Here is a 139,914-nt window from a genome sequence, read left to right on the forward strand (position 1 = left end):
CACAGCTGAGAAACTATCATGACATGGTGGGCCAAATTCAATGAAAAATTCTATTTTCATACCCCTTACTACCCTACCACTCACCGTTTTTGTATCAAAGGAAATATATATTAAATCATTCAAATAAGTTTTTATCAATTTGTTTGGGGTAATCACTTGAAGTAAGTATTGCGTCGGTGCCCCATCAGCAGCCGATTTGGCATTTTCTGATATTCTATAAACCCATCTTATAAAAAAACTAAAATTATTGAAATACCCTGAGGTCCATCAACCGAGGTGCTAGCAGTTCTAATGAATTGGATTCATCATGCTACCACTTAACACTACATTCATCTTCGGCAGAGTGCAAAAGATAAAACTCTTATTCCAGGAGACATCAATTTTTTAATTTCATTTGTCAACTTAAAAAACCTGTGCTACCAATATATCAAATTATCTAGAAACTAGAGAAAACATGGGATACTCACTACCATAAAAGCCCATATTTCTTTCTTCTGTGATTAAATTAAAAACTAAAAGAAAATATTATATCAGTGCTATTTGTCCTCCAACTTTCTCATCACTTGAAAATGAAAAAAAATTGGAGAGCAAATAGCACAATCCGAGGATAACAAAGGGTAAGATTAAAAGACAAAAAAATTATTAAGGGTGAAGTCCTAATTATACTCTAATAGCCAACATTAAATTTATGATTAGATTTATATGCTAATTATATGGTTTTAGCTCTTCCTTGCCTTGGTGGTAGTAGCAGTATCATGAAGAAAATCAAGCAAAACAGTGCTCTTGCATTTGGGACATTTAGGTTCATCTTCTGAAAGCATCACGTACATCAAACACCTTGGACATCCGACCAGAACCATTGATGTTGCTGTTGTTGTTGTTTCTGGGCTGCTCATCATCATCATCTCAACGTCATGATTCATCTCCGATGACACGCACGAGCTCGGCGGGGATGTCGGCGACACAGTAGCCGACCCGCTTGGTGATGGTTCCATTCTTGGATTACGCCTTGGTGGTGATAGGTTCAACTTCAACTCAAGCTTGGGACCATTTCTTCTTCCACTCATGATCTTTAATATAAATTAACTTAACCTAACATGAAACAACAAAACAAAGTTAGTCCAATTTTTATGTAAGAACTTGATTTGTAAAACAAATCTTAGTTACCTTTGAAGGAACCTTGAACACTTTGTTCTTCAAGAGAGATGGAGAAGGCTTGGATGAGTGGATTGGAATTTGAAGAAGAAAGAGCAAAATATATAAAGGGAGAAAAAGGATGGTTTTTATTTAAAGCTTAATTAATTAAATTATGGTGGGGAGAGGTGGAGCTGTAAATTAGAGAGAAATTATTAATGGCTGGAAAATTTAAAAAGAAAATAAAAAAATGGCAGTAAACATTATTACAAAAATTGCAGGGAAGAAAAAGCCTTTTCCAGTCACTGTTTTTTTGCTAATAATGGTCTTTACTTCATTGCTTGGGATTAGTTAACATACTATTTAGGGTACTAACACTGTATTAAATATAATAATTAACAATTTTATTTAATTTTTAATTTAAGATATAAAATAAATAAATTGGAGTGCAATGTAGAATACAACTGAGGGAAGAAACGCCTACAGCTTCTATGGCAAAAAACCCCAGATTAGTAAAGTTAAAAACCCAACACGAAGGCCACCTAAGAATTTAATATCAAACACCAAGAAATTTAATGAAAAGAGAGTACAGCAGTTAAAACCCAATTTAATTGTTCAACAGAAACCAGATAATTATAAAAAAAAATAAAAAGGAACACCATGCACCCACAATGATATAATGACGATTTCATAACAAACATACTCATCCCTTGTTTGTGGATAACGTTAGCACACATTCATTTTCATAGCAGGAACAGAGGTAAAGGAGCAGGCAGTGGCCTCGCCCTAAAAAATGTTTATATTATCATCTAACCCCTTAAATTTTTATGAAATTACATATTAGTATAATGGTAAAATTACAATTTAACTCCCAGTAATTTATGATTCACCTTTAACCTAGAGGCGAACTCAAAATTCTTTTTGGAGGGGCTGAATTTGAATTATAAATTTTTTAGAGGTCTAAAAAAGTAATTTCATCGTTGTATTGATGTAAACTTTTATAATTTTCAATAGATTAAACTATAAACTTTTTGTTTGTGGAGAAGGTGTAATTAAATTTTAAAATTTAGGAGGGCCAGATTACAATTATACTATTAAATTAACTTAAAATTCTACAAACACTCGAGACTAAAGGAACAATTTTTAATTTTGAAGGGTTAGGACCTTGCTTGCCCCCTAGACCTGGTCGGGCTTAGATAAAAATTTTTACATTTTGGGCAAATTCTACCCAGTCAAATTTCAATTTAAAAAATAAATTAAAAATATTTTAAATAGTAAAACAGACTTATTGGACGGCCCAACCCAACCTAAAAATAGACCTAAGCTTAAAATATATTTTGGAACCAGGCTTACCTCTGTTGCCCCTCTAGCTTTGCCCCTATCTAGCCCCATAAACTAATTTTTTGGCTTTGTCCTGTCTTAAAAGAGAATATAGATTCGAATTCTAAAAATAACATTATTGAGAGACTCAAATATTAATTTCAAACATAAACCGTAAAAATAAATATAAAAGATAAAACACGTTAAATTTTTAATGATTTTTTTTAACAATTAAAGAAAAAGATTTTATATATCAAGAAAATTGTATATATGATTTTGATAAAGCGCCATTTCAGTATCATATTAATTGTATTGGATTGCCAACATTTTACTATGTTGTTCCATCTGGCATTTGGTTGGTAAGCCAGAAAATTTTCTCTCATATAATCAATTAAATTCCTCAACCAAAAAAATTCAGTATATTCTAATAATGTCTATATTTATTGAAGCATTAACATATAATCTAATTTGAATTTGTGGCTTTCATTGAAATTCTGTGCTTCTGATTTGACTAAATGCTAATTAAGTAGGCAACTAGATTTTCAACCTCACACGCAGTCTTAGATTTGTATAAATGGTTGAATTATCCTTCAAATATCAACATTGCTATAATATGTTATTAAATTGGAAAAAATTAAATTTTATCTAAATTGCTCGATTTAATTTAATAGGGATTAAATTGTTTAAAATTTTATAGTATGAATATCTCCAAAATATTTACTCATTTTGTTAAAATATTTATTATAATTAATACACATTTAATATAAATTTATTTATTTTTAGTATTTAAGTTTGGAAGTAGGGAATTCCTTTTGTTAGCTTAACAAGGGAGGAAATGGAGCCTCTTCTTGCCATTAAATTTAGGAAAAACCATAAACATTCTTAATTGAAATTAATTAATTCATTAATGTATCCAATTAACATTTCATTCAATGGGATTTAACGATTAATGTAAGTGACATTTAATTTTTTTAACTCAAATGACTTTTCTTTAAATTAAATAAATAATAAATAATATGAAATAATCTTCCATCCATTTGTAGAAATTGGCTTCAAGTTCGTATTATTGATTCCCCATCAATCTCAAGCGGCTAATTTCAGCATGAATTCATTATAAAGAGAAAATAATTTTGGGTAAAAGTATTATAGAGGTATTTGTACTATAAGTCAGTTTATATTTTTTATTTACTTAAAAAATGAATAAATTAATCACTGTATGTTAGATTAAAGAGTAAATTAGTTTTTTTGTTAAAAATTTCATCCAATTCTACTATTAAAAACCGGTGTAACTGACAAAATAACCAGGTAATTACACGTGACGTGCCATCTGTACTTGATGTTGATATACAAAGATCAATTTTTAACAATAAAAATGGATGAAAATTCTAATTCTCCAACCCCCGGGTAAAGTTATCATGATTAATTACGTATGTAATTCTTCAATTTTCTAAGTCCTATATTTTGCATCCTATAGGAATTTTAGCAAGTATTGGATGTACACTTAAAAAAATCTAAATCTAATCACGGAATGATTTTTCAAATATGTATTTAACTTTTTTTAAATAAAATAATAATAAAAACCTCGTTTTTGACCTAATGGTTTGGGTATTTATTCCAAAGATCCACATCATCGATTCGAATCACAAGAGTAATCTTATTGTGGTGTGCATGAGTCGACAATGATTTATTCACGTCAAAGATGTGAAAATCAATTGCAAATATACTAAAAATATATGATTTATGGTAAACATGTTTTTTATTATTATAATTTTTTAAATATAATTATTAAACAATAAATGGTATTCAAGAGTTAGCCATATATAAGGGCAAAATTTTTATTTTAGAAGTTTTATATGATTTATATTTAATTATTTGTTGTATTTATATGTTATTGTGGATCATGAGTTTACTTTAAATAAAAGATGTATAATTAATAAATGTTAGGTAGAATAATTTATATATTAAACTTTTAAAAGGAAAATGTAGATTCAAATATTACAAATTTTGATGTAGCAAAGGTTGAATAGTTAATTTGAACTATACATTAGGAGTGCATTTGAAATGCCTAAAATAAATTTCATTTAAGAATAATTGGTAGATAAAATCCACATGCATCATGGTCAATTTTGCTTTCTTCAACAAAAAAGGGAAAAGAAAATTTAAGTGCAGCAAAAAAATCCAACAAATATTTTTAAGTTATATCATTGATTTGGTGAGATTATGACAATATTCTGATTTTATCCAATATTTTCTAATCAAGCTTTAACTTGCAAGGTTTAGAAATTAAAAAATAACAATTTAAACATTTAATTTATCTATATAATTATAAATTTATATTATAATTTTAGTTATGTTGGCTTATGCAATATTTTAAAATAAAATGTTCAAAATTCTAATTTTAACAATTCCAATTCCTTTCTATAATCTTTATTAGTAAAAATCTTTCTAGAACTTCTATATATATATAGAATATAAAGGTTTAAACATGTTAGAGATCCTTACAGTCTTTTGAAATTTAAAATCCATCCTTTTGCTTTAACATTAAGTCCCTTTTCTTTTATTTAAAAATCTTGATTCTTTCGTCCAATTTACAATTATAAAAAGATAGAATAACTCTTTAGCTTTCAATGTTTTTAGTTTATGTCAATTTGGTCATTACACTTTAAAAGTAGAAAAATTATAAAATAAATAAAATTTTTATATCTTCAATAAAAATCCTAAAGAAGTTTTAAAAAGTATAGTTTTTAAAAAATTAAAATATCTTTAAATTAAAAAATAAAACAATTTTAAAAACATTGAGAAAAACTAATAAAATTATAAAAAATATATATATAAAATGCTTCAAGATTTCAAAAAAAAAGAAAATTCACTTCTTGAATGGTAACAAATAAAGGTGTCTACAAACCAGGTAAAGCTGAGACCCATTTTTTTTAAAAAAAATTCCAAGCCTAGGCTCGGGCCCATCTTGGCTAGACTCGCACTAAAAAGTAACTATTTGAAAAAAATAATAAAAATATACAATATATATTTTTTGTGAATAAAATAAGTGTTACAAAAAAACTAGAAAGAAACTAAATGAGAAGCTATATATAACTGTAATCCTTACTCTCTATCAAAAGTCAACTTAGTAATTTGATCAACTTTCATGTTATCTTCTCTAGGAACATAATCAATGGCCCATTTAGCCTCCTTCATTAAAAGTTGATTAATGCGCCTTATTAAAGCATAATTTTTCCCCTTCAAAAAGGGCTCTTAATGCTCCCAATAACTTTCATGTTGTCACTCTATATCAGAATTCTGTCATGACATCTTCCTTGCGCCAAAGTTACACTATCAAGAATACCTCACAATTCAACTTCAAAAACAAAACAAATTCCTATTCTGTGATTAAAACCAAGGACCCAATCTCCATTCTGGTCTCTCAGAACTCCACCTGTCAAGGGGGAACCTGTGTTAATTTTAATAGCTCTATTAGTCCTAGTGCGAATCCACTTGTCTGTTCCCACAAAGTCCTCATTCGATGCATGACTACTAGACCTCTCCCCCTTGCGAGTAGAATTGTATTGTTGAACCCAACTGTAAGCGCCTTTAACAACCTCCTCTATATTCCACGGCACTCCTTGGAAAAAGGTTATATTACAGTTCTTCCAAATTCGCCAAGCAAAAAGGCCAAAGAAGCATGTCCAATCAACTTTTCCCCAATCGATATTAATATGATTCTTCAAATTAAACTCAAGCCATTCTTGCAAATTACCTAAAAAGAAAGCATTTAGTTTATTAGAGGGAATGATTCAAAACCATACCTTTTTTGCTGCATTGCAATCCCTAATAGTGTGAAGCACATCTTCATATCCATGACCACAAACTAAGCACCTTGCATCATTAATCACACCACGCCTTAGCCTTTCTGCTTGAGTAAGCAATCTTTGTTTGAGAACCAACCAAAGGAAAACCCGGACTCTTTGAGGCACATCAACCTTCCAAGGTAATTTCCAAGCTTCCTCCACAAAATTCCATGAACTTTCCTTAACCTTATGATAAGCGCTTTTAATAGAGAAGCAACCGGATGAGGTTCCTGTCCAAGCGATTTTATGCAGACCTACTAAAGGATGTGGAGGCTGAATGCTAGAGATACGTCCAATTAAATCTTTCGGTAACCATACACGAAAGAGATCAAGATTCCAACATCCCTTTTCAGTAATCATTTCCTTAAGACAACAGTCTGTAGCAGAGCGAGCATTAGCTGGGATTAAATTCACTAAGGGCCCAATCTCTGGGATCCAAATATCCTCCTAACATCTAACTGTGTAACCATCTCCCATAGATCAGAAATGTTTTCTCTAAGCAGGGACCATATCTTAGAAAGAGCTCTCCATAGAAAAGAGTCATTTCTGTGATGTATACTGAGTGGAGTACCTTCTTGAACACCATACTTCGCTTGCAAAACCAGCACCCATAAAGCTTCTAGATTCGTTAGAATATTAAATTCCAACTTCAAAAAAAAGAAGAGGATTTTTGATCTTTTTGCTGACGAATCCCAAGCCCACCACAAGCCTTATGTTGACAAACTGAGCTCCAATTAACAAGGGCCTTTTTTTTACTCCCTCCAGACGATCCCCATATAAATTATCTAACAATTCTCTCAATCTCATCACAAATTCTTTGTGGGATCCTTAAAGATTGCATAAAGTAGCTAGGAATAGAGAGCAAAACCAATTGAGCTATTGTAACTCTACTAGCTAGAGATAACTGCCTTGCATCCCATCTATGTAGGCTCGACTTGACCTTTTCACCATAAATTTCAGAGAACTGATAGTAACCCCTATCATGAAAGAGAGGAACACCCAAATACGAACCAAGATTTTGAACTCTATGGAAACCAATCGTATCACAAATATGCCTCTCCAGATTATCACTCACTTCTTTGGATAAGAAAATGTTTATTTTTAAGCATTCACCTGATGTCCAGAATAGACACAGAAGTTATCCAACAATTCCTTTATTAGCCTATCCCGATTAACATCAGCTTTCCTAAAGATAATAAGATCGTCAGCAAAAAATAAATGAGAAAGAGTAGGACCATACCTAGACAAATGAATGGGAGACCAAATGTTTGAATTTATAGAAGAATTGATGCTTTACCCCAACCAGTCCATGCAAAGAACAAAAAAATAAGGAAGAGGGGACACCATTGTCTTATACTTCTAGCTGGACTAAACTTTTGAGTAGGAACCCAATTCCATAGAATCTGCATGGTAGAACTCGTGATAGCAGACATAATGACTTTCCTAAGGAAATCAGGAATGCTTGCCGCTTGAAGAGGAGCGTCAATAAAGTCCCAACTCGCTCGGTCATAGGCTTTTTCCAAGTCAATAGTAATAGCCATCCACTTTTTATGCTTGCTACTCATTGAATGGATAACTTTTTTGGGCCACAATAATGTTGTCTGTTATGTTCATTCTAGCAATGAAACCAGCCTACTCTTGATCTATGATTCTTGGAAAAACCACCTTAAACCTGTTAGCAATAATCTTCATGACCAGTTTATAGAGGATAGAACACAAAATTATTGGATGGAACTGCATAAAGTCTTTAAGAGTTTGAATCTTAGGGATAAGAACAAGTAATGAATTATTAAGCACTCTATCAATTGTTTCTCCATCAAAAATTTTCATGACCCAATCAAAAATAGCTCTACCAATCAACTCCCACTGACTTTGAAAGAAAAGAGCATGAAAACCATTGCTCACATGTGCTTTTAAAGGAGCCATGTTGAACATAGCCACCTTAATCTCTTCATCAAAAACAACTCTCCTCAATAAAACCTCATCATCACAGCTAAGCTTTGGGAAAGAGCTAGTCGATAAACTTCTAGTACAAGAAAAAACTTCACCATATAAATTTTGGAAAAACCTAATCGCCTCAGATTGGAGCCACCCATCCTAAAAAATCCACTCCCCTTTATCATTCTTGAAAACAAAAATTTTATTATTATTTCTTCTCTGAATTGTGCAGGAGTGGAAAAGTTTAGTGTTTTAATCTCCAAACTGCAACCAATCGTATCTACCTTTCTAATTCCAAAGCAGTTCTTCATGGTGCAAGACACACTCTAGCTCCTCCTATAATCGAGATTCCACCAGACTTAAGTTTATAGAATAAGATCTACCTAGGGCCTTTTGGATATTAGATAACCTTTGCATCAAATACCTCTTACAGACCCATAATACCATAAATAGATTTATTCCAAATTTTAATATTCTCAGAAAAATTATTTAGGGAGTCAGCCATGTTACCTTTCATGCACCACTTCTCTTTAACAAACTCCGAAAAATTAGAGTGTTCAACCCATCCAACAAGAAATTTGAAAGGACGACCTTTGAGCAATGTAACTCTTGGACTGAGAGATAAAAGTAGAGGTCTGTGATTTGACCCCAATCTAGTATTTTCTTGATTTTCTCCCCTTTGGTTTCGCAAATCCCTCTAGCCCCTCCGAGATTTCTACTTCACCACCATCCATAGTCTGAACGTCGGTCCCTCGTCCCTAATCATCGAATCCACCACATCTATTTTTCTATTGACTTCCTCAGTCACAGTGCTTTTTTTTACTGCCGATAAAGTACACTAATCCTTAAAATGACCATATTTCTTACAAGAAAAATAAATAATCGGTAAGGCTTCATACTCGACCCTTTGTATCTCTTTGTTCACCATAACTTGAGAAACAAGAGGTTTATCGAGATCAACGAACACAACCATTTTAGCAAAACAACCTCTTGTTTTGCTATCATTATTAAGGTCAAACTTGACCACCTTGCCCACCAAGCCTCCAACTTCTTCCGGAATTCTCCTTATATACATGAATCACAGTAGACCCAATAACCTAATCCACGCCAAAACCATACTTGGGTAAGATTTCATGGGACTGAAGTACTTTGTCCATGACTAAAAAATGAGATATTGTCCATATATAATCCAAGGCCCTTGTGAAAGAGCTTTGTTATAATCCTCAATGCATTGAAGTTTAGCCAAAAAATAGTCATTCTCTATATCCATTAGATGGAACGGTTTCGTTGGACACCATAGACTATTGATTCGATTGAATAAGGTTGCGTAACCAATATTCTGACCCAGTAATTTTAGCACTATCGTAGTCTCCATACCCTTGAATATGATTTGTTGAATACGTTCCGAAAATTCAATAGTCGGGATATCGTTAACCATAGACTTTTTAACGTCACCTTCCAGAAATTCAAGATCTCCATCACAATTCTTACCTAGAGATTTAAGATTTTCATCTTGATTTTGTTCCCCTTTTCCGATAAACATATACTTCCAAGAGACCTTTGTTGGCGAATCCGAGCCTTTTGACGGTGAGTCCAAATCCTCTAGCATTTCAACATCCTCAACCCCACTGTCTTTTTTAAACCTGAATTTTATCGTTTCTCGATCATCGGCCGAACGAGATTCAGAGGCACTTACAACTTCCAGAGAAGACATTCATATAAATTAACATAAAATATGTTTAATATTGCTTTTAAGAAGCTCAAATATTCAATATATTTTTATAATTATATTTTAAAAATTGAAAAAAACTTTATTTAAATTAGAGTTGGGCTAGCTCGTGGACAATAACTCTTTGACCAAGTCAGCCTGGTCATAGACAACTCTAGAAATACGATCTCTCCAAAGTTTGAGCTATTCATTCAGTACCTTTCAAAATCGGAATTGAACAAGTTTTTTAAAATAATTTAATTAGAAAATTATATTGAAATTCGATTTAATTATGACTAAACAAATAGCTCAAATTTACCTTATTACTATAAAAGAAGTAAATAACTTCTTTTTTTTTGTACTTTTGAAATTAGTTATATTTTATAAAATTTTGAATTATTAAATGAATTTTTAAAATATTATACTTTTAAAGGACTTTGTTATTGAAAATATAAAATTTTAAAAATTTTTTATGCACCTTTAAAAGTAAAAAAAAAACAAATTAACAATAATAGTAAACATTGAGGGTTAAAATTTTATTTGATTTTTATAATTGTAATATGAGACAAAAATATAAAAATATTTAAATAAAAAATTACAAAATACAATATCTCAAAATAAAATTTAAAATATAGTAGCTAAAATTTAAAACTTACAAATACCTTGCAAATATTAAAGTTAAAAAAAAACATGTTTGAAGGAAATTAAATAAATAAATAAAGGGAACCATTATAGATTTTGTTGGTGAGAGTGGAGGGTTGAGTTTGTTAATCAACAAATGGTCCCAAATGATCACAAAACCAAAACAAAGGTGTTCAATGTTTTCTAGTTATTTCTCTGACACAAACTACAAACATACAATTGTTTTTTTCATATTTATGGGGTTAAGATTTTGACATGTATTCTTAAATTATATTTAAAATGTTAAAAAGTAAATAATTAGTTTTTTTTTTACTCTATGCATCTTTTTTACCGCGTGTGGTGCAGGAGTTTGTTCAGAAGGTTTGAATTTGAAGTTAAAACAAGAAATTGGTTGCTTAATTGTTAATATGAAATTTTGTGCTTAATCCTCCTAAGGAATAAATTCCTTTTACTATTAACCAAACAAACACTTTAGCTAAATATGGATATTTTAAATTTCTGAAGAACTTTGGTTCATCCAATTAATAGTAATAATGGCTTTTATGAGGGTCACCAAAGGTCAATAAAATACAAATGCAACTTCTTCGTTCTTTTGCTTTCTATTTTAAGCCACCTTTTCATTATATTTTCCAACTATTCCAATGTGATTGACAAATTAAAAATATGTTGAATTTTAATATTTAATTTATTAGAAAATTATTTAGTATATTAAATATAATTATATTATTTCGTAGAATAAATCTTAATTTTGAAAATTATTTATTCTTTTAAATAAATAGATAGTTTTGGAGAAAAGTTAAGTTTATATTTGAATAAATATAATTAAAAGAAAAGAAGTGAAAAATAGAACAAAACCTTAAATGAATATAATAATGTGAATATCTCATTTAAAAAAATATAATTTATTTTAAATATACATATAATAACGTACTTATATTATTCAATATCTTTTTTGCTGAAAATTTTGTATTAAATAATTATCAAATACATTTAATACCTATCGAAATAAAAGAAGCAATTTAATTTATAGTATTCGAAATTGAACCCATAAAATCAATTTAAGCAACTATAATTTTCGTGAATAAACAATAATGCGGTGAAAAGAGAAAACAAGCAGGATAAATGTAGCTATGAAAAATATGGCCATGTGTTAGTAGACCATTGGTTGAATTATAAAATATATAATGTAAGTATTTGTAATTAGTTCCAAATTTTAAAAATTCTAAATATAATTTTTAGAGCAATATCTAATTTTTAAGTAAGACGTTGTATTTATCTTTTGCTTTTCCACCACATCAGTGTTTACAAATCTAAATATTAGATGTAATATTTAATCGATCTTATCTGATATTTTTAATACTATAAAGATTAATTTATTCCGTTTAATTTGAAAGGGATCAAATTACTATTAGCCTAATAATTTATTCGCGAAAATAGGTAAAGCCATCATTAATTGCCCTTGTTTTCTTAAGTTATAGCATAAGGATCTCTCAAAATAAATTGATATTTTAATTCCTATTGTTGGTGCACGGTATCTACAAGGGAGAAGAGGACCGGTGCGAGGAGGATCAATTCATCCACGTAGGGGCCAAGACTTGAAAAGGTCAGAGGGTGTTAGAATTGTAAAATAAATCTAAAATAAAACTTAATAAATCAGGATCTATCATGTCAAATCATCAAGAATAAATCAAGAACAAAATTAGATGCGGAAGCGTACCTAAATCTATAAATTCCTTGAAATCTACGGATCTTAGAGATTTGATCTTCCAAATTAGTACACAAGAAATTCAAAGAATATTTGCTCTCTCTTTTCTAAGGATAAGATGTTAGAAAAAATATCTTGTTGTGTAATTTAGGGACCATAACCCTAATATTTATAACCTTGGCATATTAGTTCTAATTCTTAATTAACCCGTCATTAATTAGAATTTAATTAGAACTCAATTACTAGAGTATCTACACATATTTGACCCATACTTTATTTAATAATTAAAGCCCAATAAAATTCCAACCAAATTAGATCACTTTTAATTTGGGCTAACCTATCATGATAGTAAATAATAACATGTAATTACCCTTATTATATATGTGATGTCTATATTTTCTAACAATCTCCCACTTGGACTACATATATATACTACTTGCTCTATAATTACATGTCATTATATAACCTTATGATCTCAAAATTTTACCATAATATCCAAAAGGTATTCCGAACAATCTCGTCCATTAATTATGTTAACATAGAACCAATGCGACTTTCGTTACATATATCGTAACTAAATCCATCCCTAATCACGTATATTAACACAACCAAATGACATAGATCAAGTATGGATGTGTAACATGAAAATTACATGCAATATGATCTAAACATGTCTATTTCTAACTGGTCCTCCTTAGTGAGATCAAACCTTACCAAAATCAGAGTGTGAATAAACCAAATAAACTTTTTTTTTGCAGAAAATAAACTTAATATATGTAAACTGAAATAACTAAAAATTTGTCTATAACATAAAATCATTTAAAAGTACAAACTCCCACTAAAACCAAATATCCTTAAATGAAATTATACTCATATGTGTTTTAAATTTGATGTGCTCTTATTGCTATTGGAATAAAAGACTGCAATTTGTTTTCACAATTTGCACCTTAGTGACAAAATCTTGTATCCATATTCCATCAAAATCGGAGTCTGTATACCTGATGATCTCTAACTGGTTAGACATCCGATATGTGAGCATGTAATCTTTTGTTCTCTGAAAATACCTAACCCTCTTGGATGCTATCTAATGGTCCAAACCAGGGTTGTTTAAAATATCTGCCTAACATTCCAACAGTGTACATAATATTCCAATGTATACAAACCTGAACATACATTAGACTTCCCACTGCTAAAATGTAAAAATTCTTATGCATTTTTGTAATCTCAAAATCATTCTTAGGGTGTTGATTGAGATTATACTTATTATTGACAAGTAGTATGTCATTAACATATAAAACCAAATATAGAACCTTACTCCCACTAAACTTATGGTATATACAATTATCGACAAAATTCATCTCTAAACCGAATGAGATAATCATTTGGTAAAATTTGTAATACTATTGACGAGAAGTATGCTTAAACCCATAGATGAAGTTCTTTAATTTGCAAATAATTAACTTTGCATCATCAGACACAAAGTTTTCTAGTTGCACCAAATAAATGTATGATCAATGTTACCATTGAGAAACCATTAACTTAATATTTATCTGATGCAGCTTAAGGTCATAATATTCCACTAAAGTCATTATAACCTTTCCTCTAGTGAACTTTTTTAATGACATTCATTCTTGAGGTTGTTGAGTTTGTTCTTCTGGAACAATTACCTCATCTTAAATAAGGAGTTGTTCAACATTGTCTTATTGAGGTTTTAGATTCACTTATTAATCAATGATAGGTATGAGAACCTAAACATCATCAAAAGTGATAGTAGGAACTAAGTTAGAATTCAATTCCTCCTTAAAAGCAATGTCTCTAACCTTATTTCTCCCTCCAAACTCAACATCCTAAAAGAATGTTGCTATTCTCGTCTCAAAAATATTCCTAATTATGGGATCATAAAACTCATAGCCCTTAGATCACTCAGAATTTCCTTGACCCTTATACTTTATAGACATCAAAGAAGTCATAAATGATGTCATTTCAACCTTATCGTTTTTAGCAAAATGTTTCTCAATTTCGTCAAGGAAACCTTGGCCTGAATAATCTTTTCAGATTCTGTGCCCTTAAAGGCTTCTGAAATGTTATGCTTCATGATCATTAGACTCATGCAATTTGAACGATATCACCTTTCAAAATCCTTTTTAACATAATGGGTGTTTTTCGCAGTGAGAGGTGTGGTTTGTTCTTCCCTTAGTGCAATGTCTATGTTCATACAGTCAAGCACTATAAGTAAATGCCTTTTCCATTCATTGAAATTAGTCCCATTAAGTATGGGTATATAATTTATATTAGCAGATATTGTGGTAGTAGAAGATGAATTAGCTGAATATAGAACAAAAAATAAATAAAAATAAGCTCACATCAATATTTATAAATAAACAATAAATTCAGGATAATGGCTAATCCCATCTCAAGATACCAAATACAACATTAATATCAAGTCTTTGGACAGTAATATTAACAGTAAGCGGTACTCTTGTTGTAGCAATCAAACATTGACAATAAATTATGTCAAACAATGAATTAATCTTTGGACTAACATATTGCTCACATAAAGTACCTTATAATTGTGACACATTTATCACCACAGATGTCGTTGAAATTCTGCCAAATATTAACTTACCTTTGGGTCAATTAATAAACGCATGAATCACAAAAAACATATAATCATCTTGATATTTTAAATAAACTAATCTACACAAAAGAGGTCGCTTTGGCGGCATTTTTGTTTCAACTAATCTATTTAAAATATTAGACATCCTTAATTAAAACCTAAAGCCAAAATCTGAATTTATTTGTTTCAAAATATTTCTTTTAATTTCATCTTTCAATCAAATTAAAATATAATAAAATATATATGTATATATATTTATCCGAAAATAACATACAATGATGTTGGCAAATATAATAATAGTTAAATAAATAATAAACCATAAATAACCTCACATAAGACTTCAAATTTAAACCAAAATAATTTGAATAAAGGTAAACCTCATCTCAAGATATCAGACGCTCCATTAATATTTTATCTTAGGACAAAATATTGACTTGTAAGTGATATATTGGTGTAATAATCAAACATTGACAATAAGAACACGTCGAACCATAAAAATCTTCTTTTGGGTCAATTTATTGCTCACATGTAAAACCGAATAATTGTCACATGTTTATTACCATAATTGCACATGTAATATTATTAACCTTCATTTGGGCTGATCAGTATTAACATAACTTAAGTTACATGCACACAACCTATTATATTTTAAAACAAAATAATTTATACAAAAAAACCACTTTGGTGATTTATTGCTTCAATTAAGTTATTTTAAAATATATATATAAACATACCAATATTCAAATTTAAAATTTACCCAATAGTCAAATGTCAAATCTATTTTTTATTGCTTTATAAACTCCGAAATCACCCAAAATAAGGCTGTCTTAATAATACAATAAAAAACCGAAAACTTTAATCTTTGACTGGTTTTTTCTTTTTTGTTCCAAAATCACATATATCAAAACCAAACAGAAATAATGTAGTGGTTCAAAGTCAAATAATTAACAACCACATGTATTCATAATTTTGGTATGGACAAAAACACCAAAGCAATTCACGCATATACATGTATCCATAATCAAATAGAAAAACTTACCTTGAATTTACCATGTAAATCCAAACTTGTATTTATGATTAAACAAATATTCACATGAATACTTGGAAAATATTTTCAAGCCAATAAATCTCAAAAACAAAATCATAATAGTTGGCATATCCTACAATTCATACAATAAACCACATCATCATAATTTAACCAAATATTTAGAACCATAAGATGCCAAAACCTAAGATTATAAAACCAAACTTAAAACCAAATTATTTAAATATGTATATAGTTGACATGTAAAATTGAATATATAACCATAGCAAATAGTAATAACAACAACAACAACAACAACAACTTCAACGATATCCATCAAAACTTAATTTCACCAATTAAACTATAAAATATATCTTATTGAATAATCCTCAAAATCATTGATATATAATATATATATATACAAAATTATAATAATAGAAAAATAATATTGGCTTGCCTTACATATTTCATGTAAACTCAAATTTATATTAATGACTAAAGACATTATCATAAAACTTCTTTATACGCACAAATACTTAAAAAATCCATAACCACCAAATATGAAAGAATCCCAAATTGTATAAAACCTTCAGATGCACAACTACTTATGAAAATTCATAGCCACCATATAACAATATAACAAAACCCAAATCTATTATTCCTAATACTAAAACATAAATTTCAAAGATATTACCATAGATAATCAAAATTAAAAAATTGATTCTAAGAGTTGAACACATATTATTGCAATTGAAGAATAACAGTCAAACCAACTTTCATGAAATCAAGAATGCATGATTCTTAGTTTTGGAAATTCTAGAATAATAAGTTCACTTAATTCCTCATTATCGATTAACAATGAAAGAATATTGAAACATAATTGAATCTAGAGAATCAACAAATAATAATTGAAGTCGTATGAATACTCAAAATATATATGTCTACGATTTATTTAAAATATATAATAATCGACTAAAGAAAAAAAAACAGCCTACATTCAATGCACTTCAAAACCAAATCTGATTCTCGTTTGTTTTATTACAAAGAATATATAACACAAGCAAAGCCTTTATATATACACGCATATCGCATTAAAAAAAATCAAAGTAATACTACTGAAACATTAATGACTGAACCTTAATTGCACAAATAAATAAACAGTGCATTAAAACGCCAAAGAATTCTGATGAAATAAGCGAAGTTATGCCAAAAAAAAAAGTACAATCAACAAAATTTACCAAACATCAGTGCAAGCGTAGATTAATATATAATCGAGAACAGGGATCTAATCACACACTTCTTTTTTAATATAAATAATTAAATTGAAAATTAAAACCCTAGTTAACATAAATCCAAAAGATTTAACATGTATGATAAAAAAAACACAGAATCCAAATATCAAATCCATAAAATTTGAAAAAGAAAAAAACAGAATCAACTCAAAAATAATAAAGAATCAATTCGTTCTCAATGATTTAACATAACAAGGCTCTGATACCACTTGTTAAAATTGTAAAATAAATCTAAAATAAAACTTAATAAACCAGGATCTATCATGTCAAATTATCAAGAACAAATCAAGAACAAAACTAGATGCGGAAGTGTACCTGAATCTATAAATTCCTTAAAATCTACGGATCTTGGGGATTTGATCTTCTAAATTAGCACACAAGAAATTCAGAGAATATTTGCTCTCTCTTTTCTAAGAATGAGATATTAGAAAAGATATCTTGTTGTGTAATTTGGGGACCATAACCCTAATATTTATAATCTTCACATATTAGTTCTAATTCCTAATTAGCCCATCATTAATTAGAATTTGATTAGAACTCAATTACTAGAGTACTTCCACATATTTGACCCATACTTTATTTAATAATTAAAGCCCAATAAAATTCTAACCAAATTAGATCATTTTTAATTTGGGCTAACTTATCATGATAGTAAATAATAATATGTAATTACCCTTATTATATATATGATGTCTATATTTTCCAACAAAGGGATGATAGTTTAGCCTCTTGGAATTATTGAGAGGAAATGAGAGAAATTCCCTCAGAATGCATCCATTAACATCAGGTAGTCTAATGGAGAGTTGAATCGGATAGTTAAGGATGGATGGTCCCTCCCATTGATGGAATGAATTACACGGGTGGTACTGAACAATCATCGGATGATATAAGGTGTCGAAACCGCATTTTTTTTTGAAAATAAAAATTTTAGTTTCGAAAAAATAAAAACTGGAGTCGCCACCGATCCTTTATTAAGGTGTGATCGGCCCACCTTAAAAATAATTTTGGTCTGCGAAATTTGAGAAAACAGGTTCGGGAGTCAGTTACGCACGAGGAAGGATTAGCACCCTCGTAACGCCCAAAATTGGTACCAAATTGATTTTTTAAATGCCTTGGTGTCGAAAATTTGAAAAGATTTTAAAAGGAATCTTTTTATTTCATGAATAGATTAAAACGATAAGACATTCTTATTTCAAAGAAATAAAACACCACACCCAGTGAATTAGGGCACAATATTTTTAAATCTTCAAAATACCGAATATTGTCTTTGCTTTTGAAAATTCTTATCTCGAGAAGAAAATGTCATGACCAGTAAGTTAGGACCCAACATTTTGAATTCTCGAGAATAAGCTTTTATTTAAAATTTACTTAATTTATTGCAAAACAAATACTTGGCTTTCTAAATTCATCGAAAAATAATCGTAATCCAAGAAGTTAGGACACGATCCTTCTTAAGAATCATGAATGCCAAATATTTAAAAATAAAACGATTTTAATGCTTTGACAAAACCAAAATATATTTCCCAAAAGTTATGTTTAAAGGTTCACGTACAAAATAGTACAAATACTTTAATTTAAAATGTACATGTGTATATATTTACAAAAAAGAAAAGTATAAGTACATGTATTGGTAAGTCATGGAAATACGTATGTATTGAAATTTAAATACTTGTATATGCACAATATGTATATGAAATAATGAAATATATAAAATAATAAAGAAAAATGTGTACGTATATGTAACGGAGAATGCATGTATGCTTTAAATCATAAAATATAGGAAATAAATATGTTACAACAATGCATATCTATATAAAATATAAATGCATATGAAAATATGTAAAAGTTATGCAAGTAGAATAATAATAAAAATATATATATGTAAGGTGCATGGGTTTATAAAAATCATTTTAAAAAATGTATGTATATATTATTGTAGAGAGTATGCATATGTGTATATATATAGTAATGGTAATAATAACTATAGTAAGAATAATAATAATAATAATAATATATAACATAATTAAAAAAATATAAAAAGAAAAATAACAAATTAAGGATTAAATTAGAAATAAACGAAGTTTTGAAACCAAATTTAAAGATGGGAATTAAATAAGGACCAAATTAAGATGCGCGCAGCAGTAGGAGGATCGAAAGGGAAATTATTCCCACATTCCCAAAACGTCAGGCAAAGACAGACCGAATTAAAACAAAATTAAAATATGCGCCCCAAATTTAAAACATGTGAAAAGGGTTAATCAAACGCGTAGTAAGAGAGGACTAAACGCAAATTTCCCACTCAAGCCAGATCGCGCGGATCCTCCCTCCGGTCGGGTCATCACATGGGTCATGGCTACCTAAACGGCGCCTGCTTTTGTGTCTGTTATAAAAAGCTTTTTTTTCAAAAGACATTTGAAACTGAATGAAAAATAAAGAAAATAAAATTTCAAATGCTCTGCTAGGGTTTTGTCCCAATCCCTTGCGCCGCCGTCCGTTCGCCGTGGTTTCGCCAAGAACCAAGGGTCGGAGGCTCGCTTGACTGGTTTTTAACCTCTTCGAGCCGATTCGAAGGCAAAGTAAGCCCTCACCTTCCTATTTCCTTTTTGTAAATTTAAAAACAAATCGGAAAAGGAAAATAACTCTAAAATATTAAAAACAAATCGGAAAATTTAAATTTAAAAACAAATCGGAAAAGGAAAATAACTCTAAAATATTAAAAAAAAACTAATAAACACCTTAAAAAGAAAACGATGTTGATTTATTCTCTATTGATTTTCTTTGCATATTCTTTTTCTCTCTATTTCTGTCTCTGTTTAAGCTCCAAAAATCCCCCCAATTTACAGATTTATCTCGGTCTTTTATAGCCGAAAATGGAAAACAAATGAACCCCCAAATCTAAAAAGAATCTCTATTCTATTTTTGTTGGCGTATTTGTGTTCGTTGCTGCAGGTAATGCGTACGTGGAAGCCGCAAGATTCGCGGCGGCGAGGGGCACGATGTACGGGATCAACGGGCGTGACGCGCGGAAGCCGTTGCTGTGCCAGTTGCTGCAGCGCTGAGGCAGAAGCTAGGGCTTCTGCTATTCTATTTTTTTTTGTGGGCTAGGCTTAGGATTATTGGGTTGAAAAGTATTGGGCTCGTATGCAGGCCTGGACAATTAGACTTATTATAGCTGCCCCTCTTTGCTCATTACCGTGTAACGGGAATAGAGCAAAGACCAAGAGCCCAATTGTGCTTGGTCTTACTGAGCCTTGACTTCTCCAGTGCTTCTATTCTTTAAGTAGCTTCATTTCTTCCTACTGCATCTTCAGAGGTATAGGAACTTAGTGCTTCAATCCATTCCACTGAAATGCCAGGGAGATAGGATTCATATTTTGTAGCTTCTCGAAAGAACAAAATTTATCATCTTTGATCTACTCCACTGCAACTTCAGGGAGATAAGTCTTATAGCTTCAACTTGTTCTCGCTACAATTTTAGGATAAAACTTGACGCAATCGCTTCATCGCAACTTCGAGAGATGAGATCTGCGGTTTTAATCCACCCACCGCAACTTCGTGGAGATATGATTGATTTCTTTCGTCTATTTCACTTTGTTGCCTGGAGATAGAATTACTGGCTTCAATGTACTCCACTGTAACCTCAGGGAGGTAAAATCCACCATCTTTGATCTGCTCCACTACTATTTAGGGAGATAAGATCTGTAATCTTCAATCTAATCCACTATTGCCCAGGGCGATAGAATTACTGGCTTTAATGTACTCCACTGCAACCTCAGTGAGGTAAAATCCACCATCTTTGATCTGCTTTCTTCGATCTACTTCGCCACTAGTATGGGAAGACAAGATCTACTATCTTTGATCTACTTCACGCCAATACATGAAGACAAGATCTGCTTTCTTGGATCTACTTCGCCACCAGTATGGGAAGACAAGATCTGCTATCTTTGATCTACTTCACGCCAATACATGAAGACAAGATCTGCTTTCTTGGATCTACTTTGCCACCAGTATGGGAAGACAAGATCTACTATCTTTGATCTACTTCACGCCAATACATGAAGACAAGATCTCGCTTTCTTGGATCTACTTCGCCACCAAGATGGGAAGACAAGATCGCTATCTTTGATCTACTTCACGCCAATACATGAAGACAAGATCTCGCTTTCTTGGATCTACTTCGCCACCAAGATGGGAAGACAAGATCTACTATCTTTGATCTACTTCACGCCAATACATGAAGACAAGATCGCTTTCTTGGATCTACTTCGCCACCAAGATGGGAAGACAAGATCTCGCTATCTTTGATCTACTTCACGCCAATACATGAAGACAAGATCTGCTTTCTTGGATCTACTTCGCCACCAGTATGGGAAGACAAGATCTACTATCTTTGATCTACTTCACGTCAATACATGAAGACAATATCTGTTTTCTTGGATCTACTTCGCCACCAGTATGGGGAGACAAGATCTACTATCTTTGATCTACTTCACGCCAATACATGAAGACAAGATCTGCTTTATTGGATCTACTTCGCCACCAGTATGGGAAGACAAGATCTGCTTTCTTCAATCTACTCCACCACCAGTATGGGGAGATAATATCTATTGTATTTGATCTACTTCACGCCGATACATGAAGACAAGATTTTTTCGATCTGCTTCGCCACCAGTATGGGAAGACAAGATCTGGTATCTTTGATCTACTTCACGCCAGTACATGAAGACAAGATCTGTTTTCTTTGATCTACTTCGCCACCAGTATAGGAAGACAAGATCTGGTATCTTTGATCTACTTCACGCCAGTACATGAAGATATGATCCATTTTTCCTTCGATCTACTTCGCCACCAGTATGGGAAGACAAGATCTGTATGTTCGATCCACTTCGCTACCAATATAGGATGACAGGATCTGCCGCTTTTCAACTCGCTTGTTGTTGCTCGTGGAGACAATGCTTTATGATTTCACCGATCCGTTTCTCGTGGAACATGACCTGTATAATTCACTTTATGAACCTAATTATGCCTAATGATTAGGATGTCATGAACATAATGAATCAAATGCTCCTAACTAGACATGTATGAATGACATTTGAATGAATGCAGAATGTCATTTTCGAGGATGATATTTTAACGTTTGAGTTATTATTACTCCAAGTTTATTAAGGTTTCCTCACTAATGAGCTATAATACATTCTTGCTCAGCTAGCATCTCCGAAAAACACTTAACCAGATTGCCCCCACTGTAAACCTCCAAGTTTGATCCACTGGGATGCAAAATTTGAACCATCTGTTTCCCGTTGTAATTCAAGGGTAGAAAGATTTGACCTTTTTTCAATCCTCTGCTATCACAATTCGAGGATACAGGATGTGAAACTTTTTGGTCTCTTATACCATTCCCAGGGTGTCATACCAAATGCCCATGCACAAATGAAGAATTCTTCTCCAAGAACAACTTCTTCTTATTATTCGGTGATCATTGCTTGTTTGTTCATTGAAGCTTTGTCACCAACACGACATCTTGCCATTTGTTAGACAAGAAAATTCAAAGGGATAGTCTTAATTTAGACTCTTCTTTATCAGATTTCCAACCTAGTGCGTTCTAAACAATAGTCCTGTTTGAGGTTTCTATATTATTCAGAAACTTCTAGAGTAATATGCAAAACTTCCTTGTGAAAATTTTATTAGTCCATTAATCATTATTCTAATGCAACATGCTTGCAAAAAGATTATGGATAAGAATAGAGTTGGTTCGAGCATAGCTTGAAATGAATAAGTGATCAAAGATAATAAAGATAAATGACAAAGAAATGTGTATATTGGAAATGAATGAAGTGTTCCAAGAATAACAAAAATGGTATAAGGATTAGGTGCCCCAGATATCGTAGCTTGAACTCTTCTGTACAAACTTGCTGAAGACCCTTCTGGGTTTGACATGTGTTTAGGAGATCTACCATACTCTATCGATGCCCCAAGATGTCGATACCCTTTCCTGCCGATTCGTAAAGCAAGACCATCAGATATCCCATTCGATCAAGATTTGAGCCGCTCTGATTACTTCATGCCCCATTCGATCAATATTTGAGCCGCCTTTTCGTGTTTTCAACTCAATCCCTTTGGTCTAAGGCGCCCTTTGCGAGTTTTCACCTTAGCCTCTCCATTTTTTTACTCAAGGCTCCCTTTGTAGGGTTTCACCCTGGTTTTTTTTTGACTCAAAGAGCCCATTTGTAGGGTTTCACCTTGGTCCCACCTTTTAAGAAAAGTACTTCCGAACGGAATTTGAGTTTACAGAGCTTGGCAAATCTTTACCATCCATCTTACTTAGGATCAAAATTTTCCCCAGAAAAGGCTTTCTTTATGACATATGGACCCTCTTAATTTGGCATTCATCTTCCTCTAAAATCCTTTTGTATAGGAAGGATTTGCTCCCCCTTGTGAAATTTTCTAAGACGAGCATTTGGATCTTCCTCTTGGGATAAAAATGCAGAGAAATGACAATTCGACTTCAATGAGCAAAACTATGATAAACCAAAGTGAAAGACATTGCCCCAAGAAAGGAATTTCTCGAGCATATCCGGTATGACCATGTGAAGACATCATTGAATTCCTAGGGTAACTCATAAGGTCTTGCTTTGTTTCTTCATCATACATGTTCCTCAAGGTCACAGTCTTCATTGTCTCTTCATGAGGTAAAACCGCTTTATCATCCTCAACAAATCGAAGATAAGCTACGATCTATGACATCTTCAAAGTCATGAGATCTCTAACCCATGTCTCACTGAAAAGGAGATTTCGAGCTTGTAAAACGTCACTCAAGTCATTGATATCTAAGGACCCACAAGAGGGTACCAAAAATGTACACAAGAATGTATGAATAATATGAATGAATGAATGAATGGTTTGGTAGAAAAAATCCAAAAGAATGGAAAAGATGATTGTGATAATGTATTTCATTAAAATAATAATGTTCAGACATGAGCCCATTTCACAAAGAAGTTCTTATTGCTTTTAGGCTAAAAGCAACAAGTGTGTTCTGAACATTACTCTAACTGACTCTAAATAATATAGGGGTTTCCTCTGCAGTCCCATTATTTTAACACCTCCCGTGTAATATCGACTGAAAGCATTGCATTCCCTCCATTATCAATCATGATTGGGTAATGGATTTTCTGCACTTGATGAGTCACCAAACTTGACAACACCTATGTCGATGAGTCTTTCAACTTGCTTCTTGAAGGTGGTGCAATTCTCAATCGAGTGTCCCGTAATTCCCGCATGGTATTCACATTGCGCGTTCGCATTATACTATTTGGGATACAGAGGTTGTAGAGGCTTCACAGGAAAAGGAGAAACAATATGGGCATCAAACAAATTTTGATACAGTTTCCTATATGGTACTGGAATTGGTGTGAATCGGGGCCTCTCTGTATTTTGTCCTGTACCAGCTTCCTGTCTCGATGAACCTTGCTGGTTAGCAGCCACCTTTCTTGGCTGACTTACAGTAACTGATTTAGAGTAACCCATGTTGTTCACCTCATCTTCTCTTCTCCTTGAGACTGACCTCTTGTTACTCTCTCCAGCATCGATCTTTCCATTTCTTATGGCATTTTCGATCATCTCGCCATTCATGATTATGTCGGAAAGCTTTTGTGGCACTCCCAACATATGTGTAATGAATGGGGCTTTCAGGTGTTAATGAACAACATGGTTGTTTCTTTTCTAAGAGCGGTGGTGAACTTGGGTGCGACTTCCTCCATCTCTCACAGATCTTGGCTAAAGCTTTCGCTTCGGCTTCTTCTCCATATTCAAGGGTGATTCTATCAGAGCCATGTCGTCACATGACTATATTGTTTCATGAATGCTTGCGCCAAGTCTCTCCATGAACCAATCGTGGCACGACTCAACTGATTGTACCACTTGGATGTCGCCTCGCAAGGTCGTCTTGAAGCAATGTATTAATAGCTGGTCATTATTAATGTATCCAGCCATTCGCCTGCAGAACATGGTGATATGAGCCTCTGGGCAAGTCGTCCCATAGTACTTCTCGAATTCAAGCATCTTAAACTTATGAGGGAGTACTAGATCTGGCACTAAACTCAGCTCTTTTGCGTCAATGCCTCGATAACTTTCAGTAACTTCCATCGCCTTGAACTTCTCCTCGAGCCACTTGCATCTCTCCTCTAACTATCTCGGTAACTCCTCCTTCACCCTTTCCTTCTCAACCACTTCATCAAAGTCAGGAATGGCAGAGTTAATAGGATTATTTTCGGGATTAAAACCCGGCCCAGTTTGGAGGTTCGAAACACCAGCTCGAAATTACTGAGGCATAATTGTGACAGTAGATTTGCGCGGGTATTCAGCTTGAGCTCGCTCATGTGGAGGGGTGAAACCTGGAGGATAGAAAAGTTCATTATCATTTCCCTCATCGACATCTGCCATGGGGCCCTTTCCTTTGTCACCTCCCTTAGTTATCAGTCGGGTTAACTTTGCCACTATATCCTCTTGAGATTCTCGCATCTTCTCAGACATCTCTTGTTTCATCTTGTCTAACCGCTCCTGTGTTTGTAACTGAAGCCGGTCTTGCATCTCCTTCTGGTACTGTTCGAGCTTTTCTAATCTCTGATCCATATATTTTGTCTTTGCTCGAGTACCGTATTGGTGTTGGGTTGGTTGGTTGGATTCCAGGTTAACTGAGCAATGGTTTTAGTTAATTAGGATCTTTGAATAATCTTTGATGTATATGATGTAATGAAATGCGAATGCATGAAATGAATGCATAAAGAGACGTTGATTCTGATTCAATTCCATTTAGAAAACTTTTCTAGAAGATAAATTTCTTTACATAAAGCGGATATATATATACGGCTTTGCCCTCATGCTCCAAGCGAGGACATCTTCTCCTTCTTCCTCTGGATGCTAAGATAAATCTTATGAATTCTTCAAAAGGGTATCTCCTCTACCTCTTTTACTTGATCTCGGTTATAATCCAACGCCCGCTCATCCCCGTAATGCTCCTCAACTTCTTTAAGGTAGTTGGAATGTCAGAAACTCTTGAATAATCAGCTTGACCTTGAGGCACGAAGTAAAGTTATGTATTCCTCCATCACCCTTCTCTTATCACGTTTTCTTGGACCAAATTCAGACAACCGTATTGTCATCCACTTTATCAAGAAACCCATTTTCTTATGACAAGCTCTCTATTTAGTAATCGAACTCGAATCAACATATCTTTTCTAAGATGCAAATGCAATGCAATAATGATGTCATGCAGTCAAAACAAAATAAAACCAAGTCAGTATCACACAAAAAATATATAATCCAACACAAATATGAAATAGCAAGAACATTTATTCAGGAATCCACTAGGGTTTGGTATAGCTCTACCTAGGGCAAGTTCTTAAAGCTCACTATATGAGGTTTAGTTTCTAGAGTAAGGGTACCCGAACCAGCAGATTCCTTGATCCTCACCCATTATAGGCTCATATGGACCGAGTTCAGTTCAGGGGAATACATTTCCCTATGGCTGCACGGAGATGAAAATCTCACGAAGACATAGGTACGGATGTATCCCGGAAGCGGTCCACAACCCTGCACGGAGGTGAAAACCTCACGAAGGACTAGTTTCTCACTCCCACTTAAGGGTAAAATGCAAAATGCAAATGCAAAGTTACCAACATACCATGGTAAAAAAAAAGTATGAAGGGAAATCATGATTTTTTTTTAAAAAACTTTTGATGTTCGACACAAAGACAAAAATGAATCAATTTCTGGCTCGACTCTCTTCTGTCCCCAGTGGAGTTGCCAAGCTGTCGAAACCGCTTTTTTTTTGAAAATAAAAATTTTAGTTTCGAAAAAATAAAAACTGGAGTCGCCACCGATCCTTTATTAAGGTGTGATCGGCCTACCTTAAAAATAATTTTGGTCTCATGAAATTTGAGAAAACAGTTCGAGTCGCACGCATACGAGGAAGGATTAGCACCTCGTAACGCCCAAAATTGGTACCAAATTGATTTTTTAAATGCCTTGGTGTCGAAAATTTGAAAAGATTTTAAAAGGAATCTTTTTATTTCATGAATAGATTAAAACGATAAGACATTCTTATTTCAAAGAAATAAAACACCACACCCAGTGAATTAGGGCACAATATTTTTAAATCTTCAAAATACCGAATATTGTCTTTGCTTTTGAAAATTCTTATCTCGAGAAGAAAATGTCATGACCAGTAAGTTAGGACCCAACATTTTGAATTCCTGAGAATAAGCTTTTATTTAAAATTTACGAATTTATTGCAAAACAAATACTTGGCTTTCTAAATTCATCGAAAAATAATCGCAATCCAGTAAGTTAGGACACGATCCTTCTTAAGAATCATGAATGCCAAATATTTAAAAAATAAAAACGATTTTAATGCTTTGACAAAACAAAATATATTTCCCAAAAGTTATGTTTAAAGGTTCACGTACAAAATAGTACAAATACTTTAATTTAAAATGTACATGTGTATATATTTACAAAAAAGAAAAGTATAAGTACATGTATTGGTAAGTCATGGAAATACGTATGTATTGAAATTTAAATACTTGTATATGCACAATATGTATATGAAATAATGAAATATATAAAATAATAAAGAAAATGTGTACGTATATGTAACGGAGAATGCATGTATGCTTTAAATCATAAAATATAGGAAATAAATATGTTACAACAATGCATATCTATATAAAATATAAATGCATATGAAAATATGTAAAAGTTATGCAAGTAGAATAATAATAAAAATATATATATGTAAGGTGCATGGGTTTATAAAAATCATTTTAAAAAAATGTATGTATATATTATTGTAGAGAGTATGCATATGTGTATATATATAGTAATGGTAATAATAACTATAGTAAGAATAATAATAATAATAATAATATATAACATAATTAAAAAATATAAAAGAAAATAACAAATTAAGGATTAAATTAGAAATAAACGAAGTTTTGAAACCAAATTTAAAGATGGGAATTAAATAAGGACCAAATTAAGATGCTGAAGAAGAGGAGGATCGAAAGGGAAATTATTCCCACATTCCCAAAACGCTGTGCAGCACAGGACCGAATTAAAACAAAATTAAAATATGCGGCCCCAAATTTAAAACATGTGAAAAGGGTTAATCAAACGCGCTGCGAAGAGAGGACTAAACGCGCAAATTTCCCACTCAAGTCAGATGCGGATCCTCCCTCCGGTCGGGTCATCACATGGGTCATGGCTACCTAAACGCGCTGCTTTTGTGTTGTTATAAAACAGCTTTTTTTTTCAAAAGACATTTGAAACCGAATGAAAAATAAAGAAAATAAAATTTCAAATGCTCTCTGCTAGGGTTTTGTCCCAATCCTTGCGCGCCGTCTGCTCACGTGGTTTCGCCAAGAACCAATGGCCGGAGGCTCACGGACTGGTTTTTAACCCTCTTGAGCCGATTCGAAGGCAAAGTAAGCCCTCACCTTCCTATTTCCTTTTTGTAAATTTAAACACCAAATCGGAAAAGGAAAATAACTCTAAAATATTAAAAAAAACTAATAAACACCTTAAAAAGAAAACGATGTTGATTTATTCTCTATTGATTTTCTTTGCATATTCTTTTTCTCTCTATTTCTGTCTCTGTTTAAGCTCCAAAAATCCCCCCCAATTTACAGATTTATCTCGGTCTTTTATAACCGAAAATGGAAAACAAATGAACCCCCAAATCTAAAAAGAATCTCTATTCTGTTTTTGTTAGCGTATTTGTGTTCGTTGCTGCAGGTAATGCGTACGTGGAAGCCGCAAGATTCGCGGCGGCGAGGGGCACGATGTACGGGATCAACGGGCGTGACGCGCGAAAGCCGTTGTTGTGCCGATTGTTTGTATTGAGGCGTAAGCTAGGGCTTCTGCTATTCTATTTTTTTTTGTGGGCTAGGCTTAGGATTATTGGGTTGAAAAGTATTGGGCTCGTATGCAGGCCTGGACAATTGGGCTTATTACATAAGGCATAGGGTTGTTCTTAGATCTCTTTGGTTAGCTCTTGTGCTGCCACGCTCCCTAATCAGGGTAGGAGTATAATATTTGTTTTGTAGAAAAAGTGAGTAAATAAACATAATTGATGACAAAAATAATTATTTTGGTTAATAAACTATAGAGTAAGAAACAATTCAATCCATGTTAATTTATTCCATATAACATTCAGCAAATGAGGAAAACTAAAGCAACGTTGTCTTTTTGTTAATAAACGATAATATGGCAAGAAAGGATAAATGTAGCAGGTGAAAAACATAGCAACGAGTAAGTGCACAATTGATTGGATTTTTCTAAAAACCTCAAAATTAAAAATTGTAAAAAATCATATATATATTATTAATAAAATTATTAATTATTAAAAATATAATTATTACCAAAATTTCGAAAATAAATCTAAAAGCATTCTTTTAAAAATATTAAAATATTTAAAAAATTCAAAAAGCTTTCTTTAGAGAATTGTTTAAAAAATCTGGAAATACTAATGAACTTTAAAACGCATATTCGAAGTTTTATAATTTTTTTTGAATTTTTAAAATTCACCCAATCGAGAATGGCATGTGTATAGATGATTTTCACAATTATCATTTATTTACTTTATTTCATTACATAAACTTTTATAAATATTAATGGTGTTTTCAATTATTTTATCTACTCACTTTTGAATATTATAAAATTAAATCATTATTAATAATAATTATTCAGTTAATATTAATATTAATTATTTTTTGGTGAAAAAGAATCCTTTCTGAGGGGATCTTCAATCAACGGTAAATCAACTTTTCGATTTTGTCTGTGAATTTATTATTCTCCCGAAGACTCCGGTATTTTAAAAACTTCAATAATTTATCAACTTTCCTTACCAATGCGGAATTGAAGGCCCGAGTAATCCAGAATAACTGAATTAATTCACCTATACAAAGATTTGTTGGATATTTATTCCTTACAACTTCAAAAGGTTTTTGAGGTAAATTTAAGGTTAAAATCAGCAGAATAGTTAGTTGTATGATATTCTAAATATTGGATAAGGTGTTGGTATTCACCACGCATTTAATTTTGGGTAAAATAAAATAAATACTCAGGCATTAATGGATTTGAAGAAAATCACGCTGAAACTATAAATTCAACCATCTAAAAGTACAATCTTAATAAAATTGTTTATTAAAAGTTGCAACAATAAGTTTGTCAAACTCATTATTACCGCGTTGAATTTTAACTCGATTGACATCGGTATTATCGTCAGTACCGTAGAATATTAGTTCGAGTGTGTTGAAGCGTATTATCCTCCTATTTAATGCAGGGGCGAAGCCAAATCAATCTTTTAAGGGAGCCGAATGAAATTTTAATTTTTTATAGTCTATATCTTTATAATTTTACCTTTATTAATTTATTTTTTTTAAAAAATTAAGAGCTTAAATAATAATTTTATATTTTAGGGGGTTGGGCCCATGCCAGCCCTCCTCTAAATTTGCCACTGATTTAAGAGTTGGAGTAAAGTTATAAATAATTATATACATTATTTTATTTTGTCAATTATAAATTTATAAAGAGGATGAAAACCCAAACTATAATATAATTATACTATGACAATATAAATATACTGATATTTTGTCGAGAAATCTTTTATAAATCTAAACCATATAATTTTAGTATCATCATTTAAAAATCATAATGTTTTACGATTTTTCTTTCTATTGGCAAAGATCCATTTAATTTGTAAAGATTATTATTATTTTTTCAAAATTTAAATATTAGAGCTTTCAAGCCATTGCTGAAAGTGGTAGAGATTAAATATAGAGGTGTAACAAATAGATTTGCACATTATGGTAAGGTCACCAACTCTCTTTTATTTCTCTGAAGTGTAGTTTGAAATTATAAATTAGTGGGTCATATGAATAAAATCAATAAATGTTATTTTGATAGTGAAATATTTGGAGCCCAATATTTATATTCCATCAATTCCTCTATAGAAAAGGATGAATTCCTTAATGCTTACATTTTATACCCTTTATTTCTTCTTTTTCATGTAGATATTAATGTTTAAATTCCTATCTTCCCTTTTAGGTATTTAAAAAAATACTAAGGAGAATGGCACATAATCACAAAATAGAATTTTTTCTCCATACCATTGAAGTTGTTACGTTTTGATTTTTAAGTTCAACTTTTACATTTTATTTTTCTAAATATATTATGGATATAAATTTAAAATTATATTAGTGCGAGCTACAACTACTAATGCTACTCGCAACTTTAATAAAAATTAACGTAAATAGATTTGATCTCTAAAGAGTTTGATGAAAATAATAGTTTTATTTGTATACTTCATTGCATACCTTTTTAACTTCTTATTTTAGAAGGGTTGTATTTTCATGCCATTTGTTGAAGGGTATTATTGTTAAAATGATGATTACTCATTGCTTGTATGTAGATTTGTTCATGGACTGAGCCGGGACACGATCCTATTCCAAAATAAATTCAAGCCTAGACTCGTTTTTAGCCAACCTAACTTATCTAAAAAACTCATTTCACTATTTAAAATTTAATAAAATATACAAATATTTTCATATTACTATTCTATATTTTTATAATTAAGTTTAATTTTAAAAAAATATTTTTTTATTTAAATTGATTTCAAATCGAGTGGACTACTCAACCCATGGAGAAACCTACTAGTGTCACGGGGCTAGACCTTTCGTCTCGCAATCCGTGCGGCCTTAGGCGATCCGTTCGTCCAAACTCGCTTAAGTCAGCCTTTATGCCCAAAAGTGAGGATTCTTTTAGAACTCCTCCAAGGCACCAAATTGAAGAGCGGAAGCGATTTATGCCAAAAGAAGAACAACAAAAAACAACAAAAAGAACGCTCGCAAAGTGTTTGAGTAAATGCTCTCTATTCTTTTATTCACAAAGAATAATGAAACAATGAATGGAGTGAGTACAACTGAGGGGGAGGCTCTCTATTTATAGTTAAGCTCCCCCAAAACCGACGGTCAAGATACAATTACATCGACGAACGAGGTTAACCATATCCCTTTATTTTAGGGATTTACAAGATATGCCATATCAAATATAATCTAATCTTTACAATATATGATTCCCTCTATCTTCTAAGATTAGTTACCATATTAGCCTAAGTTTCCATATCTTCATTATTGGGCCAACCATGCTTCAATCTAACAGGCTTCTCCAATAGCTCTTTGAATCGGGCCAGTTCTCGTAGGCCAAATGATCCCCATCTGAGTAATAGACCCCCATTGGATGTATTTGGTGTGATGGTCAAGGGCTTTGAACTGCGGCCCGTGACATTCTCCCCCACCCATTCTCGCAACGTCCTCGTTGCGACTTCCAAATGGCACTGACTTGATTCGCCTCGATCTCGTCTCGACGCCTTAGCCTTTCCCTTCCTTCGGGACTTTTGTCTCGGCTTACCTCGCTTCTTAACTCGAACTGTCCTACTCGTTTGTACATCTGGATGACAAGAAGTTATGTCACTCTCTTGTCCATATTCTAACCTGACTCGAACAGAATCCTCTTGATTCACCACACTTGGCTTCGCTTTACCCATAGTCTCTCGGCCTCTTTGCTCAAGAACTTCTAAAGGGCCCCTACGTTCTTGCCAAGTTAACAAGTTAGAATGCAAAACACTATCACAGTGTTCGGAATGTACCTTCGCATTTACTCTGGTCAACTGTCCCACATGCATCACTTCTTTTTCCTTGAAGTCTGATGCACCACCCACCTCTCCCATAGGTGGAAGCCTTGTCGATGACTCGGCCAACTCCGACGCTTCACTCAACTTGAGCCTCATTGGTCCCAGATTCACTGTTTTCCTCGTAACTCTTTCCTCTAAGTCCGATGACAAACTCACCTCTTCCTTGGGTGGAAGCCCCTCCGATGACTCACCAAGCTCAGACGTTGCCTTTCTTTTAACTCCGACTTGTTTTGGACAGTTCCGTAACTCATGCGGACCACGGCACAAGAAGCACTTTACTCGCTTCTTTTTACTCCTTTTTGCCCTCTTGGCTTCGGCTTTTCCCTTGTTCGAACCAAGCTTCTTGGGCTCATTGTCTGCTCCATTGTTCCCTTCGATGACAGACTTCCTCGGACATTTCCGCAACCTATGCGGACCATGACACAAGAAGCACTCCACTGGCTTCTTCTCGCTTTCGGCCTCCTTGGTTTTGACACCCCTTGCGCTCGAACCAAGTACCAAGGCCTTACCCACCGGCTTCTCCTTAAGTGCGGATTTCTTCAGACATTTCTTCAACATGTGTGGACCGTCGCAGAGAAAGCATTTTAGCTTGTCCCTTTTCCTCTTGGGTTTCTTCTTCCCAACTTGTGGTTTCCCATTACCACCATTGTCGCCGTTGCCATTGCCATCAACAATATCTTTCTTGTGATCCATTTCACATACGCCCCTTTCCTCGGACTTGGAAGGCTCAAGCTTATCTTTCCCTAGACCAAGCTTGACCACGGACTCAACTACCGTTATGGCTTCCGACAGCTTTTGGACACCTCTTTGTTCTACCTCCTGTCTGACCCACGGCTCCAATCCATTCAGAAAAGCAAGCAATGCTTCTCTCTCGGTCACATCTGAAACTTGGAGCATGAGTTCCTTGAACTCTCGAACATACTCCTCTATTGTGCCTCGTTGCGTTGTACCTTGCAATTTTGCCTGAACTTCTTCCTCGGTAAATTCTGGGTAAAACTTTCCCTTCAATTCGCATTGGAACTCTTGCCACGTCCCAATCTCACATTACCTTTTATCTGTGGTCCTGCCTCGCCACCATAAAAGCGCAATGTTAGTAAGAAACATTGAAGTAGTGTTTACCTTATTTGAATCATCCACGATGCCTTTGGCACGGAAGTAGTGTTCCATCCTCCACAAGAAATTGTCCACATCGTATGCAGACCTTGTCCCTGCAAACTCTTTCGGCTTCGGGACATCCTCGATATTGAGTACTGTACTTGACACTCCCTTCCCCACTGCTGCTCGGCACAAGGCCAGCTCTCCCTTGAGCTCCTCTATTCTTTTGCTCAAAGCCCTCGTCGTGGCCATTGTTTCCTCCTTCAAAGCCATCATCATGGCCTCGAGAGCATCGTTCCTCTCCGTCAGCTTCTTCCTTTGGGAATCTAGCAACTCTTGCACGATATCCCTTTGGGAAGTGAGACACATGGTCACAAAGTCCCTGGACTACTCTCTCAAGTCATCAATGCTTTCCCCAAGCGCATTGCCCGACTCTTTTGCGTCCTCCATGGACTCCTCTAGTTTACCCACGCATTCTTCAATAGCCGACAACATCTCCCTCAAAGACTTTCTCGCCCACCTTTGTTCGAACTCTTCTCTCGACATCCCAACGGTGCCTTTGAACCAGCAACTCATATATAACTTGGTTCAAACCTTGCTCTGATACCACTTCTCATGGGGCTAGACCTTTCGTCTCGTAATTCGTGCGGCCTTAGGCGATCCGTTCTTCCAAACTCACCTAAGTCAGCCTTTATTCCCAAAAGTGATGATTCTTTTAGAACTCCTCCAACACACTAAATTGAAGAGCGGAAGTGATTTATGCCAAACGAAAAACAACAAATAACAACAGAAAGAATGCTCGCAAAGTGTTTGAGTAAATGCTCTCTATTCTCTTATTCACAAAGAATAATGAAACAATGAATGGAGTGAGTACAACTGAGGGGGAGGCTCTCTATTTATAGTTGAGCTCCCCCAAAATCGACGGTTAAGATATAATTACATCGACGGACGAGATTAACCATTTCCCTTTATTTTAGGGATTTACAAGATATGCCATATCAAATCTAATCTAATCTTTACAAGATATGATTCCCTCTATCTTCCAAGACTAGTTACCATATTAGCCTAAGTTGCCATATCTTCGTTATTGGGCCAACCAGGCTTCAATCTGACAGGCTTCTCCAATAGCTCTTTGAATCGGGCCAGTTCTCGTAGGCCAAATGATCCCCATCTGAGTAATAGACCCCCATTGGATGTATTTGGTGCGATGGTCACGGGCTTTGAACTACGGCCCGTGACACTAATATGTTGCCAATGGACCATCCTGCAAGGCTTAAGCTTTGGGCTTAAGACATGTTGTATTGGGCTTAAAAATTAGATATGTAAAAGGTATCTAACTATTAATACAACCCACCAACTTGGTCTGGAAACTATAAGAATGTCTTTTCGTAATTAAAAGTAATATTATTTGAGAATCTTTTAGTCTTTTCATTTAAAAAAACTAGTAAACCTATACATGTAGTGAAATTTGAACTCAAGTAAATTGCATTAATAAAATCTTTAATTTACCATTCAACTAAAGTTTTATTTTAATATTTTTATACATTTTAATTTTATGATGCATGCTTTATTACCTCCATTAGTTGTATATCTATGCTATTAATAAAATCCTGATCGAGTTGGTGTCACCCTCAACCAGGTCACTTACTCGATTAAGAAATTATGAGAATGCCCTTTTGTAATTAAAATAAGTAATATTATTTGAGGGTATTTTAGTATTTTCATTAAAAAAACCAATAAAAATATCATATGGTGGAATTGTAACGACCTGGTTTTAGGCAATGTCAGAAAATACGATTTCGAGACCTCATTTTTGTAAATCGATTTTGTAAAGGTACAATAGGAACAATTACGGAGTTAGTATAAAAATATATTAAAGAACAATTAAGTAATTTAACCGAGAAAATAGTTAATTAAACCTTAGGGAATTGTAAAATACCAATCACTATTGAGTTTTAATTCATAAAATACTTGAAGACCTAGATAGCAATTATCTAAAGACAAAATGATTATTATACCATTGTTTTTCATATTGATAGTGGAATATGATGATGATTTCTACTTAGCATGAATTATAATTAAATTAAATATAAATATGCCTTAATAATTAATTAGTCATTCTTAATTAAACTAATTAAGCTACTAATTATACTATATATATTAAACTAAGTGGAATAAAAGAAAAAAGCATCATCTTCCTCCACCGCCCACCATTGAAAGAAAGAAAGCTTCAAACTTTCACATACCTTCGGCTATTAATTTTGAAAGGTAACAAAACTATTTTCTTGAATTTTTTATAGATTCTTGATCATGAGAGCTTCAATTAGCTAGCCCATGTATCAATTTATTCAATTAATTGATATTTAGCAAGTTACTATTATAGTGAAATTAATGGTTTTGAGCTTAGTTTGAAGAAATTGATGGTTAATAAGCTTAGATTTTGATAAGGACTAAATTATAAACTAAATTAAACTTGTTATATAACTTTGTAGCATTAGGAACTAAATTTAATAAATTGAAAATTGTCATGGAATTATGATATAGATGAAAAGTATAAGGTCCCTAATGAAAGAATATGAAATCGGATTTTGATTCGATGTTAGATATTGAAAAATATGAGTAGCTTAAATATAGGGATTAAATTGAATAAAATGAAAAATATGTTGGCTATGTATTTTAATGTGATTTGGATGTAATCCGATATTGTTCTTATTATTGAATTATATAATGTAGCTAAAGATGATGCCTAATCGTCGCGAGAAAAGGGAAAGACGAGAGTCGTAGACTACTTACATATTTAGTTTGTACTTTTATGATTCGAGCTTAATACATTAACAAATATACATATGTAACTCTCCTAACCTGTCTCCATTGCTGGATTAGGGTTACGAAATGTTACTGTACAAAACAGAACTTTAAACCTTAATTCAAAACAAATATTACAATTTATAAATAATTTTCAATATCTCATTACAATTTAACAAACATACACATTTGAGCTTTAAATCGAGCCTCCGTGGCCTTAAAAACAATTTAAAAGTTATCGGGGATCATTTTTAAAGAAATTAGAAAATTATGGAAAAACATAAAAAATAGGGAAACAGGGGTCACACGGTCGTGTGGCATAGCCCATACCATATGGACCTTCGAAGTAGGGATTCGCCCGTGTTTGTATTCAAAATAGGGTCACATGACCGTGTCGCAAGCCGTGTGCCAAACTGTGTACATTCGATGTTGAGTCACACGGCTATGTGCTAAACTGTGTGACAAATTTTTTTGAGACACACGGCCGTGTTGTAGACCATGTCTTAGATCGTGTGAAACAAGCACCTAAAATGTAAATGACATACGAATGTGTGAGGCATACATTAACAATGGTCTCCGTAGAGACATTTTTCTTGGCCAAGTTGAAAATATATATGTTAGGTTACCCTTTTGGGCTAAACTTTTAAAACGATATCAGGGTACCAGTCCAAATTAAACCTATGTCACATGTATCTTTGAGTTCGCAACAAATGTTAGATCTCGGTAATCATCAGTAATCAATCTGTATCAGTGTGCACAAGACTTTTACTAAGTTCATTCGAGTATTTTCAACATATATATAAAAATATATATTTACTATTTAGTCCAATTCTCAACTTTTATACCAAATCACAAATAATCCAAATTTCAGCCAAGCAAACACATCTTCTTCATTTAAATACACAATAATTTAAATACAATCATACCAAACTTACCTAACAAAATAACAAGCAATGGAATCTTTAAGGACTATTTAAAAATTTTGCCTTTTCCCGATTATATTTGGTTTGGTTCAATTCTCAATCTATACAATAATTCAATTTAATTTATCAATTCCAAACATCTTATATCATCCTCATGTATCAGTTCAATTTCATTATTTGAGTCCCTAAAGTTTTGCATTTTATTTAATTTAATCCTTAAAATATAAATTACAACATCTTTCAAATTTGAGCTTTGATTTTGAAATTGGTCTCAATTACATCCATTTAAGACTCTCTACTGTCCATAATTATAGAAATTTTACACCAATTTTGAAATTTATGCACATTAGTCCCTAAGCTGAAAAACTAATAATTAAACTTTACAAAATAGTCCTTTTTCACTCCTAAGCTTAAAACCTAACAATTTAGTGCAAATTTCTTCAAGCATTCATCAATGGAAACTTTTAGAAACTTTAAAAGTTTTACAAATTGGTACATGGGCTAGCAAAATCAAGCTCTCACGATCTCAAAAACATAAAAATTACAAGAAAATGACTTAATCGAACATACTTATCAAGGGCCGAAAGTTTGGAAGCTTAAAACCCTAACTTTTTCTTTTCTTTGATTGGTGAGGAGAAGATGAACTAAAATGTTTTATTTTTTTTCTTTTAACTTTGTCTTATATAGTTTGATTAGCTTATTAATTAATTAAAAATAAGTTAATTAATTAACCTTAAACATAACTAACATTTCTTAGTGGATTACACTTAAAATACACCACCGCTTGGTCATATAATAGTGGTCCAATTGCTTAATTAGTCTTTTGGTTAATTAAAATCTATAGCGATAAATATTTATAATTTTTACAATTTAGTCCTTGTACCTTAATTAACTATACATTTGACAAAATTGAGGGACCAAATTTTAATTAACTTTATACTAACATCATAAGTATTAAATAATAATATTTACAGATTCGAACATCGGAAATGAGATTCTAAAACCATCATTTCCAATACCACTTGAAAAAATATTGTTACACTTTATTACCTCCATCGCTTATATATCTATACTATTAATAAAACCCCGATTGAGTTGGTATCACCTCAACTAGATCTAACTTGGTTAGGAAATTATGAGAATGCTCTTCGTAATTAAAATAAGTCTTTTCACTTTAAAAAACTAATAAAATATGCATATAATATGACCCAAGTCAATTGCATCAAGAAAATTTTAAATTACCACTCAACTAAATCTTAGTTTTAATATTCGATACATTTTAATTTTATTATGCACGCTTTATTACCTCCATCAGTTGTATATAAATTATAAGTTTCATTATTTATTGTATGTTATTTTTTAAACACACATTTTTATTCTTATTTTGTGGTTTTACACTCATAGGATTTCTAATGTAATTGAAATCAAAAGGAAAATTGATTTTTGAGCCTATATAATTTTATTTTATTGAAATTTGGGCCAATATAATTTGAGGTTATTTGATTTGTTGACCTAAATAGCTTTTAGTGATTCGTATGAACATGTGTTTTTATTTGCTTTTATTCTTTAATAATTTTAGTAATATATATATATATATATATATATATATATATTTATAAATTCTTCACGAGTGATGGACGAAGATGAAGTAATTCATATGATTTTGTTTAAGGCTACTAGAGTTTGAAAAAACACATTAGCGCATGCCTTCTTTTCCTCCACAGATTATTTCCAACTATGGTATGATTGCTTATTACTTATGTCCAATTTGTTTAAGACATTAGTCACTTCCTATTTTAAAACAATTTCTCTGTTTTGGAATGAAATTGACATCGTTTAATCTTTCAAAACGATATAAGTGGTATTGGTAAAGAAAGGACACATCAAAAGCATTACATGAGACTGATCGACAATACAATCTTATTACAAGTAGCGCAGTTTTGGGTAACTTTTATTTCCTTATTCAAGGAAATTTTGTCCAAGGAGTAAAGCAGAGGACTTGTTGGTTTACCCAAAAAGTGCTGCGAATCCCATCTTCCATGACTGGTTGCTGAGACTATACCCTCCATCGACTGGCAAGTTGACACCACTGATAAATTTAGCCTCATCGCTTGCCAAATACAGCGCTGCATGTGCAAAATCTTCAGGCTCCAAAACGGTGCCTTTCAACACTGCTGAAGTCGCAATCATCTCCTCTCCCTTCTTCTTATCGAACATCCCCAGTGTTGTTAGGAACAATGGGGTCACAGTTGCGTGAGGTGAAATGCAATTAACTCTAATTCCATGCTCACCTAACTCCACAGCCAAGCTCTTCGTCAACCCTACGACGCCATGCTTTGATGCCTTGTATGCATGGGGCAGACCGATGCTGATTTTTGAAGAAATACTCGATGAGAAGAGAATGCAACCTTTCTTGGCCGGAACCATGACCTTGGCTGCATACTTGGCTCCCAAGAAACCACCCAAGACATTGATATCGAACACTCTCTTGAAGTTGTCAGTGCTGGCGTCTGTCACTCTGACTTCACCGTCACCAATGAGGCCTGCATTGTTGAACATGATATCGAGTTTTCCATACTTGGATACCGCTAAGTTTACGGCATTTTCGACATCGGATTCACATGTTACATCACAGTGGACATAGCTGATGTTTTCAGTTCCAAGCTCTTGGCAAATGGAGTGGCCCAATTCGTCTTGAATATCAGCAATGAGAACCTTGGCTCCTTGTTTAACAAATAGCCTAGCTGAACACTCTCCTAGGCCACTGGCACCACCAGTTATCAGTGCCACCTTACCATCTAGCCTGTATCAAACAAAGCATAAACAAGGTTTAGATACTATTCTATAGGTGAAAGTACGTGTAAGGTACTTTATTAAGCGACTATATATATCAAATTAGTACTTTTATTATTAAATAGATCAATTTAATCCATGTGTTATTGTTTGATTCTTTTTTATAATAAAGAAGCTAATTTGATTCATTTAATATAGTGGGATTAATTTGATCTACTCTCTATAATGAGACTTACATATCAAGGTTTTTATTTTATTTTAATTTGACAAAAATACAATATTAATTTTTTTTTGGTGAATTACAATAATAGGGCAAAGCCCGACGATTAGCATAACTTGAACTCAAGTCACACCTAGGGTGATGAACACCCTTGACTATCATACCATCACATAGGGTTCATACAATATTGATTTTAATGTTTTCTATTGAATTCATTTAGATCCGTCAATTTTGACCCTAACCTAAAAGTTTTTTTTGAATAACTCCACTAAATCAAATTTGTTCATAAAAAGTCAACATAATTACCTTGAATGAAAGTTATTCAAACATGAAACGACTCAAAATTGAAATGGTATGAATAATTAACCCGACATGATTTAAACCCGTGATGATTGTATTAACAAACCCGAAATAACCCAAAAATTTAAAAATTAAATCATTGACATAATCCAAAATTAACCTGAGTTGCGGAATTGAAATATCTAAAAATATGAATTTGTGGAATCGTAGAATTTAGTTACCTCTTGATCATTGAAGACTCAGAACTCATTATAGTTGTGACGAAAATAGACCCTCGCCTCTTCGCTTTCCCTTTTGATTGCAATGCTTGGGATGCTACTGTGGCTCTACTTGGTTGTTCTGGTCTTTATATAAACTTTAAGGAGTGTAACAATGTTTCGAAAATTCAACAATGGCGTCGTCCTTCTTTGGATGCTTTCATTATTATAAAATAATATATCTTATAGAATATGCAGTATAAACAATTATGTTGCGTCCAAAACATTCAACTCCCCATTTTTAACATTTAAAATAATCGTCAACAAAAACAACAATATTCATCACTTTTGCTTTGACTTATAATAAATCTGGACGTAACACCACAAGCAGTGAAAAATACAACCTAGTACATTTTATACCATTTTATTACTATCCATATATAATTTCAAATCCATATATAATACGTCTTTCTTATTATTATTAACCAAAAATTACAATTATTCAACTACTTGAATAAGCCAGATTTTATAATGGACACAAATTCAATAACAAATAATATAAGATCAAAATCAAATGATATATATTCATTTCATAAAGAAAATAAATAAATATTTTTATTTTACATGTACTTAAGAAACTCACTTCATCAAATAATAATTTTATTTTTATTTCACAAATGCATAAATAATTTTTCCTTGATAATAGGCAGTTTTTTTAATTATATGATTATGATGAGGCTTTCTTTTATCTAAAAAGAACTACTTAATCATAATATAATATACATAATTTTTTAGGAATAAATCAATGCTTTCATTTTTTTATAATCATAATTGTAACAGTCCAATTTTACCCGGCCTAACCTAAAGTAAACCCAAAAAACAAAAAAAAAGAATAAATAAAAAGCAAAGTCCATTATATTAAAACTAAACCAAAAGGGTAGCAGCAACCCCGTTGACTTCCACTGCCCCTGCAAGAAACACAAAAAAGGAAAAGAAGTAGAAACAAGCAATCGAAAAAAACATATATTGTATTATTATTTCAGTTATAAGAACCGATCTTTGTAAACGAAAAGGAAGGGAATAGATTGAAAAAAAATGAAATCGAAATATAAAAAATCAGAAGAATCGGAATAAAAATACCACAAAATTCAAAAAGGTAACTTTTTTATTGTTTATTATTGTTATTTTATTTTGCTTTTTTCTCTTTTCGAAACAAAAAATAGAAAAAGGAGAAACCTTACCTGTTTTGCGCCTCGTCGGAGAAAGTAGAAATCGAAAGGTTTCTCTTCTTTTCTGGGATTTTGGCTAAGTTTTTGGAGATTTTGACTCCAAATCGGAGATCTGTGCGAAAAAAAGGATTCTGGAGAACCTTTTTTTTGGAGATTTTCGGCCACCATAGGCGACGGTCTTCGTCGCCGGTGATCGGCGGCCACGACGGAGATTTGTCGGCCCGTGGCCGGAGTTGAAGCCACTTCAGAGAAAAAAAGGAGAATGAAGTTTTTTTTAAAGAACAGGCTAAAATGATTTTTTTTTTCAAAATTTTAACTTGTATAGACATATCAAAACGACGTTGTTTTTGTCTGGCTTTAGAAATCCCAAAACGACGTCGTTTTAAACTCAACCCAAAAACCGACCTGCTTTCCCCTAGATTCACGTGTTTTTGAAGGGAGGGAATATTTGTAGCTCTGGTCCTTTCGTTTTTCATCCTTTTAATTTAGTCCTGCTCATTTTATTTTTTTTAATTTTTGCCCTATAATTTAAATTCCTATGCGATTTAGTCCTCTGACCCACTGTTAACCCCTTGAGGAGTGACACATGTCAATATGATGGGGATAATTTCCATTTGACCCCCTAAAGTTTTCCATCTTATTTTAATTTAATCCTTTAAGTTCCATTTCTTTATAATTTAGGCTTTTAGTTTTGTTATATTTTTAATTTAGTCCTTTATTCCCCTTTCCTTTATTTTTTTCTTGCAATTTGTGCTTTAAGTTTTGTTTGAATTTTAATTTAATCCTCAATTCATTTAATTAAGTCCATATATTTATTTTTTCATTTTTTACCGTCTGATTTTTGACTATTTTATTTTGATCTTTACTTTTAATTATTGATATTATTAACATTATTAAGTAATTATTGTTGTTAATTAATATTAATTTTGTTAAAATTCGCTCAAAGAACCAATATTTTATGAACATATTTCTATTATTATCATGCATTTTATATTATTTCATTATTAGTATTATTAGATAATATTATTATTTGAATATTATTTATTGTTTTTTTTATTTGTACTCATTATATTATTGTCATTTTGTTTTATTATTTATGTTATTTTACCATAATTTTCTCCATTATCGTACATTGTAAACAATTGCTACGTACATCCGTTTTTCGGCATAAGCGCATAAAAGAATAAAGACTAAGGCAATATTCTTTATATTGAAGATTTGAGAAATTGTGCCCCTAACTTACGGGGTACGATTTTCTTCTCGAACCAAAATAATCGAACGCCCATTCTCTTTTTTGGAAGAAATAATAATTAAAATATATAAGATTTAGGCAATAATTAAAAAATGAGCATTCTTATTTTCGAGAATTCGAGACATCGTGCCCTATCTTATGGGGCATGATTTTCTTCCCGATTAACTCGAAATATGAAGGCATTTTTCATAAAATTTGATTTAATTAGCGATATTTTAATCAAATAACATCATGCAAAAACAAAAAGGGGATCATATTGTAAATTTTGTTCTAATTGACAAGTCTCGATGTTAAGATATCAAATAATCAACTAGGTACCAATTTTGGGCGTTATGAGGGTGCTAATCCTTCCTCATGCGTAACCGACTCCCGAACCCATTTCCGGGTTTGTAGACCAAAAATCATCGTTTTAGTAAATTTAACCTTTTATTAAAATGATCGAATTTCAAGGTGACCCAATCACACCTAAATAAAAAAGGATTGGTGATGACTCCATTTTCATTTTAAAAAATAAAGTTGATTTCAAAATGATTTTGACAATAATTATTCTCGATCTCTTTTATAATTTAAGCTTAATTATATTTGGACCGAGATGATATTTAAACAATAATATTGAAATTGATAACCAATTAAATGTGCACATTATATAATTCTCTTTTAAAATAATGGTTTTCTCATTGAAAAACGTCAAAAGAACAACTAAACCTGAATTAAAGATTGAATTTTATATTCTAAAATATAACTTCAAAAGATCATATAAAAATTGAATTCAAAGTTGGCCTACTCTATTTTATCAAATGACGATAAAACGTAAGGCTTGACCGCTACCTACTCTTCGTCACCCTACCCCTCTTTTTGTCCCCTTTGATTGAAATAAAAGGTTAATATGCTATTTGGTATTTAAGTTTTCTTTTTAATGTTTAATTTAGTGTTTAATTTTTTTTCTAATTGGTACTTGATTTTGGTTTCAATGTTCATTTTGGTACTTGAGGTTTTTTAAATTGATACTTGATTTTTATTTTGTCTTGATTAAGCACATGAGTTTGGCTCCAATATTTAATTTGGTTCTAAGCTTTTATTTTTTTCCAATTAAGTACGTATGCTTTTTTACTAAAGCACAAGGGTCAAACATTCATTGAACCACATGACAACATTTGGTTTGGGTATCAAATTGAATATTGGAGCCAAACTTTTGTTCCAAATTGGGACAAAAAAACCTTAGATGTCAAATTTAACAGTAAAACCAAACTCAAGTACCAAATGTTACATTAACCCTAAAATAAAAGAAATTAAACTAGTTTATCAATTGACATACAAATTTGTTTAATTGCATTATAGTGAATTACGTGATGTGAATTTAATAATATAAATAATTTAACTAACTATTAAAATGATTATTTACTTATATTTAATTTTTAAAAAACTAATGAGATGTTAAGAAACACTTTTATAGATAGATAATTCAAGTATAAAACATTTGAGTAATTACTTTAAACTGCTATCTTTAAATTTATTCTACCTTAAGGGTCAGTTTAACATTATTTCTAAAAGGCACTTTTGGGACAACAAATACTTTTGAGATAAAAAAATATTGCTAAATAAGATGCTTTTTGAGAGAATTTGGGCTTTTCAAATACACTTTTTTTGGCCAAATGCAGAAGTAGAAATTTTTAGCTTTTCTGCAACCAAAAACACTTTTGAATGTTAAATTACTTTTTCACCCTAATTAAAACACACAAACGTTAAGTTATTATTACTACAAACCAACCAAAATCACCTTTTCTCTGGTTCTTTCAACTTTTGTAGTAGTTCCTACTTTCCCTATAATAGCCTACTTTTAGTGAAATCGAAATAGTGATTTTGGGACCACAAATCCAAAGTCAAAAAATTTAGTTTAATATTATTTTATGGTCTATAGTATGATATAAATATCGTATAAAAATTTCGTTAAGAAATTTCACCGTTTACATGCCTAATTTGATAAAAGGGACTAAATTGTGTAAAGTGTAAAAGTTGAGTTCTAATAGTCAAAGGTATTAAATAGCTATAGAATTTTAAATTGGAGGTCCTTATATAGTAAATAAGCCATTAAAGTTCTTAGTGGATAAGTATGAATAGTCATTATTGGAAATTGAATGAAATATTAAGGTTAATTTTGGAAATTAGTGATTAAAGTTATAATAAATAAAATAAAATAATCTATTCTCTTCATCTTCCACCAAAAGAAAGAAAGAAAGAAAGAAACCTCGCCATGGAAGCTTGAAATTGGACAAGCTTATTTTGCTCAATTAGGTATGTATTTTTGTCCCGTTTTTGATGATTTTTATGTTTTTGAGATTGTAGTAGCTTAATCTAGCTAGTTTGGGGATTAATTTGTAAAATTTTTAAAGTATTAGGGTTTTTTCCATTGATTAATATGCTTGAATTTTGAAGTTTGATGATAGAAAATGAATGGTTGCTGTTAGATAAACAACTTTTGTAAAGAGAATTTTGATGGAATTATCAATACGGATTAAAGTGAAAAGATGATAAATTTATGGTAAAATTTGTGAACTTTGTGAAATATATGGACTGCTATTAATATGTATAAAATCAACTAGGCTTGAGTAAGGATTAAATTGTATGAATTTCATTTTTTGAGCCTAGGGACTAAATTACAAAAGAATTAAAAGTGTAGGGTAAAATGATAATTTTTCCAAAATTCCATGTTGGATTAAATTGAATGAGAATTATATTGAAATGAATTAAATTCATTCGTATAGATCCTGTCGGACCTCATACAAATTTAGATCGAGGCAAAGACAAAATATTGGATTAGTTGCCTTCGTGTTTACATACACTTGTCGAGGTAAGTTCATGTAATTAAATTGAGTATTTGTATGTTTTAATTGAATCATATGTATGTGATTTGTATAATTTCCATGTATAAACACCGATTGCATATCCGATAATTACCGAGTCCCGTTTGAACCTTAGAAATTTGCAGGATACAAATGACATGTTATTAGGGTTACCGATTTGGTTTCGGTCCTACATGTGTTGTGGACACACCACAGCTCGTATGAGCTTCTCAATTTACAACTCATATAAGCTTCCCTATATACAGCTCATATGAGCTTCCTGATTTGTAGCTCGTATGAGCTTTCTGTTTCACAGCTCATGAGAGCATATTGATTCATAGCTCGTATGAGCATACATGAATATGAATTGACGGATTACAGTTCAGTAGACATCGTATGTACTATCTATGTATCCAACGATATTTTAAATGGTTCAATGGGTACAGTTCTGTTACTAGATTATATGAGTTCCATATGAACTGGTGTTTACATGAAATACATGAAATATGATTATTTGATGAATTCAACCATGTGTGTTGGATCTTATATGTGATTTTCATGGCTAATATGTTGGTAATCATGTGTTTAGGCTTTTGGCCAAATTGGTTGAGATATGCTATGTTTACTTACCTATTCTATGGATATATGGTAAGTTAAATTTCGTATTATATGAACTTACTAAGCTTAAATGCTTACTCTGTGTTCTTTTCCATGTTTTATAGTAATTTCAAAGCTCGTTTGGGTTGGAAGCTGGTCGGAGCTATTTCACACTATCCATTGACCCTTTTGGTACTTTCAGTAAATTAATTCCAATTATAATGGTAGGTATAGGTTAATTTAGCCAATGTTGGCATATAATTATTTTGTTGAGATTAGCCACTTGTATGGCTTGTATTTGGTAAATTTTGATGTATATATATGTGTGGCGTGACCATATTTGATGTGTGTTTAATACGATAGAATGATGACAAATAAAATGTGGTTTGAATATGCGTATATGTATTTGGTCATTTAGGTAAGTTTGGATACTTGGTTGACATGTTTTAAGTTGTCATTTGATGTGCCTAAGGGCATATTGGTTGTATGTGGTGATAATACATGTTTAAGACTTGATTTTTAGTTTGTTTTGAATGCCTTGTTATGGTTTGTTGATGTGCAATATGTTGAGTTTAGATTGATGTCAAATTGGGTGACAAATGTGGCTTGAAAAAAAAGACTATTTTATCCACACGAGCAAAGACATGGGGGTGTGTCTCAGCCGTGTGTGATACACGGCCAGGTGACATGGCCGTGTGACCCTTGTATCTTTTAAATTGTGCAAGCCAGTATGCTCACACGGCCTAGCACACAGGCGTGTGGCTTGGCTGTATGACCCAATTCAAAGAGTTACACGGGCACGGACACGGCTTGGGACACGAACGTGTGTCCCTATTTTGAATGCCCACACGGCCTAAGACACGGGCGTGTCTCTTGGCCGTATGACCCCTGCAGCTTTGAAAAATTTTAATGTCTTTTGAAAAATTCTTTGAGTACCCGATTTCGTCCCGACTTATTTTTAATGCATATTTTGGGCCTCGAGGGCTCATATAAGGGACAATATGTTTGATTTTGATTGGTTTCTAACATGAATATTATATGATGTGAAATGTTTAAAATTTCTTTCTATTTGCTCTCTAAACTCCGGTAGTGCTCCGTAACTCTGTTCCGACGATGGATATGGGTTAGGGGTGTTACCTTTTTTGGTATCAAAGCTACGGTTTAGTCGATTCTCAGACTAACATAGCATATACGAGTCTAGCTATAAATGCCATTATATAACCTTTGATAGTGTGATATCTCTTGACCGTTTTAAAACATGTTTTCATATAGCAATGACATCCAACTGAGCTGATTCCGATGAAGTAGAAAGCAATGCTCAAGCCTTCGTTCAAGGAGTAGCTTCGAGTGGTACGACGCCCGTATCTAAGGGCCAAGGAGGAGAGGCTAAGGAAGCTTTCTTCTAGATGATGAATGAATGGTTCACCGAGTTTGTACAGATGAACCCGATTGCTTAACAACCTCTAACCCCTCCTGTTTCTCAATCGGTTCCCATTATTCCTCAAAGTACAGAACCTATCAGAGTTGGTAAGCCTCCTGTTGATAAGATCTGTAAGTACGGTGCTGAGAAATTTCAAGCTACTGTCGAGGATGATCTTGAAAGAGCTAAGTTTTTGTTAGAAAATACTATCAGAGTTCTTGATGAATTATCTTATTCACAGGCTGAATGTCTTAAGTGTGCGGTGTCTCTATTAAAAGATTCAGCTTATTAGTGGTGGAATACGTTGATTTTGTTTGTGCCAAGAGATTGGGTCACTTAGGAATTCTTTCAAACCGAGTTAAGAAAGAAATACATCGGCCAGAGGTTTCTCGACCAGAAATGTAAAGAATTTTTAGAGCTTAAACAAGGCTGTATGACAGTGTCCGAATATGAATGAAAATTTGTTCGATTGAGCAAATATGTCGAGAATGTATTCCGACTAAAACTGCAATGTATAAGCAGTTTGAAGATGGCTTAAATGAAGATAAAAAACTAGTAGTCGGGATCCTCGAGTTGAAAGAATTTGTTGTACTAGTTTATCGGACATATAAAGCTGAAAAGCTGAGCAAAGAGAAAAGACACGATGAAATTGAAGCCAGAGACTCGAGAAAGAGATTGACAGGAAAGTCATACCAGTCAGCATCGAAGAAATCTAAAGAACAACACTATCGTTCTATTACTTCTACGGGATAATCCGGTAGAGACAGAGGTACCTGACGCTCCAGTCCTAAATCTCAGGCTACATCTGTAGCGAGTGTAGGTAGTGCTAAAAAAACCGGACCCAAGTGCAAGCACTGCAACAAGTTACATTTCGGTAAGTGTCAAATGAAAAGTGGAGCTTGTTTTAGATGTGGTTCCTTTTATCACTATCTTAGAGATTGCCTGGAGATATTTGAAAAAGATAATATTCAAGCTTTGAGGCCGAGCAACATAGTTGCGAGAGGTAGACCACCTCGTAATCCTGGAAATGTCAGTGGTAGTCGTGGTGTGATAAAAGACTCTATTGCAAGATCCGATGTACAAACACCAGCTAGGGCTTATGCTATTCATGCGAGCGAAGATGCTTCTACGCCAGATGTTATTCTGGTACTTTCTCTCTTATTGATGCTGATGTAACTACTTTAATTGATCTCGGATCGACTCATTCATATGTTTGCACAAAATTAGTGTCTAGTAAAAATTTACCTGTTGAGTCCACTGAATTCATAGTTAAAGTATCAAACCCTCTAGGTCAGTATGTGTTAGTTGATAAGGTTTGCAAGAACTGTTCGTTAATGATTCAGGGTTACTATTTTAAGACTAATTTGATGTTATTACTGTTTGATGAATTTGATGTAGTATTGGGCATGAATTAGCTAACTCTGTATGATACTGTGGTAAATTGTAGACTAAAGCATATCATATTGAAATGTCAGAATGGCGAGATACTTCATATTGAATAAGATAAATTGAATGGGTTACCTATTGTGATATCAGGTATATCAACACAGAAATATGTGAGAAAAGGTTGTAATGCTTACCTTGCTTATGTATTGGATACTAAAGTGTCTGTGTCAAAGTTTGAATCAGTACCAGTGGTTTGCGAGTGTCCTGATGTGTTTCCAGAGGAGTTCCTAGATTACCACTTGTCAGAGAAGTTGAATTTGCTATAGAACTTGTACCAGGAACAACACCAATATCAGTAGCACCGTATAGAATGACACCTTCTAAGTTAAAAGAGTTGAAAGTACAGTTGCAAGAGTTGACTGATAGATGTTTTGCTCAACCTAGTTTTTATCTTGGGGTGCACCGGTTTTGTTTGTTAAGAAAAAGGACGGATCGATGAGATTATGCATTGGCTACCGTCAGCTCAACAAAGTTACAATCAAGAATAAATATCCACTGCCTTGCTTTGATGATTTGTTTGATCAGTTGAAAGATGCCACAGTGTTCTCGAAGATTGATATTCATTTTGGCTATTATCAGTTACGAGTGAAAGATTTGGATGTGCCAAAAACAACATTCAGAACTAGGTACAGACATTATGAATTTCTTGTGATACCGTTTGGTTTAACTAACGCACCTGCTGTGTTTATGGATTTGATAAATAGAATTTTCAGACCATATTTAGATAAATTTGTTATGGTATTTATTGATGATATTCTGATATATTCCCAAGATGAGACTGAAGATGCCGAGCATTTGAGAATTGTTCTGTAAACTTTGCGAGATAAACAATTGTTTGCTAAGTTTAGCAAATGTGAGTTTTGGCTTTGGGAAGTTGGTTTTCTAGTACACATAGTATCGACTGAAGGCAACAGAGTTGATCCGAATAAAATTTCAACAAATGCTAATGAAAACCACCGAGAAATGTATATGAAGTCAAAAGTTTTCTAGGATTAGCTGGTTATTACTGGAGATTTGTAAAAAGGTTTTCAATGATAGCTACACCGATGACACGGCTAATACAGAAAGATGTGAAGTTTGAATGGTTTGATAAATGTCAGTAAAGTTTTAACCAGTTGAAAGCCTTGTTGACCGAAGCACCAGTTGTGGTTCAGCCTAAATCGAGTAAGGAATTTGTGATTTTCAGTGATGCGTCATTGAACATATTAGGTTGTGTTTTGATGCGAGAAGGTAAAGTAACAGCTTATGCTTTCAGACAGTTAAAGCCACATGAAAAGAACTATCCGACACATGACTTAGAGTTGGCATTATTTTTGCATTGAAAATTTGTTGACACCATTTGTGCAATGAAAAATGTCATATATTTACAAATCACAAGAGTTTAAAGTATCTGATGTCGCAGAAAGATTTGAATCTAAGACAGCGTAGATGGCTCGAACTATTGAAAGATTATGAGTTAGTTATTTATTATCATCTAGGAAAGGCAAACGTAGTTGTTGATGCTTTGAGTAGGAAATCCTTGTTTGTTTTGTGAGTGAAGAATACTTGATTGTTACTATATGATGATGACTCGATTTTAGCTGAGTTAAAAGCTAAACCAATGTTCTTACAACAAATTTGTGAAGCTCAGAAATGTGATAGTGAGATGTTAGCTAAATGAGTACAATGTGAGTCGACTTCTGATTCATGATTTCAGATAGGACCCGATGATTGTTTGTTATTCAAAGGTAGAGTTTGTGTACCGAAGAATCCAAAGTTTATACAGAAAATTTTGCATGAAGCTCATAGTGGTAGCTTGTCTGTTAATCCGGGGAGTAATAAAATGTATAATGATTTGAAACAAATGTACTGGTGGCAGAAATGAAATGTGATATTTCAGATTTTGTATCTAGATGTTTAATATGTCAACAAGTTAAAGCTAAACATCAGGTACCTTCAGGACTATTGCAGCCAGTTATGATACCAGAGTGGAAATGAGATAGAGTTACTATGGATTTTGTATCGGGGTTACCCCTATCTCCGAAAAAGAAAGATGCCATTTGGGTTATCATCGATCGTTTGACAAAGTTGGCACATTTTATTGCGGTACGTATGAATTTATCACTTGATAGATTAGTTGAGTTATATGTTTCGGAGATTGTCAGACTACACGGAGTACCAATCTCCATTATTTCAGATAGAGATCCACGGTTCACATTGCAATTCTGGAAAAAGTTACAAAAAGCTCTGGGTACGTGATTACATTTTAGCTCCGTATTTCACCCTCAGACTGATGGTCAGTCCGAGCATGTGATTCAGATTCTTGAAGATATGCTTTGGTGTTGTGTTTTAGAGTTTGAAGACAATTGGGAGAAATATTTGTTGTTAGTCGAATTTGCATATAATGATAGTTTTCAATCGAGCATAAAGATGGAACTGTATATGGCTCTGTATGGTCACAAATGTCGAGTTTTCAATCGAGCATAAAGATGGAACTGTATATGGCTCTGTATGGTCACAAATGTCGAACTCTATTATATTGGACTGAACTCAGTGAGAAAAAATACACGGGGTTAATTTGATTTGCGAGACTAAGGAAAAAGTGAAAGTAATCTGAGATAGCTTAAAAGCAACTTCAGATCGTCAGAAATCTTATGCAGATCTTAAACATAAAGATATAGAGTTTCAAGTCAGCGATGGAGTATTTTTGAAAGTATCGCCCTAGAAGAAAATTCTTCGGTTCGGTCGTAAAGGAAAACTGAGTCCGCGATTTATCAGGCCGTATGAAATTATTGAGAGAATCAAACTTGTTGCATACCAGTTAGCTTTATCGTCAGAACTTGAAAAAATCCATAATGTCTTCCACGCGTCTATGTTACGAAGGTATCGATCCAGCCCCTTACATATTATTTATCTGACGGATGTCGAAATTTAGCCTGATATGACAAACAATGAAGAACCGATTAGAATTCTGGCACGAGAGGTGAAAGAATTGAGATATAAAAATGTAGCTTTAGTAAAAATTCTGTGGTAGCAATAGGAAATAGAAGAAGCTACCTGGGAACCCAAGGAAACTATTAGAAAGCAATATCTGAACCTCTTTACTGGTAAAATTTTCGGGGACGAAAATTCCTTTAGGGGGAGAGTTATAACAACTCGTTTTCAGTAAAATCAGAAGAGTGGTTTTGGGACCACAAATCTGAAGTCAGAAAATTTAGTTTAATATTATTTTATGGTCTACAATATGATAGAAATATCGCATAAAAATTTTGTTAGGAAATTTTACTGTTTACATGCCTAATTTCATAAAAGGGATTAAATTGCGTAAAGTGCAAAATTTGAGTTCTAATAGCTAAATGTATAAATAGCTATAGAATTTTAAATTGGAGGTCCTTGTATAGTAAATAGGCCATTAAAGTGCTTAGTGGATAAGTATGGATAGTCATTATTGGAAATTGAATGAAATATTAAGGTTAATTTTGGAAATTAGTCATTAAAGTTATAATAAATAAAATAAAATAATCTATTCTCATCATCTTCTACCAAAAAAAAGAGAGAGGAAGAAACCTAGCCATGGAAGCTTGAATTTGGACAAGCTTATTTTGCTCAATTAGATATGTATTTTTGTCCCCCTTTTTTTATGATTTTTATATTTCCGAGATTGTAGTAGATTAATCTAGCTAGTTCGGGGATTAATTTGCAAAAAAATTAAAGTATTAGGTTTTTTCCATTGATGAATATGGTTGAATTTTGAGGTTTGATGATAGAAAATGAATGATTGTTGTTAGATAAACAACTTTTGTAAAGAGAATTTTGATGGAATTATCAATTAGGGATTAAATTGAAAAAGATGATAAAATTATGGTAAAATTTGTGAATTTTGTGAAATATATGGGCTGCTATTAATATGTATAAAATAAGTTAGGCTTGAGGAAGGATTAAATTGTATGGATTTCATTTTTCGAGCCTAGGGACTAAATTACAAAAAAATTAAAAGTGTAGGGCAAAATGGTAATTTTACCAAAATTCCACGTTGGATTAAATTGAATGAGAATTATATTGAAATGAATTTAAATTCATTCGTATAGATCCTGTCAGACCTCGTATAAAGTTAGATCGAGGCAAAGAGAGAATACCGGAGGAGTTTTGACTACATCTATTTATAGGTTCAACAAAACCTAATTCTAATCAATGTCAAATATATTATACTAATAAATGCTAAATATATTATACTAATAAGTACTAAATCTTCTAGATAGAAAACATATTTTGTTTAACTTGACTTGCAAGCAATCTCTTAGAATTTGGGTCATACAACTCTAACAATCTCCACATTGACATGAATTTTCAACAAACAAGTTCTTCACCATGAACTCTCAATGAACAAGTTCTGTAACACCTCAAACTCGGCCTAGACGTTATGGCCGACTCTGGAAATGTCACGTAAAATAGTTATAAATTTGACTTTTGCTTTTTGAAAAACGTCGCGAGCCTTTGCTATTTAAAAGCTCGTTTTATTTGAAAACATGTTGTCATACTTAATAGTTAAAACCGTTAATTGTTTACATTTTCTAAATAAATCGAATAATTTGAAGTGGAAGTTATTAAGACGTTATATTTTGGAAAATCAAGTTTGTTTTCTTAAAAACAGTTGATCGCAAAAACATAGCCATTTTTCGAAAAATCGTTTTATCGAATGTCATGCCAAAACCCAAAATAAAGTCCAAATTCAAAAATAACCCCAAATGTCCAAAGAGTTCAAAATTTACAAAACTCTCAAACCAAAAATTTTAAATAAGTCTAGTTTAAGTAAAATTAAGTTTAAGGTGGAATGAATACAACCAAGCTCCCGTTGCACCGAGCCGCCTAAGTCTAAGGGTTACCTAAAATTATAAGACAAACAGGGAGTGAGTTTTTATAACTTAGTGTGTAACCCATAAGGAAATAGAGTTTCAGATTTAATCACATGATAGAATAGATACAAGTCATAGCCATTTTTCAAAAAAAAATCATTTTATCGAATGTCATGCCAAAACCCAAAATAAAGTCCAAATCCAAAAATAACCCCAAATGTCCAAAGAGTCCAAAATTTACAAAGCTCTCAAGCCAAAAATTTTAAATAAGTTTAGTTTAAGTAAAATTAAGTTTAAGGTGGAATGAATACAATTGAGCTCCCATCGCACCGACCCGCCTAAGTCTGAAGGTTACCTAAAATTATAAGACAAATAGAGAGTGAGTTTTTATAACTTAGTGTGTAACACCTTAACCCATACCCGTCGTCGGATTAGGGTTACAAATCATTTCAAAACGTACTAGAATTTTAAACAATCATTACAACTCTTTAACACCAAAATAAAATAAAAACAAAAATATAAAAGTTTATTTTATAACATGACCGAAAATAATTATTTTATTATCAATACATCATGAGCCAAGTACTAAGGTTACTAATGAGCATTTAAAATCACAACCAAATTATATAAGGTTAACATGGGCTTATTCGGTCATCACTTATGAATTAATTGACTCCTTTACAAATTTGTATAATGATATGACTAAATCTATTTTACTTAAGTAATATAATCAAATATGCTATTTAACCAAGTCATGATTTAACAACTTTAATAGTTCATATAATTAAAACACAAACATATAATAGCTGAATTTATCGACTACTTAAAGGGGACGAATATACATGTAAATATATATATGATATAAGTCTTCTATTACCAACCGAATTTCTTAATTAGTGACTTAATAATCTCTAACTCATTGTTAATCAAACTAAGGTCATTTAAAAAAAACAAGTTCAACATGCACATAATCAATTATTCATGCCATTGTCGAATGTATATAATTAACTATTTCATTATAATTATTTTAATCACAAACTTTAAAACTAAACATATCTTTTACCTATATACCAAAACCAAACATGTGTACCATATAAAAAAATATTCACACTATACAAATAATGCACACTTAAAGCAAGTAATCCATGCATCCACATTCAACTTAATATAATCATAATTACTTATAGCTTATCTCACAACCAAGACTAATCATAACCCAATACATATATCACTTATACATATGTGCCAATTACTTAATCTAATAATACTCAACTTATCATTATTTGTTATAATACATTTATTAAACATACTTACACCATATGTTTTACCATGAAACTCATAAACAAGGCATCACAGAATGCATCTATATATATATTACCTTATAAGTATTGTCCATTTAGAATTAAATGATGTTTAAAAATACTTAAGCCATAATTCAACAAAACCAAACATAGACGAAAAAATTAAGCCATTATATATATATATATATATATATATAAATCATTCACTCAAATATAATTATAAGCCATTAAACAAATATCAAATTTATAATTATCGAAATCCCATTATTCTAACAAACATATACACATACTATCATTTAAAACCAACTCCCAATAATTAAACATATCATTTTAAATTTCATATCCAACCACAAATCCCAAATCAATACACACTTGACCATATAAACCTTCCTTTATTCTATCAACTTTACTACTAATCCAAACAAACCACATATAACATTCACATATATAATTTTATCCATAAAACACTAAACCATAATCAAAATATGCCTAAACCATAATTCACTCAAAACCGAACATAACAAGCTAATTAAGCCATTTTCGCATGGCTTTAATATATACACATTAAAATTAAACAACTTCTAATCTAGTCTATACATGCCATAGTCCCAAAATAAATTTCAACTTATAGAATACCATAATTAGTCGATAGTGTGATAGGCTTTACTGACGATCCCCGAGCTCGTAACGACTTCAAAATCTATAAGACAAAGATAAACAAATACAAACACACACAGTAAGCTATTTAAAGCTTAGTAAGTCAACAACATAAGAAATATTTTAACTAGTAAAGATTAAAGGCACATAATTTATTACACAAGAATATTATATATTACATAACCACACTTTAATCACATATATAATTTATACAACCGATTGTGTCCTTGTATAAATGCTTATAAAGCTTTTACCTTTAACAACATAATTATCAACCAAAATCCGAATTACATCTATACATACCAACATAATAATTCAAAACTTATATTCACATAAGATATATAATTCCAAATAAATAACTTACCTTATTTCCATATATTTCTTTAACTAATACATACCTGTATATATATTTCAATTACATAACCGGTTAACATTGCCTATTGAATCGATTGAAATTAAATAGGATACACGAATAGTCAAAAGGTTCGTACAATGCCAATGTCCCAGACGTGGTCTTACATGTAATCATACATCGATGCCGCTGTCCCAGACAGGGTCTTACACGAAAACACAAGTCGATGCTAATTTCCCAGACGTGGTCTTACACGAAATCACTTATCAGAAAATCCCATTTATTTCTAGGGTTCATATGGGCTTACAGACATTAATTATTAATTGAATCGAACTCAAATAACTTACCTATTTCAACAAATATAATCGGCTAAGACTATTAATACATTTAATAATTCCATTTATCACCTATCTACTATATACTAATGAATTTAACAAAATTTAAATGCTTATCGACTTACCTCAGATATCGACGGACACAGTCGACTACTCAATTACTTTCTACTTCCCTCGATCTAATTCCGTTTTCTTCGTTTCTTGATCTAAATATATTCAAATTTAACCCTTTTATTTATCAAATCATTCAATTTAGTCCAAAAATACATAAATGGGAAAATTACCATTTTGCCCTTAATATTTTACACTTTTTGCAATTTAGTCTTTATTGCATAAAACACAAAATACACAAAATTCACACATACTATGCTTAGGCCGAATATCACCCTAGTCCATAAAAATCCATATATTTCATTTATTTTACATTTTAGTCCCTCAAAAACTTATTTTCACAATTTAGCCCTATTTACTCAAATTCACCAAAAATTTAAAGACAAAACATGTTAATCTAACACATATATATATATATATATATATATATATATTTCATCAACTAATATCACAAAACTCAAGCATTCATCAATGACACATTTCAAAATCATCAACAATTCGCAAAATTAAGACATGGGTTTTGAAGCATTCAAAGCAACAATCTCAAAAACATAAAAATCATCAAAAACTGAACAAAATCCATACCTTAATCAAGCTTGCAAGTGCCGAAATTATCAAAGCTTAAAAACCTTTCTATTTCATTCCTAGTTTCGGTCAAAAAGATGGAGAGAATATGGCTTATTTTTGTTATATTAATCATGTAATTACATTAATTATTATTTTACTTTAATAACCTTTATTTAATAATATAAATAACATATATAATAAGGACATATTAGTCCTTTTCCGCCCACTATATGCATATTGGCATTATTTCCTTATAAATCCGTCATTTTACAAAAACAACAACAGTTAAGTACTTTAAAATTTAACCCCTAAGTTTTTATTTTACTCGATTAAGCCATTTTCTCAAATTAAGCACACAAACAATAAAATTATTTCACGAAACTTTCACACATATAATTTCACACATAATTAACACAAAAAATAATATTAAAATATTTTTCAAACTCAGATATGTGGTCCCAAAACCATTATGTCCAATTAGGGTCGAAATCGAGCTATTACATACATCTTATACAAAATCAGAATCATGTTAGAGTAGTACAGATGCAGACATATATAATCCTACCCCCATCCTCTACACACCAGCTCCGACAATCCCAACACACCATGTGGGGTATAAAACACCCACCCAGCCCTACACACCACTTAGTATCCTCACGACACTTTTCAGAATAATCGCAGTGGTACTGCCAGTATAATGGTGAGATATCGCCTCACACAGAACACTTCCTCCACATAATTTATGTCCCACCCCATAATCAGATGCAAACAGAGTTAACAGATACCAGAACTTACATCTCATACATGTTCTTTTAATAGACATAGACATGCTTTATACATAATAGATCATACATATTATACACGTAATTACGTCAAATTCATACTAATAGATTAATAGATTTCGTGGTCTATAGCATATATAATCACATATCGACCCCATGGGAGGCTTACAGTTTATCGGGATGACATGTACGACCCTAGGGAAAATTTTTAAAATTTGGGCCTACACGCCTATATGGCCAACATGGCCCAAATTGCCTTGCCCGTGTGGCCCACATGACTTGGCACATGCCCACACATACTCGTGTGGCCCACACAGCCCAAAATGGCCTAGACCGTGTGTTACACACGGCCTCACACACTGCCTGTCACACGGTCGTGTGTTGCGCATGACTTAGCACATAGCTATGTGGTGTCGGTAGACCCCAATTTTGGCTTTCGCCGTTCCCTATTTTTTAGGTTTGTCATTACACACCTGGGCAAAATTCGATGTAGGATCAACAATCGAGTATTTTGGTACCTAGATTGACAATTCATACGAGTTATTAACCAAAATCTTATCAACCCAAATAGAAAATTCATCAGAGTAACACTAATCGAAACTCTACTCAATCATTAACAACCCCCAAAATGATATGAAACACTTACCTTTGAATGTAAACAACACCCACGCAACTCCTAATTCGTTGGTAGATTGTTTGTTTCATGAAATTCACCTAAAACCAATCAATCGGTTAACATCGATACAAATTACCCACCACACCTCAACATAATCGAAAACCAAGAAAGAAAATTCCATAACACAAGAGAAGGAGGTGAAACTTACACCAATCAAGTTGCAAACTATACAATCGACCACCTCTACTAAATTGAAATAGCAAGAATAGTGAAAGTAAGGCACTAAAGACCCAGAAATAAAAAAGGAACTATTTGCTACCTTCTTTCAAGAACTCACGTAAAGAAAAGAAAAAGGAAAATGTTATTATGGGGAAACAGAAAGAAAACGTGAGGAAAGATGAGGGATTTTTGGGTATATCATCTTTTTTTTCAAATAAAAGAAATAAAAAATAAAAATAAAAATATAATTTTAACCAACCACTAACCCCCTTCTTTATCCAACCACCTTCTAGAGTCTAATTCAAACCCAACTTCCACTACAACCAGTTCACAAGGCTATTAAAAAAATTAAATAAAATAACCCAAATTGCTCCAACCAAGACTCGAATAGATGACCTCCAACCTCCCATCAATGTAGTAAACCATTGAAATAAGCTCCTAATAATGAAGAAAAATAACGAATCAAAATTTAAGACTTTTGGGATGTTACAAGTTCTCCAACTCTTCCATCAAACCCCGTAAGGGTATTCTTCAACAATGAACACCAACCAAGTCCAAACAATGCTCAAACTTGGTTGTAGGAAGTGACTTAATCATTATATCTTCAGTCACATTTAAAGCATAAGTAACTAGATCAGCCTTGGCGTACCTCTTTGGAGGTTTAATTTCTCTTCTAGATCTATTCTTGGCAATAGAATATTGTGGTGAAAAAGCAACTCTAGTCTGAGTTTCTGTACTAACATGAAGGGTAGACTCTTTAGTAAATTCTAGATCTATCTGTAGCCCTACCTGTTTCACATATGTGCTTGGATTTTGTTGGTCTTTATTGGAAGAGTCTTTAAGATATAAGTTAGGAAACACAATAGTTTCATCAAAAATAACATCTATGCTAATCACAACTTTTCTATTTTCAGGACACCATAACTTATATCCTTTAACACTAGCCTTATAACCAAGAAAAACACATTTAATGGATCTAGGTTCCAATTTAACACTATCAACATAAGCATATGCAGGACACCCAAAAACCTTTAAATCAGAATAATCAACAGGATTACCAGACCATACCTCTTGCAGAGTCTTTTTCTCAATGGCAATAGACGAAGATTGGTTAATAAAAAAACATGCAGTAGAGACCACTTGACTTCGGTAAAGAAGCATTTGACAACATACATCGAACATTTTCCATGATTATTCTATTCATTTGTTCTGCGATGCCGTTTTGCTATGGAGTATGACGAATTGTCAAGTGCCTCACGATCCTTTCTGATTTACACAATTCATTAAACTCATCAAAACATGATTCCAAGCCATTATATGTGTGGAGGTGTTTTGTCTTTTTTCATGTCTTCATCTCGATCATAGTTTTCCAAGCCTTAAACGGCAAAAAAAAATGTACACTTTGAGCCCGTATAAGTGATAACTCTAAATTATATAGATTTTTAGAGAAACTTTTTACTTAGAATATATGTAAATTCTGAGATTTTGATAGTAATTATGTGTTTTTAGTACATATTGAGAATCTTTGCACAATTAAAGTAAGATTATAATTTTTGAGTAATTAGATGTTAATTTCACATAATTTTACTTTATATTTCTTGCATTTTGAAAATTTCATAATTTGTTCTAAAATTACTGCAGCTTGGTATACTGGTTTGTTTGATGTCCGAGGCTAGTATGGATGACACATGCAAATGAGCTACGTAACACCCCGAACCCGTATCCTTCCACAGAATAGGGTTATAGAGCATTATCGGAGTTTACAAATAAATTTTCAGACATTTCATTTCATCAAGCATTCATATTTATAACCAATCAAAATCAAAACATTTATGAGCTAACATTAACCAATTTAACTTATACAAGTCATTATAACCAGAATCAAATCATCCAAAATTACCAATAGAACCAATGGATAATGTGATATATCTCCAACAAGCTTTCAACCCAATCGAGCTTCCGATAATCGTTTCAAAACATCTAATAATTATACATGTTACCAATAATAATCCAATTCCAATAATAAAACACACACACATATATATATAATATTCATTACCAAATAGCATTCAATTCAATTAAAATTATACAAAATATAGTTCATACGAACTTACCAGGCTAAATTGCAGAAATACCAAAATTCAGGGACATTTTGAAAATTTTTTATTTTTTCTCGAATTTCCACCCAATCTTGATCTAAATTAATATTTCATTCAATTTAGTAATTTAAATAATAAAACAATTCATTTCATGCAATTTGGTCACCTTTTGATATTTTTACAAATTTACCCTTAAAGTTTCACATTTGTTCAATTTAGTCCTTGAACCTAAAACATGTAAATTGACCATTTTAATGAAAATTCATGCTAGTTGAGTAATCATATATTTTCCTCCTCCTCCTCCTCTCCATTCCACATCCTTAATATATATAACATGCTTATATGTAACATTATCTATAATTTCACATTTATTTATATTCATTCAAAGATGCCTACTTGAGTCATAGTCACTAAATTATTTATATCTTGAGCTACAAAGCTCCAAATTGAGATCCGTTAATTTTATGTGAAACTACACTCACATATCTTCTTACCATAAAATTTTCAGAATTTTTGGTTTAGCCAATAAGTACAGTTTATTCTCTAAAGTCATCCCTGTTCTGCTGTCTGACAGTTCCGACCCTTCTTCACTAAAACTTAATTATCTCTTCATACAGAATTCAAATGATGTTACCGTTTGTTTTTATTGAAAATATACTCATTTAGGATTTAAACATATAAATTTAAGCCTCTAATTATTTTTCTCCAATTTTTGATGATTTTCCAAAGTTAGAACAGGGGAACCCGAAATTATTCTGACCTTATCTCACAAAACCTATTATATCTCATAATTTACAATTCCATTACTTACAATGTTTATTCTATGAGAAACTAGACTCAATAAGCTTTAATTTAATATTTTTTTTGATCCTCCAATTTCTTTTCCACAATTTATGGTGATTTTTCAAAGTTAACCTACTGCTGCTGCCCAAAACTGTTTTAGTGCAACATGTTCATTACTAAGTTTATAACTTCCTTATTCCCTTTCTCTATAATATTTCCCATCACTTTTACTTATTTCTCTTCACTAATATATCAAGAATATAAGACTTTATATAAGAAAACTCTACTATAACATCTTTTCCATGCTATTTTCAATAATATCAAACTCAAAAGTACATAAAAATCTTGATGTTCTTACCTTGTGCTATTGATTTCAATCTTTAACTTGATTTTCTCTCTCCTCCAGCTTCTATTTCTTGAATCTAACTTGATATTCTAGCTCCCCATAGTCTCCTTGTTATCTTTCTCTCTTGATGGATATGGAAAATCTTTTGATTTCTAGGTGAAAATGATAAATTTTTGGTAAAAGGACTAAATTGTAAAGGAAGCAAGATTTTCTTTCTTCCCTTCCCTTCTAACTTGAAATGCATGGAAAGATGGTGGAATGGTTGGTTTTTCATATTTCTTTCCACATATATATATACTAAATAAATTAATAATAAAATAATAAAATATCATTTAAAATCAAATAAAATATTAATAAATTAATAATTAATTAATTAATCTAAAATATCACCAACATCTTCATTGCCTTCTAGATTTCTCTCTCTTCTAATTGACCATTTTCCCCTTTATGTTCTTTTAAAATTCCATCATTGAGTCATCACTTAATTTGGTAAAATTATAATTTAGTCCCTCATAATTCCTTCATCTATTCAATTTGGTCCCAATTCATCCATCTTCCTTAGTTTCTAGATTATTCCACCCTTAAAATATTTACACTATGGTCCTTCAACTTTTTCATATTTACACTTTAGCCCCTCAATTTTTGAGTATTTACTCTTGGGTAATAAAACTTTTCTCACTTTTGCAATTTAATCCTTTCTTGGATTAATATGTCATAATATACTTTCCAATGTTGACATAACTCAATTACCCTTTTTATCACTTTATTTCCTTATTTTACCATATCAGTATTTTCATGCAACCTTCCTATCATAATGCAACCCATGTTATAATTTTAAAATAATTTTTTTCTTGTCGGATTTGTAGTCCCGAAACCACTGTTCCATCTAGCCCCAAAATCAGGATGTTACAAGCTAAGTATCAATCAGCATGGGACGACAAAGCTAAGGCATTGGACTCAAAGAATTCATTCTAACCTAGCTTGGAAGTGAGTTGTTGAAAAGAATAAGTCTGCCTTTCACATTGAAGCCCAAACCGTCCATTAAGGGGGAAAGAAACTCAAATTCGAAAATGACTTGGTAGAGCAGCCCAACCAACTTTGGAACAATTAATTAGGGGTCCTTACATGTTTAAAAAAAATCACAAATCAACCCTGGTCATATCCTATAGATGTTATACAACCCATGCTTTTAATCAAGCAAAGATCAAGCTAGAATCATGATATAATCAACCCATCTTTCCATGAAATATGGCCGGCCTGAGAGACTTTTAAGGGATGTTCATGTTATTTTTAGCAAACTCTCAATCCTTCCCTCATGTATAAACGTCACTCTCAATCACTACTTAACTCATCATTCATTCATTCAACCCATTCACTTCACTCTCCTTTCTCTTCCATGCCTAAAGGCTTCCATTTCCTTTCAATTTTCTCATTCTCACTTTGAGAGTTCCCCTAGTAACTAGTTCTTGAGAGAAAAGCTCTCTTGGTTGGCCATCTTGAAGAGTAATTTGCATTGGAGCAACGATGAAAATCGGAGGAAGCCACCACGGATAATTCTCAGGAGATCACCGAATTCATCTCAGAGTTTCTTCTTCCTTTCTCTTTAAATTATTATTAGTTTATAAACATGTTTGCAAATTATTTGATTGCTTTTTCATTAATGATAATGACTTAAATTGTTTCAGCTAGGATGGTTGCAATTTCGTGATTCAATTTGTTCAAATCATCTTTATGATGTTGTTTGCCTCAACTATTTATGCTTCTAAATAAAATCATTTATGTTGTTCATATATTAAAATATGTTTGGCTGCATTAAAATTAATTGCTTAATCTGAATGGATGGTGATTAATGGATACAATACTTGGAAGATGTATGCTTAATTTATATCTAAACAAGAACAAATTAAAAGTTCGTAATAATTCCAAAATAACACTATTACCTTGCATAACTTTAGATTTATATGATTAAACTATTTCAAATGCAGACCCGTCCCTGTTACTTCACATAAATTCTAAGGAATCCTTAATTAAATGTTGACATAGAAATATGCACGTTTTCCAAGTGATAAATATAATATCTCAAAAGAGCTTATGATTTTAGATTCCAATTAATAAATAATCGAGTTGCCATGAAATTTTTCCGGAACATTTGTTAAAGCATGACTGTGAATAAATAAAACTAAGAGTTGTAATTGTTCTAACTTATTCATATTATTGTTGTTAAATCTTGTGGATTGATGCTAAACATTCATTGCATTTTATTTTATCTCATTTGTATATTAGTTGTTAATTTAATTAGGACATCCATCATCTTCAAATATTTTATTTTCTTAACCAGCTTGTCAATTATTAATTTTACAATTGTAGATTAATAGATACAGTCCCTATAGAGACGATACTTTTTTTACTCACTTATTACTTAATAACGACTGTGTATACTTGCACATTTTATCACGAATCTATAGGGAGCTAACATATCGCATTTACCAACCAAAGACATACGTAGTGTTCATGTTTTCGTACTTAAAAACAAGGGGCATGAGCATAACGTAGTGTTCTTGAGTTTTTTAAATACATGTAAAATGAAAATATTTATTATATATATATGAAATGTGATAGGTATATTATTTGATTTTGATAGTAAGGTATTTACTATTGAATTTGTGTTAATTACGGTATCTTGTTTAATCAAATAATTTGATAATCATGATACATATGGAATAAAAAAATATTACTTTCTATTTTCTAAATTTATAAGTCCAAGCAAAACTCATGGGAAATGTTTCTTGTACGTTAAAGCCTTAACAATGGAGTTCAATTATTTTGGACGCAAGATGGTTGGAGTTCAATTATTTTAATATATTTTAATGAAAGCGTTCAAAAAAGGTTGTTGCCATTGTTGAGTATTAAGAAAAATGTCGCACTCTCTGAAGTTATACAGAGCAGAATAACAACGAGAAAACACAGCATCCCAATCATTGAAATCAAAACAAAAAGGAAAGGAAGGGTCTATTTTCTTCACAAAGACAATGAGCTCCGATTCTTCAATAACCAAGAGGTAACTAAATCCTATGATTCCAAAAAGTCATATTTTAGATATTTCAATTCCATAAAGTAGGTGAATTTTTGAGAATCATCCCACTTTAGGTCGTGCTAGGTTAATTATCTCTATATTTTAAGTTTGAGTCATTTCATATTTGAATCATTTTTATTCACGTTAATTTTATATTCAACTCATATTCAAGTTCAAGTTGAATAGATTTGAGTTGTTAACTTTTAAGAATAAGTTTAATTTAATCTGGTTTCAATTTAGATTATTTGAATCGAATATTTAGATTAGAATCAAATTTGACTGATATAATCGAATCCAATACAAAACATTAAAATCAATATGCTGTATTTTTGTCAAAAAGGACCTACTTATCTTAAACATGATAGTGTTTACAATAGGCTAGGCTTACCAATGTGTGTTCAAAGTGAAAAAGTTGAACCAAAAGTTTAGTTAAGTATGTTGATGTAATCAATCTTTTAAAAGATAATATTGAATTGGGTGAATGTACCTACTACGTCCTTCTATTATAGAGGTTAGATCAAATTATTCTTTCTATTATTAAATGGATCAAACTTAAAAGGAAACAAACAATAATATAGGGGCTAAGTTCATCTATTCAATAATAGAGGTACTAGCTAATTTGATATGGTTCCTATAATTGAGGGACCTTACAAGCACTTTTACCTATCAAATAGTATCTCAACCTTGTTTCTTCTTTATTTGGTATAGGCTGGATGGCAAGGTGGCATTGATAACTGGTGGTGCCAGTGGCTTAGGAGAGTGTACAGTCAAACTATTTGTCAAAAACGGAGCCAAGGTTCTGATCGCTGATATTCAAGACGAACTGGGCCACTCCGTTTGCCAAGAGCTTGGCACTGAAAACATTAGCTATGTCCACTGTGATGTAACATGCGAATCCGACATCGAAAATGCCGTAAACTTGGCTGTCTCCAAGTACGGAAAGCTCGATATCATGTTCAACAATGCAGGCATTCCTGGTGACAATGAGGTAAGAGTGACACATGCCGGTACTGAGGACTTCAAGAGAGTGTTCGATGTCAATGTATTGGGTGGTTTCTTGGGTGCCAAGTATGCTGCCAGGGTCATGGTTCCGGCTAAGAAAGGTTGCATACTCTTCACAGCAAGTCTTGCTTCAAAAATCTCCTTCGGTCTCCCCCATGCATACAAGGCATCAAAGCATGCCGTAGCAGGGTTGACGAAGAGCTTGAGCGTGGAGTTAGGTGAGCATGGAATTAGAGTTAACTGCATTTCGCCTAATGGAATTGTGACCCCAATGTTACAAAAAGCAATTGGGAATGTCGATAAGAAGAAAGGAGAGGAGATGGTTGCGGTTTCAGCCGTGTTGAAAGGCACCGTATTGGAGCCTGAAGATTTTGCGCATGCAGCACTCTATTTGGCAAGTGATGAGGCTAAATTTATCAGTGGTGTTAATTTACCAGTCGATGGAGCGTATAGTGTTAACAATCAATCATGGAAGATGGGATTCGCAGCACTTTCTGAATAAACCAACAAGTCCTCAGCTTTACTCTTTGAATGTTTTCTTAAATTTCACTTGTAATAAATTGTATGGTCGGATTTGATCAATACTATTTGTTTTGTTGTTCAAATGACCAAATTAAGTTCATCTTCTAATCCAGGCACTATTTACTGACAACTTTGGTTTAGTACCACCATAACCAGATCTACACACTACATCATTGAGAGGGAACGCTTGTCTTACATATTTTATACAGGTAAATGATTTTATAACACAAGGAAGTAAGAAGGAACTCACCAAAAAGTCTAATACAATAATCTACTCAGCAAATCATTTGCCCTTGTTGCTTGGACCATCATTAGCTTCTCGAGGTAACAAGAGAGACAATTATATCTATCAGGTCATTAAACTACAGAAAATTAACATGCATGCATGAATAGGTTACATGCAAAACACAATCAGGAAGTTTCCTTCCTAACTAACAATTCTAAAACCTATGCATGCGTTACTTTAAATACATAAATTCCTTTGATAATAATCTAAGGGTTTACCAAAAATTACCAGTAAATTAGTACTAACAATGACGTTAGGTAGATACTGGAAACTCTTTGTTAACGATTCCAACTTAGAAATTTCTAAAGGTTTAGCAAAAGAACACAAGGAAGAAGAAAAAAACAGAAGCAAAAACGTAAAAGCATGCTAACTAGATATCCTTATATAACAGACATCCAAGAAATTGTCAGAACATTTGTTAAAGCGTGATTGTGAATGAATTAAACCAAGAGTTATAATTGTTCTAGCTTATTCATATTATTATTGTTAAATCTTGTGAATTGCTTCTAAACATTTATTACGTTTTATTTTATCTTATTTGCATATTAGATCTTAATATAATTAAGACATTCATTACCTTCAAAAATTTTATTTTCTTAATCAACTTGTAAATTATCAATTTTACAATTGCTCATTAATAGATACAATTCATGTGGAGACTCCCATTTACCAACCAAAGACATACATAGTGTTCATGTTTTTATATTTAAAAAAAATGGCATGAGCATAACTTAGTGTTCGTGAGTTTTTTATTTTTATTTTTAGAATTACAATAATAGAACAAAATCCAAACAATCAACACGACTAGTGCAACTTGAACCTAAGCTACACTTGGGGTGGTGAACATCCTTAACCATTAGACCATCACATAGGGTTCAATGTTCATGAGTTTCTTAAATACATGTAAAATAAAAATATTTATTTTATATACAAAATGTCATAGGTATATTATTTGATTTTGATATTAAAGTATTTGTTATTGAATTTGTGTTAATTATTACATCTGATTTAATCAAATAATTGGATAATCATAATACATATAAAATAAAAAATATTACTTTCTATTTTCTAAATATATAAGTCCAAGCAAAAGTCATGGGAAATGTGTTGCCGTATTTGTAGACGTGAAAGCCTTAAAAATGGAAGAGTTCCGATTTTTTGGGTGCAAGATTATTGGGACATTAAATATAATATTCTAAAAGATATATTAGAAAGTAATGATAGTGTTCAAATAAGGTCGATACCATTGTTGAATTTTACGAACAATGTCACACCCTGAAGTTATAAAGAGAAAACACAGCATCCCAATCATTGAAATCAAAAGAAAAAGGAAAGGGGAGGGGAGGGTCTATTTTCATCACGAGTACAATGAGCTCCGATTCTTCCATAACCAAGAGGTACTAAATCCTAAGATTCCAAAAAGTCATTTTAGATATTTCAATTCATCACAATTTAGGTCGTATTAAGTTACCTATCTCTATATTTTAAGTTTGAGTCATTTCATATTTAAATAATTTTTATTTAAATTAATTTTTATTCGAGTTATATTCAGGTTCAAGTTGAATAGATCTGAATTGTTGACTTTTAAGAACAAGTTTGATTTGATCGAATTTAAATTTAGATTATTCGAATCGAATTTTTACATTAAGATCAAATTTGACAGACCTAAATGAATTCAATACAAAACATTAAAATCAATATGTTGTATTTCGTAAAAAGAACCTACTTGTCTTAAACATGATAGAGTTTAGAATAGGCTTACCAATGTGTTTTCAAAGTGAAAAAGTCTAACAAAAATTTCGTTAAGTATTTTCATGTATTTAAAAGATGATATAGAATTTGGTGAATGTACTACATCATTCTATTATAGAGGTTAGATCAGATTAATCCTTCTATTGTTAAATGGATCAAATTAGTCTATATACTATTACAAGGAATCAAACAATAATATAGGGGCTAAGTTTATCTATTCAATAATAGAGGAACTATTTTGATATGGTTCATATAATTGAGGGACCTTACAAGCACTTTTACCTATCAAATAGTATCTAAACCTTGTTTCTTCTTTATTTTGTACAGGCTGGATGGCAAGGTGGCATTGATAACTGGTGGTGCCAGTGGCTTAGGAGAGTGTACATCCAAACTATTTGTCAAAAATGGAGCCAAGGTTCTGATTGCTGATGTTGAGTATAACTCCTATTTCAGTCAAATTTGAAAAATAATTTTCCAGTTAAACTCTGTTTATTTGTTTCAATCAAATCTCGACAAAAAGGGGGTCAATAAAATGGAAAAAATCTCAATGAACAAAAAATGAATTATGGGTTAACATTAATGGGTAATTTAAGAAATGATGTGTTAGGCTCAACGGGGTTCACTAAGGGTTAATTATGTAGGTAGGCTTTTTATGGGATAAGTGGGTTAAAACCTAAGTGCCTTTATCATCTCAGTATATCAAATCAAAGGTGTGGTCTCGATATGCATAATCGAAGCAAGTTCTAGAATAACAAATCAAATTGACACACTCATAAACAATAAAAAAAACTGAGCAAAAAATGTATGCTCTAAAGGCTCAAAATCTCACAAAAAATCATGGTTTTTGATGTCAATCTTGCAAATCTCTAACTTCAAGGTAGTATTTCAATTTAGGGAAACATCCTAAAAATTTTAATTACTGAAAAATAACTTATCATGCTTGATTCTCCAATGTTTTAAAGTTTAAATCAACCAATACATAATTATTGACAAATTAATCTAAAACACATCAAACAAAATTCTAAATCGATAAAAATTCATTCTAATGAAAGTATGAGAAAATTACTAAAATACAAGACATAATTCAGGGATTTTCTAATAATTATATAAATAACCTCCCCACACTTAAGATGTACATTGTCCTCAATGTACAAACAGATATAATCACAGTATAAACAGAATATCATAAGAGAGGGAGAAAACTGAAACTGCCCTAAATATTGAATGAAATTGCCAGAATGGTGAAAAGCGGAATTATAGACAAATGTAGATGTAGTGCATGATTCTGAGCAAACTAATAATAAAATAAACATAAATAAAATCAATGATCCTCATCATCGAAGGCATCAATAGGGTGAGTCGTCGGTGCCGAAGAAGGGACATGGAGGTGTTAACAGATCTACTGCAGTGTCGCGACAATGCTATCGAACCTTTAAAAGTAGTGCTGCTCAAAGTGAGTGAACCGCTCAAAGAGGTCCACTAATGTAGCAGTAGAAGAAACATTATGGTAATTAGAAGGTGGAAGATGAGGTGGGTCCTCGTGATGGAAAGGGACATCATCAGTGAAGTCCTCGGGTTCATTTTGAGAGTCAGAATGAAATAATCAATACTGAGGAGGATCTACTTCACGAAGCTGCTCGATCATCCTCATATGGGTCATGCTCGATAGTCCCTGTGGAGACATCTGGTCGGTGAGTGTAAGTGTGGAGGACTACTCTGGTGTGTCGGGGAGACCGAAATTTCGAGCGAGTCGAGTTACATAAAGGCGTAAACAAATAGGACCCTTCCTGTTGCGGTCTGTCTGATGGCGGAAGGCGAGGGCGATGAAGTAGGTTAAATAAAAAATATGCCCGGTGGCCATGCTCCATAAAAAATATGCATCGGTGGTACTGATAGCTCCAGTGCTCTCTCTCTCCTACCAGTCAAAGTATGAACTAAAAGGGCATGAATATACCGTAAAACCGGAGGGAGAGAAGTTGCCTTCGAGTGACTCGCGTCTAAGGTGTCGTACTCACCGTAAGATCTACCCAACAACTAGATGGTGAGTATTGAATGTGCCAATGTAGAAGGAGGAAGTTCTCAGCACTCATAAACTCCTCAGTCGATAGTCCCAAAGCAGCGCCGAATTGAGGGACACTCATATGGTGCACCAGGCCACCGAGTCAAAAAGTGATAGTGCCCGACTCATTATGAGTCGTCATGACATGCTGTAGAGTGATTGTCGAGCAGAACTCTAAAGTTAGCTCCATGTATGTGGGCTCAATGATGGAGAAAATTCAGTCTCACGGGGTTATAGTAATAAAGGCTCGAACATGATCAACTAACTGGACCTGCTCCAAAGCGGCCTAATCAATACATCGGCTTAAGCAGAGTGGTCGTAGTTGAAGTAGCTGAAAGAAGTCCTCTTGGAGGCTCGCTGAAAATCAGATTTTAATGGTGGCGGGCCTCGGCAGAGGCACTTGATGAGGAGGTCGTGCCAAGGGTCTTCCGCTTTTTCGAAACATGGACAACAACTTTGGACTTGCTGCGTGTGTTTGGGTCTTACACTTTTTCAAAACAGGGATGGTAACTTTAGACTTGCTACGTGTGCTCATCATGGTGTCCTGCAATAAAAGATCACCAAAAACGACTCCAGTATTCAATGTAAAGGCATGGATTGAAGTATTGGAATAATTCAAATAGGGATAAGGTGAAAGTCGAATCCAATAAAAAAGTATAAGATCAAACGCCTAGCTAAACACTAGAATCCAATCGATGAATAAAATAAGCAGGAAGAAGATAAGAGTAAGGGAAAGAAAAAGAAGAAGAATAATATAATTATAGAAGAGACTAAAAAGAAGAAGAAAATAAACTCATAGTAATAAAATAAGTAATAAGAAGATTAATAATATAAGCAGTAATCAAATCTAGTAGAAATAAAAATTAGAAGCTAATATTAAAACAACTAAGAATAAAATTACTAAAGAGAATAAATAAAGATAATAATAAATAAATAGAAATGAGAACATTGAACAGGAAAATAAAATAAATAAATAATTAATTAAAATTAAAGAAAAGAGAATAATAAAATCACAGAATAAAAATAAAATAATAAATAATAATAGGGTAAAAAAGTGCAACTGACGGTGGGAATGGTGGTGGTTCTGACTGGAGGGCAAGAGGTGTGGATGGTGGAGTACGAAAGGGGGATACTGCAAGGGAATGGGGGCTTGAGGGTTCGTCGAGGGAAGAGGGGAAGGAAAAAGATAAGGGCTCGGGGTGGGTTTGGCAAGGTTAGAGGAAAAGTGGAGACGGTGGTGTGGGAATGGGGTCGAGCTTGAGAAGGGTCGATGGCGACGAAGGGAAGAAAGGGAGAAGGGAAGGGGTGACAGGGTGTGGGGGCTGTTGACAGAAGGAAGATAGCTGTCGGAATGGGGGATGAAAGTGGGAGGGACGGCTAAAAAGGTGGTCGAGGGAGAAAAGGCCAAGGAAGGAGGTTGCGCGGGGGTGGCCGGAGTTAGAAGGAGGTTAGATGGCAGCGATTAGGGTTAACGGATGAAAGTGAAATAAAAAATTTAGGGTTTTAGGGTTAAATAGGTGACATGGTTGTGTGAGGCCCGTGTTGGGCCACACTACCATGCCACACGTCCATGTGGTTCTTTTTAGCCTGTAGATATTTTAAAAACATAGGCCCAGTCTTCATATGGCCTTGGACATGCTTGTGTGTCTAGGCCGTGTGGCACACACGATCATGTCGCATGGTCGTGTACAACCTCCTTCACTTCTCCCACATCCGTGTGGCTCAGTAATGTCTCGTAAACGGCCGTGTAACTCTCTAACCTCAAAAAATTTAAAAAAATTAACTCCAGGTTTCACACGGCCATGTAATTGTCAATTTTTTTTTGAAAAATTAAGTCCCAAGGTCCACATGGCCAAGGACACGCCCTTGTGTCCAGGCCGTGTGGGTCACACGACCATGTTGCCAGGCTGTGTAAGTCACTGTCGAACCCCTTACAATACACTTGGCCTAGGACGCGCCTGTGTGCCCAGGATGTGTGGGTCAAAAACTTTTTTTTTGAAAATTAATTAATTTTAAAGATATGAAATAAAATTAAGAAAGTTAGCAGTGTTAACACTCGGGTTGCCTCCCAAGAAGTCTAAGCTCGACTTACCTCGTACTTGTACGGTTACGATGGTTCGTGGAGTCGAAACTCATTTTTCTTGCTATCAATTCTATTATCAAAATAAGGTTTAAGTTAAGTATTATTTACCTTAGATGTGCTAAATTCAGAATGAGTTACCTCGACTATACCATATAGGAAGACATTCAGTACCGTAAAAGGATTTGGTTTGTTTGCATCAATACCCAAAGTGGCAATTTGAGGATTCGTTTTATCTAGCAGTACCTTGCCCCCAACCTTAAATTGGTTCGTTCCATCCACATGCTTGTCAGGGCGTCATTTTTGCTCTTCATCATGTTTGCTCAGTTTCTTCTTGAAAGGTGTTTGTCATTCATCTAGTTCATTGATTTATTTGTAACATTCGTTCATTGTAAACCATTCTGTTTCTATCATATGGACTGGAACATGGCTCCATTGCATTTTTCGAGGGGTTTCCTGCAACGAAGGTTGAGCTACATGGTTACTCATATTAACAGAACTTGTAAAATCATCTCGATTATTAGATGTCTTAATAGAATCACGAGCTTGGAGAGTAATCTTTTCGTCACCTACACGAAGTATTAACTCACTTGTACTAGCATCAATTATAGTTCTAGCAGTTGCTAGAAATGGTAGACCTAGAATCAAAGGTAAGTCACTATCCTTATCCATGTCTAAAACAACAAAATCAACTGGGAATATGAATTTATCAAATTTTACAAGAGCATCTTCAATAATACCCCTGGAAATCTAATGGTTCTATCTGCTAATCGAATACTCATCCTAGTTTGTTTGGGTTTCCCAAGACCTAATTGCTTAAACATTCTATAGGGCATGACATTAATACCCGCCCCTAAATCAGCCAAAGCATTATTAATATTCAAACTACCAATTAAACAAGGAATAGTAAAACTCCCTGGATCTTTCAATTTGTTGGGTAGTTTATTTTGCAAAATGGCCGAGCAAACTGCATTTAGCTCCACATGCGACGAATCATCTAACTTCCTTTAGTTCAACAAAAGCTCATTTAAAAATTTAATGGAATTGGGCATCTGCGAAAGAGCTTCAATAAACAGTAAGTTAATATGTAAGTTTTTCAGAAATTTAAGAAATTTACCCAATTGTTCAGTTGTGTGGTCTTTCTTTGTCGCATTAGGATATGGAACTCGAGGTTTATATTCTTTACCAACCAATTTTTGCTCATTCTAGTTACCTCAAACTTACCGTTACTTACCACCATTTATTGCCTTGGTTCTGTTTCATATTCAACTAACCCTTCTTCATCTCGAATAGTAATTGCATGAAGTTGCTCCCTAGGGTTAGTTTCAGTATTACTAGGAAAACTACCTTATAGTCTTTCAGAAATCAGTTTAGCAAGTTGACCGATTTGATTCTTGATTCTTTGAATTGGCGCTTGCTAATTTTTAAATGCTACTTCAGTGTTTTGAAAGCGGGTTTTTGACACCGAGATAAACTTCGTCAATATCTCCTCGAGATTTGGCTTTTTCTTTTGCTGGTAAGGTTGTTGTTGGAAGCCTAGAGGGGGTTGTGCTTTCTAATTTCCTTGAGCACCTAAGAGAATTTGGGATGGTTCTTCCAACCTGCATTATAGGTGTTACTATAACGGTTATTTTAAGGGCTAGAATTATTACCCATATAGTTAATTTGTTTGTTCTTTGTACTAGGACCGTAAGGTAAATATTCTAGATTATTCATTCCTCCTCCATTTGTATCACATTGCATCACCAGATGTACCTGCATAGAAACATATAAACCATCAACTTTCTTATTCAATTGTTCTACCTGATTTGATAACACGGTGACTGCATCTAAATGAAAAACACTGGTTGCTTTCATCAGCTTCGTCCTCATGACTTGCTACTGATAATTATTTAGTGCCATCTCCTCTAGAAATTCATAAGCTGCTTCAGGTGTTTTGTTGTTCAAAGTTCCACTGGCTGCTACATCGATCAATTGCCTATTTGAGGGATTCAAACCGTTGTAGAAGGTTTGAACCTGTAGCCATAGAGGTAACCCATGGTGAGGGCACCGTCTCAATAAGTCCTTATACCTCTCCCATGCATCATATAGGGTCTCTAACCACAAATTTGGTTTCGAAAGAAATATTATTTTTATATTACTTTATGGTCTATAGTATGATAGTAATGTCGTATAAAAATTTCGTAAATAAATTTTACCGATTACATGTTTAATTTTATAAAGGACCAAATTGCACAAAGTGCAAATGTTGAGTTCTAATAGATGAAAGGATTAAATAGCGATGGAATTCAAAATTTGAGGTCCTTATATGGAAAATAGACCATTAAAAATGCTTAGCGGTAAGGATGATGATTCATCTATGGAAAATAAAATAAAGAAAAGGATGAAATTGGAAAGTGAAATAATAAAAGATGATAAATGATAAAAAATAAAAATATCATCATTTATATCATCTTTCCCAAATTAAAAGCATGGAAACCTTAGCCATGGAAACCTAAGCTCAAGCCAACTTATTTTGCTTGATTAGGTAAGTATTCTTGCCCGTTTTTAATGACTTTTATATTTCCGAGATCGTAATAGATTAATCTAGCTATCTCGGGGATTAATTTGCAAATTTATCAAAGTAATAAGGTTTTTCCATGGATGAACATAGATGAATTATGAAGTTTTATGGTAGAAAATGAAAGGTTGTTGATAGATAAACAACTTTTGTAAAGGGAATTTTGATGAAATTATGATTTAGGGACTAAATTGAAAAGATGTAAAATTCATGGAAAAATTTTGAATTTTATGAAATACATGGGCTGTAAATTTTACATGTAAAAATCAGCTAGGCTTGGAATAAGGATTAAATTGCATGAATTTCATTTTTCGAGCCTAGGGATGAAATCGTCATTAATTAAAAGTTATCATTTTGCCTAAGATGTAAATTGAATTGAAATGAACATGAGTTAGTGTTAAATTTATTCATATAAATTCAGATAGACCAAATTTGAAGTTAGAATGAGGAAAGTGGAAAATGTCAGATTAGTAGATTTTATGTACACGAACATTTGTCAAGGTAAGTTCGTGTAACTAAATTGTGTATATTTATATGCTTGAATTAAATGTTGTGTATGTGAATTGTATAAATGCCAAATATATGAAATTGGTTACATATCCGACAAAGCCTGTTAAATATTAAATCCCGTTTGAATAATGGAATTCGATGGATACATGATTTCCTAATTGGTTGTGGTCCTGCATGTGTTGCGGACACACCACAACTTCTACGAGCATCCCGTTATCAGCCCTCTCAGGCTTCCCATTATATGGTTCCTGCGAGCATTCTGATCGGTAGTGATCTTGCATGTGTTGCGGACCACCGTAGCTCTTTGTGAGCGTCTTGTTATATGATCGGTTGTGATCCTGCATATTGAGAGCACAAATACAGCTCTTTATGAGCATCCTAATATGGCTCTGTAGAACTTCCTGATATATGGCTATCCAGAGCTCCTGATTAAAGGCTCTTCGTGAGCTTCCTGATTAAAAGTTCTTTGTGAACTTCCTGATTATGGCTCTTATGAGCTTTCTGTTATATAGCCTGGATAAGCTTCCTTATAGGCTCTTTGTGAGCTTCCCAATTAATGGCTCTTTGTGAGTTTCTTGTTATATGGCTTGAGAGAGGATTTCCCGATTATGTGCTTTAAAGAGCACTCCTGAATAGGAATTGGCTGATTTTTGATTTGTACACTTCGAGTGTACTCCCTATTTATCCATCAATGTTTTCAATGATTCAACGGGCAAAAATCCTGACATGAAAAAATATGAACATGAAATGAATTAATACACGTATCTGCCTGAAATACATGAAAATGATGATACATGATATACGGAAATACAAGATGATAATATATGAACATGGAATTTGTTTGATGAATATGTTCATCCATGATTATAGATTTGTACACCTTGAGTGTATTACTCGTGTGACACTAACATTTCAAATGATTTAATGGGCAAAGATCCGACATGGAATAATCTGAACTCAAGACGAATTATTATGAAAATGTACTTGAAATACAAGGATATGATTTGTATATGTTATATGAATACATGATGTGGAAAGTATATGTACATGGAAATCTAATTATTGTTGAGGCCATACATGTTTCTTGATATTTATATGAAATATATGACGAACAAGGGTGTTAAGGATATGTGTTAGGGCTCGTGATCAAGTTGATTGAATGTGCGTTGTATGTTTATATTGAAGTTAAATGAGTAGTAAGTTAATTACCATATTATACAAACTTACGAAGAATTTCATGCTTACTCTGCTTTATTTTCCCCTGTTCTATAGTAATTCGAAGGCTCATTGGATTGAAAGCTTGGCGGAGATCACTCATGTAACACCCCAAACCCAGCTTGGTTAGCACTTCTGCCCGGTGCTCTCTATCTGCGGCCCACACCATTACCAACCCTAGCCAATCCACAGCCCCTACGCTGCTGAATTGCCCTAGGTGGCATTCGAATACCTAAATCATAATCAAACATAATTCATCTCATAAACCGAGCATACATTAAGACATCCTTTAGTATAATTTCATGCCTTTAACTAAATACTAAACATACAAATTCCACCATTCAATATTAAGCTAAACATACTATTTCATAACCTAATACAAACATCAACATGTCACTTATAACTATATATATATAACCAACGAAACATACCTAAAACATAGTCATTTGTCACCATTTAGAATCGTACCTAAATAACCAATACACAATCAATATATACATATTCATCATATAACCTATAGGAACTTACACCATAAGTAAAAAAAAAATACATCCATCATTTACCTCATTACTCAAACCAAATTATATTACCATGCACCACACAAGATATACCATATAAAATACTTCCGAAATGAGCTAATTACATGGCCTAATATACACGAACATTAGCATCATTATCAAGCCATTTTCGCATGGCTATATATATACAGATCAAAATGAACCATATCAAAATTAGCCTATAATGTCATACGTCAAAGGTACAAACTCTTAAAGTACCGAAATAGCGATCGATAGTGTGACGATGTTCCTTGACGATCCCCGAACTCGAGCTAGCTTTATATATCTATAAAATAGAAAAAAATGCACAAAGTAAGCTTTGAAAGCTTAGTAAGTCATAAGCAAATAACTCATCACAAGAACATATATAATTCAATTCGGAATAGGTCAAATTTAACTAATCTCATACACATATACAATCATTTTTCTCATATAATCCAAATTACCACATTAAGTAACTTCACTTACCTTTTTTTTTCAATGAACATATAAACCTCATATGTACCTAAATCATTTAGCTTAATTTCACATTCGGACTCGTTTTAACATTTCCCGTTAAACCATTCGAAATCGTTAAGGATACTCGGAAACACATATATCACGTACAATGTCATATCCCAGATATGGTCTTAGATGTTATCACATATCGATGCCAATGTCCCAGACATGGTCTTACACGTAATCTCATATCGATGCCAATGTCCCAAACATGGTCTTACACGAAATCACTCCTTGAAAGTCCTAACATCATAACATACGTATCTTGTACTATTCCTATGGTTCATACGGAGCTTTCGGACGTTGTAATTCAATCAATTCAAGCTCGAAACAGGTTATCCCATGCCCAGTTCAATTTAGCAACATATATATATATATTTGTATATACAATTGAATTTAAGAACATTTATTTACTTATGAACTTACCTCATTCAGAAATGAACGGATCGAAACGACTATTCGACAACTTTCAACTTTCCCTGATCTAACTCTGATTTCTTTCTTGATCTAAATCAATTCAAATTTAACTTATTTAATTTCATATCCATTTAGTTTCATCCAAAAACACATAAATTGACATTTTGTACTTTAGCCCCTAAAATTTCACATTTTCTCAATTTAGTCCCTATTTTAAAACAACACAAAATACACATAATTTCATTAAACCCATGCTTGGCTGAATCTTCCCTAGGTCCCTAGCATCCCATTAATTCCATTTATTTCACATTTCAACCCCTCAATTTACAAATTTCACAAATAAATCCCTAATTTGGATTTTCATCAAAAATCACTTTATAAAATATTAAAAGCTAACATAAAATATTCATATTTCATCATTAAACATCAAAGACCATATAAAATCCTCAATGGGAACTATCAAAATCTTTAACAGTTTTTAAATCGAAGACACGGGCTAACTAGTTCTAGCTGCAACGATCACAAAAACGTAGAAATCATTAAAAACAGAGTTAAAACCGTACCTATTTGAGCAACACCATGGAAGAATGTCCAGCTCTTCAATGGCTATTTTAAACCCTATTTTCGGTTGTAAATGGATGGAAGATGATGGTATTTGGCTTTGTTTTATTTATTATTAACTTAATTACCTATTTACCCTTTTACCCTTTAAAAACATTAATAATAACACCAATTGTCACTCCACTATCATCCACTGTCTCATAAATGGGATATTTACTACATAAGGACCTCCACTATTAAGTTCTATAGCTATTTGATACCTTTAGCTTATAGAACACAACTTTTACGCTTTACGCGATTTAGTCATTTTTACCGAATTAAACACTTAAACGATAAAATTTCTTTATGAAAATTTCACACAACTCTAATATCATGCTGTAAATATTAAAATAATAATAAAATAAATTTTACAACCTCATATTTGTGGTTCTAAAACCACTATTCTGATTTAGCTAAAATCGGGCTGTTACAACTCTCCCCCTTATGGATTTTCGTCCCCAAAAATCTTACCAGTGAATAGGTTTGAATATTGATCTCTCATAGCATCCTCAGGCTCCCACATAGCTTCTTCAACCCCGTGTCGATGCCATAAGACTTTCACTAATGAAATTTTCATATTTCTCAGTTCTTTAACCTTGCGATCTAAAACTCGGATTGGTTTTTCTTCGTATGTCGTATCAAATTGAATCTTAATCTCAGATGGGGAAATCACATGTGAGGGATCGAATCGATATCGTCGAAGCATCGTTACATGAAATAAATTATGAATGTTTTCTAATTCAGGTGGCAACAATAATCTATAAGCAATCGGCCCGATACGCTCGATAATTTCATACGGCTTGATAAATCTCAAACTTAACTTGCCTTTTTTGCTAAGTCTAAGTATTTTCTTCCACGGGGATACTTTCAAAAACACTTGATCTCCAATCTGAAACTCAATATCTTTTCATTTCAAGTCTGCGTATGATTTCTGACGACCTGACATTGCTTTCAGACTATCACAAATCACTTTCATTTTCTGTTCAGTCTCTTTTATCAAATCGACCCCGTGAATCTTATTCTCACTAAGTTCAGACCAGTACAAAGGTGTTCGGCATTTGTGACTGTATAAAGCTTCATAAGGTGCTATTTTAATACTCAATTAAATGCAGTTATTATATGCAAATTCAATCAACGGCAAATACTTTTCCCACGTACCTTCAAACTCAAGAACGCAACATCGTAACATATCCTCAAGTATCTGAATAACTCGCTCGGATTGTCCATCCATCTGTGGGTGAAAAGCGATATTAAAGTGTAGCTTTATACCTAGTACATCTTGCAGTTTCTTCTAAAACCACGATGTGAACCTCGGATCTCTATCTGAAATAATAGAAATAGGTACTCCGTGCAATCTCACAACCTCGGGAATATACAACTCAACTAACTTGTCAAGCGAATAGTACGTTGTACTGGAATGAAATGAGCTGATTTCGTCAATCTGTCAACTATAACCTAGATCGCATCTTTCTTTCTCAGAGATAGGGGCAATCCCGACACAAAATCCATAGTCACTCTATCCCATTTGCACTCGGGAATCATAATCAGCTGTAATAAACCAGACGGTACCTGATGCTCAGCTTTAACTTGCTGGCAAATCAAACATTTAGAAACAAACTCTAAGATGTCATGTTTCATACCACACCACTAATAAAGCTGTTTTCGATCGTTATACATTTTCGTGCTTCCCGGATGAACAAAAAAACCACTATAATGAGCTTCATTTAAAATCATCTGAATCAACTCTGAATTTCTCGATACACATATTCGGCTTCTGAATCTTAAACAATCATTAACATCAACTCGAAACTCTGAATCATAATTCAAATCACATTGATCCCGTTTTGCTAACAATTCATTAACAACTTTCTAAGCTTTGCAAATCTGCTGCATAAATAACGGTCTTGCTTTCAACTTAGCTATAATCGAGCCGTCATCAGATAGAGCCAACTGAGTATTCGTTGCACGTAGAGCAAACAAAGATTTCTGACATAAAGCATCAGCAACAACATTTTCCTTTCCTGGATGGTAGTCAATCACTAGCTCGTAATCTTTTAACAATTCCAACCATCTTCGCTATCGTTATAACAGCTCAATTTTGGGCCTAGTCGAAACAGTGGTTTCGGGACCACAAATCTGACGAGGAAAAAAATTATTTTTATTATATTTTTATGGTCTACGATTTCATGGAATGATTTTTTGAAAATTTCATTCGAGAATTTCCACATTTAGGCACTCAATTTAGAAAAAAATGACTAAATTGTAAAAAGTGCAAAATGTGAGTTCTACATGTTAAAAGTGTCCAATTGTTATGAAATTTTAAATTATAGGTCCTTAAATGGAAATTAGACCATTGGTTAACTTGTTGGACAAAAATGGACATGAGATAAGTGAAATAGGATATTTTTAAGTTGGGGGCATTTTGGTGATTTAGTAATTAAAAGAATTAAAAAGGCCAAAATAGCCAAAAATTTGTCCATCTTCAATCTTTGGCCGAATTTCACAAGGGGGGAAGCCATATTCAGGATTTTCAAGCTTCCAAGCTCCATAGTAAGTGATTCCAAGCCCCGTTTTTAATGTTCTTTACGTTTTTGGAGTCCTAGTAACTTGATTTAGCTTATTCTAGCAATAATTTAACCAAGGGTTTATATTTGGAAAAATACCCATAGGTGAAATGTGTTTAATTTTATGTTTTATGGTAGAATATGAAGCTTGAAATCATGTTAACAACTTTTTCTAAGTGATTTTAAGTGAAAATGAGTAAAACGATATAATCGATAAAAAATACCTAAGGTTCATAAGTAAGTGTTAGAGTGGGAATTTGATGTTGCCATAGAAGGGAAAAATTTCAACATGCCATAATACATAAGAATAAGGGATGAAGTTTAATTTACGAGCTTTAGGGCAAAAGTGTAAATATGCAAAAGTTTAGGGGCAAAATTGTAATTTGCCATTTGAGTCAATGCCTGTTTTGATAAATGTGAGTATTAAATAAGTCAAATGTGTTATTATAGATCAAGAAAGAAGTGGAATCGACCTTGATCGGAGAAAAGAAAAGATTAAAGACTAAATTGCTAAATTTTTATATTGTTGCACCAAAGTAAGTTACGTGTAAATAATAGCAATATATTTTATAAATTGTGAAATTATATTTGATATGTGAATTAATATTGAATGTGGAAGGAAAATTGGTCATGAATTATTCAAGTGATAAAGTGTTTAAAATAAAGTGTTAGGTGTAAATTCCCAGTTGAACTTAGGAATAGAAGTGGATATAAGTGACATGTCACTAGAAACTAGTGTTAGAGTGTTACAGTGAGTCCCGAGTGCTGGGTGATCTAGCATGTGTTGCAGACACCTGACAGCTTGTGTCAGTAGGCCTGTGGACATTTCCAGTGTTATTGATCAGTGGTAGCTTCAGCTACATTTCAGTGGTAGCTACGGCTACATACTAGTGGTAGCTTTGGATATATTTCAGTGGTAGATACGGCTACACATCAGTGGTAGCTTCGGATACATTTCAGTGGTAGCTACCGCTACGTATCAGTGGTAGCTTCGACTACATATCAGTGTAGCACTTATGTGCTAATTCTCTACATATCCGTGTATATTCCAAGTGTTCAACGGGAAATTGACTAAGTAAAAATACATGAGATCATGTAACGATTAAGTGTAATTTAATGATGAATATATGTGTGGAATTGAATTGAATAGTGATCGAAAGTGAAAAAGTGAAATTATGAAATAGTAGAATTAGCAACAAAATAGTTTTAGATAGAAACAGTTGTATGACTTTGAAAAATCACCAAAAATGGTGGAAATCGAATTAGAGAGTGAATAAGATATTAAATGAAATATTAATGAGTCTATTTTTACATAAAAGAAATAGAAAGCAAAAGACTTATATATTTTGAAATATTTTAAGTTCAGTGAGATAGGGTCAGAATGACTTTGGAATCCCCTATTTTGACTTTGGAAAATTGTTAAAAATTGTACAAAAATAATTACGGGCTAAAATTTATATGTTTAGAACCCTGAATGAGTCTCAAAATTTTATGGTAAGAATATATGTGAATCTAGTTTCATAGAAAATTAACAGAGCTTAATTTGGAGCTCTGTATCTCAGATAAAAATAATTTAGTGACTCTAACACGGATAGACAACTTTGAACATACATGTGAGTGAATAGTAAAATTATAGAAAATGTTATTTATAAGAGTGGTATGTACATTAAGGATGTGAAATGGAGAGGAGGAGGAGGAAAAATAAAATATATGAATGATTTGTATATAAATTGGTCATATGCCCAATTATATTTGATAAATGTTGAATTAGAAATGACATAATGTTTCATTTCAATTAGTTATTATGAATTGAATTTTAAATTCATATGGCTGAAACCAAACAATTATTTGTTAGTATTATGCATGACATAATGCATTATTCTATATATATATATTCATGGTTGAATTATGATTGTTGAGAAAGATAGATAAATTGGAATGAAAGCTCAAATTGAGTAGAACGCAGGGTTGAGTACTTTCGTTCAGTGATAAAGACGAATTGACGGAAAATACCATGGATGGACCTTGACAATAAGTGATATCTAATTTCGTGTAAGACCATATCTGGGCTATGGCATCGGTATATGTTATGTGATTACATGTAAGACCATAGTTGGACTATGGGATCGAGAAAATAAGTACTCAATTCCGTAACACGTTCACTAATTTGACAAAGTTGGTAAGTGTTACATGGACTCATATTCAAGTGATAGATTTATTGTGATTGTTGAAGTTGAATTCAATTAAGTGATTCAACCAATTGGATATTGTATATGGCAAGATGTATTAGTGAATTACCTATTTATGAAATGTTAATTGAAGTTCAATAAATGATACATGGAATTAATATGAAAAGATTTATGATTGTTATTAGTATTGTTTCTGACATTATGTGGATTCTTTGATGTTGAAATGATTTAACGGATTTATTGAGCATATGAATGAGTATGAGACTCATACGAGTTAGTATAGATATGTACATGTGTCTTATAAGCTTTAAAATGATAAGACTTGTGAATTGTGAATTGTGAATTAATCTGTGTGAAAGTATATGGGATAGATTAGCGAATCGTTACGAGATATTGAATATTTAATATATTACAATGGTGGTAGCTATAAGGCTTGGATCGAATGAGTACATATTGGGCCTCGTAAGCCTTAATTAGTGATTCGAAGACAATAATTTGAAAGTTTTAATCTGTATGAAATTTTATAACTAAGTGTAATACATTTATAAATGTATGTGTTTTGGTAATGCCTCGTACCCTATTCCGGCGTCTAATACGGGTAAGGGGTGTTACAATGTGACATCGCCAGGTTCGGCCATAACGTTTAGGCCAGGTTTGGGGTGTTAGAATCGTAGATTTAGATCTTTCTGAGTCATCAAACATTTTAAGCTCTTGTGATCAGAATAAACATGACATTTCTCATCGAACAGATAGTGACGCCAAATCTTTAACGCGAACACGATAGCTGCTAATTCCAAATCGTGTGTCGGGTAATTCTTTCATGCTGCTTTAATTGTCTCAAGGCATAAGCTATGACTTTGCCTTCCTACATCAAAACACAACCCAAACCATTCAACGATGCATCACTATAGATTACGAATTCTTTACTCGATTCTGGTTGTACTAACACTAGAGCTTCAGTCAAAAGAGCTTTTAGCTGATCAAAACTTTTTTGGCACTTGTCCGACCACTCAAACTTAACATCTTTCTGAAGTAGTCTCATCAACGGAGTTGCAATCATTGAGAAATCTTTTACAAATCGTCTGTAATAATTGGTGAGTCCCAGAAAGCTTCAGACTTTGGATACATTTTTTGAAGGCTTTCAATCCAATATTGCCGAAATCTTACTCAGATTGACTCGAATACCCTCTGCTGACACAATATGCCCCAGAAAACCAACGTCTCATAACAAAAACTCACATTTACTAAAATTTGCAAATAGTTGTTTATCTCGCAAAGTCTGTAGCACTATTCTCAGATGTTCAATATGCTCAGATTCATCATGGGAATAGATCAAGATGACAGCTACAAACATAATAGCAAATATATCCAAATATGGTCTGAAGATCTGATTCATTAGGTCCATAAAAATAGTAGGTACATTCGTTAGTCTGAAAGGCATAACTGGAAACTCATAATGCCCGTACCTCATTCGGAAAGTAGTTTACGGCACATCTGAGTCTTTAACTCGCAGCTGATAATAACCCGATCTCAAATCTGTCTTAGAAAACACTATAGCCACTTTTACCTGATCAAACAAATCGTCTATTCGTTGCAAAGGATATTTATTCTTGATTGTCACTTTATTAAGCTGTCTATAATCAATACACATTCTCATTGTTCCATCTTCCTCTTTCACAAATAATACTGGAGCACCCTAGGGAGAGAAACTCGGTCTTGCAAATCCTCTATCGGTCAACTCTTGCAACTGAGATTTCAATTCTTTTAACTCGATCGGAGCTATTCTATATGGAGCTATTGATATCGGAGTAGTTCTCAGCACTAATTCAATACCAAATTCAACCTCTCGAATCCTTGGTAATCCCAGTAGCTCTTTAGGAAATACATTTGGATTCTCACACACAACTGGCACAGATTCAATCTTCTTTTCAGTTACTTTTATATCAAGAACATAAGCAAAGTAAGTTTCATAGCCTTTTCTCACATAACTCTAAGATTTTAGTGACGAAATCACAGCCGGCAACCCATTCAGATTATCTGACTCAATCCAGATAATCTCATTATTCTGAATTTCATTATTCTGACATTTCAAATTGGTTGTCTTTCATTTGCAGTTCACAATTGCATCATGCAACGTTAGCCAATCCATACCCAAAATTATATCAAATTCATTAACTGGTAACAACATCAGATCAGCCAAAAAGCAAAAATCTCGAATCATCAATAGATAGTTTTTGCACACTTTATCTACTGAAACACACTTGCCTAAGGGGTTTGATACTCTAATCACAAATTCAGTAAACTCTTTAGGAAAAGTCTTACTGGATACTTAATTTATGCATATATAGGAATGAATTGATCCTGTATCTATCAATGCGATTACAGCAGTATAATAAAGAGTAAAAGTACCGATAATAACATCTGGAGACAAGGCTTTTTCGCGAGCGCAAATAGCATAAGCTCTGGCAGGTGCGCGAGCTTCAGATCTAACAGTAGTGTCTTTCGTTCCCCTTTGACTGCCACTTACATTACTCACGTTTCTGGGTGGTCTACTTCTAGTTGCAGTGTTACTCGACCTTCTATTCTACACTGTATCCACATTTGAAACAAGCTCGATCACTTAATCTACATTTATCGGGATGTCGTTTACCATAATGTTTGCACTCATGTTGATTTAGTCTGACATTTCCAACACTAGCTACTGAAGTAACTTTCGAACTCACAGGTGGTCTATCTCGATCTCGTCTATAATAACCCACAGTAGCCTTTGAATGGCTAAAATCATCTCAGAACTTCTTTGATGCCAACTGAAATGACTTACTTGATGTTCTTTTTCCTGAATCTCTAGCTTCAAAGTCAGCTTTTCTTTTCTCTTTCCCAAGTTCCTCAGCTTTGTATGCTCGCTCAATGTGTACCAGAAACTCTGTTATTTCCAGAATCCCGACTAAAAGCTTAATGTCTTCATTCAAACCATCTTCAAATATTTTACACATTATAGCTTCAGTCGAAACACATTCCTGGGCATATCTGCTAAGTCTCATAAATTCCCACTCACATTCTGTCACTATCATGCCACCTTGTTTTAACTCAAGGAATTCTTCGCGTTTTTGATCTATGAATCTCTGATTGATATATTTCTTTCAGAATTCAGTCTGAAAGAACTCCCAGGTAACCCATTCTTTTGGAACCACTGATACTAGTGTATTCCACCAGTGATATACAGTGTCCCTTAACAAAGATACAACACATTTGATACATTCATCAGGAGTACAAGATAATTTATCGAACACCCGAATCGTATTATCAAGCCAGAATTTACCTCGCTCGGTATTATCATCAACAGTAGCCCTGAACTCTTTGACCCCATATTTTCTAATTTTGTCAACTGGAGGCTTATTTAATCATGTTAGATCAGTAACTTGAGGTATCACAGGTATTTGGGGAAGATTAGGTGGGGGTAGAGGTTGTTGAGCAACCGGGTTTGTCTAGATATACTATGTGAACCATTCGTTCATCATATGGAAGAAGGATTTGTGTGCCCCTTGAGCAAGAGCGGGCGCATTACTTTCCACATCATCAACTACAGCTCGATCAGGATCCATTTACTATACAAAAACACATTTTAATTGTCAGGAATCATCACACTATCGTAGTTTATATATATGGCATGTATAGCTAGAATCACGCGCGCTCCATTACTCCTACAACCGACTAAATCGTAACTCTGATACCAATCAAATGTAACACCCCTAACTTGAATCTGTTGCCAAATTAGGGTTACAAAGCATTCCGATCAAAACACAGTTCAGAGTAGTTATTCAATACAATTCAAGCACAAAGTAATATAATCTCCTTTACAAAATTTTTTTTACAAGTCAAATTCGTATATTTGAATCACATAGTCAACCAAAATCAATCATACTTTTCTAGTCATTTCACATATACGAATCATGCTTCAATATTCAACTATATCAATATCATTTATCTAATCAAATTGCTAACCAACCAACAATCATCAAAATTATAGTGCACGTGTTTCATAAATACAAAGTTCGAACCATGTGACCATCAATTACATGTCATTCGAATACCTAAATTATAATCAAACATGATTCATCTCATAAACCGAGCATACATTAAGACATCCTTTAGTATAATTTCATGCCTTTAACTAAATACTAAACATACCAATTCCACCATTCAATATTAAGCTAAACATACTATTTCATAACCTAATACAAACATCAACATGTCACTTATAACTATATATATAACCAACGAAACATACCTAAAACATAGTCATTAGTCACCATTTAGAATCGTACCTAAATAACCAATACAAAATCAATATATACATATTCATCATATAACCTATAGGAACTTACACCATAAGTAAAAAAAATACATTCATTATTTACCTCATTACTCAAACCAAATTATATGACCATCCACCACACAAGATATGCCATATAACATACTTCCAAAATGAGCTAATTACATGGCCTAATATACACGAATATTAGCATCATTATCAAGTCATTTTCATCATGCTTGGCCGAATCTTCCCTAGGTCCTTAGCAGCCCATTAATTCCATTTAGTTCACATTTCAACCACTCAATTTGCAAATTTCACAAATAAATCCCTAATTTGGATTTTCATCAAAAATCACTTTATAAAATATGAAAATCTAACATCAAATATTCATATTTCATCATTAAACATTAAAGACCACATAAAATTTTCAATGGAAACTATCAAAACCTTTAACGGTCAAAGACATGGGCTAACTAGTTCTAGCTGCAACGATCACAAAAACGTAGAAATCATTAAAAACGGAGTTAAAACTATACCTATATGAGCAAAAACACCATGGCTAAATTTCAAGCTCTTCAATGGCTATTTTAAACCCTATTTTCAGTTGTAAATGGATGGAAGATGATGACATTTGGCTTTGTTTTATTTATTATTAACTTAATTACCTATTTACCCTGTTACCCTTTAAAATCACTAAAAATAACACCAATTGCCACTCCGCTATTATCCGTTATCTCATAAATGAGATATCTACTACATAAGGACCTTCACTTTTAAGTTCTATAGCTATTTGATACCTTTAGCTTATAGAACCCAACTTTTACGCTTTACGCGATTTAGTCGTTTTTATCGAATTAAACACTTTAACGATAAATTTTCTTTACGAAAATTTCACACAACTCTAATATCATGCTGTAAATATTAAAATAATAGTAAAATAAATTTTATGACCTCAAATTTGTTGTTCTGAAACTATTGTTCTGATTTAGCTAAAATCGGGTTGTTACAGGTCTGGCTTGTTTATTAGGCCTATGAACAGAACTAGAGGGTTCCGAATCCCTCTTATTCTTGCCTCTCTCTCAGTCCCTATTCTGGTGCTCCACGCAGTTCACCTCTTCGACGATCTTTGCCTTATCTATTAGAACTGTGAACTCTCGCTCCCTCTGTGGAGCAATCAGAACCCTCAAACTATCCCTTAGACCATCCTCAAAGCGAACACTTTTCTCGTACTCAGACACCACCATGCCTCGAGCAAAGCGGCTCAACATCAGAAATTCGGCCTCATACTCAGCCACAGATCTATCACCTTACATGAGATTCATGAACTCATGCCTACGAGCATCTACATAGCTTGCGCCCACATATTTCCCTTGAAAGGTAGTCTTGAAGAAATCTCAGTTCAGACGATCAGGTTGAGTACCCTCCTCAACTGATAACCACCACTGATATGCCTCGTCGTGAAGCAAATAAACTACACCCTTAAGTTTCAACTCGAGAGTACTATCTATATCATTCATCATCCTCTCGGTGGCCTCCAACCAATACTCGGCCACAGTAGGGCGACTCCAATGACACCCCTAAATAGCTTAGTACCATTGGACTAGAGTCGTTCATTTACCGACCCACGATCCCCAGATCTAGAATGGGGTCCAACAACCCTTTCTAATACCCTCACATTGCTTGGGACAGTGCGTAATCCCTAGCAGAATGGCTTTGAGACCCGTCTCAGTAGCAGGAGAAACCGGTGTCTCACTCATATCAAAATTCAGTATACTGTCCAGAGAGGAAGACTCAACTCAAACCCCCTAACGGCCTCTACCACGACCACGAATACCATGTTTGCTAGTTCCACGAGCGCTCATTGTATAATTCAAATTTTATCTACATTATAAAATTTTATGTATCAATTCCAGTATTTATTAACAGATATTTTATGCATAATTTATCAGAAGTTCAGAAATTTTTTCAGAAGTTTCAGTCCTTAACCATTTTAGTACAATTTTAGAAAGTACTTACTGCAGTGTTTTTAGAACATTCTATGAAAAATTCAGAAATACTTACAGGATCGATGCCGAAGACTTGGTGTACCACATACTTCCTTAAATTACCCAAATTATTTGAAAATCACTTCTTTTTGAAACACAATTTTGGAATCTAAAATTTCACAACCCGAGTTTTACGACCTGGCTCTGATACCACTAAATGTAACACCTCAAACCCGGCGTAGACGTTATGGTCGAATCTAGAGATGTCACAAAGAATGGGTTTCAAAAATAGATACGTTTCGATAAATCATACCAGCTTATAACTCATATTTGTTTATATTTGTTGTAAAAAATGTTATGAATTATTTCTTTTGCGAAAACACAACTTACAGCAAAAGTCTAATAAAATCGTTATATTTTGGAAATCCAATTCGTAATTTTTAGAAAAACCTTTTCTTTCAATAAAATTGTCGTTTCCATAAACGTTTTGTTAAACCATTCGAATAAACAAGCAAACAAAACCAAAACCAAAAGTTAAAAAACTGTTCAGTCCAGAGAGTCCAAAAATTACAAACTCTCAATTAAGTCTGAAATTTAAATAAAAACCATAATTACTAAGTATAATCAGTTTCCGGACGAGTGGTCACTGCTGAGTCTCTGTTGCACCGATCCGTCTAAGTCTAAGGATTACCTGAACAGAACAGACAAACAGATGTGAGTTTTCGTAAACTCAGTGTGTAACCCAATAGACGTAGACATGCTATACATACAGAAATCACATGCACAGTCATATTCAGATTCAGATTCGGACTCATGTCCATTTCAGATATAGATAACAGTTACAGATATACAGATCAGATATACAGAATCCTACCCCCATCTTCTACACACCAACTCCAACCATTCTATCATATCGTGTAGGGTTAAAAACACCCACCCATCCCTACACACCATATTGTGCCATTACGACACATATCAGCCAAGCTACCACAATATAGGCGAAGGTTGCCTTTCAGAACATTTCCTCTATATATACAATCCCACCCCAAAAATAGATACAAAATACAGATACAAATATAACATGTTTATCATGCTTTTGTATAGATATCAGATATACATATAGTAAAATAGTCAGACGTGCAGAAAAGTGGGGACACTCAGAGTATACTATCAGAATATCAGATCACATAATATAGGGTTTGGTTAGCCTTGACCGACTCTACGGTAGGCCCACAGTTGATTGGAGCGATCTGTGCGACCCTAGGGAAATTTATAGAAATATGGGCCCACATGCTTGTGTAGCTTACCTGTGTGGGCCCACAGGCCTAGATTGGCATTGCTCGTGACCTCACCCACATCACCAAATGGTCGTGTCTTACTCACGGCTATGCCCTCGTCAAATACATTGCCGTCTTGTATATGGCCACCCACACGGTTGGCCACACGCCCGTGTAGCGTTGACAATAGGTAATTTTAGCTTTCACTAAAGCCTCATTTTTCGTGATTTAGGAACACACCTATTACGATTTTGTTATGAAACCAGCCTCAAGACCACCAGCACCTAAAAACAGAATCCCAATGTCCTATTAACATCCGATTTACAAAAAAAAACCAAAACTAAATCGAGCAACGTTTCACACTTACCACCACAAAATGACTACACATGAAAGTTAAATCGTCAGAACGCAAACTATAGATTCACCGCCTTCACCTACACAACCGATCGCGGAGTTCAAATTTCCTACAACAACCGTACGCTACTACAACGAAGGGAATTGAGAGGCTTATCGAAACCGCGTGAAGAAAAATAATAGTGAACAAGAAAATTGAAAGGAATAGAGGAACAGGAATTACGCCAGAAAGAGGAAGAACAAAAATAAAATTAACAGAAAGGTAGAGAGGGAACATAAATTGACTTTAATTTTGGTAGAAGGGAGAAACTAATAAAATTCGAAAAAAAAAAGAAAATAAGAAAATATGCCAACATAATCCCTTAATTATCTCCACTAACCCACTACTCATAACTCCCTTAGAATTTTAACTCAACCGAAACTCTATTAGACAACCGAGAAAGAATATCAACAACATTTGCGCTGGGATTCGAATACAGGACCTCCAACACACCAACTCCCTTACCACTCGAACCAACTGGCTCATTCTAATATAAAATATCATACAACCCTATATAAGACCACTCAACAAGGGTAAGGTTAGAATTAAAAAAAAAGAATTTGGCAAAGGTGAGACTTGAACCCAAGACCTCTCAAACACACCCAAAACACTTAACTACTAAAGCAGACAAATATTTTGTGTTAGATATTTACAGAAACAGAAATAAATTAAGTGGGCCATTACAACTTACACTATCCAACAACTCATTTTGGTATATATATATATATATATATATATGGTAAATCAATTATGGTTATAATGGCATGTATAGGTTAATTGGCCAATATCGGCTTATAAATGCTTTAATTATAACTAGCCATTGGAATGGCTTGTGATGGATATGTTTGGTATGTGTTTGAAATGGTTGATTGATAGAAATTATATTGGCATATTGATGATTGAATTAAGTTAGCATATTTTATAAGATATGCATATATGTTAACTTGGTAATTTAAGTAAGTGTGCATACTTGATTATATGAGGTGTTATATCATGTATAAGACTTTATTATGAGTTGGGTTAAATGATCTATAATAGCTTGTGAATGTGTTAAAGTGTTGGTGTAGGAGGATGAAAAAAGGGGGTGAGAAATATGGTTTGGAAAATAGCCTTGTCTACACGGGCAGAGACATAGGCGTGTGTCCCAGTCGTGTGTGACACACGGCCTAGCACATAGGCGTATGACCTGTCTGTGTCTCCCTTGCATTTTTAAAATTTCAAAATAGAATGCCCAGGTATTTACACACGACCTAGCACATGGGCGTGTGGCTTGGCCGTGTGACCTAAGTCAAAGAGTTACATGGCCTAAAACACGGACATGTCCCTTGGCCATGTGAACCACATGGCCTGACCACACGGGCGTGTCCTTACATCTAGAAAAAATTTTGAGATTTTACGAAAAATTCTCTGAGTACCCAGTTTAGTCCAGACTCGTTTCTAATGCATGTTTTGGACCTCGAGGGTTCATATAAGGGACTTTATGTTTGATTTCTAACATGAATATTGTTTAAAATGAAGTATCTGTTTACTTGATCTGTATATTTCAGTAATGCTTCGTCACCCTGTTTCGACGACGAATACAGGTTAGGGGTGTTACACAAACAACTCTATTTGTTTGATTTTGGCCGTTTTTCACTCTTTTCGCTCACAAAAGCTCTCCTAAGTATAAAAGATGAATTTAAATAATTGTGAGCATTAAATTCACTAATTTACATAATTAATCATCCAACAATGCATTAAGAATGTGATTAAAATATGTTACTTTTACAACTTATTATCGGGTTTTCGGGGTTTAGTTTTTTTTATCTCCATCTTTTGTACTCTTAGTTCCTTTGCCATTATAGTAAAATTATCTTTGGTCGTGGTATTTATCCTCTTTGGAGGGGTTTTTTCACGTTAAATTTGTGTTAAATTTCTCAATTTCTTCTATTTTTTACTTGTTCATTACTTAATCGGGTCAATCCCTAATAAGTGGTATCAGAGCTAGTTCAATTTTCGTAGATCAACCCATTCAAAAATGGTAGCAACAAGGTTTGAAATTGAGAAGTTTGATGGTGTCACAAATTTCAATCAATGACAAGTTCGGATGATGGTAATTCTAGTTTAAATCGGCCAGAAAAAGGTTGTTATCGGGAAAGAGCCTAAGAATCTAAATCAAACAGAATGGGAAGAGCTTGATGAAAAGGCTTTATCTACAATTCAGTTGTGCCTCACGAATACGGTATTGTAGGAGGTATTGATGGAGAAGACTTCATCCGCATTGTGGAAAAGGTTAGAAACTCTGTATGTGACTAAGTCTTTGGCTAACCATTTAGTGTTGAAACAACTTCTATTTGCTTTTCGCATGAATGAATGTGAGCTTCTTAGAGATCACATCAGTCAATTCATTACTCTTTTAAATGATTTAAAGAACATTGAGGTTCAGATTGACGATAAAGATCAGGCTATGCTATTATTGTGTTCTTTACCCCCTTCATACAAGTTTTTTAGGGAGACCCTAATTTATGGCAAAGAAAAACTCTCGTTTGAAGATCTAAAGGGTCATTTGTTACGTAGAAACAAACTCAACAACGAGTTTGTTCGGATAGTAAGGCAGATAGGCAAGCTTCCGTTTTGGCAGCATCAAAGAAGCGAGACAAAAGGTGACGCTATTGTAAAAAGTTAGGTCACATCAAAGCAGATTGTTACAAACTGTGAAATAAAAGAGCTGCTGAGAGTAACAAGGAAGATGTAGCTAGTGTTAATTTGGTCGATGAAAGTGGTGATGATTTCTTGTTAGTGTCAACGAGTGATAACTCCAAGCTTACGTCCTAGTGGATCCTAGATTCGGGATGTTCTTTCCACATGTCTCCTAATAGAGAATGGTTTTCCACATATAATTCGGTTGAAGGTCGAGTTGTGCACATGGGAAACAATTCATCCAGTAAAGTAATTGGTATTGGTACTGTTAAAATTAGGATGCACAATGGGACGATTAGGACACTCTCAGATGTCAGGTATGTACCTGATTTACAAAAGAATCTCATCTCTTTAAGCATTTTAGACTCAAAAGGATGAAAAATCAACATCGAGTTGAGCAGCATTAAGGTATCTCGTAGAGTTCTTGTTTTGTTAAAAGGTAAAAAGACCAACAGTCTTTATATTCTGGAAGGTTCTACAGTAACCGGTGAAATCGGACGTCTCTCGTTCGTTATGGAGTCGAAATCAACTTGTTTGGAGCGGAGGTAACTTGGTCATAGGAGGGAAAAAGGTATGACTTTTTCATTGAAGAAAGGTTCTCTTTTGGATGCAAGTTTTGAAAGATTAGAGCTCTGTGTTCGTGAAAAATAAACCCAGGTTAGTTTTGATTTTGCAGTTTGCAAGTCGAAGGCTAGAAGTCTTCCAGTTTCTAAGCACATATTCAACTCAGTTTTGGCAAAGATGGCTTTATAGAAATATGAATCAAGGTGGAGATTTGTTGAGTATGACTTCTATTGCAGTCAAATTTGAGAAATAATTTTCTAGTTAAACTCTGTTTATTTGTTTCAATCAAACTCTGATTAGTCTAGATTATTTTATTATTATTTGACCTATGAATTTAGTCTATAAATAGACTCTTTTACAACATTAGAAAACACACCTATTAGAGATTAGAACTCATAACACTTTTGGAGAATTTTTGTGTTTACATTTTGAGGGTTCTTTATTTTCGGGTTTTCGGGGTTTAATTTTTTTATTCCCAGCTTTTGTACTCTTCGTTCTTTTGTCATTATAGTAAAATTATATCTACCTGTGGTTTTTTATTCTCTTTGGAGGGTTTTTTTTCACGTTAAAGTTGTATGTTAAATTTCTCAATTTCTTCCATTTTTTTACTTGTTCGTTGCTTAATCGGGTCGATCCCCAACAGCTAATATTGAAGACGAATTGGGCCGCTCTGTTTGCCAAGAGCTTGGAACTAAAAACATCAGCTATGTCCACTGTGATGTAACATGCGAATCTGACGTCCAAAATGCCGTAAACTTGGCTGTATCCAAGTACGGAAAGCTCGATATCATGTTCAACAATGCAGGCATTCCTGGTGACAACGAAGTAAGAGTGACACATGCTGCTAAGGACTTCAAGAGAGTGTTCGATGTCAATGTATTGGGTGGTTTCTTAGGTGCCAAGTATGCTGCCAGGGTCATGGTTCTGTTTAAGAAAGGTTGCATACTCTTCACAGCAACTCTTGCTTCAAAAATCTCCATCGGTCTCCCCCATGCACACAAGGCATCAAAGCACGCGGTAGCAGGGTTGACGAAGAGCTTGAGCGTGCAGTTAGGTGAGCATGGAATTAGAATTAACTGCATTTCGCCTAATGGAATTGTGACCCCAGCGTTCCACAAAGTAATTGGGAATTTCGATAAGAAGAAGGGAGAGGAGATGTTTGCGGTTTCAGCAGTGTTGAAAGGCACCGTATTGGACCCTGAAGATTTTGCGCATGCAGCACTCAATTTGGCAAGCAATGAGGCTAAATTTATCAGTGGTGTTAACTTACCAGTCGATGGAGCGTATAGTGTTAGCAACCAATCATGGAAGATGGGATTCGCAGCACTTTCTGAATAAACCAACAAGTCCTCAGCTTTACTCTTAGAAGATTTTCTTAAATTTCACTTGTAATAAATTGTATGGTCGGATTTCATCAATACTATTTGTTTTGTTGTTCAAATGAGCAAATTAAGTTCATCTTCTAAACCAGGCGGAAATTTATTCATCTGGTGAAGAGAAAATTCAAGCACTCAAAAACTGTAAAAATTAATTATTCTCTAAATAATATAACAGTACTAAAGACCTATATTACCCCAGTAAATAATTTATTTTATAAATTCCTTCAGGAATTTACAACTTTTTTTTTTCTAAAATTCAAATGAATTTTTTCCCAACAAATTAAATAATCTTTTAAAAGATGATAACTTAACAGTGGTGTTAACTTACCAGTCGATGGAGGGTATAGTCTTAGCAATCAGTCATAGAAGATGGGATTCGCAACAGTTTTTGAATAAATCAACAAGTCCTCAACTTTACTCTTTGAACAGTGTTTTGTTAAATAAGGAAAGTAAAACTTAATCCAAAAGTTACTTATTGTTCAAATGAGTAAATTAATTTCATTTTCTAATTTAAGGTGGACAATGATTAATCTGGTGAAGAGAATATTTAAGGACCCAAAATCATAAGAATTGGTTAGAATTTACGACCATTTATTTTAAATTTAAATAATTTTCTATTTTTATACAAATCAAATAATTTTCTTAAGACATTACACCAATAACTATATTTTTATTCACAGAGAAAGGAATATACATTTTCCTAAAAATGTGATGTGTGATATTTAGAGAAACGAGAAATTTAAAAGAGTTGGGAGAAAATAGAAGTAGAAATTTTGAGAGGAAATTCACAATCATTCCATAACGGTCCCTTTACACCCTTCCCGCTAGAAATAGGAGTGCATAACGGCAAGGGGTTGGTTGCCACTAGTTGTTATTGACACCATTTCAATTAACTAACAATGCTGCCCAAAACATAGCATTTCTAGCTACTCCATAGCATGAGCAAACTGCACCATTTCACATAAAGTTCTACTAACCAAAACGGTGCGCAGCACCAATGGTCATTAAAAGTAAAATAAAACATAAATTAACAGAAACATTTTCATGCCATAACAATACTGCATTCCTCGAAACTTCCTTGTCCTCAATGATTGAAGTGGGGCTATTTTTGCTGCAAGTCGTGGAGCACCTCCCAAGTCGAGTCCTCAGGGAAAGTTATGCGGTACACAGTAGTTGTCCATGTATAAAGAGAGGCACCGTAGAGGCTCTGCCTCATGGTTATAGTTGGTTGTATATGTTCTTGAATTCCCATCCTGGATTTGTAAATAAATTGTTGGGAATAGAGCTTCTAAGAGTCTGACAACAGCTATGTACAAGACGTATTAACAAAATAAATTATAAAATCCGAATTGTTAATGATGTACTTATATTGGAAATCTAAAGCTGATTAAGTCCTTCGGGTTAATGTAGTATTTGGTACTCGGACCCGATGATCGGGTTAGGTAAAGGGTGTTACAAGCAAAGTCTTAAATTTGATGCTCAAATTAAGTTAGCCTTAGTGTCCGAATGTGGTATCTCTTGCTCGTGATGTATCAATTTATCCTGGGTGAGGGGAGTTACATATTCTGTCCATAATTTCATAATTTTATTTTGTCCATATTTTTTATGGTTTTTGTTTTGTCCACTCTATGTTCTTTGAAAATAAAGGTGGTTTCATTTTTACTTTTAATTTTTAGTCATGTTTTGGCATATATGTGAGATTTGTCAATATAAGGGTATCGCTATATCTATTAGGAACTATTCTCGAAATAGATCTTAATGATGGTGATAAATTTGAGATGATAAGGAGAACGATAGGCAATCTGAGACTTAGTCTTTTATACATCATTGATGTTGTGGGTCTCTTAGGGTTTTTGACAGTCTTTTCTTTATTGATCGGAGTTCATCGTCAGGTTAATTTGATAATGGAGAGACTAGGATTCAAATTTATAAGTCTATTGAAATAAAAATTATAACCAATAAATATTTGACACATGTGCTCTAATAACAAAAATTATAAATTTTAATTGAAATAAAGAAAAGCTTAAATATCAAATTAAGTATTATAACCACTCGTACACTTAACTGACATAAAAGAAAAATATAAATTTTAAGCATTAAATTATACATTAAAATTAAACTAAGGTATGGAATAAATATATATTGACCATTATTTTATATCAAATGGGACGAAAAGTGGGGACAGGGTGACCGCGCTTAGCTCAATTTAAAAAGTCTCCGTGCTTAATAAAATAGATAGCGGTGGCGGTCAAGCCAGATTTTTCATTTTCATTTCATAAAAACTAAAGCTAGCCAACTTTGACTTCAATTATTAAGTTAAAAAATTATATAATGAGTACGTTTAATCAATGAATGCATTGGATTGAAAAGAATGTAATATTTTTTAAAAGAAACTTCATCATAGTCATATAAAAAATTTAATAAACACTACCGATTATGAGGAGAAAATATTTATGATTTGTGAAATAAAAATAAAAATATTATTTGATGAAGTGAGTCATGTAAAATGAAAATATTTATTTTATATATGAAATGTCATACTTATATATTTGTTATTGAATTTGTGTTAATTATGGCATCTGTTTTAATAAAATAATTGGATAATATAGTAATACATATCATATGAAATAAAAATATTACTTTCTATTTTCTAAATATACAAGTCAAGGCAAAAATAATGGAAAACGTTTTGTCAAATTTACAGACTTCAAAGCCTTGAACATAAAATAAGTACGACGCCATTGTTGAATTTTCAGAACAATCCATTGTTGAATTTTAAGCAACGTCACACCTCCCAGGAGTTATAAACAGCAGAATCACAAAGAGGAGAAAACACAGCATCCCAATCATTGAAATCAAAAGAAAAAGCAAAAGGGAGGGCCTCTTTTCTTCACAACCACCATGAGCTGCGACTCTTCAATAACCAAGAGGTAACAAAATCCTAAGATTCCAAAAGTTCATATTTTAGATATTTCAATTCAATAAATCAGGTTAATTTTGAATTATTTCTATCTATGTTTTTTTAATTTTCTAATCATTTCGAGTTCGCCAATAGAATCATCACAATTTAAATCATGCTAAGTTAACTATTTGTATCATTGTCATTCCGTATTTGAATAATTTTCATTTAGGTCAATTCTTATTCGAGTTATATTTAGGTTTAAGTTGAGTAAATTCAAGTTGTCGACTTTTTGAGAACAAGTTTGATTTGATTGAGTTTAAATTTAGATTATTCGAATCAAATTTTTAGATTAGGGTCAAAATTGACGAATCTAATCGAATTTAATACAAAACATTAAAATCAATATGATGTACTTCTGTCAAAAAAACCTACTTGTATTAAACATGATAGTGTTTAGAACAGGCTTACCAATGTGTTTTCAAAGTGAAAGAAAGTTGAACCGAAAGTATACTTAAGTGTATTCATGTAATAAGTCCTTTAAAAAATGATATCAATATCTTTATTATTAAATGAATTAAATTAGTCTAGAGGTGAGCATTCGATTGAATCGAATCGAAAATTTTCGAGTTAATCGAGTTTTCGAAACTTATTTTATCATCCTAACTTTATTTGAAGTTTTCTCAAATTGAGTCGAGTGAGATGAAATTCGAATCAAATCGAATATATTTGTTCTAGTTAAATTTTAAAAAATAATTTTGGGTCCTTGTAACCACTATCACCCATCGTAATAAAATTTGTCCACCTTAATCTAATTTTTTATTAACTTTCATCACCTCATAATTTATTTATTAATTTTTATATCTTGGTTAGCTTCTTTGCTTGCTTAGTTGTTTCAATTATCTTGATTCTTGTCACTATGTATTTTGGAATTAAAAATATTAAATGTAAAAATATGATTTTTAATAAAATTTATTTTAAAAATAAAATGTGAAATTGATACCAATATAAAATTTTAACACGAATATTTTATGGCATAATTAAGAATTCAATTTTAATATAAATATTCAATATGACTAAACAATTCAATAATATAAATAATATAAAATGTGAAATTTAATTTAATAACATAAATAGTAGATATAAATAAAATTATTACTATTTATGTTTAGTGATTTTTTGGATAATTTTGATTTTTATTTGAGAGTAAAGGGTGAGAAGTAAAAGTTTAGGGGAAAATAAAAATTTTGGGAATAAAAGTTTGAGGAAAGTAAATAGGGAAGTAAAATTTTGGAGGAAAATATTAAAAAAAATTGGAGGGAAGGGTTTGGGGTAGATGAGAGGTGGGATGGGAAGGAATAAAAGTTTTAGGGGAAAAGTGGGAGGGAGTAAAAATTGGGGGAAAATAAAAGGTTTTGAGGGTTTTGGGGAGTAAAATTTTGAGAAAAAGTAAATGGGAGAGTAAAATTTTGATGGGAAATGGAATTTGGGTAGATTGGGGGGTTGGGAGGGGAGTAAAAGTTTTTTGGGAAAAGTGGAAAAGAGTAAAAGTTTTGAGGGAAAAGTAAAAGGGTTTGGGAGTTTGGGGTAAAAATGTAAAATATTATAGTTGATATTCGAATTATTCGAGTTATTCGAATTTGAAAATTCAACTCGATTCGAACTCGAAATTTGAAAAAAAAATCGAGTTGATTCGAATAACTCGATTAACTTGAATAACTCGATTCGTTTAACTCGAAATTAGAATTTTTTTTCGATTTTTTCAAGTCGAATCGAGTTTTGCTCACCCCTAAATTAGTCTATATACTATTAAAAAGATCTAAATAATAATATAAGGACTAAATTGATCGGAGGGAAAATTATAAGTATTTACACTATCAATTAGTATCTAAACCTTGTTTCTTCTTCTTTTTTTTTTTTTTTTTTGTTACAGGCTGGATGGCAAGGTGGCACTGATAACTGGTGGTGCCAGTGGCTTAGGAAAGTGCACAGCCACACTTTTTGTCAAACATGGAGCCAAGGTTCTGATTGCTGATATTCAAGACGAACTGGGCGACTCTGTTTGCCAAGAGCTTGGAACTGAAAACATCAGCTATGTCCACTGCGATATAACATGCGAATCCGATGTTGAAAATGCCGTAAACTTGGCTGTCTCCAAGTACGGAAAGCTCGATATCATGTTCAACAATGCCGGTACTCACGGTGACAACGAAACAAGAGTGACACACGCCAGCACTGAAGACTTCAAGAAAGTGTTTGATATCAATGTGTTGGGTGGTTTCTTGGGTGCCAAGTATGCTGCCAGGGTCATGGTTCCGGCCAAGAAAGGTTGCATACTATTCACATCAAGTCTTGCTTCAAAAATCAGCTTCGGTAGCCCCCATGCATACAAGGCATCGAAGCATGCCGTTGCAGGGTTGATGAAGAGCTTGGCCGTGGAGTTAGGTGAGCATGGAATTAGAGTCAACTCTATTTCACCTCATGCAATTTCGACTCCAATGTTCCAAAAATCAATTGGGATACCCGATAAGAAGAAGGGAGAGGAGATGATTGCGGCTTCAGCAGTGTTGAAAGGCACTGTATTGGAGCCTGAAGATTTTGCACATGCAGCACTGTATTTGGCAAGTGATGAGGCTAAATTTATCAGTGGTGTCAACTTACCACTGGATGGAGGGTATAGTCTCAGCAATCAATCATGGAAGCTGGGATTCGCAGCACTTTTTGGATAAACCACCAAGTCCTCTGCTTCACTCTTTGAATTATATTCTCTTAAATAAGGAAAATAAAACTTATCCAAAATTACACACATGAAAAATTGTAGTCGTATTTGATCAGTCTCCTGTAATGATTTTGAAGTATCCTTTCTTTATCAATACCACTTGTTTTGCTGTTCAAATGAAAAAATTACTTTCATTTTCTAATCTACTTATTCTCTAAATAAAATAACATTACTAAAAAAAATGAACAATATACACGATAAACCGGCGTATCATATCATTAACTCGTTTCCAGCAAAAACGATGAACAACGTATATATTAACTAGTTACAAAAAAAGAAAAAAAAAGGATTATACCCAGTGATAGATTGTGCCATCTTCGAAAAGAATTTAGCATTGCCGTCGTGCAGTTCTCTGATCAACAACCCTGCTTCTTGGGTTACTGGTAACGGATGATGGTTATGCGCTTCTCCTTCAGGTCTCTGCTTTTCTTTGTGCCGTGGGATCCTTTCCCCCTTTCTTTTGAAACCGTGAGTCTTTTCTTTTTATATTATACACCATCGGCAACCCAAATCCAGTAACCGACCCCGAACTATCGCGTCGGCCGCCGTTACTAATAATTTGATTAACTGGGTTCATTTGAAGGTGATGGCTGGTGATGAAGCTTGGGAAAAATAGATATTAATTAATTTTTTGGTGTTGGAATCCCGTCCAAATGAAGAAGATGATGTAACTATTTTCTCCCTTCCCTAAATTTCTCCTTAGAAATTAGAAGTAACAACTGATTTTTTTTTAAAACTCGGTGGATGAGTTAATCCATCCAACCAGTTTAATTAAAAATTTAAAAATTTCAGTTTTATTTGTTCGATCATCGATTCAATCAAATTTTTATCCAATTCAACCAGTTCTGATTCAATTGATTCAAAATCATTTTTCGAACCTATTCCCCTATCGGTTCTCAATCCAGCCAATCTGACCAGTCCATCCGGTCTAGTTCAAACAACATTTGTCACAACCGTTCCCCTATTGCCTTTTTTTCAACTTTTAAATTAATTTTCCTTTTTCTTTTCCTACTATTCAATCAGGCACCAGCTTAATTAGAAAAATTATAGAAATATTTTTCTGTAATTAAAATAAATTATATTACTGAAGGTTACTTTAATTATTTTTTAAAGAAAAATATGCATATGGTGCGATTTAAACTCACACCAACTAAATTAGTAAAATTTTAAATTTATCACTCAAACCAAAGCTTCACTTTAATCTTTTCTTTATACATTTTATTTTAATATGCACAATTTATTACTTTCATCATTTGCATAATATATATTAATTAATAATATTGTTGATTGAATTGGTGTCACAAGTTAACTCGACGCCAAGACAAGATTGATGACAACACCATTATAAACAATTGTACACATTTAGTATTCTTAATCGGATATATCTATGTGTTTAAATTTTGTTTTCCTCACAATTTAATCCATTTTTTTCATTTTAATATAGTACATATTTAATGTGTTATTATTAATTAATTTCAAACCATACGTTTCATAATATATTGTATGTTATTTTCAAACACACCTTTATGTTCTAAATACGCGTACGTGTGTGATAAAATTTCTAGTATTAGTAATGTTGTTGATTGAGTTGATGTCACAAGTTAACTCGACACTAGCTCAAGATTTATGACAACACCATGATATACAATTGTACTCATAATCGATGTATTTATGTGTTTAAATTTCGTTTTACTCACAATTTAGTCTCTCTTTTTCATTTGTAATATCGTACATATTTTATTTTTATTATTAATTAGTTCCAAATCATACATTTTATTATTTAGTATATGTTATTTTCAAACACTTTTATGTTCTAAATACATGATTCTTACATGCTTACGCATGTATAGAATTTCTTGTACTAATTATAATTATAATAAAACAATAAAGTATAATAATATTTAAAATATATATAATTTGATCTCAATCTAAACTTGTCTTGGTTATAACCCTGAAAAATAGTTACAATGGATGTAATGGAAAATTACTATTTTACCCATATACTTTTAATTAATTACGATTTCATCCCTAGGCTCGAAAAATGAAATTCATACAATTTAATCCTTATTTCAAGCCTAGCCGATTTTCATATGTAACAATAGAAGTCCATGTATTTCATAAAATTCAGAATTTTCCATGAATTTCCATCTTTTCAATTTAGTCCCTAAATTATAATTTCATCAAAATTCTCTTTACAAAAGTTGTTTATCTATCAACAACCTTTCATTTTCTACCATAAAACTTCATAATTCAACTATACTCATACATGAAAAAACCCTAACACTTTAATAGTTTTGCAATTTAATCCCCTAGATAGCTAGATTAAGCTATTACGACCTTGGAAACATAAAAATAATTAAAAACGGGATAGGAATACTCACCTAATTAAGAAGAATAAGTTTGCTAACTTCAAACTCCCATGGCTAGGGTTTCCATGTTTTAATTTTAGGAAAGATGATGAAAATGATGATATTTTTATTATTTAATTCATTTATCACCTTTTATTTAATCATCTTTCCAAAATTGACCTTACTAATTTACTAAATTCCAATGATGAATAATCATTCTTATCTACTAACTACACTAAATGGTCTATTTTCTATATAAGGACCTACAATTTTAAATTCCATAGCTATTTGGTACCTTTAGCCACTAGAATTTAACTTTTGCACTTTATGCAATTTGGTCCTTTGTATCAGATTAGACATGAAATCAGTAAAATTTCTTAACGAAATTTTCATACAATATTCCTATTTACTGTAGACCATAAAATAATATTAAATTAAAATTTCTTCCGACCTCGGATTTGTGGTCCCAAAACCACTATTTTGATTTCTTTAAAAACGGACTGTTACAACCCAGGCCATGTGAGTCACACGGGCAAGGACACGGGTGTGTGTCCAGGCCATGTGAGTCACACGAGCAGGGACACGAGCGTGTGTCCAGGTCGTGTAACTCATTGTTTATGCTTTAGAACCACATAGGCGTGTGCCCAGTCCGTGTGAGCCACAAGGGCAAGGACATGGGCATGTGTCCAGGCTATGTGGCATGTTTGTAGGGCTCAAAACCTGTTTTTGAGGCCATGAGTGTTGCTCAACACTGATACTGGCCTCCCTAATGTATGAATGATTGAATTTGATTATATGAGAATTGTCTGATACTTTGAGACTGAACATAATGGTATGTGTACTGTGATACTTGTTCTGATGTTGAACAGTCTTATCTACTGGGGAAACAATTTAGAATGACTGAATACATGTTATGGATATTTGTACTATGCATTTGCATGGGTTGGGATATTGTGAAGAATGAGGTAATCAATTCTGAATTAGTGGCTAAGCCACAATGCGTATAAATTTTATTCTGGCGCTTTGTCGCATTTTGATCCAGTAGCTAAGCTGCGTCTCTGTAAAAATGTCAAAAGGACACTCTAAGGTGTGCAGGGTTGGTTGGGCATTAAATGTCCTTAACAGTGTGTTAGGATGGCCGAAGACAGTGTGTAACGGATAGGGGTAGGAATATTACATCTGAATCTGATCTATATCATATATGAAACTGAAATTGCTTAATCTGTTCTGAATCTGAACTGAAATTACTTCTGTACCAAACCGAATCCTTGAATTTGGAACTATTTTATAAATGTGTTCTAGTTGAACAAACTTCTTGTACGCACTGAGTTCACAACTCATTTTGTTATTGATTGGATTTCAAGTGGTACTCAAACTTGAACGGGACGGCGCCGTGGGAGCTCGGTCAAGCTTTTATCTTTCTTTAAATTACTACTAGTAGGAAATCCAGTATTCTGTGATATTGTAATGTTTTGAAAGACTTCATGCTTAGCTAATTATTGTGTGGATATTACGTGATGAATGGTTCATTTTGACTGTGTTATAAATGTGATGTCTTTAGTGTCCTTGATGTAACCCTCTGGACTTGGTCTGGATGTTTTGGCCAGGTTTAGGGTGTTACAATAGAATATTATGGTGAAGAAGCAACTCTAATCTGAGTTTCTGTACTAACATGAAGAGTAGACTCTATTGTAGATTCTGGATCTATTTGTAGCTCCACCTATTTCACATGTGTGCTTGGATTTTGTTGGTTTTTATTGGAAGAGTCTTTAAGATATAAGTTAGGCAGCATAGTAGTTTCATCAAAAATAACATATCTGCTAATCACAAATTTTTTATTTACATCATAACTTATATCCTTTAACACCAACCTTATAACCAAGAAAAACACATTTAATGAATCTAGGTTCCAATTTCCCATTATCAACATAAACATATGCATGACAAGCAAAAATCTTCAAATCAGAATAATCAACACGATTACCAGATCATACCTCTTGCGGAGTTTTTTCTCAATGGAAATGGATGGAGATCGGTTAATCAAAAAACATGCAGTAGAGATCGCTTCAACCCAAAATGACTTCGGTAAACAAGCATTCGACAACATACATCGAACCTTTTCCATGATTTTTCTATTCATTTGTTCTGCGATGTCGTTTTGCTATGGAGTATGATGAACTGTCAAGTGTCTCACGATCCTTTCTGATTTACACAATTCATTAAACTCATCAAAACAGGACTCCAAGCCATTATTTGTGTGGAGGTGTTTTGTAACATCCCAAAAGTTGCTACAGTAAGAAAGTGAGATATTGTCCTTGATATAGTAAAATAACGAAATAAAGTGATAAAAAGGGAAATTTTGAGTTATGTCAACAAAATCTATTTGGGAAGTATATTATGATATATTAATTCAATAAAGGACTAAATCACAAAAGTGAGAAAATTTTTGTGGCCTAAGAGTAAATACTCAAAATTTAAAGGGTTAAAGTGTAAATATGAAAAATTTGAAGGACCCATAGTGCAAATATTTTAAGGGTGGAAGGACCTAGAAACTAAGGAAAATGGATGAATTAGGACCAAATTGCATAAGTGGAAAAAGTATGAGGGGTTAAATCACAATTTTACTAAAATGAGTGATGATTCAATGGAGGAATTTTGAAGGATCATAAGGGGCGAAATGATCATTTAGCAAGGAAGATAATTTTGAAGAGTGATGGTGATGTGGTGATATTTTAGATTAATTAAATAAGTAAATATTAGTTTATTAATATTTTGATTTGACATTTAATTATATTTTATTATTATTATTTTATTTAGTATATAAGGAAAGAAAGATGAAGAATTCTCTTCATCTTTCCATGCTAGTAAAGTGTGAAGAAGAAAAGAAAGAAAGAAATTTTCTTTTCTTTACAATTTGGTCCTTTTACCAAAAATTCACCATTTTCACTTAGAAATCAAAAGAATGTCCATAGCCATCAAGTGAGAAAAATATTAAGGAGACTATGGGGAGCTAGAATATCAAGTTAGATTCAAGAAAATAGAAGTTGGAGGAGAGAGAAAGTCAAGTTAAAGTTTGGTTTGAAGAGAATAAGGTATGAATATTAAGATTTTATGTTATTTTTAAGTTTAGTAGTGATAGAAAAGCATAAAAATGGTGTTAAAGTAAAGAATTCTCATAAGGAAATATTGTGTTTTGACATACTGATGAAGAGAGAAGTTGAGTAAGCGAATCAAGTGGTAGGAGAAAAGCAAAATAAGAGGTTTTGATAGAAAAGAGATAAGTACCCATGAACTTCCTTCTTATTTAAGGATTAAAATGTGATCTTTGTAAAGTAAGTGGGAATTAAGTAAAGAGCTAAATACATGATTCTTACACGATTACGCATGTATAGAATTTCTTGTACTAATTATAATTATAATAAAACAATAAAGTATAATAATATTTAAAAATATATATATATAATTTGATCTCAATCTAAACTTGTCTCGGTTATAACCCAGAAAAATAGTTACTACGAATGTAATTCTAGAACCAAGTTAAATTTTACTTTGGTTTTAGAATTAAGGTTAAAAGTTTAGTTTTAGAATTAAGGTCAAATCAAACCTCATTTCAAATTTTGAGGACTAAGAGTAAAACTTTCTGAACTAATAATAGGGAACCAAATTGAACCATGTTGGATTAAACCAAGTTTTCGTAATGTAAAGATCAAATTGAAGTTTAGGAAACAATTGATGGTCAATTTTAAAATGGAAATTAATAATTTCGTATATGTATTTTAAAAATAATGAAAATAAGGTAGAAAGCAACTATATTGAAATATTAAGTAATTACATAAAATTAAAATAGTTAAAATTTTTAAATATATAAAATAAAACCATTAATTTAATTTATTCATAGCAATGGATAGATTATTAAATGAATAAGATTATTCAACGTTAATAATAAAAAATTGTAAAAATTAAAAATAATTAATTCCAATTAAAAATAGTTAAAATTTATTTTTACAGAAACAAAATTATAAAGCAAAACAAGTTGTTACATTAGCGGTGTAGAAATAACAATTCAAGTTTACTATGAGTATTAATAAACTTATTAAAAATTCACTACATTTTTCATTGTGCAAAATATTTTAAATAAAATAATGTAAAATTAATATTTAACTAAAAATAGATTAAACATTATATTCAAATATCAAATTTTTGACAAAAAAATATAATATATACCAAACTTTTAACTAATTAGTATTATATATTTAAATAAATACAAACAACTAATTAATGTGTGGATCGCACGGATGGTATAGGAAAGCAAGTTATAACATTTATATAGAAGATTTTGCCAATGCAGCACTGTATTTGGCAAGCGATGAGGATAAGTTTATTAGCGGTGTCAACTTACCAATCGATGGAGGGTATCTTCTCAGCCATCAGTTTCTGAATAGTCCAACAACTCATCAGCTTTACTCTTTCAACAATGTGTCGAAACCATTTCTTGTACAAATTTGGCTTGACCATATTTGAGAAAACATGGAATTTTCAATTTTTAAAAACACTGGGTTTTAATAATAATATAATAACTTTCATCAACATGAAACAATCAGAGGCTAAGAGGAATTTACCTAAAAACATATATCTACAGTTTTGTAATTATAAATACTGTATAAATTATCAAATTTATAAGTATAAAAAATGTTGGAACTCGAAATTGTCCGGGGGGTGTAACATTGCGGTGCCCTCTGTCTGCGTCAAGGTTGATCGTCGTAGTCCATATCCTCCTCACCTGAAGCGAGATGCTCATCATCCATGGATAATCCTTGAGGTGTATTCAATGCACTCGAATGGATCAAAGGTTTGCCCAGGGGTGTAGTATTGCGAATACGGGGGTGCCGAGCCAAACATATCAACCATCATTGATGATGGCAGTTGTTGATAATTAGAACTGCAATCGAGCATCTCCGCCTGATATGCATAGCTCTGGGACCTCGGACCAAAGCTATCAACCCACAACTCCGGATGGTAAGACGCACCTTACGATTGTGAATGTGACCTCGAAGGTTGGGGCTTGGGCTCCACGACAATTTGGGTAACACGAGACTGTTGATCTCGGCGATGCTGTGGTTGACTCGATCCTATTTGTTCCCTCCCTTGTCGGTGCATGTATTTTGGGACTACCATCAACTGCCCACCAAATAAATAAGGCAACTCATTCTCCAAGTACAAACATTGGTAGTGGACCAAGGGCGTAAAAAAAAAAAAACATGAATGCAACCGAGACCACCTCTCCATCCAAGCTTTTCACAATGCAATTTATTCTTGATGTTCCACTGCCCAATTCTTTCCTTCTTTTCTCCTCTTGTTTATCCTGTGGACATTGTTGAACATCTTTTATGCACCCAAATTGTCACAAAACCCAATCAGCATTGTACCAATCCACGGTTGAAAAGTTTAGCACTGGTGCGTTGATGCATCACATATGTGCATGTTCATGAACCCACGGTGGAATGACAGCCACAATGTCTGGTGCGGAATATGACATCGACACGAAATGCACAATATTTAACATTATAATAGTTACATGAGTCAAATAACATGATCAAAGTAATTAAATAAAATTAATATAACTTAATTAAAATATATATTACTTTGTCCCTAGCATATGCCTCTATCTTATGGAAGTAGATAACAAGTGTCTCGGACTTCCCAATACCCTGACACGTATACCATCTAAAAACGAAGCAAACTTGTTAACACAGAGTCCAAAAAACTAATTATTCTTTATTCAATTTTACAATTTTTTTTACCTATTTACAAGTGGTCACACATGTGGTTGGTGATTCACTGATGACAAAAATGATATCATGTACAAAGCCCAAGACTGCAGCAATATCAGACATCAAAATATATCTTGTGTGTCATGCTTTGTCACCCAACAAAGCTCACAATACAACGTCGCCAATACCGCTAAACCCCATCTATTGGAATAAGCCTGGTACAAATCGACCAATAGGGCAAGTACATAATGTGGACCTTATTACTATTTGCGTCTGGCATAAGTACCACACTATCAGCTGCAATATATATGCTCGATCAACGTACATCAGCTCCAACTCAGTGGCACTGCTCGATAAGGTTTGGAAATTTTCATTCAACCTGGAAAATTTCAAACTGGTAAATCTAGTTTCCCTATCACCAGACGAGCGTCCAAGCAATTGGCAGCAGAGGGCCAAAGGTTCGACCACTTTACTTGAACATGTGACCGCATCACTTTCAATTAGGAGCCCGAGTTACACTGTGACGTCTTTCAGGTGATGGTGCACTCTCTACACGGCAGATAAAAAATGTTGGTCTTCGGGCGTCACCACTCAAACAAGGTAGATATTAAGTTTGCTCTCAAGTCGAACATCTGGACCAATGCTGCTGTTTCAAATACGGCGTCATCCAAGTATGTCATAATCCATTCGTCCAAACGATAACTCGAAATATGGACTCACGACCTCAACCGGTACTTATCTTGTCCATATCATATAACTGCATTTGCTAAATCGACTAAGTAAATATAAGTTAAATCGCAACTCTATAAATATATTTGTTTAATAAATATCAAAATATTTTACCAGCTCGTTTATCATCAGTGCAATGTGATCGGATGCTCGGAGAAGAGAACTCATTGTGATATTTGCATAATTAATAAAAAAATTAATCACCACTTCAAAAAACTAAATACAGTTAAACATGGTATTATAATATATAAATTATTACAATTAAAAAATCTTAAATCTAATAAAAATTTCCCTCAAAATACCAATACAACAATCTCAAAACTTCAAAAAACACCGAAAGAAATACAAAATTTTCAATTTCTCCCTTTTTTTTTTTCCAAATTTCGGCTGGTGGGGTGAATGGGGGACCATTGGGACTTATAAAGGAAGAGGGGGAGAAGAAGAAAAAAAGAAGGTCTGACTTGCGCCACACAACCTAGCGACACCAAAATAAAATAAAATAATTTTTTTTGACACAAGTGTCGCTAAAGAGAACAGTGGCACCAAAAAGTATATAGATTTTTTTCTTTTCTCTAACACATTTTTTTATCTGGCACGGTTTTTTAAAAAAATTATCCGATGTTGCCAAAGGGAACGGCGGCACCAATCAAAATATTTTTTTTCTTTTCCCCCCAAAATACCAATATTTTTAACGAGTATGTAGAAAAATACATACTAGTGCCGCCAATGGGAAAGGCGACACCAAAGAAATTTATTTATTTTTTAAAATTGGCAATCATTGGATAATGATGAGGGGTGGTGCCGCCATTCTCATTGGGGGCACCAAGAACCACCATAGAAAACAAGTCATTTTTTTACAAGATTTTGCACCTAGATCATTTTTATAATTAATCAATTTTTTTGGGTTAGTTTAACAAAAAGCCAAATAGTGACAATCCTAGATTATTGTCGTTTTTTATTGAAATATTCGTTTTGCACAACATTTTTTACCATTTTACCAATAAAGGCCCATTTCCAACTTTATTTACGGAAATGGGCCACTTTTTTCATTATTTATCTGAATGGGCCGAAAACACTAAAACGCGTCCATATAGGAGCATTTTAAGGGAAATTCTAGCAAAACGCGCCCCTGAGGGAGCAATTCTTCCATGTCAGCATAAAACACGCTGACGTGGACGGACTTTTTTGACGTGGCTAAATCTCTCCCTCAGGGACGCATTTTAGCCCGTGTTTTTCTAGGGTCAGGGCTAGTTGCATGTTTAGTGCCTAAGGTTTGTGGGTTTAGGGTTTTAGGGTTGTAGTGTTAGTATTTTATTAAAATAATTTAGGGTTTTATTTATTTAGGGTTGAAAGTTTTATTTAAAATTAATTAAATTAGGTTTAGGGGTTTTAAATAAATCAATTAAATTAGGGTTTAGTTTTTTTTAAAAATAATTTTATGTTTAGCTTTTAGGGTTTTTGTAAAAGGGTTTAGGTTAAGGGTTTAGAAAAAATTATATTGACAAGAAGGATTTTGTTTTTATTTCTACACTAGTTTCAGAAAAATTAATTTTGAGAAGACGGTTCTGAAAAGATAATGTCAAAAACGCTTCAAGTAGGATGCACTATCAGCAAAATTACTGAAAATAGCTCCCACGTGAACGCTCTTTTTCTACAGTAGTTCTTGAAAAAATAATTTTGAGAAGACGATTCTGAAAAAATAGTGTAAAAAATGCTTCAAGCAGGATGCATGTCAGCAAAATTACTGAAAAAAACTCCCACGTGGGCACTCTTTTTCTATAGTAGTTCTTGAAAAAATAATTTTGAGAAGGCAGTTCTATAAAAATAGTGTAAAAAACACTTCAAGTAGGATGCACTGTCAGCAAAATTACTGAAAAATGCTCCCATGTGGATGCTCTTTTTCTACAATAGTTTTTGAAAAAATAATTTTGAGAAGATGGTTCTGAAAAATAGTGTCAAAAACGCTTCAAGCAGGATGCATTGTTAGCAAAATTACTGAAAAAGGCTCCCACGTGGATGCTCTTTTTCTACAGTAGTTCTTGCTTGGCCTTAGGCTATAAATGAGTCAAATTTCATTCTCATGTTGCATAAGTTACAACAAGAAAAATTAAAAAGGCTAAGCAAAATAGAAATTGAAGATGAGTGAACGTATTAGTGTTGTTATTTACTATGATGGTGAGGTCCGTGACATCGAGAACGATGTTGTTTTTTTATTAGAGAACACAACGTGACTGGTTTTTAACCAAAACATAGATTTGACAGAACTTAGTAAAAGACTTAGGCGCAAAATCTTTGGAATGACACCAATGAGAGTTTCGTCTATTAAGTATCAATTTTGTGTTTCGATTGATCCCGTGACATATGACTCATTTGATATCAAAAGTGGTCGTAGCTTGGAGGCGATGGTGCAGACTCATCTCACTAGTGGATCACCCAATCTTGAGTTATATGTACAATTTTCATCGCTAGATGAAGCATTTACGATTTCAACATCTACTACTGTTCAAGAGGAATACACGACCCCTACCCGACAGTCTATTAGTAGGAGGTAGAACGAGGAAGCATTTGTGTTTGGTGGCAATATGGAATACACAACTCCTGCACGACACTCAGTTAGTTGATGGGACATGCACCTCAATGGGTCGATGTTTGATGCTGGAAATACATATTAGGGAATGACATCAACTTCTAATGGTTGGTAATCTACATCTAATTAGGGACGTTACCAAACTTCCACAAAAAAGATCATGTACTCCCTACGACGTCCACTAGCCAGGGGACCTCATAAGTTACAGATGATGGTGGGTTAGATGACGAGTCTGATGTAGATCCACCTCAAGATCCCGGCCTCGATAGTGTAGAAGTTGCATTATTTTCTGAACCGGAGCCTATTCCAACCGAACCTAAAGACGGTGAAAGGGGTTCAGATGAAGAAGAAGAAGATCCGCGATTCACAGCGTATTTGCCTCCAGCCCACATGCATAATGTCGATCTACCGGTAGATGATGTGTTGGAGTTTCCAAATCTACCACACAAAAGGTGTGATCGTACAAGTTTGTCATTGGATTCGGGTGAATTGGAAGTTGGTAAGGAGTTTTCCAATAAGGATAGTTTTCTTGGTGCATTGAAATAACATAGCATCATAAATCGGGTTACTACCAAGTGTTAAATCTAAATCTAAGAAGTTTGAGAGTAAGTGCATAGTGTAAGACAATACATATTCATTGAAAATCATGGCTTCAGTTTGGGAAAAGATAGACTTGTGGGAGATAAAAAAGTACAAAGGTCCACATACCTGTGTTACCGGTACAGTATCACTGGATGTTTAGGGTTTTTTAATAATACTGTCATTACTTAATGTTGCATTATTTAACGTACTTCGTTGACATGTGTTTCACAAGATCATCCTAAGATGGATTCAAATATAATAGCTAGCTTAATACTACTGATGGTGAAGGCGAATCCCAATACTTCTGTGTCGGTCTTAATTGTCAATATTCGTAGCCAATTGAGGTACACACCCTCTTACCACAAAGCTTGGATAGCTAAGCAGAAGGTATTAGAAAAGATGCATAGTGGGTGGGACGCTTAATATAATGAGGTGTGGCAGTGGTGTCAGGTGCTGGAGAGGTACGTCTCAAGTTGCATAATAGACCTTGAAATGAGCCCTGCGTACTACAACGACCACTTGCTTCGTGGATGCCAAGTGTTCAAGCGTCTGTTCTGGATCGAGGCACTGGAATACTAGCCGCAATTGAGTAACAGTGAAGCCTATGGGATGCACACACCATCGGTATTGTCTAAAGCACATTGCATCTAACTACTACGAGCAATATAGATCTACTACTAAATGACAAAAAGTGACCAACATGGGTATTTAATCTCTATTAATATAATTTCGTTTGTAATATTCAATTTATTCTAAATGGAAGAGTGGTATGTAATTTTTGCTATCAACTTATATTGACAGGGTACGAGATCAATAATGACTATTTTCATGAGAAGTTGGCGATTTTACGGTAAGTTAACGGTCAAGGCACAAACTACCTCTGTAACATACCTTTCGATCAGTGGGCACAAGCATACGACGGCGGCCCACGATATGGTCATATGATCTCAAACCTTACTGAATGCATAAATTTTGTTCTAAAAGGAACGCATCATTTGCCGATAACCTCGATTGTGTTAGAGATATATTTCTGTTTGGCTGTACTATTTTCAAAGCGAGCAGCGAGTTATAAAGGCCAAATGCAATGAGGCCATGTATGGTGCCAGAAGGTATTGCAAGAAATTAACAAGGCAAATGAGTGGGCCAACACCATGCATACAGTGTTTCACGATCACGAAAACCTATGATTTCATGTGATGGAGTTCGACAGATCGAACCAAGGTATTACCGGCAAGAAATATTGTGTATACCTGAGAAATAGGACTTGCGACTGTTGATTTGACGCACTTCGTTATCTATGCGCTCATACAATTGCAGCTTGTCAGAATCTCCGTTTGGATCCCATGAGCTATATCGACGAAGTGTACAAAATAGAATACATGAACAATATGTGGAGACATGTATTCCCATCGGTCTCAGATAAACGTAAGTGGCTGTCTGTATCACTTGCTCTGTTTAAGTTGTTACCGGATAGATAATTACATCGCAAACCAAAAGGTTGACCTTGGTCTAGTAGAATATGTGATAATATGGATATCCGGGAAAGAACGAACTAACAGAAGTTGTGTGGATGGTGTAGGAACCCAGGTCATACAATTCGAACATGTCCAAATCGAAATAGTTGATAATTGCTGACATGAAACTATGTTGCATTATTTCTATTGCCTTATTCAAAATAACTACTATTTTATTAAATAGGACAAAATATAAAAATAATTTACTATTAAAATATTCAAAACAACTTTTATTTTATTAAATAAAACAATATAAAAACTATTTGTACAAATATATTAAAAAAATCAATGTATGTGCCGGTCAGAATGAGTGCCACATGGGGGTGGTCGACGGTTACGCGCTGGATTCCTTATTGGTATAGCTTTCGGCTGGGGTTGTAGTTGCTTTGACGGAGGTTGTGGTTGTTCTAGTTGTGGGTGTGAGGAGGATAACCCACCTTGATAGAATAAAGAATGCGGAGGTGTTTGCATCATCCACTACGAAGGTGTTTGAATCCCATAAGGTGATAGAGATGGGAAATGAGATGAGTTCCCCAACGGTGCCTCGTGTGATCCCTCCTACGACGATGGCCTATATATCGTCGGTTAAGTTAGAGTCATTGGGAAAGGAGATGCACTGAGGCATGCATTCCAACCTGGCATAAGACTGTGAAAAGGAAATATATAAGTGTTAGGATACATATAAGGGCTAGGATACACACCTAGCATAATCTGAAGGGGTTGTGGTGTGGGCATTGTCGCTTGGGGCATTAGGCCCGGTGATTGTGTGGGTGCTGTTGATGGGCCCGTGTCGTCATCCCTTCTCCTTGAATTTAAAGGGCCTCATCGTTCCCTTTCAACAAGGATTTGCCAATGGCTCTGCCCTTCCGAGAGAAAATATGGCTTGCCATAGATCCTAAACCATGGCATGTAATTCGGTGCGCATGCTAATTCTGGAATGATGATCGGTTCGCGAGTAGGTATATGATCATACTGATTTTTCCAAATTTTGATATATACCAACCAATGCGTATTCGATTACTGTAAATCAATTTTGTGCTCATTATCGAGCACCTCAGGTGTCACGAGAATCGGTTGTCGAAATTTAAATTGCCAAAACACTCTATCCGTCTGGTGCATCTCGATAGTAGCATAGTTGACCAATGGGACATTAACATGCCAAATGTTCAGATTTTGAAAGAATTCATCCGAAATTACTGTCCGAATTGCCGAATCCTCGTATGGTGTCCATTGAACCTCTATGAACGTGATAAAAATATTAGTTATATACATAATACTAAATACTAAATATGAAACGACTATGTTATGTATATATATTTTATTTAATAGTTACATGCACTTCCGACCGTTGGTCTAATAGAAGCCGTATATCTTCAAGAGTGGTAGGTATCCAACATAACTCCACGAATGGTTCCACCTAATTAAATAAATTTTTAGCATAAAATTATATTTTAAATTTACGTAATAATTGTAAATCTTATATAAATTTTACCTCGTTATTAGTGGGAATGTATATGGGTGGTTCACTCGAGGATGTAAAAATCGAAAGTAAAACCGAGTCCATGATTGTAATAGGGATAAGCAACCTCCGATTTTGGCTTTATTTGGTTTTGTTGCCTCACACATCTCCTGGTACAATGTTGCCAACACGGCAGACCCCTAACTAAGCTCGCCAGCTACTCTAAAATAAATGAGTTTCAACAGTCACCTCAGATGTACGAGGTTTTGTGTCAAGTTTGACATTAGATAACCTCCAATGATCTCAAGGACGTATGCCCAAGCATATCGTATCCTTTCTACTTCAGTCGAATCATTCCCCGGCTTCAGGAATGTGTTTCGTAACCAGCCTATCTCGATTCGACCTCTGTAAATATTATCCAGAATCACACCCAAAAGATCGTAGCATATGGCTCCCTAATAAGCAGATTGAGTGGACTCGGTGAGTACGGACCCATCCACTGGCAATCCAAATTGTAACTGCACATCCTCCAAAGTGATGGTACACTTTCCGCATGGAAGGTGAAATGTGTGCGTCTCGGGTCTCCACCTCTCTATGAACACGTTGACGAGTTTCCAATCCAACTTACACCCCCGGCCTATATTGGCCACGTGCCAAAAACCCGCTTCCCTCAAGTAATTTTCTATCAATGGTGATGGAGGACCAGACATATTACAAGTATAACATTGTAACACCCGATCTACAGGCTGTTATAAAAAGTTATAAAATAAAAATTAATTAAAATTACATAAATGAAAAAATATTAAATAATATTGAAAAATTAAAATTAACCCTTACCATTTTCATTTGTTCGACGGAGATATGTTTATGATCGAGACGAATTAATTAACTGGCCATTGCTAACACGATCAAATATTTTTGAAATTATAAAAAAAACTAATTTAGAAAAAAATTAAAGGAAATAATTAATTAAAGAGAGCTTTGAAAAATTTAGGGAGAAATTTGAGAGCTTTTTTGAGAATTTTGGAAGAAATGTTTGTGTGAAAAAAATAGGAGGGGGTTTTTATAGTTTTTTTTGACCGTTGGACCCCCCAACGGTCAAAATTTTAAATTACCGTTCGGGGTAAAAAAACACAAGCTAAAATGCATCCCTGAGGGAGCGATTTTGCCACGTCAACAAAGCCCGTCCACGTCAGTGTGTTTTGTGCTGACATGGCAAAATCGCTCCCTCAAGGACGTGTTTTGCTGGAATTTTCCCTTAAAACACTCCTAGTGGACGCATTTTAGTGTTTTCGGCCCATTCTGATAAATAATGAAAAAAGTGGCCCATTTCCGTAAATAAGGTAGGAAATGGGGTTTTATTGGTAAAATGGTCAACATTTTTAATACTATTAGCATAAGAAACTACTTAAATTGTTTGCTTAAGATTAAAATATTATTCTTTTATATTCAATATGTTCTATCTAGATGGTAGGTTTTGGGGTTTGTTTTTCTATATATGCCATAGTTATTGTAAACAAAATGGGTTAATTCAATATTAAATGTTTCATTCCATTCAGTTTGTCCAAATTAAAAATAAAGATTTGAATTATATTAAGGTCTTTTTCCAAATTTAGCCCAATACTATAATATAATCTCTATTAACTCCTTTTTTTCCCTACATGTCAATAATATGATAAATAATTATATCAATGACCATCCTTGAATACTATAATATAACTTTTCATTTGAAGATATCCAGAAACAACAAGATAATATTTTCTTTCATGCCATAATATGATAAACAATTAATTCAAGAGTTGTTTATTTTTTAAAATTATCAATTAAAGAACTTATACTCTATTATTTAAAATAAAATAAATGAAAGATCTTACCAGTTGGTGGGTGCGAAAATTTGTATTTTGGGTTTCAAATTGCATCAAGAAATATTCTAGTGCCATGTGCCAATCGTTCCCATCCAACCATAACAAAGGTGAAACACTTATTAAAATCACAAACTACCATAACATTCTGAGTCGAGACACCTTTTTTCCAATGTAGGGAATTTGTTCATTTGGTGGAAGAATAGCAACAATATGTGTACCATCAATTGCACCTATGCAATCCTAAACAAATAATCATATTAGTCTTATGCATATTTTTAGTTAAAAATATTAAAATATAATAATATAATTTTAAATTTTAACCTTAAAATGCAGCATATATTTAGAATCATTATGTATTTGTTCAAGTATTTAGCTAAAAGAATGATCACCGAGTGCAATTATATCAATGGCCATCCTTGAAACTTTCCCAAGCACAATTGCAAAGTATTGACTTATTGTTGCTCCAGACTTTTGAAATCTTTCTCGACATTGGGAAACTTTTGCATCAGTGCCCAAGATGTACAAAAAATTCCCCAACATTTCACGAGAAGATATGTTTCTTAAATTTTTTAAATTGTATCTTGTCTCCAAAAATTCTCAACAAACTTATGAATAAAATTTTTAACATCTTAAAATTAATCAAGCAACGTGATTCATGACCATAAAAAATCTCTCAGATCCATGCCTCACTTGACTATTTTGAATCCATGCATGGTTGCTTCAATATATACTTCTCATAATATAATTGCACAGAAGAAGATGCAACATGAAATAGCTGGTTAAAACTTTGCATATGTTGTTTCATCATCACTTCCATCACCATTAGAATTTTCAACCATGCTCATCACCTGTGAACAAGTTCTATCCAAAAACCAAACATAAACAACTATTGATAAAACTAGAGTATACATAAATAAGTAGAACATAAATAAATAGTCAAACAAAGATTACTTTTGGAGTTTGATTCGAGTTAAACAACAAAGAATCAATTCAAACAATAAACAATCTATTCAAAGAATCAAAGAATCGATTTAAAACAACAAACAATCGATTCAAAGAAGCAACAATGCTTTAAATCACATAATAGATATCTCAAAACCCTAGAAGAATAGAAAATTTTGAACTTTCCTCCATTTCCATCTTAAGCCACCAAGCACTAATCTTGGGATTAATTGATAAAAGCATAGTTCACTTGTCCTTATTGAGTAATAATTTTCGTGAGAAAAAGTATAGCTAACTAGCTTCTGGAACTTTCTCCTACAAGCTATGTGATTCATTGTGGAATACCATATGGATCCATAACAGGAGTCAAACTACATGTTCCTCTAATTTGCTTTGAGGATTTATTCCTTCCAATTTTAAAATGTGAAGTTCTTGCCTAAGGTGTTTTTTCCTTTTTTGATTGTTTCCATCAATGTGAACTTCATTGAAATGTGAACATCATTTATTAGATTTTCTTCCTCATTCTCTTCAAGTATGTCATTGTCATCATCCTCAAAAAATTTACTAAGAAGTGTACCTGAAGAAGGTGCCCATGCTTTATCACCGGTGGCAACTATCCCCATGAACATCTGGTCCAACTTCCCTTCAAATTCAGGATCAATGCTCGAAGTTCTAAACTTTTGAGCTTAAGGCACAACCTATATATAAATTGATAGCTTAATAAGAAATTATCAATAACCTTATAAATGAGAAAAAACAAAAATGATAAGAATTATTAATGTATCTTTAGTCTACTCTCCCACCAGTCATCTGATGCATCGATGGTTCTTTTTATAAGATTCCACCCTAGACCAGTATCTTTGCCTTTAAGCTTTTTCCAGGCCTTCCTTCTTTTTTCAAGGCATCCTTCCTATTTTTAAATTTCCTTTATGAATAAGTTTTGTCAGTTTCATTCTCAAAGTTGGTCATTATTTTTAGCCATCCTCTTTTGTGAAATGTGTACCAGGTCTAGTGCCTTTCAATACTATTTACTACAAAGATCACAGAATGTTAAAGTTGCATGACCCAAATTCTAAGAGATTGCTTGCAAGTCAAGTTAAACAAAATATATTTTCTTTCTAGAAGATTTAGTATTTATTAGTATAATATATTTAACATTTATTAGCATAATATATCTGACATTGATTAGAATTAGATTTTTTCAACCTATAAATAGATGTAGTCGAAACTCATCTTTTATCATTTGAATTCGAAATTAGTGAATTTTCTTCTCCTCTACCTGTAGCTTTTCCCCAAAATTTGTGTATTCTATTTTTCTTTCTTTTTCTTTGCTATATTTTTACATTGCTATTATTAATGTTCAGTTTTTAACAAATTAGTATCAGAGCTTTTCGGGTTGCTTGTCTCGATCACGGTAATGGCGATAATGAAGTATGATATTTTGTTATTGGATTGCAAAACTAGATTCTCGTTGTGGTAGATAAAGATACAAGTAGTTCTTACGTAGATGGATTTGGAGAATGCCCTACTAGGGGTAGATAAGATGCCTTCAAAATTGATGGAGGAAGAGAAAAAATGAAAAGATCAAAAGGCTTTAACGCAATTACATCTGTATCTATCGAATTAAATTCTACATAACATGATGAAGGAGAAGACCGTCGCTGCATTATGGGCAAAGTTGCAGTAGCTATGCATGTCGAAAACCCTACCTAGCAAGTTGCATATGAAACAACGCATTTATTCTCATTATTTGGAGGAAGGTGCATCTATGTATGAACACTTAACTGTGTTTAAAGAAATCCTCTCAGACCTAGAGGCCAATGAGGTTCAGTACGATAAGGAAGATTTAGAGTTAATTCTACTTTGTTTGTTGTCCCCATCTTATTCAACCTTTAGAGATACGATTTTGTATAGTCGCGAATCTCTCACAATTGATGAAGTCTATGCTTCCTTAACATCGTATGACAAGATGAAGCATCTTGTGTCTGGATCTGACTCTCAGGGAAGGGTCTCATTGTTCGTGAGAGACAAGAATGAAATACTGATGATAATCATGGGAGAACACAGGAAAGAAATCCTCTCGGTAAATTTAAGGGTAGATCGAGATCTTGAAACAGATGTAAAACCTATAACTTCTGCAAGAAGAAACGAAACATTAAGTCTGGGTGTTATAAGTTGCAGAATAAGATCAAAAGGGAGGTAGCAAATCAAAAAGGAAAAAAAACCAGAACAATCTTGTAAAGCTAATGTTGTAAAAGACTACAACGATGGTGAACTCCTAGTTGCTTTTTCGAACAACCCTAAAGTGAGCGAGGAGTGGATCATTAATTCTAGTTGCACCTTCCATATGAGTCCCAATCGGGATTGGTTTAAAACATATGAAACAGTGTCTGAAGGTATTGTTTTGATAGGAAATAATACTTCATGTAAAATCGAAAGTATTGGCACGATCAAAATGAAGATGTTCGATAGAGTCGTCAGGACACTTAGCAGCGTACAACATGTACCAAAATTGAAGAGGAATTTGATCTTGTTAAGTACTCTTGATTCAAAGGGCACAAGTACATAACTGAATGTAAGGTTCTGAAGATTAGCAAGGGTTCCCTCGTTGTGATGAAAGGGCACAGAAAGACTGTCAAGTTATATGTTTTACAATGTTCAATTGTTACAAGTGATGTAATTGTCACTTCCTCTTCCTTGTCAGATGATGATATTACTAGACTTTGACATATGCGTCTAGGGTATATAAGTGAGAGTGGCATGACAGAATTGACCAAAAGAGGACTTCTTGATGAACAAGCCATTAGCAAACTGAAGTTCGATGAACACTGTGTTTTTCGAAAGCAAAAGAGAGTTCGATTCACTAGAGGAATCCATAACACGAAGGGAGCGCTGGATTATATTCATTCTAATCTTTAGGGACCATCTAAAGTGCCTTCAAGGGTGACGCTAATTATATGCTGATGATCATTGATGATTTTTCTAGAAAGGTTTGGGCATTCTTTCTGAAACAGAAAAGTGATGTGTTTTCCACATGAAAAACATATGAAGCATGATAGTATATAATGACTTATGTTACGTGAAGTTATGCCATGAAACTAGATATTCATGCAAGAGCTTGACGATGTTTATTGTGTATGATGATACAAGGTTTCATGCAAACACTAGGAGTTAATCTATGCTTATTGTGGATCGAGTTGGCTTACTTTCATGTGGTTGCATATATATAAAGTTTCATGCCTTGAATATATATGTATGGTCCTAGATAGCTGTATTTATAGTTATATTGTTGTGCAGGAAGGGAAATGTGTATATATATACTCTGAAATAAGGTGATATATATGTATTTTTTGGTAATATATATCTTAAAAACTCATAAAAATCAAATTCTTTGGTTGAAATGGAAAAGGTAAATGACTGATATGCATGTGTCCTAAATTCAAAGTTTATTATAGTATTAATTTATTAAAAATGAAAAGATAAAAAATACTCTCATATTAATACTTATTATTTTGTATATAAAAGGATATTTTAGTAATGTCATAACTGAATTAGTCCTTAATTGACTTGTGAGATGAAGCCAATAATAGAGTTAATACAAGTATAGACAAGTAACCAAGATGGTTCTCGACTCATACTTCACATTGGATTAATTATTTTAGGGATAAATTATAAAGTTAAAATATAAAGGTTATAATATGCTCCAAGTTTTTGTACTTTCTCTATATTTGTATTCAGTCCCAATATTTTTGTGTTTGAAAATTTAATCCCTCTAATTTTTTGATTTAAAATATTAGATCTAATTGTTGACACCGTTAAAATTGTTCTTTTTTTTTTGATAAAATGATTGGGTACTTAATTGAATTAAAAATAGCAAACAAAGCCCAGAACTTTGGGCCCAGTCACAACCAAATGAAAAATGGAAATTCGGCCTCACTGTTTTTAAAATGATAGCCTCATAATAATTAAAAAAGAAACAAAGCATTTAATGAAAAGTAAATAGAATATCTACCCCAATCAAATCTGAAACGGCTGGCATCCATTTTCTACTGTTTAGTCAAATCGAAATCCAACCTTCTGACGATAGCAATTCCCAAGAGATAAGGTTAAGTTTGCTATCTGCTTTTGAAAACATTTCCTTTATTCTCTCCTTCAATCCGGGTTTCTTGGTCCTCTCCTCTCCCAGGCAAGAACATGCCGGTCCAGATCTACTCCCATCAGGTAAACTTTTTCCTCTCTGTCAAGAGCACTTTTTGCCAACCTATGTGCATGCGAGTTCTCTGATCTATTAATGTATTGAAATTTTAGTTACTGGAAACATGATTTCTTATTATGGATATCTTTGATAATAGCCCCAATCACTAATTTATCTAGTGAAGCTTTCAACATTTTTTAATAACTGTTCTGGAGTCCCCCATGATTTTGATTGATAACATTCTTAGTGAGATTCCTAACTTTATACTTTCCAAACATGCGTACGCCTCTGCTGCGAACGAGGAAGAAACATTGTTGTGAACCACCGTCTTAAGCAACAAAAAATCCCCTTTTTGGTCCCATCCTACCAGTCCTGTTGCTGACTTGGAGCTTCTTCTGTCAAACGCTGCGTCGAACTGAATCATTGCTTTTGGTAAGTCCTCCTGAACCCTGCAACTTCTGATCGTAGTCTTCTGTAACTTCATTGCTCTCACTCCTTCATTTTCTACCATTTGTCTCTAAATGCTTTGTGCTAAAGCCCATCCCGTTTTGTTTTTCCCTTCATGTATAAATTGGTTTCGGGAAATCCAAATCGACCATAAAGCATAACAAAAAAGTCGACACTGAGCATCAGTTCCTTTCTTAAAAACCCAAGTTAGCCACTCCTAAAGGCTTTGATTTGTGTTATCCATGACCCAGGTCAGATTTAACGAATTCTAAACTTCTTTTGTTATAGGGCACTCTCGAAATACATGGAGGCTTTCTTCAAACCAGGACCGGCAACGAGGGCATTCATAATTTGTAATGACTTTCCTGCACCTGAGATTAACAAAATTGGGAATATAGTCTCAGGAGATTCTCCAAATAGTCATTGTAATTTTTGAGGGTAACTGTAAGCCCCATAATTTTCTATAAAATTCTTTATATTTGGTCTGTAATAAATAACCAGTAGGATTTAGGGTAGCCTCTTGTAATAGTTTATAGGTGCTGTGTACAGAAAATTCGCCGAATAATTCTCCCTTCCAGACTTGGACGTCTTCATACTCTATCTCTGCTAACGGCATCTGTAAAATTTTCTGAGTTGTTTTCGCTTGAAAGGTATTATTAATCAAAGGCTCCATCCATTCCCTATTTGAATTATCAATAAGGTCCGAGACTAATTGTAGCTCCCCATTATTTGATCTACTTTTTCCTTCAACTTTGGCGATCCCCTGTATCCAACTGTCCTCCCAAATAGAGATGTTGTCCCCTCTACCCACTCTCCAGTACAATCCTTTTTTATGAAGACCCTTTGCTGCCCAAATACTCCTCCAGGTGAGTGATGGTAAATTCCCTAACTCTGCCTTAAGAAAACATGTTCGTGGATAATATTTTACTTTTAGAACTCTGGCTAATAACGAATTTGGATTATTAAAAAGTCGCAATCCTTGTATTGCTAGCAACACAATATTAAATTGAGTAAGATTTCTAAAACCTAAACCACCGTTTTCTTTTAAGGAATAAAGATTTTTCCAAGTGCACCAATGTATTCCCCTTTTCCCATGTCCCTTCTGCCACCAGAACTTGGCCATGACACACTCCATATCGTTACATAGTACTTTAGGTAATAAAAAGCAGGCCATCGTATAAGTCGGAATAGCCTGAAGAATATCCTTTATGAATACTTCTTTCCCTTCATGCGATAAAAACCTATTGCTCCAGTTATCAATACATTTTTTAAGTTTATCCTTCAAGTTTTGAAAAGATTTTTTCCCCCCAACCCACCATTATAGGCAGTCCTAAATAACGTTCTAATTCATTAGAGCTTCGTACCCCGAAAAAATTGACAACTAATCTCTTATCTTCCTCCATTGTATTCTTGCTGAAAAAATAGTTGATTTATCAAAATTTACGCATGGTCCTGAGCAAGACTTGTATTCACATAGAATGTTCTTGAAAAGATTAGCTCCGTTGCTTGTTGCTTCTCCAAATAGAATGCAATCATCAGCAAATAAGAGATGGGATATCTGCGGGCCGTTCCTACTAATCCTAACACCTTTTAGAAAACCTCGATTTGTTGCTAGTCTGAGTAGGCTTGACAGTCCTTCACCACATAAAAAGAATAAAAACGGGCTAAGTAGATCCCTTTATCTAAGTCCTCTAGCTGGGAAGAATTTTTCTCCGATATGTCCATTGATGATTACTGAGTAAGAAACCGTAGTAACACAATTCATGATAGTATTTACCCAACTTTGATCAAACCCTATTCATAACATTATCCTGTTTAAAAAATCTCATTCCACCCTGTCATATGCTTTACTCATATCAAGTTTCACAGCCATATACCCTTTTTTCCCCAATCTCTTATGTTTTAACTTGTGCAATATTTCATAGCTAATAGCACATTATCTGAAATAAGTCGACCTGGCACAAAAGCACTTTGCGCCTCATCAATACATTTTCCAGCGACTCCACTTAATCGATTTCCTATAGCCTTTGCAATAATTTTATAAAGAACATTACATAGGCTAATTGGCCTAAATTGTGACATATAGAAGGACTAGGAACTTTTGGGATAAGTACTATATTTGTAGAGTTAATTGGACTTACCTCCTTAACACTGCGTAATATCTGTAAGCAAAAAGTGGTGACATCATCTCTGACTATTTGCCAACACTTCTGATAAAATAGGGCTGGAAAAACATCTTCTCCTAGTGCTTTTGTGGGTCCCATAGCAAAAACTGCTTCCATAATTTCATCTTTGGTATATGCTGCTGTCAGCTTCCGGTTATCTTCCTCATAGATACAACATTCAACCCCTTCTAATATGTGTTCATAATTCCCCCTTCTTTCTGTTGAAAACAATATTTTAAAATAAGACCGTGCAACACCTTTCATATCTTGCAAGTCCACTATCTCTCTTCCGTCTTCATTTTTTAACTTATGAATGAGATTCTTTCTCCTCCTTTGTGATGCTTGACCATGAAAAAAAGTTGTATTTCTGTCCCCATATTTTAACCAATCTATTTGGGCCCTCTGTTCCCAGTAACATTCTTTTTTTTCGATCTCAAAATTTAAATTGATTTTCATATCAATCAGTTTAGCCAAGGTCTTATGATCTCTTTCTTCCTCAGCCAACTCTGTTAATTTCCATATGATAACCTATTTTGTCTTCTTCCTTTCATTTTGAATTTGCTCAGCCCACCATTTTAATCCTTTTTTCAAAAAATCCAATTTCTGTACCAGCTCTCTTGATGATTTCTCCCACAAGCTCTTAACTTCATTAACGAAAGACTCTTCCAAGGACCACCAAGCTTCAAATTTAAAATTATAGCTCCTCCATCGTTCTTCATGCCTCCTTGTGTTAATAAGAAGTGGGCAGTGATCTGAAAATGAATGCACTAAATGCTGAACTTTCACCTTTGGAAACATATTAATCCATTCTGTATTAGCAACTCGTCTCTGGTAAATTTCCTCTTTCCCAAGTAAACCAGCTACCTTTGAAACCCACATAATACAAATGTCATTCCTCGAGTGTTCTTCGAAACAATTCCATCCTCCTCTCATCTCTAGGTAATCCTTCTTTCTTTTCAAAACCATACATAATTTCATTGAAATCTCCAGCAACAAACCATGGGAACTCCACATTAGTAGCCAAACTTTTCAAAACAGCCCATGAATCATTTCCATCCTGCACATATGGGGATCCATAGAAACCTGTAAATCTCCATTTGCATCCTTTTTTCCTTATCAACAACGATCACATCAATGTGTCTTTTAGAGAAATTGCACAGCATTATATCAACATCAATTCCCCATGCTAAGCACAATCCTCCTCTCGTACCTTCTGATTCGACTTCAATGACATTCGTATAACCACATCTTCTATGAACTCATTCCATCTGCTGTCTACCAACTTTTGTCTCCATAAAGAATACTATTTGGGGATTATGTAACTTCAGCATCTACCGAAGTCTTTTAACTGTCTGTAGTCTCCCCAAACCACGGACGTTCCAGCTTATTATTTTCATTGCGCCCGGTCGACTTTCCTCTTGGCAGTCGCCGATGATAAAAGGTCAAATTCCACTATTTTTCTATTTCTTTTAGTTGCATTAGCACTCTCTGCATTATCGAAAAAATCTTCTATTTCCCCCAAGTTTCGCTTTTTCCCCTCCTTCCCAACTAAGGTCTCATCTTCCACATCATGTTCCATTGCCATATTCTAGATCCAATTTTGTCATTTCACCATTCAACAGATAACACCCCTCCTTCAATACTAAACCCCAAAATTGGGTTAATAACTTTTCCCCTTCTTTCTTTTATATTTCCATCCCTATGACTTGATCCCACAGATCGATTTTCCATCTATCTTCCTTCCCTTTTTTCCTTATTCCTCTTCTCGTAGCCATATACTATTCATTAAAAGGGCTCTTCGAGATTGCACTCGCAATGATAAATCCCAACCCAATTCATCTGTATCTTCCCCTGTCATCATTTTTATCTCACAGAAAGAGTCATTGTGCCCCAACCGTCCATAGTAGAAACAGAAAAGTGATAGTCGTTCATATTTAAACTTAACATATGACCTAACCCCACCGCATGAAACCTACTTCTTCCTTTTCAAAGGCTTCCTAACATCAATCTGTACTCTTACCCTCATGTAATTGTGATTTTTCTTTCCTAGATTTGAAGTATCATATTCTAGGAAAACACCTATAAAATTACCAAGTTGAATTGCTAACTTTTCATAGAATAATCCAATAGGAACATCGTGAATTTGGACCCAGAAAAGAGTAAAAATTAGCGGTACTTTTAATGGATCTTCGCCTCTTCCCAGCTTGTTCAATAATAACATATGATTATTAAAAGTCCATGGTAAACCTTTCAAGACCCTCTCCATATCCATATTATGATAAAACTGAAAGAGATACCTTTTTTTCCCCAGATCTCGAATTTGGACCCCATAAACAGGGTGCCACAAGTTTGCCATAGTACTTTTCATGGCTGGAAAATGAATAATACTTGTTGTTAAAAAAATCCCACAAGCTGGAAATCTCCCACTTCACTTTGATTACTCGGATCTACCTGAATCTGCAAAATTTCTTCTTCCTCCTCATTAATCGATAATTGTGCTAATTCATTCTCCATGAATGTAGATTTGATTACCAGATAACACAAACACCACTCTTCCCAGACTTCTGAACAAGAAAAACTGAAGGCGTTGAAATCAATTGAAAAAACAAAACACAAACAAATAGAAAAACAAGACAAACTCGTGCCAGCGGCAGCAAACCAAAGCGTGCTAGGGTTGCAGACCTTATCTTAAAATTGCTCTATTAAATTCACTGGTGTAACATTCTAATTTTTTATTAAATTCTCACTTGGTAGGCACATGACAAAAAATGGTATTGTAATGGACATATATTTAACATAGAATTTTAATGGTTAAAACTTCTTAAAATTCACATAGTTATTTTTAATAAGAATAAAGTATTCAGACTAAACCAATAAAACTAAAATATTTGAAATGTAATTAAAATGTTTTGAAATTTAAAACCAATTTTAAAAAAAAAATTTGAAGATATTTTTTTCTATTTATATTAATAAGCATAAAATATGACACATAAGCATTGTGAGTTTTTCTTGACAATCCAAGAAAATGTTTTAAAATTTATTTCCTTCTTGAAACATAGAGAGTTAATTCCCCTCCCCCAAAGTATATATAAGTACATTTTTAATAAAATATATAGTTCTTGGTATAATATCTTAAGAAAATTATTTGATTTTTAGGAAAAGGAAATAAGAAAATTGTTTAAATTTAAGAAAATGATCGTAAATTCTAATCAGTTCTTATGATTTTGGGTGCTTAAATTTTCTCTTGACTAGATCAATCATTGTCTAACCTAAATTAAAAAATGAAATTAATTTGCTCATTTGAACAACAAAACAAGTAGTATTGATCAAATTCAATGATACAATTTATTACAAGCATAATTTTTGGATTAAGTTTTACTTTCCTTATTTAAGAAAACCTGTTGAAAGAGTAAAGTTGAGGACTTGTTGATTTATTCAAAAAGTGCTGCGAAGCCCGTTTTCCATGACTGATTGCTAAGACTATACCCTCCGTCGACTGGTAAGTTAACACCACTAATAAATTTAGCCTCATCACTTGCCAAATACAGTGCCGCATTCGCAAAATCTTCAGGCTCCAATATGGTGCCTTTCAACACTGATGAAACCGCAAGCATCTCCTCTCCTTTCTTCTTATCAAAATTCCCAATTGATTTTTGGAACAATGGGGTCACAATTGCGCTAGGCGAAATGCAGTTAACTCTAATTCCATGCTCACCTAACTCCACGCTCAAGCTCTTCGTCAGCCCTGTGACGGCATGCTTTGATGCCTTGTATGCATGGGGGAGGCCCGTACTGATTTTTGAAACAATACTTGATGTGAAGAGTATGCAGCCTTTCTTTGCCGGGACCATGGCCCTGGCAGCATACTTGGCACCCAAGAAACCACCCAATACATTGGTATCGAACACTCTCTTGAAGTCCTCAGTGCTGGCGTCTGTCACTCTTACTTCACTGTCACCAGTAATTCCTGCATTGTTGAACATGATATCTAGCTTTCCGTACTTGGAGACAACCAAGTTTACAGCATTTTCAACATCGGATTCGCATGTTACATCGCAGTGGACATAGCTGATGTTTTCCGTTCCAAGCTCTTGACAAAGGGAGTGGGCCAATTCGTCTTGAATATCAGCAATCAGAACCTTGGCTCCATGTTTGACAAATAGTCTGGTTGTACACTCTCCTAAGCCACTGGCACCACCAGTTATCAGTGCCACCTTGCCATCCAGTCTGTATCAAACAAAGAAGAAATAAGGTTTAGATACTAAAAGTTGGACCCAAACCTATTCAATATCATATCTTCAAGGACTAATTATATGAACCGAATTAAGCTTCGAGTTGGACCATTTTCACTTTAAAAACACATTGGTAAGCCTATCTTAAAGAAGAAAATTCTAAATGTGAAATATGAATTTGCGGAATCGTTAGATTTAATTGCCTTTTGGTTTCTGAGGACCCGAAACTCATTGTTTGAACGAAGAAAATAGAATTTCGCCTTTGCTTTTTCTTTTGATTGAATGCTTGGGATGCTGTGGTTTCAACTCAATGTTATTCTGGTCTTTTATAGCTTCAGGGAAGGTAACAATGTTCTGAAAATTCAACGATTTCATCATCCTAGCTTGTAGACTTTTCTAATTATCACTCTATTCTAAACATGTGGAGTCAAATTATATTTTCTAATAACAAATGTTTTTTAGGGTAAATTATATAATTTTCATAAACTTTCATTTTAGATATTTAAATATTTTAACAAAATAAACATCGAATTAATTTACATAGTACGTTAACTTTAGCACTCTCATGGAAAACCCGTTCAGAATTTAGTATAAGATTTGATATTATTGATATTTTCCACATATAATCAGGGGTGGAGTCAGAAAAAATTTCTGAGAGGACCGTCATTAAATTATATATTTTACAATAGTAAAATGTAATTTTATCATTTTAATAGTTTATATATTAATAATTTTCAAGGAGTTAAATTAAATTTTTATCATTTTTAGGGTCTAAAGTATAATTTTACCATTACTAATTTAAATTTTTAAATTATAAAGGGTCTGAATTAAAACTTTATGATTTTCCTAGTAAGCTCCAACAAATCATATAACTAAACTATTATCAATTTAATTACTACTTTCTTTTATTTATAAATGAAGAACCCGAAAAATTGGAGAAAATTATTTGCCTATTCCCGTACTTCTCTGGTGCAATAGTGACGCAACAGTGATAAGAAGAAACTGTGAAGAGAAAACGAAGGAAAGCAAGGAGATGGAAGATATGTTTTTAAAAATGGTAAGAGATGAATAATAGATTGTTATTCTGATCTGTTATGGAGGATACACTACAACAAATATATTAATTAGTGACAAATTTTCTGATTGACGCTTAAAATAATTTCACTAATTGGTCGACACATTTGATGATTGATAATTCAAAAACATTCGTAGGTTTACGTTACTATATGTTTGGCACCAAAGTTTACCTCTAAAATCACCAGTAAACATAAGTGATTATTAGCATGAATAAGATAGAAGTTTCTCAAAAAGAATGAAATATTAAAATAATAATTTTAGAAGAGGAAAGTTAAATCTTATTCGAAAATAATGACACCGAAAAGAAAAGAGTAGACAATATCATTTTAATTGATGTTATAATACTTTTCTCAAATTTCTTTTGTAATTTGGTTATATTTTAATATATTATTTGACTATTCAAATTCAAATATATCATACTTTTTGGTCAAAAGTTTGGTACATAGTTTGAATAAAACATTAAAATTTGCATTTAAATATATTATATTTTTGTCAAAATTTATGCAAACAGTCTGAATATATAATTTGAATATTCAAAATTTTGATATTATTTTAATGATTTTATGTTCTAATTCAATGTTTAATCAATATTATTTTAGTTAAATATTGATTTTAACGGGAATATAAATTTAAGTAGTGGATTCTTTTCAAAGTCTAAATAAGGGTGTGTTAAAATTAGGTTCACCGGTTGTAATTATTGAAAAATGGTGGATTCTTCTCACTGAACTAGTATACGTAATCGTAGGAGAACTCAGCTGCATAAACAAACTTTTTTATCCCTCGTTAAACTTTTATTTTCCCAATACATGTAGAAGTGTTTAGTTCCACAGTAATTTCTACTCATACATGTTGCTTGTTACTTTGCAATTATTTCAAGTCAACAAAAATTATTCTTAAAAAATCAATAATATGAGTCTGTACAACTTAAACATGAAAATACTTCAAATAGAAAATTATCTCAATTTAAATTACTCAAATATAAAATGACACCAACATATAACTTCAAATAATCTGATATGATTTTGTCCACAATTCCAAAATGACTCATAGTAGTTGACAAGAAAATAAACCCTCGCTTTTGATTTTTCTTCTGATTGCAGTGCTTGGGATGTGGTGTGTTTCAATTGAATGTTATTCTGGTCTTTTATAACTTCAAGTAGGGTAACAATGTTCCAAAATGTCAACAATGGCATCCTCATGGTTTGTACGCCTTCGTTATAAAAATAATATATTTTATAACTTTCAAATCAGTGACCCAAAAAAAAAAATTGATGTCTCGATTATGACTTTTCTAAGTAATCAACCTTGACCCGGAATATGTATATATCATTAGCCAAGTATTTTGGCTAGGTTAGGTTTCATAAATTAAATGATATTTGATTTAAAGTACTTAAGCACAATGTGGAAAACCTTTTTTTATCAACTATTTATTTTGAAATGAAAATGAGAGTGGCCACCAATCTTTTTTATTTAGGTGTGATTATATCACCTCGTAATTTAATTATTTTAATAAAATTTTAAATTTACTAAAACGATCATTTTTGGTCTACAAAATCCAGGAAATGGGTTCGGGAGTCGGTTACGCACGAGGAAAGGTTAGCACTCTCGTAACGCCCAAAAATGATACCTAGTTGGTTAATTGATGTCTTAGTGTCGAGAATTAAAAATTTGAAAAGAGTTCAAAACATGATTCCTTTTTATATTAAGGCATTGCATAACTAAAATAGTTTCCGCAAAAAGGGCTTATTTCAAGTTAATCGAGAAAAAATTAAGGATCATGTCCCGTAAGTTAGAACACAATATCTTAAATCCTCGAAAACGATAACAACCGCCAAAACCTTGTTTTTTTATTTATTTTAAAGTATATATTCGAGTATCTCGATTTTAGAAAGAAGCCATATTCCGTAAGCTAAGAACACGACTTTTCTAGTTCCAAAATAATGAACATTAACTCGGTTTTGAACGTTATATAAAACGAAGATAACATCTTTTTTTTTAAAACATATATATATTTTTTTAAATGAATGAATATGTTGTGATATAATATATGAAATGATGATAGTAATACAACTACAATAATAATGAGAATACCAATTTTATAATAATATCAATTTTATAAAAATAATATTGATTTTATACTAATCACAGAGTAGTTATTATCATATTAATAATATAAGTAAGTAAAATGATAATAACAAGGATAAAATAAAAATAATATGGTAGTTTGGTAAAATAAAATAAAATGGGTACATGAGTAGGATATTAGAATATAAAATATAAATAAATTAAATAATGTAACATGATAATAAAATATATGAGATTATTTAAAATAAAAATAAACGGAAGATGCATGATTAAAAAGACAAGGCATGAAAGTACTAAAATAAAAGAAGTAATAAAATAAAAAATTGAGGTAATAATGACAATATGACAAAATGTATAAAATGAACAATACGAATTTTAAAATAAAAAGTAAGGCAACAATAAATAAATAAGCAAATAAAAAATTATGAAAGGCTGAAATTGCCATAATAAATAAATAAATAAGTAAATAATAACAAAAAATAATGAAGAGCTGAAATTAAATAAATAATGAGTTAAATTGAAATTTAAATAAAATCAAATTATAAATCGTAAAATAATAAAGGAAAAGGGAAAGTAAGGACTAAATTGAATGTCCATTGAAATCTAAGGTCTGAATTAAAAAAACATAAATGACTAAATTAAAATGCGATGCAAAGTTTTGAGGACTTCGAAGAAATTAATCCAAAAATACACGCGTCCTTCCCCTGAGGGTCAGCGGTCTGAGGACCAAATTGAAAGAAATTTAAAATTAAGTGGTGCGATCTAAAAAAGGATCAAAAAAAAGAAATTAGGACCAAATTTAAAAGAGGCCCAAAAGCGAAAAGACCAAGGTCCCAAATAGACCCTTGCAACAAAAACACGTGGATCTTGAGGTGGGTAGGGTTGATTTTCGGGTCGTGCCTCAAAACGACGCCGTTTCAGGCATCCATCACTTAAAATGGCCCATGGTCCAAAATGAAAATAAAATAAAATTGAGTGGGAAAATCAAAAAAATAAAAATAAAAATAAAATAATACTAGATTGAAATAAGCTGAAAAATAGAAGGGCTAAAGGCGCAAATAGACCATTTTTTAAAAACACACGAATCTTGAGGTGGACGGGTTAGTTTTTGGATCGATCTTCAAAACGACACCGTTTCGGGGTTTATGGACCCAGGCCAAAACGACGTCGTTTTGAACCTCTATTCAAGTTAAAAATTTCTAGAAAATAAATTATTTCAACCTTAGTTTTTTTCTCTGAAATCCCATTTTGCTCCAGCCATTGGCGCCGTCGCATGTTCATCGTGCCCATTGGCCATCGGCGATGGTGACGGTGACCGCCACCTCCAGTAGCTGAAAAAACCCAAAATGCCCCATTTTGCGTAGTTCTTTGCGTAAAACTCCGATTTGGAGTTGAAACTACCACAATCAAAGCCAAAGTTCTAAACATGAGAAGACCTTTTAGTTTTCTTCTCTCCGATACAACCATCAACGAATCTTGTAAGGATTTGGAGGTCTTCTGCATCGGAGCCACCCACGACAGCAGCAGACCAAATGCTAGGTGAGTTTTATTTTTTGTTTTATTTATATATATATGTATGTAATAAAAAATTCAAAAAAAATCACCTTTTGAAGTTTTTTTATTTTGTATTTTGAATGCTCTTTTTTTTTAAAAAATCCCCTCTTACAAATTTGTTCAATGGCTTTTATAGTCATTTCATACAATTTTTATATATTTTTTTACTATTCTTACCACTGTTTCGATCTGTTGCATGTTTGGTTTCTGTCCTTGCAGATGGTGGTTGACGGTGGTAGAGGGTAGGGTGTGGTGCTGACGTGGCAAAGGCATAAGAGCGGCGGCGAGGCTAGGGTTTCTGCTGAAAAGTTTAGGCTAACGGGCATTGGGCCATTAGGGTTTTTTGTTAATTTGGGCCGTTTGGGCTTGATGTAATTTGGGTCTGACATTTTGTAAATGGACTGGACTATTTATTGGACTTCTATTTATTTGATTTTTTTATTATATTATTTTGTTTAGTGGGTGGGGCAGAATTGGCCTATTACAACTGCCCCTCTTTGCTCAATGTCGCATAACGGGAATAGAGCAAAGACTTTAAAAAGGTCAATTTTGACTGGTCTTGCCGAATCTCGACTTCTTTGGTGCTTCCCTTCTTCAAGTAGCCTCATTCTAACCCACTACAACTTCAGGGATATAGGAATTGTAATTTCAATCTACTTCGCTGCAACCTCAAGGAGATGAGATTTGTAGTTTTAATCAGCTCCACTCTAACTTCAAGGAGATAAGATTTATGGCTTTAATCTGTTCCACTGCAACTTTAAGGAGATATGGTTTTAATATACTCTACTACAACTTCAGAGAGATAAGAGTTGCTATCTTCTATTTGTTCCACTGCAACTTCAGGGAGATAAGATTTGCAGCTTCAATCTGCTCTATTGCAACTTTAGAGAGATAAGATTTGCTATCTTCAATCTGCTCTACTGCAACTTCAGGGAGATAAGATTTATTGCTTCAATCTGCTCTATTGCAACTTTAGAAAGATAAGATTTGTAGCTTTAATCTACTCCAGTTCAAGGAAATAAGACTTGCTACGGTAGATTTAATCCGACCCACTGCAACTTCAATGGTATAGGATTTGTAGCTTCAATTTGCTCCACTGTAACTTCAGTGAGATAAGATTCGCTATGATGACTTCAATCCGTCCCACTGCAACTTCAGGGGTATAGGATTTGTGGTTTCACTGATCTGTTACACCGTTCTCTAGGGAACATGACCTGTAGAATCTATTTTATGGGCTTATATTTATGCCAAATGATTAGTATGTTATGATCAGAATGAATCAAATGCTTCTAACTAGATGTATATGAATGATATTTTCATGAATACAGAATGTCATTTTTCGAGAATGATCCTTTTTTTACTGCTTTGGTTGGCATTGCTTGTTCGTCAAGATTCCATCACTGATGTGTTACCATGCCTTCTTGTTCAGATCTGGTATCTTTGACAGAAACCCACAAAAATAATTACAATTTAAACTACTCATTCCCAAACATTTTCCAACTCTTAAATTTGGTCAATTCTGACTAGTGGTTCTATTTCAGGTCCTTGTACTATTTAGAAAACCTTTTAGAGCAATATACAAAAATCCTTTTACTTCAATATTATTAGTCCATTAATCATTATTTCAATGAAAAATGCTTAAAAAAGATCATAACAATGGTCAAGATTGAAATGTATTGGGAGCAAAGCTCGAAATGAATAGATTAATCAAAGTAGCAAATGTTACTAAAATACAAAATTAGTAAGATGAAACTAGGTGCCCCAGATACCATATAATAAGCTTCTCTGCACTAACTTCTCGAGGACACTTTTTAAGCCTAATTCGTGTTTAGGAGATCCAGAGTACTTTGTTGATGCCCCAAAATGTAATGTTCTTCCTTTCGAGAAGACCTGACCATCACATGTTCAATCTTTAATCCAAATTTGAGCTGCTTTTTTTCGGGTTTTCAACTTAAAACTCATTTGGTCTCAAGGAGCCCTTTGTGAGTTTTAGCATTGGCTTCTCTTTTTTTAGGTGAAGTATTTCTTGATTGAATCCGAATTCATAGGATTAGACAAGTTTTTGCCATCCATCTTTGTTAAAATCAGCGTTCCTCTAGAAAAGGTCTTCTTTACCACATAAGGTCATTCCCAATTTGGCATCCACTTTCCTCTGAAGTCTTTTTGTGTGGAAAGGATCAATTTCAATACCAGTTCCCCCTCATGGAATTCTCTGGGGTGAACATTTTTGTCATAAGCTCACATCATTCATTTTTGATACATCTGACCATAACGGATAGCCTTCAACCTCTTCTCTTCAATCAAGTTCAGCTGATCATATCGAGATTGGGTTCATTCTACTTCATCTAACTTCAATTTTAACAAAACTCAGGGAGAAGGAATCTCAACTTTAATAGGCAAGACCGCCTCCATTCCATAAACCAATGAGAAAGGCGTTGACGTGGTGGAGGTTTTGACAGACATTCGATAAGCATAGAAGGCAAATGGTAACTTTTCATGCCAATCTTTATAAGTCTTTGTCATTTTTCCCACGATCTTCTTAATGTTCTTATTGGCTGCCTCCACTGCACCATTCATTTTTGGGTGATATGGTGACGAGTTATGATGTTTGATCTTGAATTAACTACAGACCTCCGCTATCATACTATTGCTCAAATTCAATGCATTGTCATAATCCTTTTTGGCATCTTATACCGATATATGATCTCTTTCTTCAAGAATTTACTGACTGTCGACTTCATGACATTGGCATAAGAAGTGACCTCTACTCACTTGGTGAAGTGATCAATGACCACAAAGATGACCATTGAAAGCTTTGGCGAGATCGACCCAATGACATCCATACTCCATATAGAGAAAGGCCATGGAGAAGTCATAACATGAAGAGGTGAATGAAGCACATAAATTTTGTCTCTATAAATTTGGCACTTGTGACATCTCCTAGCATAACTGATACAATCCCCTTCTGTGATGGACCGATAATACCCGAATCTTATGATTTGTCTGGCCATTGTAAAACCATTAGCATGTGTTCTGCAAACACCCTCACAAACTTCTTCCAAAATCTTCTTGGCCTCAATGGTGTCCACACATCTTAGGATCTCCCTATCTAAGACA

At 33.3% G+C, this 139,914-nt stretch overlaps 4 protein-coding genes, 1 long non-coding RNA gene and 1 other non-coding gene across 8 annotated transcripts; 3 read left to right on the forward strand and 3 right to left on the reverse strand.

Moving 5' to 3' along the window:
• Positions 1-342: 342 nt before the first annotated feature.
• Positions 343-1,792, reverse strand: LOC105786310 (uncharacterized). Its single transcript, XR_008198864.1, has 2 exons — positions 1,168-1,792; positions 343-1,092 (listed from the first exon to the last, which is right to left on the reverse strand). It is a non-coding gene; the product is annotated as an uncharacterized LOC105786310 (long non-coding RNA).
• A 37,839-nt stretch (positions 1,793-39,631) lies between these two features.
• LOC105786311 (short chain aldehyde dehydrogenase 1) lies at positions 39,632-41,499 on the reverse strand. Its single transcript, XM_012612688.2, has 2 exons — positions 41,331-41,499; positions 39,632-40,599 (listed from the first exon to the last, which is right to left on the reverse strand). Exons 1-2 carry the CDS (start codon positions 41,357-41,359, stop codon positions 39,804-39,806), a joined length of 825 nt encoding a protein of 274 aa, XP_012468142.1. The 5' UTR covers positions 41,360-41,499; the 3' UTR covers positions 39,632-39,803.
• A 24,485-nt stretch (positions 41,500-65,984) lies between these two features.
• Positions 65,985-103,387, forward strand: LOC105786313 (short chain aldehyde dehydrogenase 1). Of its 3 annotated transcripts, none has more exons than XM_052635270.1 (2): positions 65,985-66,148; positions 66,872-67,817. In XM_052635270.1, exons 1-2 carry the CDS (start codon positions 66,120-66,122, stop codon positions 67,665-67,667), a joined length of 825 nt encoding a protein of 274 aa, XP_052491230.1. In that variant the 5' UTR covers positions 65,985-66,119; the 3' UTR covers positions 67,668-67,817. The 3 variants fall into 3 exon arrangements, with proteins under 3 accessions (XP_052491230.1, XP_052491229.1, XP_012468143.1); XM_052635269.1 differs by lacking the exon at positions 66,872-67,817 and adding an exon at positions 102,400-103,387 and having other exon boundaries at positions 66,046-66,148; XM_012612689.2 differs by lacking the exons at positions 65,985-66,148; positions 66,872-67,817 and adding exons at positions 100,329-100,497; positions 102,400-103,387.
• Positions 69,342-97,526, forward strand: LOC105787105 (short chain aldehyde dehydrogenase 1-like). Its single transcript, XM_052635271.1, has 4 exons — positions 69,342-69,370; positions 70,053-70,160; positions 71,198-71,199; positions 96,844-97,526. The coding sequence occupies exons 1-4, from the start codon at positions 69,342-69,344 to the stop codon at positions 97,524-97,526; spliced, it is 822 nt and encodes a 273-aa protein (XP_052491231.1).
• Positions 75,897-76,003, forward strand: LOC128033161 (small nucleolar RNA R71). Its single transcript, XR_008189497.1, has one exon. It is a non-coding gene; the product is annotated as a small nucleolar RNA R71 (small nucleolar RNA).
• Positions 103,388-131,148: 27,761 nt separating the features above from the next.
• LOC105786314 (short chain aldehyde dehydrogenase 1) lies at positions 131,149-132,439 on the reverse strand. The gene is made up of 2 exons (XM_012612690.2): positions 132,285-132,439; positions 131,149-132,076 (listed from the first exon to the last, which is right to left on the reverse strand). Exons 1-2 carry the CDS (start codon positions 132,311-132,313, stop codon positions 131,281-131,283), a joined length of 825 nt encoding a protein of 274 aa, XP_012468144.1. The 5' UTR covers positions 132,314-132,439; the 3' UTR covers positions 131,149-131,280.
• Positions 132,440-139,914: the final 7,475 nt, after the last annotated feature.

Source organism: Gossypium raimondii, chromosome 1, assembly GCF_025698545.1.
Source record: "Gossypium raimondii isolate GPD5lz chromosome 1, ASM2569854v1, whole genome shotgun sequence".
In the NCBI taxonomy this organism is placed as follows: Eukaryota; Viridiplantae; Streptophyta; class Magnoliopsida; order Malvales; family Malvaceae; genus Gossypium; species Gossypium raimondii.

Coding starts and splice junctions, on each gene's coding strand:
- LOC105786311 (XM_012612688.2), bottom strand. CDS start 41,359: ATGAGTTCTGAGTCTTCAATGATCAAGAG. Junction 40,600..41,330: donor GAGTCTTCAATGATCAAGAG/GTAACTAAATTC, acceptor TGTTTGATACAG/GCTAGATGGTAAGGTGGCAC.
- LOC105786313 (XM_052635270.1), top strand. CDS start 66,120: ATGAGCTCCGATTCTTCAATAACCAAGAG. Junction 66,149..66,871: donor GATTCTTCAATAACCAAGAG/GTAACTAAATCC, acceptor TATTTGGTATAG/GCTGGATGGCAAGGTGGCAT.
- LOC105787105 (XM_052635271.1), top strand. CDS start 69,342: ATGAGCTCCGATTCTTCCATAACCAAGAG. Junction 69,371..70,052: donor GATTCTTCCATAACCAAGAG/GTACTAAATCCT, acceptor TATTTTGTACAG/GCTGGATGGCAAGGTGGCAT.
- LOC105786314 (XM_012612690.2), bottom strand. CDS start 132,313: ATGAGTTTCGGGTCCTCAGAAACCAAAAG. Junction 132,077..132,284: donor GGGTCCTCAGAAACCAAAAG/GCAATTAAATCT, acceptor TGTTTGATACAG/ACTGGATGGCAAGGTGGCAC.